The sequence below is a fragment of the Oncorhynchus kisutch genome, linkage group LG3 (genome assembly GCF_002021735.2).
Source record: "Oncorhynchus kisutch isolate 150728-3 linkage group LG3, Okis_V2, whole genome shotgun sequence".
NCBI lineage: Eukaryota > Metazoa > Chordata > Actinopteri > Salmoniformes > Salmonidae > Oncorhynchus > Oncorhynchus kisutch.
Genome location: NC_034176.2, coordinates 54,953,788 through 55,090,259, shown reverse-complemented (window position 1 = coordinate 55,090,259; position 136,472 = coordinate 54,953,788). Strand labels below are relative to the sequence as shown.

The 136,472-nt window shown below is 41.9% G+C and overlaps 3 protein-coding genes and 1 non-coding gene across 7 annotated transcripts; 3 read left to right on the top strand and 1 right to left on the bottom strand.

Moving 5' to 3' along the window:
* Positions 1–46,033: 46,033 nt before the first annotated feature.
* On the bottom strand, positions 46,034–92,784 carry LOC109884993 (CD151 antigen-like). Its single transcript, XM_020476873.2, has 8 exons — positions 92,253–92,784; positions 83,712–83,808; positions 72,244–72,435; positions 51,105–51,179; positions 50,092–50,196; positions 49,560–49,718; positions 47,931–48,017; positions 46,034–47,784 (listed from the first exon to the last, which is right to left on the bottom strand). Exons 2-8 carry the CDS (start codon positions 83,805–83,807, stop codon positions 47,725–47,727), a joined length of 774 nt encoding a protein of 257 aa, XP_020332462.1. The 5' UTR covers position 83,808; positions 92,253–92,784; the 3' UTR covers positions 46,034–47,724.
* On the top strand, positions 92,475–106,209 carry LOC109885005 (transmembrane protein 138). 4 transcript variants are annotated; one of them, XM_020476887.2, is made up of 6 exons: positions 92,504–92,590; positions 93,604–93,678; positions 102,811–103,469; positions 103,694–103,865; positions 105,322–105,397; positions 105,537–106,209. In XM_020476887.2, the coding sequence occupies exons 3-6, from the start codon at positions 103,342–103,344 to the stop codon at positions 105,653–105,655; spliced, it is 495 nt and encodes a 164-aa protein (XP_020332476.1). In that variant the 5' UTR covers positions 92,504–92,590; positions 93,604–93,678; positions 102,811–103,341; the 3' UTR covers positions 105,656–106,209. The 4 variants fall into 4 exon arrangements, with proteins under 4 accessions (XP_020332500.1, XP_020332476.1, XP_020332469.1 ...); XM_020476880.2 differs by having other exon boundaries at positions 93,604–93,936; XM_020476911.2 differs by lacking the exon at positions 93,604–93,678 and having other exon boundaries at positions 92,475–92,590.
* Positions 106,210–107,480: 1,271 nt separating this feature from the next.
* On the top strand, positions 107,481–136,184 carry LOC109884985 (DNA damage-binding protein 1). Its single transcript, XM_020476867.2, has 26 exons — positions 107,481–107,639; positions 108,908–109,056; positions 109,579–109,695; positions 109,852–110,073; positions 110,365–110,479; positions 110,722–110,819; positions 110,996–111,154; positions 114,582–114,665; positions 114,959–115,178; positions 119,748–119,823; positions 122,990–123,098; positions 124,350–124,528; positions 126,292–126,452; positions 127,505–127,612; positions 128,392–128,599; positions 128,886–128,981; positions 129,185–129,296; positions 129,813–129,936; positions 130,123–130,287; positions 130,798–130,892; positions 131,575–131,745; positions 132,187–132,296; positions 132,921–133,090; positions 133,966–134,068; positions 135,298–135,421; positions 135,624–136,184. Exons 1-26 carry the CDS (start codon positions 107,579–107,581, stop codon positions 135,705–135,707), a joined length of 3,420 nt encoding a protein of 1,139 aa, XP_020332456.1. The 5' UTR covers positions 107,481–107,578; the 3' UTR covers positions 135,708–136,184.
* LOC116372010 (small nucleolar RNA SNORA5) lies at positions 131,212–131,347 on the top strand. The gene has a single exon (XR_004209089.1). It is a non-coding gene; the product is annotated as a small nucleolar RNA SNORA5 (small nucleolar RNA).
* Positions 136,185–136,472: the final 288 nt, after the last annotated feature.

Below are 136,472 nucleotides of genomic sequence, written 5' to 3'. Positions count from 1 at the left end.
ACCTAAATGACTAATGATGATAAATACAATCCACCTGTGTGTAATCAAGTCTCTGTATAAATGCACTGCACTGTGATGGTCCGTTAAAAGCGCAGAGAGCATCATGAAGATCAGGAACACACCAGGCAGGTCCGAGATACTGTTGTGAAGAAGTTTAAAGCCAGATTTGGATACAAAGAGATTTCCCAAGCTTTAAACATCCAAGGAGCACTGTGCAAGCGATAATATTGAAATGGAAGGAGTATCAGACCACTGCAAATCTACCAAGACCTGGCCGTCCCTCTAAACTTTCAGCTCATACAAGGAGAAGACTGATCAGAGATGCAGCAAGAGGCCCATGATCACTCTGGATGAACTGCAGAGATCTACAGCTGAGGTGGGAGACCCTGTCCATAAGACAACAATCAATCGTATATTGCACAAATCTGGCCTTTATGGAAGAGTGGCAAGAAGAAAGCCATTTCTTAAGATATCCATAAAAAGTGTCATTTAAGTTTGCCACCAAGCGCAACGCTGGGAGACACACGCAAACATGTGGAAGAACGGTGCTCTGGTCAGATTTAAACCAAAATTGAACTTTTGGCAACAATGCCCAAAACGTATTATGTTTGGCGTAAAAGCAACACAGCTCTACACCCCCTGAAATACATCCATCCCTCACTGTCAAACTGGTGGTGGCAAAGCATCATGGTGTTTGGGCCTGCTTTTCTAGCCAGGGGACAGGGAAGATGGTTAAATATTGATGGGAGATGGATGGAGCCAAATACAGGACCATTCTGGTAAGAAAACGACTTGATTGAGTCTGCCAAAGACCTGAGACTGGGACGGAGATTTCCAACAAGCAAAATCTACAATGGAATGGTCAAAAATAAACATATCCAGGTGTTTAGAATGGCCAAGTCAAAGTCCAGACCTGAATCCAATCGAGAATCTGTGGAAAGAACTGAAAACTGCTGTTCACAAATGCTCTCCATCCAACCTCACTGAGCTCGAGTTGTTTTGCAAGGAGGAATGGGAAAAAATGTCAGTCTCTCGATGTGCAAAACTGATAGAGACATACCCAAGCGACATACAGCTGTAATCGCAGCAAAAGGTGGCGCTACAAAGTATTAACTTAAGGGGGCTGAATAATTTTGCACGCCCAATTTTTCCGTTTTTGATTTTTTTTTTAAAGTTTGAAATATCCAATAAATGTCGTTCCACTTCATGATTGTGTCCCACTTGTTGTTGATTCTTCACAAAAAAATACAGTTTTATATCTTTATGTTTGAAGCCTGAAATGTGACAAAAGGTCAAGGGGGCCGAATACTTTCACAAGGCACTGTATATATATATTTTTTACCTTTATTTTACTAGGCAAGTCAGTTAAGAACAAATTCTTATTTTCAATGACGGCCTAGGAACAGTGGGTTAACTGCCTGTTCAAGGGCAGAACGACAGATTTTGTACCTTGTCAGCTCGGGGATTTGAACTTGCAACCTTTCGACTACTAGTCCAATGCTCTAACTACTAGGCTACACTGCCGCCCCAATCGCTAATATGGAGATAACTTACGTATATGTCCTACAAAATCACCACTAATGTCAACAGGTGACAAAAAAACATGTCATGTTGATGGATAAGATGTTCTTGTACTTTTTGAAAACGATAATAGTCAAAGACAACTGTGATATGACTCAAGCACCAACCTTCCTCAAGGGTGTGTTTACAAAGTAGTTTCGAGATACAGTGTGACTGGCCTGACCTTGGATGTCAAGCAATAAAAATGTTCTTGCTCTGTCAACTCATCAAATATTGCTTGCATAAGTAAATATAAACTGTTAAGGTGAGCACATTGAAGGCCTTCATCGGAATAATGTAAACAATAGGTTTTGAGATGCAGTAGTGTTTGCTGAGGTGTTTTTTCTGAAAAGACTAAATGTTCGTGCACTATCTTTGTTGACACGGCTGTTAACCCTGCACGTGTCTAATTCTGAGAAGGGAAAGCATTTCCCCGTGTTTACATACTGTACTGTGAATACTGAAATGCAAAACTTGAGTGTGATAAAAAAAAAAAGTGTTACAAAATGTAATAGACTACTTGAATCTGAGTGGGGGCCTACACTCATTGTTCAGTTGTCAATGGCCGTCATCTGACAAAACAAATCAAATCTTAATGTAAAGCAGAAATTGCTATATGCTGGGACTGCCTAACTTGGAAGAGGTGGCACCCTAGATGACAGAAAATAATGTGCTCCCACCTTGAGACACTAAATCATGCATTTGCAGGGTAGTCAAATAACAAGTACGTTATAATTACATTGTAAGTATAACATTGTTAACTGCTCACAAATGGTGATCCTTCATATAACATTGGAACAATCTGGTACTATGTGATTGAACAGGCAGAAAGATTAAGCCCATTTATGTACAATATATCATTATCTGTTGGTTGAACCCCCTGACACTGAACTCATAAATCTGCAATCAACTCACAACAGTACATTCATCATGGCACCTCTGTGTGGTTGGGATTAGGTGGTAACAGGTCAACTGCCCAAGGAGGTCAAGGTCCAGTGAGGAGGTCTTGGACTATTGCGTTGATATGCCAGCCCGAGCTTTGGAGCATGTATTATGTCTTTACTGTTTCGTAATCCCAACAGATCCAAGATAACCACACGGTTTGGGAGATTCTATTCTTGAATGGATTTAAAAACATGTTTTGGTTAGGTCATGTGAGGAGTGCTTATGATGAGGTGGCTTTCCTCCTTTAACTCCCTGTCTACAGTTACAAAAGAAAAGAGAGGGAGAGAAACAAGGATGTTGGACAAAATCATTTTCTTCAAAAATTGTGCTTGAATAAACTTCGCTTGACTATATATACCAGTCTTTAAAAAAAAGCAAATCATTAAAGATCTATGTTTAAAGACAATAATATTTCAATACACACATCATGATACATTACACTGCAATGGCAATTCAACTAGGTCATCTGTGGTCACCTTGTCATTCTAACGTGCTGAGCTAGAAATATGTTTAGCAGTTACCTACAGAATGAGTCTGTGTATGATCTAGTGCAGTCGATCCAAATGTTTTAGCCAATCATGTGTGCACTTTGAGATGACTATGTAATATTCTGGGCTCATCACAGCCTATCAATGAAATGGCTGCAAATAAGACATCAGTTTGATAGTAGACGTTATGTAACACGTGATGTTTTGCTCCAATTGTCTGCAGGAGCTCTGTCTGAGCTCATTCCCTTGTCTCTAGAGGACGCTGCCAAGAGTGAAACGGTTTGTGCGTAGAGAGAGTGCGCTGTGTTGCTCTGGCAGCGAAAATGCATTGTGGGTGACGTGTGAAGGGAAAATTGTGTTTTGTTGTCATGGTTAACTGCCAGTATGGTTTGTCTGGAGCAAAAAACATACCCTGGCAAGGGGCTAGTCTGATTCCAGGACTGATTCCAGAGGAGAGCTCTCCTCCATTTTGAAAGAGACGTTTATCTTATTGAAAAGGCTAAACGTTCTGTTGTGCACAGAATTTGAAGAACCAAAGGCTAAGACCCGGTTCAATCAAAACCTGCCACTGGATTTCCAGGTCAAGTGCATACCCAGCAAACAGGGGATGTCCTGAGGACAATGTCGGTGACGTCCCCATTAGGTCCCTTAAAGGTTCGGCTTGACGTTATCCCGCTGACGATCTAAGAACGTTGCGTGACGGACCCATGGGAATGTTTTCTGGGGGACCTTAGTCTAGTACCCTGTAAGTTCCCAGGACGTCAATAAGGACCATGTCAGGACATTTTTGGTTAATTTTTAATTGTCCTTTAATCGTCCTTAGGACATCGTGTGATGCTCCTAAGGGAATGTTCTCTGGGGGACCTTGTCTAGTTCATTGTAAGATCCGACATCCTAAGGACTAGCAAAATGAACGTCCTGATTCCAGCACTCTGGGGGGATGTTCTCTAGGGGACCTTTGTCTAGTTCCCTGTAAGTTCCCTGGATATCACTGAGGACATTGTCAGGCCCTTTTTAGGACATGCGTTTTACTAGTCCTTAGGACGTCGCATGATGGGTCCCAAGGGAACGTTTTCTGGGGGACCTTTGTCGAGTTCTCTGTAAGTTCCTGGGGACGTCACTGAGGACCATGTCAGGACCTTTTTAGAATGTTCTCAGGAGGTTAATTGACTAGTCCTTAAGGCGTTGTGTGATGATCACAAAAGGAACGTTTCTCTGACATTGTGTCATCGTCCCCTTTTTCTTGTTCCTGGTTTGTTCTCAGGACGTTCCCCTGGACAAACCGGGAACGAGACAAAACCTCCAGGGGACGATGACACAATGTCCCTAGAATGCCCTAAAAACATCCTCATAACGTCCTTGAGACAAACCGGGCACAAGACAAAACCTCAAGGGGACCATGACACAACGCCCCAAGAATGTCCTAAAAACATCATCGGGGACGTCCCGGGGACCAACCGGGAACTAGCCAAAACATCCACGGGTTCATGACACAATAATGACTTTTGGTGACCATTTCAGGACTTCCTAACTACTCATTACTGTTAGCAGGGCAAGAATAAAAATCATTCTGTGTAGCAAGTTGTCACTGTCTATGGCAGGGTTCCCCCAACTGACGGCCCACATGTGATTTTGTTTGGCCCCCCAAGTTTTCTGACATAAAAGACTGTAAAAAACACCAGCAAATCAGCTCCAAATGATTTTAATTGTAGAAATTTGTTCCAAGAATTTCCATGTGTAATAGAGAGATTCTGTATATGTGATGGTATACAAATGTAACCAAGGTTTGAAAGGATTAGGTTTTTAGTCAAATGTTATATTTGTTTGGGCTTCTTGCGATCAATTTGTAGTCTACAAATGATTTGTAATTATGTTCTGGCCCCTTTGACCATCCGCTCAAGAAAAAAAATGTAGTTGATGATCCCTGGTCTATGGTGACAAATTACGCTTTTGAACTGCCATAAATAGTAAATAACTACATGTTTTGAATGATGGGAATACAGTATGTGCCCTTGAATTTACATCAGAGCATATCAACTCACCATTCTAGTGGTATGCTCTTTGGTTTGCACAATGTACTAAGCCTTTTGAAGGTGTCTCTCAGTCCATGGCATGAGCCCGACAAAAGAGAAGTATCTTGATATTGATCAACTGCTAATACCCTTTACAGGGGAACAGGACAGTAAAAAAAAATCACCAGGTAGGTCATTCTAAATAGATACAGTATCTGTGGAAAAAGAACACGGAAAAGCAACATATGGTACAACATTATTCACAAACATATAGCAATAAATATATGTCCTTATTGTAGATAACTTGGGAATTGTAATTGGCAATCTGTCAAAAAGAGAGAGTTGAATGGCCGTTTGAGTGGCACACTGACTGAACACCTGAAAGAATGATAACGGTCTTTCGCTAGTCTTGGCTAAGCTGAGGTAGTTGTGTGTTGTCACTGCTTGTTTGAGATACATGACCTTAACACATTTCAGTCTGACATCTCCCAGACTTCACTGGCGAGGAGAGGAGGAAAGAAAGAGAGGAGAGGGATGCTAACAGCTTCCTGCAGAAATAGAGCACTTTTCCAGCCACACAAACTAGAGAAATATAAATGCATGCGACAATGACCTCGTGCACACACACACATTCGCACACACAGAGGCATGCAGCATGTGCAGATGTAACGTTCACCTCATTCACTCATAGTCGACTGTAAACTGCTGCACAGCTGTAACATGATTGAGGTCTGCTTTGATTGTTTGCACAAGTGTGAACCGAAAGCCATAAATATTCCTCCTCCAAGAACCTGCACTAAAATTAGCATGACCTTTTTAAATCTTGTTTTTCTCACAGACCAAAATAGAAACTAAATGGCTCGAAGGGAAACAAAAGGCATCCTCCGGATCTGAGCAAGTATCACACATACAGGCTGCGCCGGGAGCTCAGGCTTTACATAAAATGAGCGTTGATAAATTTAGTTTGGGTTTACGTAACCACGCTCAGATTGAAACATACTCAGGAAGCAGAAAAAACACTTGAAACGTATTTAATTTCTCAGAGTTGCTCGGGTAATGAATTTGCAGTAAAGCTGCAGACATGACACACGGCGATGACAGCGACGCGCTTGACGGGGATCTGGCATTTGGGAGCAGCTAAGCTGATAGACTCATGCAGTTATGGTAATTTTGCCTTCGACGTTGTCGGCCTCGTCAGCGTCTGTTCTGAAAGCTCCCAAATCCGGGGAGAAGGTGCCTAACTAAACCGGTATGTACGCACATAGCACTGTGATAGGATCTGCGTCTGCGCACCTGGGCCTAACTTTTACCATAAGTTACTGGACAAAAATCGGATCAAGCGATCTCGATCTTTACATCCAGAGGCTAAATAGGCTCCAAATCACTGGTGCATGATGGGAAAAAGACGTGCATCCAAGACAACATTAACACGGGGGCCCCAGAAACTGTCTTCAGCAACTCAGTCAGTTGTTCATCCCAAATACGATATCCAAACTTCGTCTTAACCTTTAACAGATGATTAATACAGACATAGACATTCTATTTATGTAGACCCGTCTTTCAGGGCAGGTAGGGCAGAGCCACCTGTTTAAAAGAAATAAAAGTTGGCCTGCTTTGCATGTAATTCCGACATTAATTCGTGTCACATTTTAGCAAACAATGTATTGAAAGAAGTCCTTGAGTTAATAAAGCAGCATACAAACTTGGTCTCTTTAGCCCCCAGCACCACTCTGATTTAGAGGGGTTGGGTTAAATGCGGAAGACACATTTCAGTTGAATGTATTAAGTTGTGCAACTGACTAGTTATGACCTTTTCCTTTCCCTTTCTTCCTTGAGTAAGGCAGCTCCAAAATGCAGCTGTTTCAAACTATCTCAGTTCTATGGTGGAGGGGCAGCCAGGGGCAGCCAGCGAAAGCCCAGAGGGTAGGCGTTGTTAATCATCTCTGGTTGCGCTGTGATTGGCTTATGGCTCTGTCGCTCATTGGGACACTACTGTACATCACCGCAGAATCTAAGGGAGAGCTAGGCACTTCAAGACCCCCTATGGTGCTGCCATAGATTCACAGTAGAAGTGCCCGTCCAAGAAAGCTTCAAGATCATTGGCCACAGATAAAAGTACGTCAAATCACGTTATATCTCCTTGTAGCTTTGATTGGACTGATCATGTCAACATCATACTTGTAAATTTTAGCTAGCAAACTAGCTAGCTACAGTGCCTTGCGAAAGTATTCGGCCCCCTTGAACTTTGCGAACTTTTGCCACATTTCAGGCTTCAAACATAAAGATATAAAACTGTATTTTTTTGTGAAGAATCAACAACAAGTGGGACACAATCATGAAGTGGAACGACATTTATTGGATATTTCAAAATTATTCAGCCCCCTTAAGTTAATACTTTGTAGCGCCACCTTTTGCTGCGATTACAGCTGTAAGTCGCTTGGAGTATGTCTCTATCAGTTTTGCACATCGAGAGACTGACATTTTTCCCCATTCCTCCTTGCAAAACAGCTCGAGCTCAGTGAGGTTGGATGGAGAGCATTTGTGAACAGCAGTTTTCAGTTCTTTCCACAGATTCTCGATTGGATTCAGGTCTGGACTTTGACTTGGCCATTCTAACACCTGGATATGTTTATTTTTGAACCATTCCATTGTAGATTTTGCTTTATGTTTTGGATCATTGTCTTGTTGGAAGACAAATCTCCGTCCCAGTCTCAGGTCTTTTGCAGACTCCATCAGGTTTTCTTCCAGAATGGTCCTGTATTTGGCTCCATCCATCTTCCCATCAATTTTAACCATCTTCCCTGTCCCTGCTGAAGAAAAGCAGGCCCAAACCATGATGCTGCCACCACCATGTTTGACAGTGGGGATGGTGTGTTCAGGGTGATGAGCTGTGTTGCTTTTACGCCAAACATAACGTTTTGCATAGTTGCCAAAAAGTTCAATTTTGGTTTCATCTGACCAGAGCACCTTCTTCCACATGTTTGGTGTGTCTCCCAGGTGGCTTGTGGCAAACTTTAAACGACACTTTTTATGGATATCTTTAAGAAATGGCTTTCTTCTTGCCACTCTTCCATAAAGGCCAGATTTGTGCAATATACGATTGATTGTTGTCCTATGGACAGAGTCTCCCACCTCAGCTGTAGATCTCTGCAGTTCATCCAGAGTGATCATGGGCCTCTTGGCTGCATCTCTCATCAGTCTTCTCCTTGTATGAGCTGAAAGTTTAGAGGGACGGCCAGGTCTTGGTAGATTTGCAGTGGTCTGATACTCCTTCCATTTCAATATTATCGCTTGCACAGTGCTCCTTGGGATGTTTAAAGCTTGGGAAATATTTTTGTATCCAAATCCGTATTTAAACTTCTTCACAACAGTATCTCGGACCTGCCTGGTGTGTTCCTTGTTCTTCATGATGCTCTCTGCGCTTTTAACGGACCTCTGAGACTATCACAGTGCAGGTGCATTTATATGGAGACTTGATTACACACAGGTGGATTGTATTTATCATCATTAGTCATTTAGGTCAACATTGGATCATTCAGAGATCCTCACTGAACTTCTGGAGAGAGTTTGCTGCACTGAAAGTAAAGGGGCTGAATAATTTTGCACGCCCAATTTTTCAGTTTTTGATTTGTTAAAAAAGTTTGAAATATCCAATAAATGTCGTTCCACTTCATGATTGTGTCCCACTTGTTGTTGATTCTTCACAAAAAAATACAGTTTTATATCTTTATATTTGAAGCCTGAAATGTGGCAAAAGGTCGCAAAGTTCAAGGGGGCCGAATACTTTCGCAAGGCACTGTAGATAAGCAGTCATCGTGAATTATGTCAACAATCTACTAGGAAATCCTTTTCAATCCCTGTAATATGAAGAGAAAATAAAGAGAAAATGTCTCTGTGCACATCGACCTTTGGACATAAACATTACACAACAAGTTGTACATTTCAAATTCAACAATGAGTGGTTTGGAAGGAAGCAAAGCAATCACAATTTTGCTTCCACTGCCTGCTATTCGGTGGAGAGGGTGGGTGGTCCAAGTGGGTTTAAGGATTTAAAACGTGTCAGAAAGGGTCTCAAAACATGAGAATTGTGCATCACATGTAGACAACGCAGTTAAACTGTGATTACTGGGGAAATCAAACGTTGTAGCTCAGCTATACATATAGACGAGCCATGACTTTCACAACCAACGAATGGATGAGAACAGGTACGTGTTTGCCAGAATTATAGTATGCATTAAATTGTGTGCCAATTGTGAGACAGCACTGCGGGGCAATGAAGAGTCAGCAGACCCCTGCCCAGGCATTTGCTGGTGTACCATGCGTGAAGGTGATTACAGGCTACAAAGGCATTATGACGACCTACCCCTTTTTAAGGGTACATCAAACATGATCCAAAACGAACACCATTAAAAGGATAAAAACCTTCACACGCAACACAATAGGCCAGAAAAACACAGACACAGTAACTGAGAAGTTTGCCCACGAGAAGGACTGTCGCGCCACCTTCCTGTTCGAGTGGGCACAGCATGACAACGGTGAGTCCAGAAGTATGTCTTGTATGCTGCTGCAGTAGTGATGTAATATGCCAGCGATAGTGTAGCTAAGAAAGTAACACTAAGTGTACAGTAAATTCAGAAAGTATTCAGACCGCTTGACTTTTTCCATATTTTACAGCCTTACTTTAAAATGGATAAAATAGTTTTTTCCCCCTCATAAATCTACACACAATACCCCATAATGACAAAGCAAAAGCCGTTTTTATGTTGTTGTTGCAAATTAATTTAAAAAACACTGAAATATCACATTTACATAAGTATTCCGATCCTTTACACGGTACTTTGTTGAAGCACCTTTGGCAGCGATTACAACCTCTGTAATCATTGGAACACAGGAGCGATAGTTGCTGATAATGGGCCTCTGTACGCCTACGTAGATATTCCATTTAAAAAATCAGCCGTTTCCAGCTACAATAGTCATTTACAACATTAACAATGTCTACACTGTATTTCTGATCAATTTGATGTCATTTTAATGGACCAAAAATAAACTTTTATTTTAAAAACAAGGACAGTTCTAAGTGACCCCAAACTTTTGAACAGTAGTGTAAATGTTAAATATATAAGAACAAACATTATGAATTTACTGAACATAAATGTAATAATGTTTGTGTAAGGTTCAAAACAAGTAAAAACGTGTTATTATTGAAGGAGAATGCGATTCTTATCGACTTACACAAATCCACAAGGAGTCAGTAGAAACCATATTTAAGCAAGTCAGCCATTTCAGCTATGATTTTTAAAAAGGCAGTAAATCCGGCTGAAAGAACCGTTTCACTGCCAGACGAGTCTCCGCTGATTGCCAGGTGGAGTTGTGGTAAGGATTCACTCCACGGTGCTGAAAGGAAAGCACCGCTGTCGGAACAGCTTTATGTAGGCCCTAACAGTTTGTGGACACCGTTTGTCACCGTTATAGTGCATGTAATGTATTGTTAGTGTTGTGTTGTGTAGTGGCTTCGCTGGTATGCATCTACAAAACAATTGGTTGAGTTTGCCCCTCCACTACATACAGTGGGGCAAAAAAGTATTTAGTCAGCCACCAATTGTGCTCCCACTTAAGTTCTCCCACTTAAAAAAGATGTTTTGCAAATTATGGTGGAAAATAAGTATTTGGTCAATAACAAAAGTTTATCTCAATACTTTGTTATATACCCTTTGTTGGCAATGACAGAGGTAAAATGTTTTCTGTATGTCTTCACAAGGTTTTCACACACTGTTGCCGGTATTTTGGCCCATGCCTCCATGCAGATCTTCTCTAGAGCAGTGATGTTTTGGGGCTGTTGCTGGGCATCACGGACTTTCAACTCCCTCCAAAGATGTTCTATGGGGTTGAGATCTGGAGACTGGCTAGGCCACTCCAGGACCTTGAAATGCTTCTTACGAAGCCACTCCTTCGTTGCCCGGGCGGTGTGTTTGGGATCATTGTCATGCTGAAAGACCCAGCCACGTTTCATCTTCAATGCCCTTGCTGATGGAAGGAGGTTTTCACTCAAAATCTCACGATACATGGCCCCATTCATTCTTTCCTTTACACGGATCAGTCGTCCTGGTCCCTTTGCAGAAAAAATGATGTTTCCACCCCCATGCTTCACAGTAGGTATGGTGTCCTTTGGATGCAACTCAGCATTCTTTTCAACACGACGAGTTGAGTTTTTACCAAAAAGTTATATTTTGGTTTCATCTGACCATATGACATTCTCCCAATCTTCTTCTGGATCATCCAAATGCTCTCTAGCAAACTTCAGACGGGCCTGGACATGTACTGGCTTAAGCAGGGGGACACGTCTGGCACTGCAGGATTTGAGTCCCTGGCGGCGTAGTGTGTTACTGATGGTAGGCTTTGTTACTTTGCTCCCAGCTCTCTGAAGGTCATTCACTAGGTCCCCCCGTGTGGTTCTGGGATTTTTGCTCACCGTTCTTGTGATCATTTTGACCCCACGGGGTGAGATCTTGCGTGGAGCCCCAGATCGAGGGAGATCATCAGTGGTCTTGTATGTCTTCCATTTCCTAATAATTGCTCCCACAGTTGATTTCTTACCTATTGCAGATTCAGTCTTCCCAGCCTGGTGCAGGTCTACAATTTTGTTTCTGATGTCCTTTGACAGCTCTTTGGTCTTGGCCATAGTGGAGTTTGGGGTGTGACTGTTTGAGGTTGTGGACAGGTGTCTTTTATACTGATAACAAGTGGAGGACAGAGGAGCCTCTTAAATAAGAAGTTACAGGTCTGTGAGAGCCAGAAATCTTGCTTGTTTGTAGGTGACCAAATACTTATTTTCCACCATATTTTGCTAATAAATTCATTTAAAATCCTACAATGTGATATTCTGTTTTTTTTCTTCTCATTTTGTCTGTCATCGTTGAAGTGTACCTATGATGAAAATTACAGGCCTCTCTCATCTTTTTAAGTGGGAGAACTTGCACAATTGGTGGCTGACTAAATAATTTTTTGCCCCACTGTACATGCTAAAATCTCCACTGCATATTTTATCAAAGGAAGAATGAAGACAATGTCAATGGAAGAGAGGACAGTTGCTTTGTGTATGGGTTTGCTGGAAAAAGACCCGAAGGGGAAAACCAGAATTGCCACAAAGTAAATGTCAGCCTTCCTCATTATCACCCAGGACCCAATAAACATATTCAAATGACCGCTGGCTCGCATGTCACCTTGCTGTTCTACTGATCCTGCCTACCATCACCAACTTGAGTAAGAAACATGCTGTAGGTTCTTCCAATATTCCCCTGGCAAAATGACCACCCATCCAAATCTGGACCGGGGAAGGGGGAGGAGGAACGCATACAGCCAGCAGAAGTCAAATGAGTTGTGGATTATACAGAGCTACTCGTGAGGCAAGAACTTAACAGAAATAGAAACAAAGATTGCTTGCTTTCGTATGAGTCTCTTGATAGATATTTCTATTACAAATGGAAAGTGATCTGAGTGTGTGTGTGTGTTTGTGCTAACCCACTATATTGAGTACTGAGTGGTGATACCGAGAGGCTGTGGCTTGAAGTCTTGGCAAGACTTAACGAGACTCATGTGAGGTTTGGCGTTATGCAGCAGATGGCGAGTCGTCTCATACCCAGTGGCCCAGCCCCGGGCCTCTGCCAGGAAACGGAGGAGCAGAGGCTTCCTTAACGATTCTCTTAGAGATGCCAACTGCTCCACTGTGGCCGCAGCAACTTGGGATTCATCAGACACTTAAAGCTACGAACCAATGTCTGACCAGTCAGCCAGCGTTAAAGAATGGGAGTTGTAACTGGGGCAATGCATAGGCATTTGAACATATGGACTTCCATAGCCAAGGGCCTTATCATCGCCGATGGTTCAGCAATTCTATAGCCCTGTAGGAAAATATTAGAGAATGGAGGTAAGATTCAAGCGAGAGAGAATCAACCAAACATGATGTCTTATTTTGCCGTCACTTGTACGTGGTTCACCATCTGCCATATGTTATCATATCTTCCTGCACATTTGAATTACTTAATTTCTTAGAATTTCCCCAAGTTTGAAGCTTGTAGAATGCTACTGTGAGTCATTAAAGCGCATCTAAAACACTTCTCTTTGCATGTAATATCTCAAAACAAAAACAGCTTGAACTGGTATTCCAGGCTTTCCCACATGCAAGAACATGCTACAATGTTGGGTTAAATTGAGCAAAAAGAAAGATATAAACCGAAAAATTCAAAAGATTCCACTGAACATTCACATTCCTATCATTAAATTGACTTCCATCCTGTTGGCCAAGACAATTTTAATAGTAAGGAGGATGGAGGATGAAAGAAAACCTTTTGGCAACAACAAAGTCAAAATGGTGTCAAAAAACAATGTCGCTTTAGAATGTCCAACTGCTTCTATGAATGTCCGCCAAACAAATGACACTCAGACCAAAATGATGACACCACTATGTCCTAACTCACCTGTAAGTTTTTCCAACATAGTCCACTCGACTCAAACATTAGTACAGCACTCCAAGTGGTATGATGCCTTTTCAAGGACACGGTATGTCAAATTCATTCAGACAGATGGAAAAGTTTTCCCAAAAGCCACACTTTCACGTTTGGGTACATAAGCCTCATCACCTCTGGCTTCAGCAGATGCTGCTTCCAAATGCCATTAAATGGGCCTGTCGCATACTGTTTATGATTCATGTTGAAATAGTCAAATGCAAGGTAACACTTTATATTAACTGCCATGTGTGTAATGCAATATTAATTCACTATGTACGGTATAATCAACAAGGGGCTATGCATTCTATGAAAAATAATGAACGACGTGGAATGTGTGTTCCACAAGGCGCTAGTGGAGTGGAACCCTACCTTCCACGAAGTTGTATTATTTTCCAGAGAACGCATAGAGCCCCAAGTTGATTGTCCCTTTTATACCATGGCTATAATTTAACACATTTGTCACAAATACATGTATTCATTTCCAGGTAGAAATGTGTTCAACATAAACGGAAGTAGGTAGCAAGTTTACTATATCGCGACAGTAGTTGCCTTGGTAACCAAACAAACAGACTCGCTAGTTTAGCTAACCAAACCATCAGTCCTAGCTTGCTATTAAAAAAAAGATGAAATTCAACAATTCCTTTCGACTTTTGCTTTCAAAAGCAGCTGAAGTAAGAACTATAGTATTGAATTCCACCGTGCTGATATACTTTGAGTTATAGGGAATTATGCAACGGGTGGGTTTAATCCTGGATGCTGATGGGTTAAAACCTCCTTCCAGCCAGTTTCTATTCCACAAGTTACCACCAGCTAAAGCTCTGACGTTGAAATACCTACACTGCTCAAAAAAATAAAGGGAACACTAAAATAACACATCCTAGATCTGAATGAATGAAATATTCTTATTAAATACTTTTTTCTTTACATAGTTGAATGTGCTGACAACAAAATCACACAAAAATGATCAATGGAAATCAAATTTATCACCAATGGAGGTCTGGATTTGGAGTCACACTCAAAATTAAAGTGGAAAACCACACTACAGGCTGATCCAACTTTGATGTAATGTCCTTAAAACAATTAAAAATGAGGCTCAGTAGTGTGTGTGGCCTCCACATGCCTGTATGACCTCCCTACAACGCCTGGGCATGCTCCTGATGAGGTGGCGGATGGTCTCCTGAGGGATCTCCTCCCAGACCTGGACTAAAGCATCCTCACTGCAGCCCGGATGCAGCCAGAATAACAGCAAAGTTGCTGCATTTGCATTTGTTTAAGCTGTTTTCTAGTGACATTTATTTGGATACATACATAACAATGAGCTAACGAGGAACGATTTCGCCTGGCATAGAAAATGTGCTCACTCGGAGGAGCTAACAACACAGCTAGCACAATTATTTCAAATTGAAGCTGGAAAGACTGCAAACTAGCTGCACTTCGTTTCACAATTGACATTTCTTTGTACATACCATAAAAATGATACCAGCTGAGAAACGCTACCTGTCCATCTCGTCCCGACTCCCGTTCATTACTACGGGACAGCTGGAGATCGGATTTGAATGTTGAAATAATGTTGCAAATGTCAGAGACAGACAGCAAGGTTTATACAAATCCCTGCTGTTGAAAACTAAATGGTAGTCTAAAAGAAATGTGAGAATGTCTAGATTATTTTCATAGTGGAGATTAAGTTTATAAATTGCTTGGCTGTGCTGATGAGACAGTGGATTGCGCAATCAGATGGAACAGAGTAAATAGGCATTTTAACTTCATACATTTAGCCGGTGGTAACTTGTGGAATAGACACCGACTGGAATGTGGTTTTAACCAATCAGCATACAGGATTAGACCCACCCGTAGTAAAAGCACAGATAGAACAATGAGACAGATAATACACCGGATGTGTAATGTGAAGCAGCCGCGTTTCTACTCACCACTTAATATGGTGGTGAGAGGAAGCCCAGTGGCCGGAAGTGGAAGAAGATGGAACGAGATGATTTTGGCCAACCATCTGCAAATGTTCTCATCGATGAAACATTTGATCTCAATAAATGTTTCTGTTCCCAAAACTAGAATCTGTTACAAACAGAGTGGACTAAGTTTTGTATAATTTACCCGTGCCAAAGTTTCCAAAAATTGCACTGTTTAGAAGGAGTACAAGGGCAAAGCGAGTTACTGCACACTCGCACTTCAGAGTAGGTGTTCCCTAATGGAAAAATGCAAATACATGCTAGAATGCGCCAATAGGATCTTACTAGCTTGTGCTTGGCTCTGCCCCTATCCTTTCTTGTTCTGCCGATTATGACTAATTTGTTCCTATTGGAAACGACAGGGTGTGGTCTATATTGGGTTAGTTAGAAACATCTTTGGTACAAGTAAAGGATAAACAACATTCTTTGGAAAATAATGGAACGTGGAAGCTGTGTGTTCTTTTGTATGGAAGTGTTAGGCCTATGTAAAAACAAAGCAAGGAGAAGCTTTTAGTGCTCTCATTTCATTTTTATGTGAAGTCACTCATACTCTTTCTTGTCAAGATATTGAAAGCCAAAGCCATTTGTGCTTTTATGCACCCCTACAGTTCTTCCATATTTCTTTCAACATATGCTACTTTCCCTCAATGCAAATGCATGCAAATATTCATGAAGACATACAGGCAATGAGGAAGCCGAAGTTCTGAGAGTTTCATGTTTATAAATGATCTGCGGCAAACTGAATAACTGATTCAAAAGGAATAGAAGAGACTTGGTAGACAATGTGAAGTGGAGAATACTGTAAGCCTAAGGATGAACATAACACTCATCAAATGACAAGTAACCTTACCTAAAAACCTGGGCTCAATAGACAGTCGGTCACACATATAAAACACACTTGAAACGTCAATGGGGATTAAAAAATGTGATCTGTGAGACTTCTGATGAAGTCAGAAGGGGGGTTTCTTAGGGGGTTCCAAGAAAGTAATCTGGTCATTCCCCCTAGTGGTCCAAAAAAACATATGCTGAGTTCAGTTCAGGTAAGGGAACACCCCCCTGAAATGGACAAAAATGAATGGGAAGTCATTGGCACTGGACAAACCATATACACGGTGTCCAATACCACTCAATTCGGCGTTGTTTCGTTCAAAGTTGATTGCAAATGCCATATGGCAAATGCCAGGTGTAACACTTTAAAAATCCAACAGGTGGCGAGTGCGCTCCACCGTGGTTTTTCATATTGCAAATGCAACACAAGTTAACATCCAAAAGTAACATTTTGAAAAAGTGAACAAAAAATCTAAAACCTAGCAACCTCTTAAAAAAGTGCTTTCTGGACCGTTTTTTGAAATTCTTTCGATTTTTTTTGTCAATTACACGTGTAAGAACTGTATGAATATACTTTTGTCCAATTTTATTATCATTATTATTATTTATTTATTTTACTTGTGCATAAGGCATATGTTTTGTCCATTTGCAATATGATTTCATAGGAAGTCAAAAGTCAAAAGTCAAAAATAGCAGACATTTTGAAAAAACTTCACACACCCTTAAAAAAGTGCTTTCTGGACCGTTTTTCAAAATTATTTCTATTTTTGTGTCAATTACACATGTATAGGAACTGTATCAACATACTTTACTCATATTTTATTATCATCATTTAAAAACATTTTTTTTTAAACTTGTGCATAAGGCACATGTTTTGTCCATTTGCAATATGATTTCATAGGAAGTCAAAAGTATTTTTTTCCAAAAATGTATCACCCCTTAAAAAAGTGCTTTCTGGACCGTTTGTCGAAATTCTTTCGTTTTTTTGTCAATTAATCGTGTGTAAGAACTGTAGAATATACTTTTGTCAACTTTTAGTATCATGATTTAGATTTTTTTTTAACTTGTGCATAAGGCATATGTTTTGTCCATTTGTAATAGGATTTCATAGGAAGTCAAAAGTCACTTTTTTGGGGCCAAATGCCATAAGAAATGTCCAAATGCAATATGAAAGATTTGAAAATGCCAAATCAGGATGTTATGTCCATTTGCCATGTACCATCACGAATTTGACATGCTCAAAAATCCTGCAGAAATGCAAAATTGACAGGCCTGATGAACTCGGGATGGCCGGGCAGTGATAGTTGTTCCTTTCCATCGCTTGTTATGTTGATTTCATCATGTCCATTTGGTGATGTTTTTTTCACTGTTGAATCATATTGCAAGTGCACGTGCATTTACAATATGTTTCAATGGGCATTTACCATCACGAATTTCTCATGCTCAAAAATCCTGCAGAAATGCAAAATTGACTGGCCTGATGAACACAGGATGGTCAGGCAGTGATAGTTGCTCCTTTCCATCGCTCGTTGTGTTGACTTCATCATGTCAATTTGGTGATGTTTTTTCACTGTTGAATCATATTGCAAGTGCACGTGCATTTACAATATGTTTCAATGGGCATTTACCATCACGAATTTGGCATGCTCAAAAGTGAAACTATACTTTGCTCAAACTATTCTTTTGTCAACTTTTATTATCATTTTTTTTAAACTTGTGCATAAGGCATATGTTTTGTCCATTTGCAATATGATTTCAAAGAAGTCAAAAGTCACTTTTTCTTTGGCCAAATGCCAAAAGAAATTTGATGTGCTCAAAAATCCTGCAGAGATGCAAAATTGACTGGCCTGATGAACACAGGATGGCCGGGCAATGATAGTTGCTCCTTTCCATCGCTCGTTGTACTGATTTCATCATGTCCATTTGGTGATGTTTTTTTCACGGTTGAATCATTATGCAAATGCACGTGCATTTGCAATATGTTTCAATGGGCATTTACCATCACGAATTTGTCATGCTCAAAAATCCTGCAGAAATGCAAAATTGACTGGCCTGATGAACACAGGATGGCCGGGCAGTGATAGTTGTTCCTTTCCATCGCTCGTTAGGGTTGATTTCAGAATGTCACTTTGGTGATGGTACCTCACTGTTTAAACATATTGCAAATGGACAATAGTCACCAGCAAGTCACTGTCCATCAGTCAATTAGATATCATTCTGACACCAAACTGATACAAACTGACACCAAACCCACTTTTTCCAACTCGTTTAGTAGCCAACTATCACATACTACAGAGCTGGCCCAAAATTCACAACGCCTTCTGTTCAAACCATAATAAAAACGTAAAACACGTAGTTACGTTCTAGCGGCGGGTCCAGTTCTAATGTTATGTGTAGGCCTAGCTGAGGCGACCCTGAATCCCAAGTTTCGTCTCGATAGGTCATTTGGTGCCCGAGCAAGACCCTAATTGGTACAGAAAATCCCCTTTTTTCCATGCCTTGCTACGGGGTCCTTGAATGAGTAATCGGACAGAAACGTTGGGGTCCATCTATATGGGCCGAGGCGGTCGCAATGCACCTATTTTTGCGACTAAATGTCGTCATTTTCGTGATGCAAAAATGAATTGAAGTTATTGCAAATGTACGAGGCTGTTTCTCTGTCCGAGAAACGTCTAGAGCCACGTAACTCACCACGCACTATCAACCTGAGGTCTAGAACAGGATTCTAAAGTTTCAGAACTCTAGGTCTGACGGTTCTTTAATAGTTCGAACAAGGTTAACTAATGCGGGCAGTGTATGTCTCTACGTACCCCAATATGTCCCTCCTTCCAAGCTGTGTGTGTGTGTGATTTAGATTTTCTTTGAAATCTTATGGGAAAATGATTGATTTACAGTTCATGGGGGTTGCCTAATCACACATATGAAATTTTGGAAAGATCTGACTTTTTTTAACCCTTCGAAACATCCCCTGTGACACCAATTATGGTTGGTACAGGAAGCTATAATTAAACACATATCCTCATTGGGGTATGCTTTTACAGAATCCTGAGTTTTAAGTCTTTACGTTAAGAACTGACTGATTTACACAGGGTTGAATGCACTATTTCTATCAAACTGCAGGTAGGGTATGGATATACACTTTTAGGGTGATTTTAACCACTTCCGGTTGGTCCAGGAAGCTTAGAATCGACACAGGTAGACCTCATAGTGGCCTGATGGACTGTCATCGGAGACAGGTTCATACGGCATTCATAACCCACATAGGCTTCAGGTTGAATTTAGGGGTGCAGGCAATGTATTCCTATGGGGAGAGAAGTCAATGCAAACTGTTTGATGTAAACACCTTTTAACTGTTAAGGGTTAATGCCACACGGTCAAGGTTAGGGTTGCACAGATCGGGAGGACCTCAGGTACGTACCTGAGGTCGAATTGTGCTTCTCACCCTAACGGTTCTCTCACTGTCACCCAAAAGCAAATGACATTGAGGGCCAGGCTTCATTTTGGGCCTTCTTTTTATCAAGGTCGCTGCACTCAGAGCGAGCTACGGTCAAACGGGGCGTCTCGTTGAACTCGGCACAGTCTGGAGACTATGGTGATGCCATTTTTAGTGTTGATTTCGGAATGCCATTTTGTTGATGGTCCCTCTCCGTTTAAACATATTGCAAATGTACAAAAGTCAACTAGCAAGTCAGTGTCCATCAATCCACTTTTGCTACGGGTTCCTTGAATGAGCTATCGGACAGAAACATTGGGGTCCGTCTCTATGGGCCGAGCATTTTATTTCAGATTTGACAAGCATGATTACAGTGAGGAGTGCCACAGTATCTGTGAAGGAATGGTCCCAGGCAATGTGACAATAGAGGAGAGACATTTTACCTCTGCATTCCGATGGGTCAACCCACTCAAAGCTCCAGGACCAGACGACCTAAAGGGGAAGCTCCTGAACGAATTTGATTCACAAGTGGGACATGTTTTACCCAATTGTTCCAAATCAAAGTTTATTTGTCACGTGCACCAAATACAACAGGTGTAGTAGACCTTACAGTGAAATGCTTACTTACTTACTAACCAATGGTGCGAGAAAAAAAGGTGTGTGTGTGTATGTGTAGGTAAGTAAAGAAATAAGACAACACTAAAAATACATTTGAAAAGAGAGTAGCAAGGCTATATACAGACACCTGTTAGTCAGGTTTATTGAGGTAGTATGTACATGACTGTATAGTTAAAGTGACTATGCATATAGTCCAGGTAAACATTTGGTTACCTGTTCAGGAGTCTTATGGCTTAGGGGTAAAAACTGTTGAGAAGCCTTTTTGTTCTAGACATGGAACTCCGGTACCGCTAGCCATGCGGTAGTAGAGAGAACAGTCTATGACTGGGGGGGCTGGCGTCTTTGACAATTTTTAGGGCCTTCCTCTGACACCGCCTGGTGTAGAGGTCCTGGATGGCAGGCAGCTTTGCCCCAGTGATATACTGGGCCGTACGCACTACCCTCTGAAGTGCCTTGCGGTCGGAGGCCGAGCAATTGCCGTACCAGGCAGTAATGCAACCGGTCAGGATGCTCTTGATGTTGCAGCTGTATAACCTTTTGAGCATCTCAGGACCCATGCCAAATCTTTTTAGTTTCCTGAGGGGGAATAGGCTTTGTCGTGCCCTCTTCATGACTGTCTTGGTGTGTTTGGACCAATCTAGTTTGTTGTTGATGTGGACACCAAGGAATTTGAAGCTCTCAACCTGCTCCACTACAGCCCTGTCGATGAGAATGGGGACGTGCTCGGTGCTCCTTTTCCTGTAGTACACAGTCATCTCCGTCTTTGTTACGTTGAGGGATAGGTTGTTATTCTTGCACCACCCGGCCAGGTCTCTGACCTCCTCCCTATAGGCTGTCTCGTTGTTGTTGTTGATCAGGCCACTGTTGTGTCGTCAGCAAACTTAATGATGGTGTTGGAGTCGTGCCTGGCCATGCAGTCGTGGGTGAACAGGGAGTACAGGAGGGGACTGAGCACGCACCCCTGGGGAGCTCCAGTATTGAGGATCAGCGTGGCAGATGTGTTGCTACCTACCCTCACCACCTGGGCGCGGCCTGTCAGGAAGTCCAGGATCCAGTTGCAGAGGGAAGTGTTTAGTCGCAGGATCCTTAGCTTGGTGATGAGCTTTGAGGGTACTATGGTGTTGAATGCTGAGCTGTAGTCAATGAACAGTATTCTCACATAGGTGTTCCTTTTGTCCAGGTGGGAAAGGGCAGTGTGGAGTGCAATAGAGATTGCATCATCTGTGGATCTGTTTGGGCGGTATGCAAATTGGAGTGGGTCTAGGGTTTCTGGGATAATGGTGTTGATGTGAGCCATTACCAGCCTTTCAAAGCACTTCATGGTTACGGCCGTGAGTGCTATGGGTCTGTAGTCATTTAGGCAGGTTGCCTTTGTGTTCTTGGGCACAGGGACTATAGTGGTCTGCTTGAAGCATATTGGTATTACAGATTCAATCAGGGACATGTTGAAAATGTCAGTGAAGACACCTCCCAGTTGGTCAGCACATGCCCGGAGCACACGTCCTGGTAATCCATCTGGCCCCGCAGCCTTGTGTATGTTGACCTGTTTCAATCTTAGCCCTGTATTGACGCTTTGCCTGTTTGATGGTTCGTCGCAGGGCATAGCAGTATTTCTTGTAAGCTTCCGGGTTAGAGTCCCACACCTTGAAAGCGGCAACTCTACCCTTTAGCTCAGTGCGAATGTTGCCTGTAATCCATGGCTTCTGGTTGGGGTATGTACGTACAGTCACTGTGGGGACAACGTCCTAAATGCACTTATTGATAAAGCCAGTGACTGATGTGGTGTATTCCTCAATGTCATTGGAAGAATCCCGGAACATGTTCCAGCCTGTGATAGCAAAGCAGTCCTGTAGTTTAGCATCTGCTTCATCTGACCATTTTTTAAAAGACCGAGTCACTGGTGCTTCCTGCTCTAATTTTGGCTTGTAAGCAGGAATCAGGAGGATAGAGTTGTAGTCAGATTTACCAAATGGAGGGCGAGGGAGAGCTTTGTACGCGTCTCTGTGTGTGGAGTACAGGTGATCTAGAATTTCTTTCCCTCTGGTTGCACATTTAACATGTTGATAGAGATTTGGTAGAACTGATTGAAGTTTCCCTGCATTAAAGTCTCCTGCCACTAGGAGCGCCACCTCTGGGTGGGCTTATTTCCTTATACAGCTGACTGAGTGCAGTCTTCGTGCCAGCATCTGTCTGTGGTGGTAAATAAACAGCCACGAAAAGTATAGCTGAGAAATCTAGGCAAGTAGTGTGGCCTGCAGTTTATCACAATATACTCTACTTCAGGCGAGCAAAATCTAGAGGCTTCCTTTGATTGCGTGCACCAACTGTTGTTTACAAATATGCACAGACCGTCCCCCCTCGTCTTACCGGAGTGTGCTGTTCTATCCTACCGGTGGAGCATGTATCCCGCTAGCTGAATATCCATGTCGTCATTCAGCCACGATTCCGTGAAACATAGGATGTTACAGTTTTTGATGTCCCGTTGGTAGGATATTCGTGATCTTACCTCGTCTAGTTTATTGTCCAATGATTGCACGTTGGCGAGTAATATTGACGGTAACAGCAGCTTTCCTAGTTGTCTTCTGCGGGTCCAGACGAGGCATCCGGCTCTTCGTCCTCTGCGTAGCTTCCTTTTTCAAATAATTGGTATGTCTGCTCTGTGGGATGTTTGGAGAATATCGTTTGAGTCCTGGTTGTTGTTGTTGTTGAAGAAATCTTTGTCTAATCCGAGGTGAGTGATCGCTGTCCTGATATCCAGAAGCTCTTTTCTTCCATAAGATACGGTTGCAGAAACATTACGTACAAAATAATTTACAAATATTGCAAAAAACACATAATAGCATAATTGGTTAGGAGTGTAACGGCTGTTGGAAGGAGAGGACCAAGATGCAGCGTGGTAAGTGTCCATGTTAGATTTATTCGATAACTGAACACTGAAACACAAAGTAAACAAAAGAACAACCGAAACAGTCCTGTCTGGGAGAGACACAGAGACAGAAAACAACTACCCACAACTCAAGTGGGAAAAACAGGCTGCCCAAGTATGGTTCTCAATCAGAGACAACGATGGCCAGCTGCCTCTGATTGGGAATTATACCAGGCCAAAGACATAGAAATGGAAAACATAGAACACAAAACATAGAATGCCCACCCCAACTCACGCCCTAACTAAAACACAGACATAAAAAAGGAACTAAGGTCAGGACGTGACAAGGAGACTGTAAAAAGGTGGCCATCTCCTCCGGCGCCATTCCAGATTCAACCACAAAGACCAGCGAGGTTTTCCAATGCCTGAAAAATAAGGGCACCTATTGGTAGTGGGTAAAAAAAAGTAGACATTGAATATCCCTTCGAGCATGGTGAAGTTATTCATTAATACACCCAGTCATTACAAAGATACAGGCGTCCTTCCTAACTCTGTTGCCGGAGAGGAAGGAAACTGCACAGGGATTTCACCATGGGGTGAATGGTGACATTTAAACAGCTAGAAAATCCTTAAGGAGACCGGGTTCAGTCTGCTTTCCAATAGACACTGGTAGACAAATTCACCTTTCAGCAGGACAATAGTCTAAAACACAAGGCCAAATTTACAATGGAGTTGCTTACCAAGACGACATAAAATGTTCCTGAGTAGCCTAGTTACAGTTTTGACTTAAATTGGCTTGAAAATCTAGGGCAAGACTTGAAAATGGCTGTCCTGTGATGATCAACAACCAACTTGACAGAGCTTGAAGAATAAATAAAATAATTATGCAAATGTTGTACAATCCAGGTATGCAAAGCTTTTAGAGATGTAACCAGAAAGACTCACAGCTTTAATCGCTGACAAAGGTGATTTTAATATGTATAGACTCAAGGGTGTAAATAAGATATTTCTGTATTTTTCTATAAATTTACACAAAAAAATGCCATCAATTTTGAATTCAGGCTGTGACACAATAAGATGTGGAGTAAGTCAAAGGATATGAATACTTTAAATGTCAACTCGGGCCTGGTGCTGTGGATCTGGGAGCTCCTGTTGGAGCAACCCCAGAAATTCAATGTTAAAGGCACCCTATCTGACCACCTTGTCCTAAACACAGGATATACTGTATACACAAATGAAATTGCATACAACGACAGTGACCTCACCCTCATCAAATATGCGAACAACATGGCTCTGGTAGCTTGCCTGGTGGAAAATCCAGCTTAAGCTTGTCCCAATTCATTGACAGCCTCATAACATGGTTTGACAATAGCTTCCTTGACCTCAATGTTACTAAATCTAAAGAAATATGTCTCTCTCTCTCTCTCTCTCTCTCTCTCTCTCTCTCTCTCTCTCTCTCTCTCTCTCTCTCTCTCTCTCTCTCTCTCTCTCTCAATGTACATATTGCCAAAGCTTACTTTGGATATTTAGAATATGAAAATAATAAGAATCAAAATTGTGAACGGGACAACAATAACCAAGGGTCAAAATAACCATACATTGAACAATAACAATGAGCATTCAGTAGAGGACATGTGCAGGTTGATTGGTCTGTCAGACACGGTCCCTCAATTTATGGCAGGCAGCAATCTAGCACGCTGCCAACCCACAGCTCTCTGCGTCCTCCCCCAACAGGACGGGTAGCCTACTCTCTTTCCTCTACAGGGAGCCAGGTTTTCCTGTGTCTACCCTTCTCAATGGCAAGGCTGTGCTCACTGAGCCTATATTTTGTCAAGGTTTTTCTAAGGTTTTGATCAGTAACCATTGTCAAATAGTTAGCCACGGTGTACTGTCGATTTAGGGCCAGATAGCACTGCATTTTGCTTTGTGCTTGTGTTTCCCAATAAACAATGTAGTTTTGTTTTGACTGTGTTGTAATTTGGTTTATTCTGATTTATTGGATGTTCTGGTCCTGAGGCTTCAGTGTGTTAGTAGAACAAGTTTGTGAACTCAGCCCCAGGATCAGCTGGATGAGGGGACTCTTTTCTTTGCTCAGCTCTTGGCATTGCAGGGATTGGTAACTGTATTTTAAATGTTACCAAAACGTAATTGCTCTTTTTTGAGTTTTTATTATTAGTGGATATTGGCCTAATTCTGCCCTGCATGCATTGTTTGTAGTTTTCCTCTAGACATGTAGGAGAATCTTACAGAACTCTGCATGCAGGGTTTCAATGGTTTTTTTGTCCCATTTGATGAAATCTTGTTCTGCAAGTGTACCCCATACCTCGATGCCATAAAGTGCAATTGCTTCAATGACACATTCAATTAGTTTTAGCCAAATTTTAATAGGTATTTCAATTTGAATTTGTTTTTTAATGGCGTAGAATGCCCTGCGTGCTTTCTCTCTCAGTGCATTCACTGCCTCATTGAGGTGTCCAGTTCAGCTTATTTTCAAACCTAAGTAATTGTAGTGTGTGCAGTACTCTATTTATTTTGTACCAATTGAGAACTTTGGTCTAATAATTCCCTGAGATCTGGATCTTCTCTGAAAAATCATCTCTCTCTCTCTCTCTCTCTCATATGAAAGGACAATTTTAGACCACAAGCCTAACTTCTAGGAAAACACTGACCTCCTCTTCAAGAAAGCTTCAAAGTTTAAATGAAAGCAAACACACCCTGACCATGGTGTACAGATCCCTAATTGAGAGTGTTCTCACTTTTAACATCTCCTCCTGGTATGGGAACCTCTCGATCAGGAACAGGAGTAAACTGGCACAAGTTGTCAATCAGGCCAGCAAAATAGTTGTCAATAAACAGCATTACCTCCAGGAACTGTGCACACAGAGCATAACAAGGACAGCACTCCAGGTCTTCAACGACCACACCCACCCACTCTACGCATCCTTCCAAATACTGCCGTCCATTCCTCGCACGGAGGAACGGAAGAAAGAAATCCTTCATCCCCAGCTCAGTGAAAATCCTAAATAAGTTTCTGATGAACTGACATGTAAATGCTCAATGTGTGTAATTAGTGTGTTTTTATGTCTGTTTGCGCCAGAGAGCAAAATAAAATGTTCCATTCTGTGTATAAAGTGATCCAGTTCAATTTCAATTTCAAGACCTAAAATTAAGTTACTTATGGGAATTTTCCAAATAATTCCAAACCAATAGGTGGTCAATTGGAATTGGAAAATCCCCAAATCTGAACACAACATTTAACAACAGAACTCTCTCTCTCTCTTGGAACATACTGTTGCAGAGTTTGGATCGATTCCACTTGAAACAAAGTCAGTTTAGAAAATTAATTAAAATTAAATTGACAAATTGGAAAGCTGTCCATTTTCAGCCCTGCTGCCAATAAAGGGGAATGTATTCACATAGGGCGACAAGTGTTAGTTTGTAGTGACACTTTCACATCACATCCTTTTAATAAATCAACTCTTCAAAGCTGGGCCATCCTGCAGTTGGATTTGTGTCTCTTCCCAAAAAGTGGCTATCGAACGAGAACACAAAACAAAGCTAAAAGCCAAAACAAATAAGAAAAAACGTGTGTTGTCTTTTGTTGCTCAGCCCTGCAATCCGAGTATAAATGTAGCTTGTTTTCATTGCTGATGAATAGTGTTAAACAAGGGCCAAGCAGATAAGCCAACAATAAAAAAAAATACCCAACGAAATGAGTTGGCACCCTATCAAAGTGGGTGAGTGCACGCATCTTGCCATATGCTCACAGCTATTTATTACAGGGCAGGACAGGTTACTGGCAGCAGCGCCTCGCCTTGTCCAAGTCCAGCTCAATTCCCTCCTGGCTGGTCTTGCATGAGGATTAATAAGCCTGCTGCTTATATGCTTAGCCTGGTTAAACCAGACTGAATGCTGTGCTCACAGTGGTACGTTTAGTCTAGTTTAACCAGGATTAATATGCATAGCCAATCTAACAAAATCTGCTCATATGGTCTTCTTCAGGTTTATTATGTTTTCTTGGCTGAGTGCTTCTCTTCTGGCATTTCTCGACCTGGTATGCACACTGTGTTCTCACAAGGGGCACTTTCTGTGGTAATAATTTCTGTGAAATCAAGCCATCGGTGTAATCATGTATTATGAATGCATTAATAGCATCTTCTAACACACCGCCATGCATTATTAGGCTTGCTATAAGCAGCCGTAATTGCTTGTGGCTGTTTAAACTGCATTTATAAACACATGGCAATATATGCACCTAGTGCCTGGCCCCTAGGTGGTGAAGGCCATTATAAGCCTTGCTATAAGCATTCATAACTGTGTTGATAATGCAGCAATGTTGTGTTGATTATGTGATTAAGAGTGACTGTTACTTGAACTACATTTGTATTTAATTGTATTTATTTATATTTAACTAGGAACAAATTCTCATTTCCTAGATGTAACATGGAAGAAAATCTTCATTATCCAACATTGTTGGAAGAAAGAGAGAGGGCTGCATGGATGGACGTTTGCTAGGCGCCGTTAGCTGCAAATGTGTCCTCCTACGAAGCACTCTCATCCAGCACTCTCCACTCCTACTCCTTGGACCCTGGCAGTACTTGAGCAGGCTGGTAAAGCAGGAGAGAGGTAAACACCACTTGTCAATGACTACTGTGTGTGGAGGAGACTAGAGACAAAGTCAGGTACTGACTCTCAAATGAACGTCAATGGTACGAACTACCTACAGTATGTGATGCGCTAAACACTAAACATTACTAGGGAAAACAAGCATAATCCTTTGAATAGATCAAACTGAATAGGTGTTTTCCTAAATGTAATATGAGAGATGCTAGACTAGATCGATGGATTGGTGCTTTGGCCTAAAGACATTTAAAGTCCTGCAAAGTCACGGTGGGAGGACGAGAGGAAGTAGATTTACCTGCTGAGGGAGTCATTTCTAGACCATAGCTTTGATCCATGATAAACTTTGCCCATTGTAAAATGTACAACAACTTAGAACAATACGAAATATGTTAGGATAATGGTTTTTAAGTCCACATACAAAGGTAATGAGTGATGTCGAATAGGAGGGGTGGAGGTGAGCTATTGTCTACTGGGCTGTAAAATTCCTGCCTAAATCCGCCCATATGTTCTTAGGGTTTTCACATAACAAATGTTTTTTAACCGTCTGTCAGGAAACAGGTTTAGTGAATCCTCAAGCATCCATTAATAAAACACCACATGCCACAGACTGACGTGCATTATATCTCAAATAAATGTTTGTTTACAGCTGTTGGGTTTAGGATTAATAGAACACATATTGTTCGTTGATTTCAAAAGGGGTGTTGGCTCAAGGGCGAACAGACCAGCATGATGTTCTCCCTGGTTACATCTACTTAGTCTAAGCCTTAGACCTTACCTGTCCTCGACTGTTATTTCTACAAGTACACACATACATTCAAGTGGCATGAATCAGAATCAGTCTAACAAGAAAATCTGTGTTTTCTCCACAGTGTACTCTGTCTGTTATTTGAGGGGATATTTGTGTCTTTGTTTTCGTCAATAGTTTTGGAAGGAGTCAGTAGTCGTGCTGTTGAAATGAGGGATAATCTGTGGGCTTTGTTTTGTGTCTTTATGTACTCAGTGTCTTGTTACCCCAGACACAAAAGACGTACTAGTTTCATTTCACAAAAGCCTCACTTGGCAATGGGGAAAACGTCACAAACTTACTAATAGGCTTTTAAACACGGGGGTTTGGCTTGTTCTGCAGCTGCTTGGCTTTCCCACAATTCCCAGGTGTGTTTACCATCATTTAATAGGACAGGCCTGAAACATTCAAATGAAACTTTACCGTGAGGTTAATGTTAAAATGTTTCTATTTCATTTTATTATGGCCTCAATTAACACGTCCAACTACATTCCCTATCGACTCTCCATTGAGGCACACTCCCAAAATCTGCCTTCTGTCAAGGGATGCAGTGCATGAGCTAACCCTATGTACACAATGTGATACTTGGAAGTTACAGATAGGCAAGCTGTAACGTCGACGCAGGGAGTCAGGATGCAGGTGCAGTTAGTGAGTTTAATAATAATGAACGTAGCACGACACAAAACAAGATAAACTGACAAGGAAACATAATCAATACTGCCTGAAGAGTGATGGTAGGGAGTGCTAGATAAAGGGGGAGTAACCAGGGAAGTGATGGAGTCCAGGTGTGCCTCATGATGGGGCGCAGGTGTGCGTAATGAGGGTTGTCAGGTCTGCGTAACAATGGGTTGCCAGGACCGACACCGGAGAGGGGGAGCGGGAATAGACGTGACAGTTCACAACCCCCCTCCCAACCCAGGAGACAGATGATCACGGGGCCGTCCCTCTGCTTTCGTGGATTCACGGTTGGTTGGGACGTACCGGACAATGTTGAAGCTGGTGCCCCTCCTGGCCACAATAGGGGCAGAGCCCCAACTGACTCCGACGGCGTCGCTCAGCCGCGGGGAGGCGTGTGGCCCCTACCTCCATGGGTTCAGGCTCTGACTCAGAACGATCAATGATCTTCTGAATAGGGTGCAGAGCGCCGGCTCATTCCATCCGCTGGATGCTGCCGCTGGCCGAAGGTGGAGTAGGCACTCACCCACCTCTCTGCCCTCCGGTGGATGGTTGAAGACCCCCCTGAACAGGGCCATGAACCCCTCATAGGAACCCAGCTCCTCCTCTTCTCTCTCCCAGTCCAACGACCGTCCAGTCAGCAGGGACCTCTCGGTGGTGGGGGCTCCCATCTGAGTGAAATAGAGGGAGCTCTGGAGTAGGAAGCCACTGCATTTGGATGGAGACCTGTCATATTTGCCCGGGAGGGACAAACGGGCATCGCTGACCTGGGCGGACTGTTGGATGGGCTGGGGTGCTCTGGGTCGACACTCTGGGTCGACTTGAAGAATGCAAAGGACCTAATCCATAGCTGTCCTCAGTTGTACCAGCTGGTCGTGGAGTTGACGAAATCGGTGTCCTGTTCACTGACCATCTGGGAGATGTCCTGATTAACTGCTGTTTCCATTGTAGTAGACCGGCGACATCGAGCACCGGAGAAAGAGAGCGGGGGTAGACATGACAAGCATTATTCCTCAATGCAGACTGTGTATTGCCATGTGTGGTTCTCTCTTACTCAGCTCTGCGTGTAGGGGTAGGTATCATGTTCTTAAAATAGGAATAAACTGGGTCACTTTACTGTGTACTTTTTAATTTGTAATTATTCTTGTACAGTACAGTGTAAGAAGTATTGTAATCACTCGTTACACTAGGTAGGGTAAGGGTTAGAGCTCAGGTTATGGTTACGGCTGTATGTGAAAATTACAGTAGTTGTTACACAGTACTTACGAGAGTAATTACACAGTAATTAAAACACTGAATTGTTACCCTAAATGTGTTATTGTAATTAAGTGTGGCCACGGTGTACATTATGACAGTAGGACCAATACGAACATTTTTAACCACACAAGAACAGGTAAAGAATACAAAATCCAAAGCTTCATTAATTGTAGCACCACAAACGTCATATACTGTAAATGCTCAAATGCTTCTCTGGGGGGCTGCTTATATTGGTGAAACTAAACGGGCATTGAAACTTCGCATTGCAGAACATAAGGTTGCTATTCGAAACAAAAACACGGACTATGCTATTGCGCGCCACATCATCTGTGCCAAAGAAAAGGCTCAACTTCCTCCCTGCGCTTTGTAGCCATAAAACACGTCCACATTTCACCAAGAGGTGATATTATATAGAAAGTAAAACAAAGATAGGCATTCTGGCAGTACTTCTTAGACACGGTGGATCCAAAAGGGCTAAACATTGATTTTTCACTGTTCTCGTTTCTATAATGCTGTTGCCTTTATTTTTTGGAGTGTCTGTGTCTTCCGGTTTGACAGAAACCCAAATATCAGCTATGTATATTTAAACATGGCCTATTGATTATCGAGACACCATTTTTCTCTTTTTATTTAAATAAATAGCTACTGACTGTCGAGCAATCAGAATCATGGAAGAGGTAAAACAGTGGACATGCTGTTTTTCTCCCATAGTTTGAAAAGCAACAGAGAAAGAGAAGTCTGATTGATTTATCTGGTGTGAACTGCTCTCGAGGTCATGCCACAGCATCTCAATTGGGTTGAGGTCAGGACTCTGACCGGGCAACTCCAGAAGGTGTATTTCCTTCTGTTGAAGCCATTCTGTTGTTGATTTACTTCTATGTTTTGGGTTGTTGTCCTGTTGCATCACCCAACTTCTGTTGAGCTTCAGATAGCCTAATAACCTAACATTCTCCTGCAAAATGTCTTGATAAACTTGGGAATTCATTTTTCGGTTGATGACAGCAAGCTGTCCAGGCCCTGAGGCAGCAAAGCAGCCCCGAACCATGATGCTTCCTCCACAATCATTTACAGTTGGGTTGAGGTTTTGATGTTGGTGTGCTGTGCCTTTTTTATCTCCACACACAGTGTGGGGTGGCAGGTAGCCTAGTGGTTAGAGCGTTGGGCCAGTAAATTAAAGGTTGCTAGATCGAATCCCAGAGCAGACAAGGTAAAAATCCTCCGTTCTGCCCCTGAACAAGGCAGTTTAACACACTGTTCCTAGGCCGTCATGGTAAATAAGAATTTGTTCTTAACTGACTTGCCGAGTTAAATATAAGTTTCAAAAATAGTGTTGTGTGTTCCTTCCAAACAACTCAACTGTAGTTTCATCTGTCCTGAGAATATTTTGCCAGTAGCGCTGTGGAACATCCAGGTGCACTTTCGCCAACTTCAGATGTGCAGCAATGTTTGTTTTGGACAGCAGTGGCTTCTTCCATGGTGTCCTCCCATGAACACCATTCTAGTTTAGTGTTTTACATATCGTAGACTCGTCAACAGAGATGTTAGTGTAAGAGACTTCTGTATGTCTTTAGCTAACACTATACGATTCTTCTTAACCTCATTGAGCATTCTGCACTGTGCTCTTGCAGTCATCTTTGCAAGACGGCCACTTCTAGGAAGAGTAGCAAAAGTGCTGAACTTTCTTCCTTTATAGACAATTTGTCTTACCGTGGACTGATGAACATCAAGGCTTTTAGAGATAATTTTGTAACCCTTTCCAGCTTTATGCAAGTCAACAATTCAGTCTACTGAGATCTCTTTTGTTCGATGCATGGTTCACATCAGGCAATGCCTCGTGTGAATAGCAAACAAAATTTTTATGAGTGTTTTTTATAGGGCAAGGCAGCTCTAACCAACATCTCCAATCTCGTCTCATTGATTGGACTCCAGGTTAGCTGACTCCTGACTCCAATTAGCTTTTGGAGAAGGCATTAGCCTAGGGGTTCACATACTTTTCCCAACCTACACTGTGAATGTTTAAATTATGTATTCAATAAAGACAAGAAAAATTCTACAATTTGTGTGTTTAGTTTAAGCACACTATGTTGGTCTATTGTTGTGACTTAGATGACGATCAGATCAAATTTGATGACCAGTTTATGCAGAAATCAGGTAAAGGGTTCACATACTTTTTCTTCAAATCAAATCAAATTTATTTGTCACATACACAAGGCTAGCAGATGTTAATGCAAGTGTAGCGAAATGCTTGTGCTTCTAGTTCCGACCATACAGAATATCTGATGGCCTTGAGATAGAAGCTGTTTTTCAGTCTCTCAGTCCCCGCTTTGATGCACCTGTACAGACCTCGCCTTCTGGATGATAGCGGGGTGAACAGGCAGTGACTCGGGTGGTTGTTGTCCTTGATGATCTTTTTGGCCTTCCTGTGACATCGGGTGGTGTAGGTGTCCTGGAGGGCAGGTAGTTTGCACCCAGTGATGTGTTGTGCAGACCTCACTACCCTCTGGCGAGCCTTCCGGTTATGAGCGGCGCAGCTGCCGTACCAGGTGGTGATACAGCCCGACAGGATGCTCTGGATTGCGCATCTGTAAAGGTTTGTGAGTGTTTTTGGCGACAAGCTGAATTTCTTCATCCTCCTGAGTTTAAAGAGGCACTGCTGTGCCTTCTTCACCGCGCTGTCTGTGTGGGTGGACCATTTCAGTTTGTCCGTGATGTGTATGCCGAGGAACTTAAAACTCTCCACCCTCTCCACTACTGTCCCGTCAATGTAGATAGGGGGGTGCTGTTTCCTGAAGTCCACGATCATCTCTTTTGTTTTGTTGACATTGAGTGTGAGGTTATTTTCCTGACACCACACTCCGAGGGCCCTCACCTCCTCCCTGTAGGCCGTCTCGTCGTTGTTGGTAATCAAGCCTACCACTGTAGTGTCGTCTGCGAACTTGATGATTGAGTTGGAGGCGTGCATGGCCACACAGTCGTGGGTGAACAGGGAGTACAGGAGAGGGCTAAGAACGCACCCTTGTGGGGACCCAGTGTTGAGGATCAGCGGGGTGGAGATGTTGTTACCTACCCTCACCACCTGGGGGCGGCCCGTCAGGAAGTCCAGGACCCAGTTGCACAGGGCGGGGTCGAGACCTAAGGTCTCGAGCTTAATGATGAGTTTGGAGGGTACTATGGTGTTAAATGCTGAGCTGTAATCGATGAAAAGCATTCTTACATAGGTATTCCTCTTGTCCAGATGGGTTAGGGCAGTGTGCAGTGTGAAGGCGATTGCGTCGTCTGTGGAGCTATTGGGGCGGTAAGCAAATTGGAGTGGGTCTAGGATGTCAGGTAGGGTGGAGGTGATATGGTCCTTGACTAGTCTCCCAAAGCACTTCATGATGACGGAAGTGAGTGCTACATTGCGGTAGTCATTTAGCTCAGTTACCTTAGCTTTCTTGGGAACAGGAACAATGGTGGCCCTCTTGAAGCATGTGGGTACAGCAGACTGGGATAAGGATTGAATGAATATGTCTGTAAACACACCAGCCAGCTGGTCTGCGCATGCTCTGCGGAAGCGGCCGGGGATGCTGTCTGGGCCTGCAGCCCTGCGAGGGTTAACACGTTTAAATGTTTTACTCACGTTGGCTGCAGTGAAGGAGAGCCCGCAGGTTTTGGTAGATGGCCGTGTCAGTGGCACTGTATTGTCCTCAAAGCGAGCAAAATAGTTGTTTAGTCTGTCTGGGAGCAAGGTATCGTGATATGCGACGGGGCTGGTTTTTGTTTTGTAGTCCGTAAATATACCTCATGGCCAGTTAGTGAATCAAACCCACGACCTTGGCGTTATTAGCACCACGCTCTAATCAACTGAGATAACCGGCCGCTGGCTACTTGTATCAGTTACTGTCTGAGCTAAAGCCTTCCTCCCCATTCTTACTGATTCCAGCCCTTCTTCAACCAAAGTGCCTGACAGGTGTTTTTTAATAACACAAGATGTATTTTAAGGTATACAATATGTTGACTGTAGCATGCACTGGCAGAGAAGGACTGTGTTACACAGGCTTTTTCGATGTGACAGATTTTTACAGCTGCCATTAGGCTCAGTGGTCTCTCTCACAAAGTATAGAGTATAAACTAAATCAAACATTTCTTCAGATGACTTTTCGAAGCATGTTCAGAGACATTTATACAAGTAAGCCAGTTATAAAGTAAGCTCATCAACTTTGACCGCCTTCTCATCCTCATCATCTCTTAAGTCTCCGGGCTGCTTGTTGGATGAGATCAGTTTGATTCTCTGTAAGCAGCTTTGTACGGTGTGACCAAAATCCGTTTGTGTCATCCACAGCACCACCATAACAGCATTAGGAGACGACTTAGTGTTGTGTTTCGTGAGGCCAAAGGACACAGAGACACACACGCACACACGACAATGTTGCTATTTGGTTACAGTGGGATGATCCCGGGATCACCTGGAGGGGAGCAAGGCTTGTGTAACAGTTTTCGGCTCCGGGCCCTCACGGTGGAGGACATGACAGGGCCAAACCCTTAAAATGACAAATGTCACAAAGCATGTCCTTCAAACATCCCAGTACACAAAGGGACAGGGGTCACTCTGGAAAGGAGAGCGATAGGGGTTAGACATCACAGGCTGAGAGGGATATGGAGTAGCGCAGGTCAGCTCAGTGTCGGAGGGGATGCTTAAACTGGACTAGGTTAAGTGTCTGCAACCGTGCGTTCGGCGTGCAGTGCCTGCATGTGAGTGAGAAAGAGAAAAGTAAGTAAAGCCCCCCCGACTCATTTACTTTAAAAAACGAGGCCCTTTTCACCTAGATTTACAAAGTTCAAAATAGGTTCTATTAGCACTGAATGATTCGCATCCATTCCAAATAACCCTATTTTACTTGATATGCCCTAGAACGACTGACAAATATACCACATGCCCTAGAATCAACATGACAAGCTATTAATCACAGCCCGTCATTTTTCTGGGATACTTCACCTTAGTTTCAGGGAAAAATGTGCACTCCCACAACACATTCGAAGTAAAAAAATATACTAACCTCTACCTCTGGCTGTCTATTCCCTAAAAGCAAATGTACAAACATCAGGTTATCCACAAAGCAAAGGCGTTCAGAGTCATCCCTTGTACTTTGCATGACGATGATGTCATTTCTGTATTTTGGGAACTCAACAATGCCTACAAGCCAAATGTATTTTACTGACCCTGACAGGGGTGTTCATGGAGGGGTGTTCATAGTCTGCTGCCCTGCTCAAAAGTTAAGCTGCCAACAGGGCAAGGGTCCCTAAAAACAGAAATAACGCATAAAAAAACGCAGCCAATTCAATGTTTACAGTGAGAGGAATGCATTGGTTGAACCACACCCCCTTGAAAAACTCTGCGTACAACCATGCATGAGCACATGGGATACATGTGGTTTCCAGGGCCAATTAAAAAAAAACTTACCGATCTAAGTGGGCTAACAGAGTATTGTGACAAACAGGAGACCCAGGTTCGAATCCCGATCAGTCACACATGAACAACAACATTGCAGTACTGCACCGGCATAGCACAATGCTAAGGCATCTAAATATATCCCACTGAATTAGCCATAAAACCGTTATGACGTGAGTCATGTGTCCGGCTAGGCAGTTATACTGTCAGTGCAGATAGGATGCACAACACTAAGCGATGGATGGAGATAGAGTTCACTGAGCTGGGGACGGAGGAAAGGAGGGCAGTCAGGCTGCTCCATCAGAGTCAGCCCTCACATGTCGGGCGTTTCCATATTGTCGGCCAGAGAGATTTTGTTTTGCAAGGCTGACTCCTGTATGAAATCAGCCTGACCTACATTTGAAAGCCCAGGCTAGGGAAAAAAAACAGCTGAATAGATATCATTAGTGCCTGCTCTCTTCCAATTCTTCAAAATTACAGCCATCTAATTTGGCTTCTCCAGGGAGACGCCAGGGGCTGATTCCATGAGACTGTTCTGGAACAAACCAACACAGCAGGCCAACAGATCCTTCATCACCAAGGTAGTATACATTGTAAAAGTGCATGCAATGGAAAAGTGCTTTGACACGTAATCCCACCCTGTTTCAGTCCGTTCACTTTCGTTTGGTCCCAAATGAATATTATCAATGCTAGTTAAAAATCGCATTTATTGTCTGAATATGAAGAAGAAAAAAAATACAAAGACTAATCAATTCAAAATGTAAGATAGCCCGTGAGAAGACTTTGATATTAATAGAGGCAGTCTCAACAATATCACTGGGGGTCAAAATCTAACTTTAGATCAGCTCATTCACTCCCAACTTGAATATGGTAATACATCAAATGTCAATTGGTGCATATTTCAAGTAAGAATTTAATTCCTCTATGAAATACTGTACCCAAGAGTTTAAAAAAATTTATCCTAATCATCTAAAAAAAAGAATAAGATCATTCCCATTCTGCATATGCACAGCAATTGACACAATGTAACAATTAGTTTCATTTAATTGATTAATTACATAACTCAAATTAACAACCCTCAGGACCCTGAAGGGCACACTCAAAGAATGCCTGATGAATTATCATAATGAGCTAGATGTGTGGATCGATGTATGCCAAGGACAAACATGTTGCATGCTCAGGCCCCCTCATACACCATACACACATTGGATAATAAAGTTGTATTATATTATATTCTCACACACACATGCACGCCCACCCGCCCGGGCGCACACGCACTCCTCCTCTCCATCTACGTTGATAGCAGTCAGAGCAGTGGCAGCTTCCAGCCCCCCAGCTAGGAAAGCGACAGAGGGAGCAAACAACAACACATCTGCACAAGTCAACATGGGCCTTGCATTCACTGCAGACAGACTCCCTACCACAGCAACCAAGCTGGGGACATAAGCACGCAATAAATGGTTTGTGGTATATCTAACATATCTCGTCATCACTATTGAGTTGAAGTTATCCAATGAATATCATGTACAGTGCCTTGAAAAAGTATTCACCCCCTTGCCATTTTTCCTATTTTGTGGCATTACAACCTGTAATTTAAATGGATTTCTATTTGGATTTCATGTAATGGACATACACAAAATAGTCAATATTGGTGAAGTGAAATGAAAAAAAAAAACTTGTTTAAAAAATAAAACCCCCCTTTGCTATGAAGCCCCTAAATAAGATCTGGTGCAACCAAATACCTTCAGAAGTCACATAATTAGTTAAATAAAGTCCACATGTGTGCAATCTAAGTGTCACATGATCTCAGTATATATACACACCTGTTCTGAAAGGCTCCAGAGTCTACAACACCACTAAACAAGGGCCACTAAGCAAGTGGCACCATGAAGACCAAGGAGCTCTCCAAACAGGTCAGGGACAAAGTTGTGGAGAAGAACATATCAGGGTTGAGTTATAAAAAAATATCAGAAACTTTGAATATCCCAAGAAGCACCATTAAATCCATTATTAAAAAAATTGAAAGAATATGGCACCACAACAAACATGTCAAGAGAGGGCCGCCCACCAAAACTCATGGACCAGGCAAGGAGAGCATTAATCAGAGAAGCAACAAAGAGACCAAAGATAACCCTGAAGGAGCTGCAAAGCTCCACAGCGGAGATAGGAGTATCTGTCGATAGGACCACTTTAAGCCGTACACTCCACAGAGCTGGGCTTTATTGAAGAGTGGCCAGAAAAAAGCCATAGCTTAAAGAAACAAATAAGCAAACACGTTTGGTGTTCGCAAAAGGCATGTGGGAGACTCCCCAAACATATGGAAGAAGGTACTCTGGTCAGATGAGACTAAAATTGAGCTTTTTGGCCATCAAGGAAAACGCTGTGTCTGACGCAGACCCACAGCTCCCATCACCCCGAGAATACCATCCCAGCATGGTGGTGGTAGCATCATGCTGTGAGGATGTTTTTCCATCGGCAGGGACTGGGAAACTGGTCAGAATTGAAGGAATGATGGATGGCGCTAAATATAGGGAAATTATTGATCGAAACCTGTTTCAGTCTTCCAGAGATTTGAAACTGAGACGGAGGTTCACCTTCCAGCAGGACAATGAACCTAAGCATACTGCTAAAGCAATACTCGAGTGGTTTTAGAGGAAACATTTAAATGTCTTGGAATGGCCTAGTTAAAGCCCAGACCTCAATCCAATTGAGAATCTTTGGTATGACTTGCTGTACACCAGCGGAACCCATCCAACTTGAAGGAGCTGGAGCAGTTTTGCCTTGAAAAACGGGCAAAAATCCCAGTGGCTAGATGTGCCAAGCTTATAGAGACATACCCCAAGAGACTTGCAGCTGGAATTGCTGCAAAAGGTGGCTCTACAAAGTATTGACTTTGGGGGGGTGAAGTTATCCACGCTCAAGTTTGTTTCACAATAAAAAAATATTCAAAGTGGTAGGCATGTTGTGTAAATCAAATGATACAAATATACATTTTAATTTCAGGTTGTAAGGCAACAAAATAGGAAAAATTCCAAGGGGGGTGAACACTTTCACAAGCCACTGTATTTATATGAAATTGACACTAACCGTACTGCTCCGTTGTCTAATCTGTTGTTTGGAGTATGTCTAGATGCACACAAAAATACCAGCATTTCTCTAACTTGCCATTCCTTCCAGTTACAATAGGATGAAATCAGACCATGGAACAGTTTAGGGGTTTGATTGTAGTGAATTTCCTTTCAAATCTAATGAGTTTCCAATGTTTTTTTTACAGAAAATTGCTCTCTTTCATCTTTCTATTGCAGTCTGCGTCTGCTCCACTGAAATGATGGCCTGTTTAGTTTAATATCACACATTTAATATACACACTACTATCGTGAAATAAATCTAACTTAAAAAAATGAAAAACAGTGACATTATGACAAAAACAGTGACAAATACAGTGACATTATCAACACTAATATCCCATTTAAGTTGCTTCCTGCCTCCTCCAAGCTTGTTCTTTGAAACCCTCCAATGGGCATGCAAATATCGGGGCGTAACCATAAACCGTGAGATATCGAGCTAGTTTATAGGCCTACCCTACACACAGCCCGGTCGCCCTCTATCTCCCACTGCCTCAATTATATAACCTTAATGCAAGAGACAGCTTGACTAAGACATCACAGGCCCATCTTGTGATTGCAGTTTAATTCAGCATGCTTAGGAATTCATTCATTACAATGTTGAGGGAGCCAATGACCTGTGTGTTGGGGAGTGACTCATGTGGAAGGGGAGGAACTGGCCCAAGGGGGAGGGAGGCAGGCAGACGGGCTCCCCCCTCCCTCCCTCCCGCCAGCCTGCCATCCCTCCTTTGCCAGCCTGCCCTGCTTGACTAATTAACCTCCCATGTACCATGCCCATGTGGATTGTGTGCATATATGTATAAAAAGGGGGGAGGGGGTTAGGGTTGGGGGTTCATGGTGCCGACTGCTGAGCCTTACCCTCCCAAGGTGGCGAGTGGGCAACAGGCGGCCCGACCCGTGTTCTGTGTGGCTGATGCACAATGGTGGAGGTGCGGGTTCCCAGAAGCCCTTGGTATAGCGTCCGTTCGAGCAGAGCAGCGGGCAGAGCGGGCGGACGCAAGGCGTCTGTGACAGCCGGCTATGGGTGTCGGCGGTGACAAATAGAAGCGGATGTGTTCTGCCCCAACAGCTTTCCCACTCTCCCCTCCGCTTTCTCCCTCAATGACACAGGGAAGGGAGGCACTGTCGTCAGCTCTCAGCTACCCAGGGCAAAGAAAAACACATCTGAAATATTACACAGAAACAGATGAAGTTCTCAAAATAAATAAATATATTATATATTAAATATATCGAATAAAGTGAGTCGCATCTTTAAGTACATCTTATGAAGGCTTCATAAAAAATACTATACAGAACTAGTATTGCCTCTGAGGGTGCTCTTGCAAAACTCTGAAATGGACACAACTATTGTCCAGAAATGACCTCAATGGACAGAAAGGACCACCCCACACTCATGAGCAAAATATAAAATCATAAAATTTGACAACATAATTAAATATCATATACATAGGTGACATAAGGGTTATGCCATATTCGGCAAGGGCACAGCAGACAAAAATACCTCTCATGTCACCCTATCCTCTTTGTAGCAGTTTTTTGGCATTAATCTGCAGGGAGCTTGAGGGCTGCCATCATGGCTCAAACTCTCCAATTGGTGACATGTAAATGAGTTACATAATCAGCGGAAAAATGTGAAGTCGGCACTTCACAGCACCCTTAATAAGTGTAAAAATAGCCAAAATATAATACGTAGGCCTAATGTTGAGGCAGTCAATTGAAGTTGGGCCAAATTGAGTGGAAGGAAACTGATAATTGAGGTATCTTCTTTCAGGGATAATGAAGCTTATCCTATCCTCGGTCTCATGTTCATCATCCACTTGGTGCAGTGGACCCCTTACTGGCATTGTTTTAGTGTTTATGTTAAGTTCGTTTACAAATGTGTGTGAATGCATTTGGTATGTTTTTAAGTATAGGACATTGAGAGTATGTGAGTGTGTGTTCTGAATAACATGGATGGACATTTCTACTTTTTTATGATGATAGTGTGTCTCTGTATAATAAACACATTTGTATGTAGGCCTGGGTGTGTTTATTAATAGTAATGGCAACGTCTCTTTGGGTGAATGTACGTGTACAATGCTAATGTAGTTTATGAGGCTAGACAGGCTGAGCCTTGCAGATATGTAGATTTATTTCAAGACTAAGGTTGAAATGGATTTTCTTCACGCTAGATATTTCAATTAATTTCAATTTCAAGTATGTAGCTCTTGACAGCCAAAACAAAATCATCCTTTCCCCCCCATTTTATAGACTGAAGGCTGCCATCTACAGGGCATAAGATTACCATACACAAGTACTCACTGAATTATGCAAACATACTGTATCTTAAACAGTAGGCTTTAACTCCATGAATCCTAAATAAATTAACACATGGACAGATTTTTCATAATGGTATTTTCGTGAAAATATATATAAAAAAAATATTTAAAAAATACAATGCTTTCGGAAATTTGGAATAAGATGGAAGATTAGGTGACACACTTCTCCTCTTGCACACCAGAACCCAAGAACCCCCACCATCTTCCTGTTGAGTGATCCTGAGGGGGATCACACCAACCCCTGACAACAACCCCAGGACAAATTATACGAGCATATTATCGACCGCTGTTTATTTCACCGCCTTGTCGCCACAGAAACACCTTCCTCAAAAGGTGAGGAGTATAGAAAGGGAAGCCCGGTTTCCAAGCACATTGGACCTATAGGTCAAGATACACTGTATGGCGTGGTGGGTGCAAATTACTGGACAACTGCTCAGTGAGGTAACTGTATGCTTCTGTGTCGAGGAAATATTTGCAAATTGTCATGCATGGCGTTGCTAGCATGTGGATGGTGCCTGATTTAGGGTTTCAAAGTATTGGACAAGTAACCAGCATTCTACTGGCAATGAGAATTAGTAGGTCTAAAATATTTTATTAGCATGGCTTTCATCCAGAGAAACTGCAGTATGGCAATATAATCATAGATAGAATCGAATGGACAATTGTCTTCTTCTTCCCCCAAACAGACAGGACAGACAACCAGAGACACAGTTTGAGAGCCACAGGATCAGTCGCAGTGCAGCCCCCCTGGATGGAGAGCCTTTGGGGTTTAAGTGCCTTGCTCATAGGCATAACAGCAGTGGTTCGTACCTGGGATCAGGGACCAGCATCCCTCCAGATGCCAGTTTAGTTTCCATACTGTAGAATTGTGTTTGTCACCAATTTCTGTGTTTAGTCATAATGTCTAAACCAAACATTGTGCTATCAGGCAAGAGGAGGAAAGAAAGCAGGTGACTCACAGTTCTACCAACCTGGTCTCAGAGTAAATCGTACGATTTGGTATGTTAATCTGTTCCCTCCATTATTTTCTTAACTCTTCCTGAACGGCACTGTTGGTTAAGGGCTTGTAAGTAAGCATTTCACGGTAAAGTCTACACTTGTTGTATTTGGCGCATGTGACAAATAGTTTGATTTGAAGTACAGTGTAATACAAACTTTTTTAGCAGGGCCAAATTTCTTCCACCAGAATTTCTGGGGACCCCATTTTTCCTCAAGAATTACTTGCGACCTCACCCCAAATATAATGACAACCTTAAAATGTGTAAATTTGGATTTTTATATCAACAAATAACCAAATTTGAATCTCTTATCAAAATTAAAATAAACCAATATATACATTTACTCAATACATTGTTTTCTTCAAATTATATTTCTTAATAAAAAAATTGTATCTTGTCCCATACAGTAATCTGTACTGTTCATTTTTTGCTCCGAAAACAATTTACATATTTATTTTATTTTGTGTGTGGGGTGGGGGGGACCCCACTGCTGTTCCACCCTAACCCAACACCTTTGAATACCACTGATTTAGTATGACTATTTGCATTGCCTCTCCCCTTTTCTATTCTGCTGCTACTCTCTGTTATTATCTATGCATAGTCACTTTAATAACTCTACCTATATGTACATAATTACCTCAACACCGGTTCCCCCGCACATGGACTCTGTACCGGCACCCCATGTATATAGCCCCACTATTGTTATTTACCACTGCTCTTTAATTATTTGTCATTCTTATCTCTTACTTTTTTATTTTAGGTATTTTCTTAAATCTGCATGGTTGGTTATGGGCTTGTAAGTAAGCATTTCACTGTTGTATTCGGCGCATGTGACAAAATACAATTTGATAGGTCACACTATGAATTGATGAGGGGTCTTACAATATCATACGTATTAGAGGAGGTATAGTATCATATATCTTAGCTGGTTGTGAATTGAATTGGTGACGTATAGTATTATTTATGTAGCAGGTTAGGGGAATTGGGTTAAGGTTAGAATAAGGCTTAGGGGAAGGGTTAGCTAAAATGTTACAGTCGTCCCCAATGCGACTCGGAAACACACAACCTTTGGATTGCTAGTCGTTTGCTGTAATGGATGGATGTTGTTCTTTTTCTGGACATTAGCGCAGGAGATATAATTTGACCTTTAATGTTGTGTCATATTATGTAGGTTATTTGGCATGTTACACAGAGGGTAGGTTTCACCAGGGGAAATCCTTGTTCACCTACAGGATTCTTATTTAAGATTTAGAGGCCTCTTTCCAGTTGTTTTCATCAGATTTTGCCTCACAAGGGACAAAGCAAGAGGATAAAAATGTGAATACCAGGATAATTATCTGGCAAGTGCCGCCTCCTGGTGTTTGGAAAGAGTGATTGCTTTTTGGGCTGCTGCGGGGTTCATTACAGAGACCCTCAGGCTGTGTTAAAAAGTCAACAACTTGTAATACAGCCGTCATCTTAACGTACGTTTTCATGTCAGTTCTCCTCTTGTCAGAGGAGACAAGAGGGACATGGCCTAAATGCCAAATAATACACAAACACAATGCAGTTACAGTACATGAGCTTATTGATATTAGGGCAAGTGGTTCAACTAAAAGAAGGCTGCTATGCCTAGGGGGGTCTGGGGGTATGCTCCCCCCCAATATTGTTTTTATAAAAACAGACTAATAAATATATTTTCTGTCAACTTATCATTGTAACATCGCATACTAGGCTAGGTAGTATACTGTATACAGGAGTATTTGGAAATCGCTACAGGATGGTTATTCAATACCGTCCCCCCAAAAAAAATTTACAAAAAAAATTTGACATGTAATATTTGAAGCTACTTTTTAAGTAGATACATGCAGTCAATTTGTGCAATATGTTAGAAGACAAAGCAGATTGCATCCTTCAATTCACTGGTCACATTATGAAGTTTACGATAGTTCCCCGGAACAGTTGAGTCAGTCACGAGTGTTTATAAGTATCACAACTGGAGAAAGCGGGAGCAGGTGAGTCCAGCTGTGTATTGACAGCGGCCCCGTTTTATATTCTAGTGTTTTTAACAGTCGTGTTGCACGTCTCTAATTACTTCAATAGAGTGATCAGAGACGTGCAACTATAGTTTTCCTTCACAGAAAATACATTAGTCAGCACATTTGGCAGAAAATAGCTTAATATTCATCAGATTACAACAGAAGTGCAACGCTATTTGGCTGGCAGCCACACAAGTAGGCTACATGAGCTTACAATAAAAAAGCAAGGTCTTTTTTGCATATTTTTGTTTATCATATAAATAATGTAGCCAGCTATTTCCAAAGTTAATCTTGCATTTTACCAGAGAAAGGTAGGCTGGCTAGACTGAGAGCGCAGTCAAAGCGCTGTCTGCTGATAGAATGCCCCTTCGTCAATTCTCATCCAAGTGTAGAACTGCAAGTGAAGCACAAAATTAGTCTGATGCTGAGCAGAAATTACAATGAGCTTTTTAGATCTGCGTTTACAAAATGAAGCAAGATAATTCTTATGAGTTGTATCTTTTTTTTCTGCAGAAAAATGAAATGAAGAATGAAGAATTCTGCCACTTAAATAACGTGACCCCTAAGTTTAACTAAATTAATAAGGTGATGGGGCATCATAGTGTTGGCTTTCTGCTGTGTTTGAGAAGTCAAAGCCCTTTGAATGGGTTATCTGTACAGCTGCCATTGCTCCAGTGTCAGTACTGTTTATTTGCACAATGTCTCTCATTCACATTGGCTTGTCAATGTCCAAACTCCCCTAAAATGACATTCGGTAGCTCCTACCTATATATATATATATATATATATAGCTCAAAAAATAAAGGGAACACTAAAATAACACATCCTAGATCTGAATGAATGAAATATTCTTATTAAATACTTTTTTCTTTACATAGTTGAATGTGCTGACAACAAAATCACACAAAAATGCTCCCTCAGTAAGAGCATTGAAGGTGGGTCGTGGCTGGGTCTTCCAGCATGACAACGACCCAAAACACACACCCAGGGCAACTAAGGAGTGGCTCCGTAAGAAGCATCTCAAGGTCCTGGAGTGTCCTAGCCAGTCTCCAGACCTGAACCCAATAGAAAATCTTTGGAGGGAGCTGAAAGTCTGTATTGCCTGGAGACAGCCCTGAAACCTGAAGGATCTGGAGAAGGTCTGTATGGAGGAGGGGGCCAAAATCCCTGATTCAGTGTGTGCAAACCTGGTCAAGAACTACAGGAAACGTATGATCTCTAATTGCAAACACAGGTTTCTGTATCAAATATTAAGTTGTGCTTTTCTGATGTATCAAATACTTATGTCATGCAATAAAATGCAAATTAATTACTTAAAAATCATACAATGTGATTTTCTGGATTTTCGTTTTAGATTCCGTCACTCACAGTTGAAGTGTACCTATAATAAAAATGACAGACCTCTACATGCTTTGTAAGTAGGAAAACCTGCAAAATCGGCAGTGTATCAAAACCTCGTTATCCCCACTGTATGTATGTATGTATGTATGTATGTATGTATGTATGTATGTATATATATATATAAATAAATAACTGACTTTTTTACCAGAGCTACCTACACCTTGTGAATTTACCAGAAAACATAGTAAAACAGGTTAAATTGTGTTTATTTCAGCTAAATACCTCCATGTATAGTAGAACACTGATACAGCAATACAGCAGTTTGATTTTTTTTTTTGCGTCTTTGGGGAACATTTTACATATAATCAAGTCATCCTACTGGTCTGTTAAATACACAATAAAATAACATTTATGGTTTGAATAAAAGCAAAACGTCATTTAAAAAAAATCTACAAAAAGGCACACAATCAGAATATATATTAAACTAAAATATAAACGCAACATGTAATGTGTTGGTCCCATGTTTCATGAGCTGAAATAAAAGATCCCAGAAAATTTCCATATGCACAAAAAGTTTCTTTCTCTCAAATCTTGTGCACAAATTCGTTTACATCCCAGTTTGTGAGCATTTCCCCTTTACCAAGATAATACAGCCACCTGACAGGTGTGGCATATCAAGAAGCTGATTAAACAGCATGATCATTACACAGGTGCACCTTGTGCTGGGGACAATAGAAGGCTAAAGTGTGCCGTTTTGTCACACAATACAATGTCACAGTTGTCTCAAGTTTTGAGGGAGTGTACAATTGGCATGCTGACTGCAGGAATGTCCACAAGAGCTGTTGCCAGATAATTTAATGTTAATTTCTCTACCATAAGCCTCCGCCAACATTGTTTTAGAAAATATGGCAGTACGTCCTACAGGCCTCACAACCACAGACCACGTGTAACCACGCCAGCCGAGGACCTCCGCATCTGGCTTCTTCACCTGTGGGATCATCTGAGGGGGAGGGGTGTTGGAGTATTTCTGTCTGTAATAAAAACCTTTTGTGGGGAAAAACTCATTCTGATTGGTTGGGTCTGGCTCCCCAGTGAGTGGGCCTGGCTCACAAGTGGGTGGGCCTATGCCTTCCCAGGGCCACCCATGGCTGTACACCTGCCCAGTTATGTGAAATCGATAACTGTAACTCGGAAAAATCTTTGAAATTATTGCATTTATATTTTTGTTCAGTATACATGAAAAAGGCTTGCAGGAGTAGTCCGTTTGATACGATTTTACAGAAAGTCAGTGTTGACGACAACTTTGGCATAAGTGGAGAAATCCCTTGTATTAAAAGATAAATACATTTTTTTTTTTAATAAACCAACAATTAAAAAGTTGAGAGAGAAACCGAGTAAAAGACGTGTGTGAATGTATAATCAGCTACTTGATGTATAAAGAAAATGTGTTGCCGTGGTAATCGGCCCCAGAGGTCAGATCTTGCTCATTAAGCCACAGTCATGATTATTGCAATGTTAAGACAAGCTGTTCTGATGCACAGGCCATTTTGGTCCACTGATCTTTACATCACACTAGTATATACCAACTGCTCTGTTGTTGCAGACTACCAAAATTTTGAGCATTGTAGATCAGATAGCATGTAATGTCTTGAAAATAATCTGATTATCCATTCCAAGTTGGGACCCCCTAGGAATTCTAGCCCAATACAACCCCTGTTGAATCAGGGGACTTAGTGCTAGGCTAGAACTAAAATGGTCCCCCCATGGAATGGATTGAGAAACACTATCATAAGTGCATCCTAGACCCTTACACATATCGTCCTCTTCTGTTTGCATGGCACAGTGGTAGACCCCATGACTAAACCGGGTCGCTGGGATATGATGACACTGGGTGGCAGAGACTAGACCCCTCCCCATTCCTTCTCTTCGTGTTCTACTCTCAGTATGGCTCTGCCTTCAAACTCCGATATAGACAGCAAGTAAACACCATCCCCACAATCTGAGAGAGGGAGAGAGAAAGAGACTTCTACCATTACACTTCTACCATTACCCCTGAATTTCGAGAGACCAGGGCAAGCATGTTTATGGTGGCCACCTTGGGTTATCTTTGTGCTGTAAACAGTGAAATGGCTTATTTTTGCTCACCTGTACACAGGCGATGCCCACGCCCACCGCTCCAATGATCTTCAGGTGGTCCAAAATGAAGTTCTCCAGTTTAGTGATACAACCCCCCTGGAGAGAGAGGAAAGATAGGACCACATTGTGTGTGAGTGAGAGAGAGACTTTCAAGATGACTTTCAATTTTGATCATAGCCGTTTGAAGTAGGGGAGCTGAGGGGGATGCAGCACCAACCTGAAAAATCGGAGTAAAAAAAATAATATGAATAATACAAATATATATATATTTGTATTATTAATATATATGTTTTATATATATTATTTTTTACTAAAGTAGTGCACTGGGCCTTTATTAGTATTAGTGGACCGATATAGACGTCTGAAGCGTGGGCAAAGACATATTTTCAGCATCTCCGCTTTGTCAAAAAAGGTAGTTGTATAATTAAGAACAGTATCTTGCAGGATTCAATAGTTGGAATTGTAATAATTGTTGCCCTGTCCCTTTCCCTGCAATTGCCATTCTAATGGAATCCAGAAAGAACAAAACCCTGTCCTCAAACATATACATCAAAAGGTGCAAAGTTATGGCCAAAGACATCAAACATCCACATCAAATAAAATATTTTTCTTTCTTTCTTCAAATAACATGGAAAACAACCACGTTTTGTGCAGCATTAATTTACCATCCTTACAAACCACTTAAAGTAAATATACACTACTGTATTGTACATAGGCTGGTCATCTAGGTTTGTACCTGTAGACTTTCCATAAAGGTAAAATAAAAATCACCATGAAGAAGAGCAATGCACAATATAGTAAATGAGCACATTGAGACATCAAGGGGTTTGTGATGATGTGGCTCAGTTGGTAGAGCATGGCGATTGCAACACTAGGATTGTGGGTTCCCACGGGTGACCAGTACATAAAAGTATGAAAATGTATGCACTCACTACTGTAAGTTGCTCTGGATGAGAGCATCTACTAAAATGTAAAAAGAATGAATAACCCATTTTTACAAATAGAAATAAGTTGCATTTGCAAAGTATTTCAAAAAACTGGAAAACATATCAGGCAAGTATTTATATATTCCACATGTATTATCAGATTACAGTGCTGTAAAGTACTTAAGTAAAAATACTTTAAAGTACGACTTAAGAGGTTTTTTGGGGTATCTGTACTTTATTTTCTTTAGTTGTCAAAATATAAATATGAATGACCTTTTTACTCCATACATTTTCCCTGACACCCAAAAGTACTCGTTACATTTAGAATACTTAGCAGGTCAGGAAAATGGTCCAATTCACACACTTATCAAGAGAACATCCCTGGTCATCTGTACTGCCGCTGATCTGGCGGACTCACTAAACACAAATGCTTTGTTAGTAAATTATTGTCTAAGTGTTGAAGTGTGCCCGTGTCGATCCGTAAATAAATAAAAACTAGGAAATTGTGCCGTCTGGTTTGCTTAATATAACGAATAAGAAATGATTTATACTTTGACTTTTGACCAAAAAAATTGCAGCACACCCACCCCCAAATTACTTCCCACAGCTATGATCTGGATACACAAACCTGAACTCAAGCAGAATTTGCACTAAGCATTGCATGCACACTAACACTCAACAACACTGACTGCTCTCTGTATCTGACACTCACCTCCACCTTGTAGATGTTTGATGGGTGGTCCCTGCGGCCGCAGTTTAGAGTCTGGGTTTTACAGCAGCTATCCGGCACCAGCCTGCCATCTGCCTCACTGGTGCGGATCCACACGCTCTCGCCCCAGTCCGATGAGCTGTTGCTGCCACAGCACTTAAACTGGCGGAAAAGAGAGAGGAGGAGAGGCCATTTCAAATCAGGTTGAAACAGGGTGAAATGCCTTGCAGTTGTTTCAGAAGACGAGCTGAATGATATTCAGTTCATGAACCAAATCCGTATACAAAACAATGGGCCATCGTTCAAATAAGTTGCATAATGACGAGTTACATGTATGGCTATAACATAATGTAACCATGCATAATGAAAACACATAACTGTGCCAGTGTAAATAACAGTAGATACAATGAACATAAACAAGTTGATTATTAATTCACATTGGAGAAAATCGACAAATTCCCACATTAATATTTCCAAAAACCCCTAATCAAACTCCTCAAGTCTGCTTATGTTGTCTTGCCTTGTCTTGTCTTACCTCATGCTGCAGCTTGTCCACTGCTTTGGTGACATGCTCCTGCTTTGGCTGCCTGTACTTCTGCACCATGGTCTCCCGCAGGTTCTGTTTCAGCTCCTCATTGAGCTGCAGAGGAAGACACGACACAGAGGATTTGAGAGAACAGACACCGTAAACATGACGTTGGTCAGACTACAACACAGTTCCCAGCAGACTATAGAAACAGAAGACTGAATCTTCTGTCAGTAGAATAACACTTGAAGGAATGTAATGTATCTCATTGTTGATTTAATAGAATGATCCACTGTATCAAAAAGGTCTAGAATAGCTAAAACTGTAATTATAGAAAGAACTCCTCTTGAGGAAAGAAGAAATTATATACATAAAGGTAAGAGGAAATACATTTTCATTCATTTATAACCGTAGCGCAATACTTAGGTACTCGGGTAAGAGCATAGGCCTACATCTAGCTGGTTCGCAGTTTCTATGACAACCACAGAATGTAGAGCCAAGTCAGAATGTTAAGGAGAGATAAAGGGAATAAATGAACAGGGGAGGGAGGGGGGAGAGAAATAGAATATTTTTTTATTTGACCTGTTGACAGCGTGGGAAACACTGCAGCAGTGAGATGAAAACAGGGTGAAAGGCCAAAGGAACATGAGGAGACAATTACACAGAGAGAGTTCAAATGACACACACCAAGCTGGTAAGATAACATTCCTGCAGGTCGAACATCTACACAGCAGGGGTATATAGTAGTAACAAGGATAGTAGTGGGAATCACATCTTAGTGATATCATCGCACTACAGAAATGCTACAACAAGAGGTGGCAGGCATGGGAAAGCAGAGCGGGAGAGAGAGAGAGAAAAGCAACAGATGGAGAAAGAGAGAGACTGGGACATTATCCATGAACCTTCCCTTGTTGTGGTTTCAGTTTTTTTACAAACATACACTCTTCTGTCTCTGGTCAGGCTCTGGGTATAGATAGTGTTACTGGCGATGGAATCAGGTGGTGAATCAAGTCATTCATTACCTGCTGGTAATAGATGTAGGCCAGGACACCGGCGAGGATCTCCAGCAGGAAGATACACAGCAGCAAGACAAAGTACTGTGGGGAGACAATGAAAGGTAGGGGATTAGGTTGAAATGGATATCCCCTGGCCCTCGGTCTATGAACTTCACAGTTAAAACAGGCAAATCCAATTTAGATGAGCTGGAGTTAAATGTATCAGAGCAGTCGATTGGTGGTTGTGGGGTCACTGTTGTTGTTTTGTTATTTTGAGAAAAATAGACTAAGAATGTTTACCAATCATAGTTTTAATTTGTAGCGTATTGATTATGTGGTGAGATGTCAATGGAGCTGTACAAACGGTATGCTGCCCTTAAAGGGATCCTTCAGGATTTTGGCAATGAAGAGCCAAAGCCAGATGAACTCGTGGATACAATTATGTCTCTGTGTACAGTTTGAAGTTACTAACTAGCATTAGCGTAACTGCTAACTACCATTAGCACAATGACTGGATGTCAATGCTAACATTTATAGCGAATGACTGGAAATCAATGGATGGTAACGGCTTAGACTTACAGTCATTGCCTTAACACTAGTTAGCATTGGCTCCCGAAACTAATTAGCTTCCTTCATACTGAATGCAGAGACATACTGTAAAAATTGTATGCACTTGTTCATCTTCATTGCCAAAATCCCAAAGTATCCCTTTACCAACTGGCCCAGAAACAGTTTCCTCTTTGATGATAAGGGTTAGCTAAGTTTAAGAAGTTGGTAAGGAGAATATCCTAAATCAGATATGAAAAGGCATAAAGTTATCACAACCCCTCTGGGTCCAAGCTATGGTTAGAATCATGGGAAACATCTGTTATTGGGTTGGAAGTGCACTACGTAAAGGAGTGTGTGAGAACAGTCCTTTGCCTGCATGGACGTGTATTTGTTCCCAAGACATGCCCCTTAAAAAAAAGGTACAATATTTAAGTATTGTTCATTCAAATAGCTCTAAAATGGCCATAATAAAGTGGCAAGGATTAGGGAATAAAATGCTTTCAGGTTTACATGATATCTTTAGACCCCAGGTCAAGGCCAACAAGCATGGATGCCATTAGCTACGGAGAGGATGGAAAAAAAGTTTAACCAAGGACAAAAGATTTAAGTGCCTTTGAACGGGGTATGGTAGTAGGTGCCAGGTGCACCAGTTTGTGTCGAGCACTGCAACACTGCTGAGTTTTTCACAATGAACCATTTCCTGTGTGTATCAAAAGTCCCATTCAACAGTTAAATGTAGCTAGCCTACTTTGCTAGACTACTTTTCCCACATGAATTCGCTATGCAGTCTGTGGAGTAATTATGTTGACAAATTATATCTTCATATGTTCATACTTTTGTACATCGCCTTGGTCCGTATAATTGACCTTATTTTAGCGCCCCAAAAACATAATACTTCCAGATCAACTGTAATTTCAATACCATTGTAAGGCATAATTTCTCCCCTTTCCAACAGAATTCACGCCGAGACCTTCACGCTGCCTGTTTCTGCAAGATTCAAGAAGGCAATGAGTTCCTTCGGGTCTTTTTAAAAATGGTGGGTGGGGAAGCGAAACTAATGCGTGATAGTGAGAAGGAGAGATGTCGTGTGGGAAAACTACATTTTTTCACTCGATCTGTCCAACTTATCACCTTATCGCCTCTAAAATGTAAATAAAACCCTATAAAGAGTTTATATAAAGTGTCCTTACATACCTATGTGAAGGTTTGTGTCGAACTTGAATCGGGTTTTTAGGGCGGCGCTAAAGTGAACACTGTCAGAAGTAAACACTGTCTTTTGATAGTCTCGATCGTTTACAGTGATGACGCAAAACATGACTAGGTATCCCCGCTTACCCCGTAACTGTCCATTTCTTGTTTTTAAACGATGTGAGAAGTGCTACACCTGGTGGAGAGAGATTGTAAGACAGAAATAGTTGCTTTATGCATGCTGTACGTTACAGCATGACACGTCAAGATGTAACGGAGGGTCCGTTTTCTAAACTTTTCTCCAATACTATAGAGCCATTACCATGTCGATCAACGCTTGAATAGAAACGTAGTTCACACCCCAGATTTTGAAGTCAACACAGTCGCTACAGTCCCATTAGTTTTCTTTGTAGCCTCGTTTGAATGTCGCGGTTGGCCTGAAAATATGATGACATTGCTAAAGTAGGTAAATAATTCATAGGAAACAATTTTGCCATCATTATGATATGGTCAAATGTTCTTTAGAGAGATGGCAAAGTTTGTCAAAAATAGCTAGCAATGGTAACGTTAGCTAGTTAAAGTTATACTAATTAAAGTCCCCAGGACATTCACAGTATTAGGCAAGACTTCTCTTGTGCACGGATAGTAGTGGGAATCACATCTTAGTGATATCATCGCACTACAGAAATGCTACAACAAGAGGTGGCAGGCATGTGAAAGCAGAGCGGGAGAGAGAGAGAGAAAAGCAACAGATGGAGAAAGAGAGAGACTGGGACATTATCCATGAACCTTCCCTTGTTGTGGTTTCAGTTTTTTTACAAACATACACTCTTCTGTCTCTGGTCAGGCTCTCTCACCAGACACATGGAATAAATCTACAATCCAAGCTTCATCTAGATATGTTATGAATGAATTTCAAATATTGATGGGTGACTGTTACAGAGGAGTGTAAATGCTTTTTTTAGGCTGAATCATGTTGTTGTATGTTTTAATTTTTTTATGTATTGATTGTTGCTGCCTTCTTGGCCAGGTCTCCCTTGAAAATAGAGACGGGGTCTCAACGGGCTTTTCCTGGTTAAATAAAAGTTAAATAAACATTTAAAAACTGCATCTACAGACAATCTGGTGACATCACAATGATGACAAAGGGTTCTCATACGAAATCATTTTCCTCTTTTTGAAATATCTGCATTGAATAGAATGTTCAGTCAGGCATGAATTTTTAACAGAACGTTTATTTAGACAAACATGCAACCCATGAATGGCAAGTGTTGATGTGTATAGAGGTGATCTCTGTAGTACTGTAGAGGGGATTCAATGTTGAATCTGTTTTTTATTTATTCCAGAATCACATTTCCATGTTGGCTATGCAACTGCTAAATGTTTGGCCTTCTATCCTCATTGCTGTTGAATTATAACCACAACAGATCAGTCATGCAGAACTCAAAATGTCTCCCTAACCTGGAGTTCTGAATTGAGTTTTGAATGGAGTTCTGAATGCAATCAGAACTCTATACAACAAAACTATTTCTCACTCAAGGCAAAATAACAATGGAAACTTATTGTAAGGAAGGTATTGAGGTTCCTTGATTCAATGAATATTTAACCAAATATGTTTTCTTTTGGTCCAGAAGTCAAAGGGCATATGCATTTAAGACAAAATAACTACATCTACACCACAGACCTCCAAAGATCCAGCTAACATCAGTCCAGGGGATACCAAGAAGAAGCCTAGGGCTGATAACCGAACCTATGCCAAGGACAGAAGAATGACTGCCACATTGCACAACATAAATAGGACGGGAAGTCTAATGTTACTGCTAGCACAGAACATTTCCTAGTCAGAAATACTAGGATGTTGAGTTGTGGCTGGTGGAGGTTTGATGATCTATTGTTGTGCATCTGTATACTTTGAATAAAAACTAACATCATGGATTTGGTGATTTTCTTTGTACAATGTTTTTTATGCAATACAGGCCTATACGGCTAATAATGAATTTGACACTTGTAATTTGCAAAAAAAAGTTACCATTGCTAAAGTATGAACATTTTGGGTATTAGCTTGAGGTCATAGAGGTCTTCACGGGTCCAACAGACACATAATTCCATGATTCGACCCAGGAGCCGAGCAGGTCCGGGTCCTAAATTCTGACTTTTGTTTCAGACCTGGGTCTGGTCTGATATAATTGCAACGTCTCTCAGGTATGTGCAATTCAAATGTATTGACCGACTGGACCCGGTTGGACACGTCCTCTGTTCATTTAATGTGTGAGGTGATGAGAACTGTGCGAGCTTGTTATGTCAGCCAACTGCAACTCAACAAAACGTATAGCTTATGTCCAGCTGAAACTGGTTCCAGCTGCTCACCTCACATGCACCTGCTGCTGAGTAGAGAGAGAGCAATTAGCCTATTGTTGTTATTTGTGGGGTAGGCCTGAAGGCACTCGCCTTTGTTTTATTGCTGCAATATAGGCCAGATCTTTAAATATGCAACAATTGTTTTATTTAATTCTTGAGCCATTTCCTTAGGCCAAATCAAGTTAAGAGGTCGACCAATTATGATTTTTCAACACCGATACCGATTATTGGAGGACCAAAAAAAGCCGATAGACTTATTTTAACTTAATATAATACATCAATAAAATCAATTTAGTCTCAAATAAATAATGAAACATGTTAAATTTGGTTAAAATAATGCACAAAAAAAGTGTTGGAGAAGAAAGTAAAAGTGCAATATGTGCCATGTAAAAAAGCTAACGTTTAAGTTCCTTGCTCAGAACATGAGAACATATGAAAGCTGGTGGATCCTTTGAACATGAGTCTTCAATATTCCCAGGTAAGAAGTTTTAGGTTGTAGTTATTATAGGAATTATAGGACTATATCTCTCTATACAATTTGTATTTCATAGACCTTTGACTATTGGATGTTCTTATAGGCCAGCCTAATCTCGGGAGTTGATAGGCTTGAAGTCATAAACAGCGCAATGCTTGAAGCACAGTGAAAAGCTGCAGGCAAATGCAGGAAAGTGCTTTTTGAATTAATGCTTACGAGCCTGCTGCTGCCTACCACCGCTCAGTCAGACTGCTCTATCAAATATCAAATCATAGACTTATAGTATAATAACACCCAGAAATATGAGCCTTAGGTCACTAACATGGTCAAATCTGGAAACTATCATATCGAAAACAAAACATTTATTCTTTCAGTGAAATATGGAACCATTCCGTATTTTATCTAACGGGTGGCATCCCTAATTCAAAAAATTGCACAACCTTCAATGTTATGTCATAATTCTGGCAAATTAATTACGGTCTTTGTGAGGAAGAAAGGGTCTTCACACAGTTCGCAACGAGCCAGGCAGCCCAAACTGCTGCATATACCCCGACTCTGCTTGTACAGAAGGCAAGAGAAGTGACACAATTTCCCTAGTTAAAATACATTCATGTTAGCAGGCAATATTAACTAAATATGCAGGTTTAAAAACATATACTTGTATATTGATTTTAAAGAAAGGCATTGCTATTTATGGTTAGGTACACATTGGTGCAGCAACAGTGCTTTTATCACGAATGCGCTTGTTAAATCATCACCCGTTTGGCGAAGTAGGCTGTGATTCGATGTTAAATTAACAGGCACCGCATTGATTATATGCAACGCAGGACAAGCAAGATAAACTAGTAATATCATTAACCATGTGTAATTAACTAGTGATTATGTTAAGATTGATTGTTTTTTTATAAGATAAGTTTAATGCTAGCTAGCAACTTACCTTTCTCTTTGCTGCACCCGCGTAACAGGTAGTCAGCCTGCCACGCAGTCTCCTCGTGGAGTGCAATGTAATCGGCCATAATCAGTGTCCAAATATGCCGATCACCAATCGTTATGAAAACTTGAAAATCGGCCCTAATTAATTCAGCCATTCTGATTAATCGGTCGACCTCTAAGTTCCCACTGTAATGAAAAGGAAAAACCAAAGACGGCGAAATTAAAGACAATTTAATGCTGAAATATAATAACCTGTTCTTATTTTCCCTATAAACAACAATTTGCCTTAATTAGGGTAATATCAAAAGTAAGAAACTTTGGTAAGGCTATTATTACTGCAGGCCTATGAAGGCAGTGTGAACCAGCACTCCAACTGACTCCAACAGTTGAACTTGAGAAAGAATGTTTTATGCCTACCAGAGTTACTCCTTTAATCTAACAATATAACGCTCATCTTAATAAAATATTTTGATAGAAAATTGAAGAAATAGCCTCCTTCTGTATGCATATACAGTGCATTCGAAAAGTATTCAGACCCGTTTTTTCCACATTTTGTTATGTTACACTGACAGAGATCCAGAGTTCTCTCAGAATCTCAACCATCTCTGCAGCACTCCACCGATCAGGCCTTTATGCTAGTGGCCAAACGGAAGCCACTCCTCAGTAAGAGGCACATGACAGCCCACTTGGAGTTTGCCAAAAGGCACCTAAAGGACTCTCAGACAATGAGAAACAAGATCTGATGAAACCAAGATTGAATTCTTTGGCCTGAATGCCAAGCGTCACGTCTGGAGGGAACCTTCTACCATCCCTACAGTGAAGCATTGTGGTGGCAGCATGGGAGGTTTTTCAGCGGCAGGGACCGGGAGACAGTCAGGATCGACTAGTCAAGATAAAGGGAAAGATGAACGGAGCAAAGTAGAGAGATCCTTCATGAAAATCTGCTCCATAGCGCTCAGGACCTCAGACTGGGGCAAATATTCACCTTCCAATAGGACAATGACCCTAAGCACACAGTCAAGACAACGCAGGAGTGGCTTCGGTACAAGTCTCTGAATGTCCTTGAGTGGCACAGCCAGAGCCTGGACTTGAACCCGATCTAACATCTCTGGAGAGACCTGAAAATAGCTGTGCAGCGACGCTCCCCATCTAACCTAACAGAGCTTGAGAGGATCTGCAGAGAAGAATGTGAGAAACTCCCCAAATACAGGTGTGCCAAGCTTGTAGCGTCATACCAAAGAAGATTCAAGGCTCTAATCTAAGACAAAAGGTGCTTCAACAAAGCACTGAGTAAAGTGTCTGAATACTTATGTAAATGTGAGCTTATTTTATTACATTTGCACAAAAAAATAAAGATTTTGCTTTGTCATTATGAGGTATTGTGTGTAGAGTGATGAGCAAAAAAACTACAATTTTAATCCATTTTAGAATAAGTCTGTAACGTAAAACAAATGTGGAAAGGGTCAAGGGGTCTGAAAACTTTACGAATGCACTGTATATCTGAAGTAGCTTATTTGACAAGGATAAAGAAATCCATGTCGTTGTCAGGAACATGCCTCCAGCATATCTCCACCTTTCTCTCGGTCTCTAGGTCTAAACTTCTCTTCCTTTATATTTATTTTTGTAATATTAATATCATATAGTGGATGCCTAGGCATATAATCTAACAATATAATGCTCATCTTTATAAAAATATTCTGACCGACAATTCACGAATTAGCCTCCTTCTGTATGCATATACACCCCACCCCCCTCCCCCCTCCGAACAGCTTCAATTCGTTGGTACATTAACTCTACAAGCTGGCCCATGTTGACACTAATGCTTCCTACAGACATCAAGTTGGCTGAACGTCCTTTGTGTGGTGAACCATTCTTGATACGCACAAGGAACTGTTGAGCGTGATAAACCCAGCAGCTTTGCAGTTCTTGACACCAACTGGTGAATCTGGCACCTACTACCATTCCCCATCCAAAGGCGCTTCAATTTTTTATCTTGCTCATTCACCCTCATACACAATCCATGTCTCAATTGTCTTAAGGCTTAAAAATCGTTCTTTAACCTGTCTCCTCCCCTTTGTCATGACGTGGCCCTCTTTGGATATAGCAAGCACCAACTCTCTCTCTCTCACCACCTCTCGCTTCCCCCTTCACCCAGGCTCTTATCTCAGGTTGTAATTTCCTGGAGGAGACTCTCTCCTTCATGCAGTATAGAGATAGACTGTTCACAGTAGAACAAAGGAACTTATTCTACATCACAGAACTTGAAAACTGAACAATGTCCATGTTTTGGAGAAGGCGTAAACGGTCGGTGGAGAATCCAGCTACGACCGGTCCATTTTGTTTTATGATTGTGACCTCAGGAAAGACAATACAGCCACATTACATTCATTCTGTTTATACAGGAGCCTCCGTTCTGAGGCTTGCATCTAATTATTGTATAAAATGAATGAGTAAAGATTAAACGATTTGTGAAATTGTGTAATGTGATTTTAAACCGTTAATGTGACAGTGAAACTTTAAACAGAAATACAATTCTAAGTCATTGGTCCGCCCCCATGAGCACAGACATCGATCTGGCGTCATGGGACAGCCTTTTCTGCTGTTCTGAATAAAACCCTCACCTAGAGAAGCCCACTTGAGACTATGCGTACCTCGATTACTCAGAGGGTTAAGGTTTGAGTAGAGACCATGAGTACCTTCAGTATAAGCTAAGGTTGTAATGGTTGTTAAACTCTGAGACTATCGATACCGACAGAATAAGAGAAAATCTTCGATACAGATTACTAGTCTGCAGCTAGAATTTATGTCGACTGAATACGAAGACCGACAACCGCCGAAACACCTAATCTATAAGAAAATTTCTGAATGTTACTCTGACGTATCCATTCTAACCAAAGACTCAAGGGACGCAGAGAGAATTTCAGATGAACTTTCCAACAGAAAAGGACGATTCCAACAGAGATCACGACGACACACTGAGCGTAAATATATATATTGATTGAAATTATTCCCGAATGAGTGAGCGTTCATGTGCAAAGGATTAGCATTTCAATTATTGTAATTATCAACTGTGTAGTGTCTTGTCTTTCGCGCCCTTCTCAGTCCCTTTGTCTACCAAGCCACCATACCGGTTTAGCCCACTAGGGCAGATCCCCTATCATTTCCTTGTAACCATACCTACTGTTTGTTTGTTTGTTTGTAATGCATTTCTGTGATTATTTAGTTGATTAGTAAATAAATGATTAAGACAATTGATGTATGGATGATTCATAGCAAAGACTGGGTTCGTGCAGATAACCAACAATTGACGTTTGGAATGAGACTAACGTGAGGTCAAGAATAATTAATTAATTAGAAGACTAATTGATCAGATATAAAAATATCTGAAAAGTTATATTAGGAAAATTATAACTTTGTAATCTGAAGATTTTCCTTGGTGCCCCGACTTTCTAATTAATTACATTTACATGATTAGTTTAATCACGTAATAATAATAACTACAGAGAATTGATTTGATAAAATAACAGCCTTCAATTTAATAATACCAAAGACACGACACCATCTACACTCATTGAATTGAATTTAAAAAGTGACATCAATAAGGGATCATAGCTCTCATCTGGATTCACCTGGTCAGTCCATGTCATAGAAAAAGCAGGTGTCCTTAATGTTTTGTACACTCACGTGTAACGGCAGGATAAAGAAATCCATGTTGTTGTCAGGAACATGCCGTAGGCATATCTCTATCTTTCTCTCGGCCCCTAGGGCTACAGGCCTAAGCTTCTCTTCCTTTATATTTACTATTCTAATATAAATATCATACAGTGGACGACTAGGCCAGTGGACACCATGCATACAATGCCCTGATGCATTCAGTGCTCAAATCTCAGCTGAACCGTGAGGTGGATAATTATTGTTTTAGGAAAGTAAAAAAAACAATAAATCAGGCTATAAAGTTTTGAATATGCTACATATCAAAACACAACAAATAGTTTTTGGGGAATTTGTTACAGGCAGTTTTTAAGGACACGTAACTGTGGATAATTTGCCCAATAGTTTCTTGATTCTGCTGGCAGCGCCCAGTTGGAGGTTTCTTTCTTGCGCTCTTTCTACTTTTGGATCTGAACGGGTCTCTCAAATCCAAACCAGTACGGGCCTGTTCGGGTTTGCTTGTCCACAGGCTTTTTTCGTGAACTGGTCTGAGTGACCGTTTAACTGTCCTCGGGACTCCGCCTTCTTCACCACACTGTTTGTGTGGGTGGACCATTTCAGTTCGTCTGTGATGTGTACACCTCCACGATCATCTCCTTTGTTTTGTTGACATTGGTGTCAGGGAAACAAACTCTCACTCACACTCCGAGTGCCCTCACCTCCTCCCTGTAGGTTGTCTAGTCACTGTTGGTAATCAAGCCCACTACCGTTGTGTCGTCTGCAAACTTGATGATTGAGTTGGAGGCGTGCATGGCCACGCAGTCATGGGTAAACAGGGAGTACAGGAGGCCAGAGTTAGATTAGAGTTTTATCTCCTATCTGATTTGAGCAGACACATCAGAGGTAGGGCACGGGCAGGTCTGCATTCACCGCCAAGTTCCTTTAGCATTAGACAGACAGGGAGATAAAAATCAGGGAAACCTTGACCCAATTCTCCTGGCTCACCGCTGATCTTTGGTGTTAAGTGGAGTTGGTCTTTGTCTTTTCTCAAATTGGCTCTGATCTTGAATGCTGAGTAAGTACACTGATCAATGCTTGTTGATGTGGCCACAATGGTGTTGAAGAAACACACAGACACTAGGGTTGAGCAATATTACGATAGCATAGGCTAATGAATAGGCTGTCAATCATCGTCAATGGTGACGACATCGTGATATGACAGACAATGGTTTGACCTATTTGAACTTGACTGACGCCCTGCAGAAAATAACAGAGTATTGTAGTGCACAGCAGGGCAGCACACAAGTGTCATTCTGAGTAATTTTGCCTATTCCTACTTGATATAGCCTATTTCAAGAAATATGTGATACAAAATGCAAGAGAGGAATGTAGGCCAGACAGAGTGGAGAATATATTGTTTCTCTCTCCTTCTGTTGGCTGCATGGATTTTAGGCTATAACCTAAACCTATTCATTTTTATTATTTTTATTATAACAGACACTCCTTAACTATCTTGCATTTAGTCGTAAAAAAAACCCACATAGCCTATATTCCCTTCTCTCTAACATTCGATAGGCTTTATGAATATGACCGAAGGCTATGCTTCATCGGTTTATGCATGGCTTTCTCCCCAAAAGTGATTTGAATTGCCTAAAAACGTAAAAGGAAGCCAGGGGACTAATAATGAAAGAGAACAAACAACATCAATAGGTTATAGAAAAATCAAATGACAAGTTTAATTAAGTTGCAGGCCAGGAAAATCCCTCCAAGCAAGCATGAAAACCAAATGGCCAATAACCTATCCTCATTTATCCTACTGACCTATCATAAAAGCTTTAATACAAGTTAAAGTTATGAACGTGTTGGCTTGGGCAGTATACCGTATGTACTGTATACAGGGGTATTTGAAAAAAGCCACGGGACAGTTAAAACGATTTATTGGAAATTTTTCAGTACATTTTTATATTTGTAGCTACTTTATTAGAGTTAATACCTGAAGTCAATTTGTGCAATACATTAGGAGATAAAGCAGAATGCGTTCTTCATTTTACCGGTCACATTATTTGATATTATGAAGCTTACCATAGTTCTCCAGAACAGTTGAGCCAGTCACGTGTTTGTTTGTAAATAGCACAAAGGGAGACTGCGGAGTATGTTGTGCGGCACCCATGAGCTGGATGAGTTATCTGCACAAGCTGCCATTCTTTCCATGTGCTTCCTACTAGCATTTTCTTCCTCCTCCATTATTCTCTCCTCTGCTCTGAGTACACATGCTGCTCTTCCTTCAGAAGTTCACTTTATCATCTTTCAATTTCATTTGTAAATTTTCCCACTCACCACAAATTACATTCGGGAGCTACTAGCTATGCTTGCATGACTTTATGAGCTGGATTTGCCTGTCTTTATGTTCGTTTACACTTGTTAGCATTTAGCTAATAGCGTCTATGTGATTTCGCTATTAGTTAGTGCAAATTTTGTTCGCATTCTGGTAATAGAGCCACAATTGGCTATTCTTGCATTTTCCGCCCCCTTGTGTGCAATGCCGGTAATACCATAAATCACAGGATGAGAGAAGGATGGTATGACGATATGAAAATCTGGGCACCGCCCAAGCCTAATGAGCAGTAGCTTATTTCACAAATAGTCTAGCCTACGAAGGTATTGCCCTAAAGTTGTGACTCAAAAAAATAACAACAATGGAAGTCTATAGCCCAAGCCTAGGCATAGACTATTCTCAATCAAAGCTTTATGACAGAACTAACACAATTATTTGTAGAAAAAAAGGAAAGTGCTGTTAGGGTACACAATAATAGGTCTTTGTAGATATTTGGTAAAGGGGGTAAATTCGTCATCAAAAAGAAAGGAGAATCAAGGGAATTAAAATTTATTTATTTATATGGCATGTTCAATGAAGCAACGACTTAAAAACTCAGCACATTTCAGCTGCATGGCCAAAGATACGATGAAACGTCTTCTTTTGAACAAAATATTTTCCAATCACCCCTGATTGAGGAGGGAGTGGTCACAGAACAGCCCAAATTTATTAGACAACACCTAGTAAACAACACTAGGCATTCAAAAAGTTAAATAGATCTGTTATCTAAATGCACATCAAGGTCAGAAGCATTAGAAATAATAGAAAAAAATAGGTAGTTCTAGCCTTGAATGAGTGGGCAAAATACTGAGAATAGGAGTGCCATACATTTTATCAAATCAAATTTATTTATATAGCCCTTCATACATCAGCTGATATCTCAAAGTGCTGTACAGAAACCCAGCCTAAAACCCCAAACAGCAAGCAATGCAGGTGTAGAAGCACGGTGGCTAGGAAAAAACTCCCTAGAAAGGCCAAAACCTAGGAAGATTTTATACACTGAAAGAAATCTATAAACGCAAAGTAAAGTGTTGGTCCCATGTTTCATGAGCAGAAATAAAAGATCCCAGAAATGTGGTTCTCTTTCCTTTTTGAAAACAATATTATTATAATTTTTTATTATACTGAGGCAAATAAAGAAATTATTATCCAGTTCTGAAGACAGTAGAGCAGTCACATATACAGTTGAAGTCGGACGTTTACATACACTTAGGTTGGAGTCATTAACTCGTTTTTCAACCACTCCACAAATTTCTTGTTAACAAACTATAGTTTTGGCAAGTTGGTTAGGACATCTACTTTGTACATGACAAGTAATTTTTCCAACAATTGTTTACAGACAGATTATTTCACTTATAATTCACTATATCACAATTCCAGTGGGTCAGAAGTTTACATACCCTAACTTGACTGTGCCTTTATACAGCTTGGAAAATTCCAGAAAATTATGTCATGGCTTTAGAAGCGTCTGATAAATGATGTCAATTAGCCTGAATCAAAGGCCTACCTTCAAACTCATTGCCTCTTTGCTTGACGACATGGGAAAATCAAAAGAAATCAGCCAAGACCTCAGAATTTTTTTTGTAGACCTCCACAAGTCTGTTTCATCATTGGGAGTAATTTCCAAACGCCTGAAGGTACCACGTTCAACTGTACAAACAATAGTACGCAAGTATAAACACCATGGGACCATGCAGCCGTCATACCGCTCAGGAAGAAGACGCATTCTGTCTCCTAGATATGAACGTACTTTGGTGCGAAAAGTGCAACCTTGTGAAGATGCTGGAGGAAACAGGTACAAAAGTAGACTATGGTTTGCAACTGCACATGGGAATAAAGATCTTACTTTTTGGAGAAATTTCCTCTGGTCTGATGAAACAAAAATAGAACTGTTATGTTTGGAGGAAAAAGGGGGCGGCTTGCAAGCCGAAGAACACCATCCCAACTGTGAAGCACGGCTGTGGCAGCATCATGTTGTCGGGGTGCTTTGCTGCAGGAGGGACTGGTGCACTTCACAGAATAGGTGGCATCATGAGGTAGGAAAATTATGTGGATATATTGAATCAACATCTCAAGACATCAGTCAGGAAGTTAACGTTTGGTCGCAAATGGGTCTTCGGACATTTCACATTCTTAAAATAAAGTGGTGATCCTAACTGACAGGGAGTGTTTACTAGGATTAAATGTCAGGAATTATGAAAAACTGAGTTTAAATGTACTTGGCTAAGGTGTATGTAAACTTCCGACTTCAACTGTATACTGTAGATATGGCTCTGTGGTAGATTGATTCTATACAGCCCACATAACTACGGTAAGATTGCCCTATTCCTCATCAGACAGTCAATACTCCATCACAGCACGCCACAAACCTCCACCAGAAAGCAATAGAGAGAGAAAGCGAGAGAGAGAGAAAGCAAGAGAGAGAGAAAGCGAGAGAGAGAGAGAAAGCGAGAGAGAGAGAGAGAGAGAAAGCGAGAGAGAGAGAAAGAGAGAAAGCGAGAGAGAGAGAAAGAGAGAGAAAGCGAGAGAGAGAAAGCGAGAGAGAGAAAGCGAGAGAGAGAAAGCGAGAGAGAGAAAGCGAGAGAGAGAGAGCGAGAGAGAGAGAGAGAGAGAGAGAGAGAGAGAGAGACCTCTGTGACAGCTGTTGAGAGGCAAGACATAAGGAGGTCGTTCACACAGATTTGACAGCAGTTACTCGCACGCACGCACACAGACACACGCACAGACTCACACCCCTCTTCTCTCTTTTCCTTCCTAACCATCTCTCCCCTCCCTCCCTCCTGACAAGTTCATTCCTTCAGCATGATTCATCGGCCTAATCTTAACTCCTTGGGATGCACTCTGCATTCCAACACACAAAAGCCACAGCATATGCTTGGGATCAAACATAGACATTTAGTAGAGTCCCATCTAGAACAGGAGCTGATAACAAAATAGTTTGAGAAACCTTACCCAATGTGAATGAATAATACTGAATTAGGCCGTTTCAACTACTCTTCCCTTGTACCTTCACTAAGGAATATAACGCTCAAAAGGTCAGGGTAAGGACTGGATATTATTACTAAATAACAAAAGTCATTGAAGTGTTAGTATTGGTTTCCTCAAAATTCCATGTTCAATTTGATATGGAAAACAATTTTCCTATGTGAATACCTATATATCACTTGAAATCAAATGTTGCCATGCAGGTCATTGCATGCCAAAACCAGACGCGCCACACAGGCTCTGATGACCTAGTTCTGTTCCTCACCGACCTAAAATTATTTGGCAACATGTTGTCAGCAGGCATTGGTCTAGACATCATTTGCAACATGTCTAAAAGAGAGAGAAAAAGTCTACAGGGTATTCTTGTCATTCTGAGACAAGGGCACCTTACCACCTATTGCTTTAGAGTAATCAATGTGAATGTTTTCTATGGCCACCACAGTATAGTAATGAAAGTGTCATTCATAACCCATTCACATTGAATTACTTCTAAGGTGAGGAAAACAACAAATTCTCATTTGGGTGCACTACCCCTTTAAGTTTGCCTCTGCTTCCAGCACAGTTCTGCTCTGTCTATGACAGCCTTGTAGGGCTCTGGCCAGTCAGAGTATGAGGTCAGTTTCTCCGTTCATTGCCTCTGGGGTTTTCTGACTCAGCCAGTGGTATAAATTTTGTCTGTTTGGAAGGAAAACAGTTTCCCTCCACTCTCTGTGCCACCTCCCTGTCAATTCTGCCCAGAAGAATGGACTGTGCTCATACGAGACCCCTCCTTATGTGAGCGCTCTCTCTCCTTCTGTGCTCACCTTCTGTGAGCACACTCTCCCCTTCTGTGCTCACCTTCTGTGAGCTCTTTCTCTCCGTTCTATGCTCTCCCTATGTGAGCTCTCTCTCCACTTCTGTGCTCTCCTTTTGTGAGCCCGCTCTCTCCCCTTCTGTGGTCTCCTTTGATGAGCTCTCTCCTTCTGTGCTCTCCTTCTATGTGCTCTCCTTCTATGAGCCCTCTCTCTCTCCTTCTGTGCTCTCCTATGAGCTCTCTCCTTCTGTGTTCTCCTTCTGCGAGCTTGCTTTCCTTCTGTGGCACACATCACCTCCATCATCCCAGACAACCCACTCCAATTTGCATACCGCTTGTCTACAGAAGATGTAGTCTCAATTACACTCCACACTGCCCTCTCCCAACTGGACAAAAGGAATACCTTTTGAGAATGCTGTTCATCGACTACAGCTCAATCAATGTTCAACACCATAGTGCCCTCCAAGCCCGTCACCACGTTCGGGACCCTGGGACTGAACACCTCCCTCCGCAACTGGATCCTGGACTTCCTGATGGTGATGAGAGTAGGTAACAACACCTCTGCCATTATGACCCTCAACATGGGGCTGCCCTGGGCTGTGTGCTTAGCCCCCTCCTGTACTCCCTGTTTACCCACGAATGTGTGGCCACACACAACTCCAACATCAAGTTGGCTGACAACACGATGGTGGTAGGCCTGATCACCATCGGCGATGAGACAGCCTACAAGGAGGAGATCGGATACCTCTCTCTACACGTCAGCAAGACCAAGGGGCTGATCATGGAATACAGAAAACCGTGGGGGTGTACACCCCCCCAGCTTCTATCCCCTGGCCACAAGACTTAAAATGGCTAACAGCGTACTGCTCTCCCTCTCCCACAGCCTATCCACATTGACTATGCCCATCCACAGGTCTCTACCCACTCAGACACACACACACACCTTCACTGTCACTCTTACTCACATGCAAATACTCAAAACACCCATTACTGACGCCACACAATTATTATTGATTAGCTGTATTACTACCATTACACAGCTGTTCATAGATTATTGATTTCCATTACCATTAGTATTCACTGTATCTTGCTACTGGTCACTATCACTCCAGTTTACATGTATATATTACCATAAGTATTTATATATTCTGGTTACCAGTCACGTTTCAGACCTGTTTCCATGTATATCCTACTATCAGCCACGTTGATGTATAAACCTACCTCAACCACCCAGTATCCCTGCATATTGAATACAGGTACTGGCTCTGACACTTGCATTCTTGTGTTTCTTCAACTTATATCTTACTTGTGTTTTTTTTAAATTATATTTTCGATTATTTCAATCTCACACAAATTATCAAGGAACCCACCGCGTACAACCTTAAATCCATAAACATGGGCACCCTCATAGACATTATCCTGACCAACTTGCCCTCCAATTACACCTCTGCTGTTTTCAATCAGGATCTCAGCCTCAGTGCCTGCATGTGCTATGGATCCGCAGTCAAACTTTCCCCCTCATCACTGTCACACGCTCCCTAAAACACTTCTGCGAGCAGGCCTTTCTAATCGATCTGACCCAGGTATCCTGGAAGGATATTGACCTTATCCCATCGGTAGAGGATGCCTGGTCGTTCTTTAAAAGTAATTTCCTCGCCATCTTAAATAAGCATGCCCCTTTTCAAAAAATGTAGAACTAAGAACAGATATAACCATTGGTTCACTCCATACCTGACTGCCCTTGATCAGCACAAAAACATCCTGTGCCGGACTGCACTAGCATCGAATAGTCCCCGAAATATGAAACTTTTCAGGGAAGTCAGGAACCAATACATGCAGTCAGTCAGGAAAGCAATGTGCTAGCTTTTTCAAACAGAAATTTGCGTCCTGTAGCTCTAACTCCCAAAAGTTTTGGGACACTCAAGTCCATGGAGAATAAGAGCACCTCCTCCCAGCTGCCCACTGCATTGAGGCTAGGAAACACTGTCACCACTGATAAATCCACGATAATCGAGAATTTCAAGAAGCATTTCTCTACGGCTGGCCATGCTTTCCTCCTGGCTACCCCAACCCCTGCAACCCCTGAGATCCCTAAAGATTGGAAAGCTGCCGCGGTCATCCCCCTCTTCAAAGGGAGTGACACTCTAGACCCAAACTGTTACAGACCTATATCCATCCTGCCCTGCCTTTCTAAAGTCTTCAAAAGCCAAGTTAATAAACAGATCACTGACCATTTCGAATCCCGCTGTACCTTCTCCGCTGCGCAATCCGGTTTCCGAGCTGGTCATGGGTGCACCTCAGCCACGCTCAAGGTATTAAATGATATCATAACCACCATCGATAAAAGACAGTACTGTGCAGCAGTCTTCATCCACCTGGCCAAGGCTTTTGACTCTGTCAATCACCATATTCTTATTGGCAGACTCAGCAGCCTTGGTTTCTCAAATGACTGCCTCGCCTGGTTCACCGACTACTTCTCAGAGTTCAGTGTGTCAAATCAGAGGGCCTGTTGTCCGGACCTCTGGCAGTCTCTATGGGGGTACCACAGGGTTACATTCTCGGGTCGACTCTTTTCTCTGTATATATCAACAATGTCGCTGCGGGTGATTCCCTGATCCACCTCTACGCAGACGACACCATTCTGTATACATCTGGCCCTTCTTTGGTCACTGTGTTAGCAAACCTCCAAACAAGCTTCAATGCCATACAACTCCTTTCGTGGCCTCCAACTGCTCTTAACCTTTTTGGGATAGGGGGCAGCATTTTCACTTTTGGATGAATAGCGTGCCCTGAGTGAACTGCCTCCTACTCTGTCCCAGATGCTAATATATGCATATTAATATTGGTATTGGATAGAAAACCATCTGAAGTTTCTAAAACTGTTTTAATGATGTCTGTGAGTATAACAGAACTCACATGGCAGGTGAAAACATGAAAAAGATCCAACCAGGAAGTGGGATATCTGAGGTTTGTAGTTTTTCAAAGTTTGGCCTACCGAATACACAGTGTCTATGGAGTCAAGTTGCACTTCCTACATTTCCACTAGATGTCAATCGTCTTTAGAAACTGGTTTGAGGATTCTACAATAAAGGAGGGGCTCATGAGACCTGTTTGAGTCAGTGGTCTGGCAGAGTGTCTCAGGCTCGTGACGCGCGCTCCCAACAGAGTTAGCTCTTGTTCCAGTGCTTTTCTTCAGACATAGGAATTCTCCGGCTGGAAGCTTATTGATGTTCTATGTTAAAAACATCCTAAAGAATGATTCCATACATCGTTTGACTTGTTTCTACGACCTGTAACGGAACTTTTCGAGTTGTCTGGACGAAGTGCTCGCGCCTCATGAAGATGGATTACTGGGCTGAACACGCGAACAACGAGTGGCTATTTGGACATAAATGATGGACTTTATTGTCGAACTGGGATTCCTGGGAGTGCCTTCTGATGAAGATCATCAAAGGTAAGTGAATATTTATAGTGTTACTTCTAACTTCTGTTGACTCAAATGGCAGATATTTCTCTGGCTGGATTGGGCTCTGAGCACCGTTCTCAGATTATGCATTTTCCATTAAAAAAAATGAAATCTGACACAGCGGTTGCATTAAGGAGAAGTCTATCTTTAATTCTGTGAATAACAGTTGTATCTTTTATCAATGTTTATTATGAGTATTTCTGCAAAATCACTGGATGTTTTGGAATCAAAACATTACTGCACGTAACGTGCCAATGTAAACTGAGATTTTTGGATATAAATATGCACATTATCCAACAAAACATACATGTATTGTGTAACATGATGTCCTACGAGTGTCATCTGATGAAGATCATCAAAGGTTAGTGATTAATTTGAACTATATATTTCTGCTTTTTGTGACTCCCATCTTTGGCTGGAAAAATGGCTGTGTGTTTTTTTGATTTGGCTATGACCTAACATAATCATGTTGTGCTTTCGCTGTAAAGCATTTTTTAAATCGGACATGATGGGTAGATTAAACAAGATGTTTATCTTTAATTTGCTGTATTGGACTTGTTAATGTGTGAAAGTTACATATTTCAAAAAATATATTTTTGAATTTCGGGCCCTGTCTTTTCAGTGGAATGTTGTCGAGGGGTTCTGCTAGCGGAACGCCTGCGCTAGAACGGATAAATGCTAATCAAACTAAATGCATGCTTTTCAACCAATCACTGCCCGCACCCACCCGCCCGACTAGCATCACTACTCTGAACGGTTCTGGCTTAGAATATGTGGACAACTACAAATACCTAAGTGTCTGGCTAGACTGTAAACACTCCTTCCAGACTCATATTAAACATCTCCAATCCAAAATTAAATCTAGAATCTATTTCGCAACAAAGCCTCTTTCACTCACGTCGCCAAAGAGAACTGACTATCCTACCAATCCTCGACTTCGGCGATGTCATTCACAAAATAGCCTTCAACACTCTACTCAGCAAACTGGATGCAGTCTATCACAGTGCCATCCGTTTTGTCACCAAAGCCCCATACACCACCCACCACTGCAACCTGTATGCTCTCGTCGGCTGGCCCTCGCTAGATATTCGTCGCCAGACCCACTGGCTCCAGGTCATCTATAATTCTTTGCTAGGTAAAGCTCCGCCTTCTCAGCTCACTGGTCACGATAACAACACACACCCGTAGCATGCGCGCCGGCAGGTATATCTCACTGGTCATCCCCAAAGCCAACACCTCTTTTGGCCCCCTTTCCTTACAGTTCTCTGCTGCCAATGACTGGAACGAATTGCAAAAATCGCTGAAGTTGGAGACTTCTCCCTCACGAACTTTAAACATCAGCTATATGAGCAGCTAACCAAATCGCTGCAGCTGTAAATAGCCCATCTAATCTACCTACCTCATCCCCATATTTTTCTTATTTACTATTTGCACACCAGTATTTCTACTTGCACAGCTATCACTCCAGTGTTAAATTGCTAAATTGTAATTACTTCGCAACTATGGCCTATTTATTGCCTTACCTCCTCACATCGTTTGCACACACTGTATATGGACTTTTTTTCCCCCTATTGTGTTATTGACTGTACATTTGTTTATTCCATGTGTAACTCTGTGCTGTTGTTTGTGCCGCACTGCTTTGCTGTATCTTGGTCAGGTCGCAGCTGTAAATGAGAACTTGTTCTCAACTGGCCTACCTGGTTAAATAAAGGTGAAATCAAAAAAATATCTATATTATTAATCACTACATTGTTGGGAAAGAGCTCTCAATGTAAGAATTAATTTTATATTTATATAGCCCTTCTTACATCAGCTGATATCTCAAAGTGCTGTACAGAATCCCAGCCTAAAACCCCAAACAGCAAGCAATGCAGGTGTAGAAGCATGGTTGCTAGGAAAAACTCCCTAGAAAGGCCAAAACCTAAGAAGAAACCTAGAGAGGAACCAGGCTATGAGGGGAGGCCAGTCCTCTTCTGGCTGTGCCAGGTGGAGATTATAACAGAACATGGCCAAGATGTTCAAATGTTCATAAATGACCAGCATGGTCAAATAATAATAATCACAGTAGTTGTTGAGGGTGCAGCAAGTCAGCACCTCAGGAGTAAATGTAGGTTGGCTTTTCATAGCCGATCATTAAGAGTATCTCTACTGCTCCTGCTGTCTCTAGAGAGTTGAAAACAGCAGGTCTGGGACAGGTAGCACGTCCGGTGAACAGGTCAGGGTTCCATAGCTGCAGGCAGAACAGTTTCATGTTGTGTTACAGTGTGGAGGATTGGGAGTTTGCGTCCTGGTTGGGACAGAGTTTCCACTTGTGTCACCCATGTGTGCGTGTGAGTGAATGCGTGAACGCGTGTTCATGTAAACATCTGTGCAAAATTGAGGGTCAACACTTACCACTCTCAGCAGCCTCCTCTGCTCCTTGAAGGTGGCGCAGCAGCCCAGCACTCCAGTCACCATGACGATGGCCCCGGCAAGGATTAGGATATAGGCGGAGGCGGCGTAGGTCGCGGAGGAGAGCAGGCTGATGTAGTCGCTCTTCTCCACCAGCGTCCAGATACCCACTGCCATCACCACGCCCCCTGCCAGCTGGGAGGACAAAGTACAGAGGAAGAATTAGACACACAGGCTAGTAGGTAGTGGGGCTGACACCGAAAACAGTGAAGTTGATCGACCTGCGTCGAGGGAGGAGCTGAGTTTTTGTATTTGTTATTTGTATTTTTTTATTTAGCCATTATTTTACCAGGTAAGTTGACTGAGAACACGTTCTCATTTACAGCAACGACCTGGGGAATAGTTCAAGACGAGAGGGATGAATGAGCCAATTGTAAACTGGGGATTATTAGGTGACCGTGATGGTTTGAGGGCTGGATTGGGAATTTAGCCAGGACACCGGGGTTAACACCGCTACTCTTACAATAAGTGCCATGGGATCTTTAATGACCTCAGAGAGTCAGGACACCCGTTTAACGTCCCACCCGAAAGACGGCACCCTACACAGGGCAGTCACCAATCGCCCTGGGGCATTGGGATATTTTTTAGACCAGAGGAAAGAGTGCCTCCTACTGGCCCTCCAACACCACTTCCAGCAGCATCTGTTCTCCCATCCAGGGACTGACCAGGACCAACCCTGCTTAGCTTCAGAAGCAAGCCAGCAGTGGTATGCAGGGTGGTATGCTGCTGGCTACGACAATTATATATTATTACTGTAAAATGTGTTGTCACCTTCAATTCTTGCAAAAAGGTACATTTGAGAAAGTATATCTCAAAAGTCTTCAGGTTATTTTGCAAACTGCTAAACTTGGAACCAATTAGAACTCCTGCACATACCCCTCTTGATGAAGGCAGCAAAGATGTTAACACAGCCTCTGATGTGCTTTCAGTGTGTTAAGAGGATCTAACGTTAGCTCCAAAAGACTGAAATTAGATAAATATCGGTTTTCGAGTGCACTTGAAATATGCAGCATGCAATATGAACGGTCTTGATCATATGGAGCGTTAACAATTGAAAGCTCGCCAATGTTACAGTTGACTAGACTAGCCTAGCCAGCTAATACTGTAAATGTCAATGTGCTTGCTCAGGAAGCTAGTGTTTCATTAGCTATCTCTGTAAGTGAATTCAATAAAGAATCATGCTTTGGCATGATTGTCTGATTTCAAGGAACTAGCTGCAGGCTTAAATAAACATCCAATCAAATAATTAGCATAGAAACCCAGATATACAGAGCATTCGGAAATTATTCAGAACGCAAGCGAAAACAGGTTTTTCAAAATGTACCTTATTTACATAAGTATTCAGACCCTTTGATATTAGGACTCAAAATTGAGCTCAGGTGCATCCTGTTTCCATGGATCATCCTTGAGATGATTTTACAACTTGATTGGAGTCCACCTGGGGTAAATTATATTGACTGGACATGACTTGATGATTGGCATATATAATACACTGCTCAAAAAAATAAAAGGGAACACTTAAACAACACAATGTAACTCCAAGTCAATCACACTCCAAGTCAATCACACAATCACACTGTGAAATCAAACTGTCCACTTAGGAAGCAACACTGATTGACAATAAATTGCACATGCTGTTCTGCAAATGGAATAGACAACAGGTGGAAATGATAGGCAATTAGCAAGACACCCCTAATAAAAGGAGTAGTTCTGCAGGGGGTGACCACAGACCACTTCTCAGTTCCTATGCTTCCTGGCTGATGTTTTGGTCACTTTTGAATGTTGGCGGTGCTTTCACTCTAGTGGTAGCATGAGATGGAGTCTACAACCCACACAAGTGACTCAGGTAGTGCAGCTCATCCAGGATGGCACATCAATGCGAGCTGTGGCAAGAAGGTTTGCTGTGTCTGTCAGCGTAGTGTCCAGAGCATGGAGGTGCTACCAGGAGACAGGCCAGTACATCAGGAGACGTGGAGGGGGCCGTAGGAGGGCAACAACCCAGCAGCAGGACCGCTACCTCCGCCTTTGTGCAAGGAGGAGCAGGAGGAGCACTGCCAGAGCCCTGCAAAATGACCTCCAGCAGGCCACAAATGTGCATGTGTCTGCTCAAACGGTCAGAAACAGACTCCATGAGGGTGGTATGAGGGCCCGACGTCCACAGGTGGGGGTTGTGCTTACAGCCCAACACTGTGCAGGACGTTTGGCATTTGCCAGAGAACACCAAGATTGACAAATTCGCCACTGTCGCCCTGTGCTCTTCACAGATGAAAGCAGGTTCACACTGAGCACATGTGACAGACGTGACAGAGTCTGGAGACCCCGTGGAGAACGTTCTGTTGCCTGCAACATCCTCCAGCATGACCGGTTTGGCGGTGGGTCAGTCATGGTGTGGGGTGGCATTTCTTTGGGGGGCCGCACAGCCCTCCATGTGCTCGCCAGAGGTAGCCTGACTGCCATTAGGTACCGAGATGAGATCCTCAGACCCCTTGTGAGACCATATGCTGGTGCGGTTGGCCCTGGGTTCCTCCTAATGCAAGACAATGCTAGACCTCATGTGGCTGGAGTGTGTCAGCAGTTCCTGCAAGAGGAAGGCATTGATGCTATGGACTGGCCCGCCCGTTCCCCAGACCTGAATCCAATTGAGCACATCTGGGACATCATGTCTCGCTCCATCCACCAACGCTACGTTGCACCACAGACTGTCCAGGAGTTGGCAGATGCTTTAGTCCAGGTCTGGGAGGAGATCCCTCAGGAGACCATCCGCCACCCCCTCAGGACCATGCCCATGCATTGTAGGGAGGTCATACAGGCACATGGAGGCCACACACACTACTGAGCCTCATTTTGACTTGTTTTAAGGACATTACATCAAAGTTGGATCAGCCTGTAGTGTGGTTTTCCACTTTAATTTTGAGTGTGACTCCAAATCCAGAACTCCGTGGGTTGATAAATTTGATTTCCATTGATAATTTGTGTGTGATTTTGTTGTCAGCACATTCAACTATGTAAAGAAAAAAGTATTGAATAAGAATATTTCATTCATTCAGATCTAGGATGTGTTATTTTAGTGTTTCCTTTATTTTTTGAGCAGTGTATATATATGTCGATATAAGGTCCCACAGCTGACAGCACATATCAGAGCAAAAACCAAGCTATTAAGTCAAAGGAATTGTCCGTAGAGCTCCAAGACAGGATTGTGTCGAGGCACAGAACTGGGGAAGGGTACCAAAACATTTCTGCAGCATTGAAGGTCCCTAAGAACACAGTGGCCTCCATCATTGTTAAATGGAAGAAGTTTGGAACCACCAAGAACCGTCCCAGAGCTGGCCGTCCAGCCAAACTGAGCAATTGGGGGAGAAGGGCCTTGGTCAAGGAGATGGGAGAACCATCTCTGCAGCACTCCACCAATCAGACCTTTATAGAGTGGAAGCCCCTCCTCAGTAAGAGGCATATGAGATCAGATCATGAGAAAACAAGATTCTCTGGTCTGATGAAACCAAGATTGAACTCTTTGGCCTGAATGCCAAGCATCACATCTGGAGAAAACCTGGCACCATCCCTATGCTGAAGCATGGTGGTGGCAGCATCATGCTGTGGGGATGTTTTTCAGCGGCATGGACTGGGAGGCAGTCAGGATCAAGGGAAAGATGAACGGAGCAAAGTAGAGAGTTCCAGAGTGCTCAGGACCTCAGACTGGGACGAAGGATTACCTTTCAAACAGGACAATGACCCTAAGCACACAGCCAAGACAACACAGGAGTGGACAAGTTTCTGAATGTCCTTGAGTGGCCCAGCCTGAGGCCAGACTTGAACACGATCGAACATCTCTGGAGGCCTGAAAATAGCTGTGCAACGACGCTCCCCATCCAACCTGACAGAGCTTGAGAGGATCTGCAGAGAAGAATGTGAGAAACTCCCCAAATACAGGTGTGCCAAGCTTGTAGCGTCATACCCAAGGCGGCTGCCAAAGGTGCTTCAACAAAGTACTGAGTAAAGGGTCTGAATACTTACGTAAATGTGATCAGTTTTTATTTTTTTATACATTTGCAAAAATATCTAAAAACCTATTTTTGCTGGGGTATTGTATGTAGATTGATGGGCAAAATGTTATTTAGTCCATTTTAGAATAAGGCTGTAATGTAACAAAATGTGGAAAAAGTGAAGGGGCACTGCATGTTAGAATCAGTGGTGGAAAAAGTACTCAATTGTTATACTTAAGAAAAAGTAAAGATACCTTAACAGAAAATCACTTAAGTATGACTTGAGTAAAATTCTAACCGTGTTTGGTTTTATGTATACTTAAGTATCAAAAGTAAAAAGTATAAATCATTTCAAATTCCTTATATTAAGTAAACCAGACAGCACCATTTTCTTGTTTTTATTATTTACGGATAGCCAGGGGCACACTCCAACACTCAGACATCATTTACAAACTAATGTGTGTTAAGGGAGTCCACCAGATCAGAGGCAGTAGGGATGTTTTCTTGATAAGTGCATGGATTTTACTATTGTTCTGGCTGCTAAGCATTCAAAATGTAATGAGTACTTTTCAATCTCAGAGAAAATGCATGGAGTAAAAAGTACATCATTTTCTTTAGGAATGTAGTGAAATAAAAGTTGTCAAAAAATATAAAGGAGTAAAGTACAGATACCCCCCAAAATGACTTAGTACTTCAAAGTATCTTTACACCACTGGTTAGAATGGAGGTTTAAAAAAATGACAACTGCATAAGCATATTAGCCAATACATATAACATACCATGCAATAAAATATTTTCGAAAAATTGTTGTACAATGGGCTCTGCAATAACCCGAGTTTGATTTCTAAACCAGATGAGTCCTCAAATAGCAGCTACCCAATACCATGGTGGACATGCATAATGTTGGATGCATTGGAATATAAGGAATAGAGAATGATAAAGACCCTGTAGGATTATAAGAAAAAGCAGCTAGAAAACTACTGTTTAAGTATCAAATACTAAATATTCATTGAATGAGTACGTTTACATGCACACAAATAATTTGATACTAAATGGATTATGGCAGTAGGCTGGTTATGGCGTTAGTCATGTAAACACCGCACTGCTTATCTTAAAATCAGCATTGATTAACATCGTATTGGTAGAACGTTTCTGATTTCAGACGTGTCCATGTAAACAGGATTATTAGGGCAATCGTTCTGCTGGCAAAGCATGTAAATGTTTAAATCTAAATGATAATAATCTGACTATTCGCACTATTATTGTGTTCATGTAACCATACTCAATGTGAGTATATTTAGGTGTTTTAAATGAATAACTTTCCGACTAACATTCTCAAAGTTGACGCTGACAAAATCTTGCCAACCCATTCCTTATTCTACTAACTATGACTGCGTGTGAGAAATGTTTTCCATAACATACAGTACCAGTCAAAAGTTGGACACACCTACTCATTCCAGGGTTTTCCTTTAGGTCTACATTGTATGGTCTACATTGTAGAATAATAGTGAAGACATCAAAACCATGAAATAACACATCATGTAGTAACCAATAAAACAAATCCCCCAAAAAATTACATTTGAGATTCTTCAAAGTAACCACCCTTTCCCTTGATGACTGCTTTGCACACTCTTGGCAAAAACCTGGGCACCTGAACAATAGAATTCTCACCACGGCATGTTACAATAGATTATTTTACTATTTGTCATCTGTTAAACTGAATTCAGTCTTTGAAATGCTCAAACAAGCACGTACGTGTATCTGTAGTTGGTGTTCTTCAAATCTAAAATACACTAGACTGGGTCAGCAAAACCCACGAAATAGACAACATGCAAATGCATGTGTCATCCCAATGTCTAAATAGTGACGGCAAGGCAAATTCTAATTGCAGTAAGATGGTTCTCCTCACAGGTGAGTGAATCAGCTCATGCTTAGTGAATAGTACTTGGTTGATCTCTGGGAGCAGGACACATGAGAGCTGAATAGATTATGTGAGAAAAAAGTGAGACAAGAATGAATACAATAAACCATGACAGCAAAGGAATGTAGTTTGAGTTAGAAATTGAACATCCTGAAATCATCCTACTCCAACTATTGACAGGGATAATGTGTTTTTTTCTTATTTGTCAGTATGAATGAAATTAGACGGTCCTGCCTTGATGAATGACTGTATTAGCTTTACACGACTTGTCCTGCAGATTTCTTAAGTCTTAAATTATTACTTGGAATAGACTGATATCTGAAATGGTCCTTGTCCCTGAATGACATGCTAGCTAGTGATAAAGCCCCAGTACCTTCAGAAAGTATTCATACCCCTTTATTTGTTCCACATTTTGTGTTACAGCCTGAATTCAAAATGGATTAAATAATGATCGTGAAAACATGATTTTAGAAATCTTTGCAAATTTATTGAAAATTAAATATGGAAATCTCATTTAGATAAGTATTCACATCCCTGAATCAAGACATGTTAGAATCACCTTTGTCATTTACAGCTGTGAGTCTTTCTGGGTATGTCTCAAAGAGCTTTGTACACCTGGATTGTGCAATATTTGCCCATTATTCTTTTGAAAGTTCTTCAAGATCTGTCAAATTGTTTGTTGATCATTGCTAGACAAACATTTTTAAGTCTAGCCATAGATTTTCAATCTGATTTAAGTCAAAACTGCAACTCAGCCACTCAGAAACATTCACCATCAAATTTGCCAGTCCTTAATTAATGTTTACAACCATACCTATAACATGATGCAGCCACCAATACACTTGAAGATATGGAAAGTGGTACTCTGTAATGTGTTGTATTCTATTTGCCCCAAACATTACTCTTTGTATGTATTCAGGACAAAAAATGTATTGCTTTGACACATTTTTTGCAGTATTACGTTAGTGCCTTGTAGCAAACAAGATGCATGTTTTAGAATATTTTTATTCTGTAGAGGCTTCCTTCTTTCCACTCTGTCAGTTAGGTTAGTATTGTGGAGTAACTATAATTTTGTTAATCCATTGTCAGCTCTCCTATCATGCCATGAAAACTCTAAACTGTTTTAAAGTCACCGTTGGCCTCATGATGAAATCCCTGAGTGGTTTCCTTCCTCACCGGCAACTGAGTTAGGAAAGAAACTTGTATCTTTCTTGTGACTGGATGTATTGACACAATTTCCAAAGTGTAATTAATAACTTTAACATGCTAGTTGTTGTAGTTGTTGGGTGGCTTCACTGCAAGTATATTGTATGTTTTGGATTCAATAAAATAAAATAAACTTTACCATACTCAAAGGGATATTCAATGTCTGATTTTTTGAACCCATCAACCAATAGGTGTCCTTCTTTGAGAGGAATTGGAAAACCTCCCTGGTCTTTATGGTTGAAACTGTGTTTGAAATTCACTAATCGACAGAAGGACCTTACAGATAATTGTATATGTGGGGCACAGAGATGAGGTAATCATTCCAAAATCATGTTAAACACTAATGCACACAGAGTGAGTCCATGCAACTTATGATGTCACTTGTTAAGCAAATGTTTATTCCTGAACTTATTTATGCATTCCATAACAAAGGGGTTGAATACTTATTGACTAAAAGACATTGCAGCTTTTCATTTTTAATACATTTGTAACATTTTCTAAAAACATAATTCCACTGACATGATGGGGTATTGTGTGTAGGCCAGTGACACAAAATCTTAGTTTAATAAAACAATATTTAGGCTGTAACACAACAAATGTCAAAAAAGTCAAGGGGTGTGAATACTTTCTGAAGGTACTGTATCTGCTCCTGCTAGCTAGCAACATATCTACTTGTTGTAACTAGCTATCTAACGAGCAAGCTAGCTACATTACTGAGGTTGCTGCATTCTAAGTTGGGAGTCATTTTACAGCTTGCATTGATAGTATCCTCTTTCTATAACTAAATAGTTAGATTACATATAAATAAAAAAATACTTGACCTGAGAAGTCGGCGGGAGATAACCCCGAGATAGTATACAATGCAGTGCTTGATTGTTTTACAGTTTAGTACTCGGCTGCCAATCGACTAGACAACATTTTTAAACATGTATTTTTCCATATATTGACACCTCCTATGTGTTTTAATCAAATCAACTATATTCACTGAGCTTGTCTGATGCTTTAAGCACACTCTCTAACTAAATCATTAAGACACACAAATGACTAGAGGGAGTCCAACCAGCAATTGATTTGATTACTTTTAGGCTATGGATGAGAAAGTTTACTTATCATTTACAAACGTTTAGGTCAGTTGTATGCTGCTTAACGATCTATTAATAACAGCAAGGGTTGCATTAAATAGGCTCAATATTTTTTACTGATACATTTGCTAATATTCAATTCATACGCACATAAAACAAACAAAAGCATTCACTTTGAGAATTGATAGGTTACATATAGGCCATTCATATATAGCTTATGCACAGCATAGTTCAATTTATCGAATCAGTTGTTTTCTTGCGCAAACCGTGAGCAACACCTGTCAACCGCAGATATTTCTCTGAAAACACAGGGATGTTGATTCGTCCGGGGCTAGAATAACTGCAGGTTATAGCTTGTCATTCATTGCATGATGCTTGGTGCTCACGGAATCAGTAGGCTATTAACCAAACACTCAAACAGGCAAACAGAAGCAGGATCTGTCTTATTTATGTAGATATATTGATGATTTATAAAGACCAGCCACATTAAACAGTTAGGCTATTGATTATAGACTTTTCTTAGACAATAATGCAAGGGCTGTTTTCTCATGTCCTCCAATACCTTGACTTTGTTGTCCTTAAGCCATTTTGCCACAACTTTGGAAGTATGCTTGGGGTCATTGTCCATTTGGAAGACCCATTTGCGACCAAGCTTGAACTTCCTGACTGACGTCTTGAGATGTTGCTTCAATATATCCACATTATCGTCCTACCTCATGATGCCATCTATTTTGTGAAGTGCCCCAGTCCCTCCTCCAGGAAAGGACCCCCACAACATGATGCTGCCACAGCCGTGCTTCACAGTTGGGACAGTGTTCTTCGGCTTGCAAGCCTCCCCCTTTTTCCTCCAAATATAACGATGGTCATTATGGCCAAACAGTTCTATTTTTGTTTCATCAGACCAGAGGACATTTCTCCAAAAAGTACGATCTTTGTCCCCATATGCAGTTGCAAACCGCAGTCTGGCTTTTTTATAGCGGTTTTGGAGCAGTGGCTTCTTCCTTGCTGAGAGGCCTTTCAGGTTATATCAATATGGGACTTGTTTAACTGTGGATATAAATACTTTTGTATCTGTTTCCTCCAGCATCTTCACAAGGTCCTTTGATGTTGTTCTGGGATTGATTTGCACTTTTCGCACCAATCATCTCTAGGAGACAGAACGCTTCTCCTTCCTGAGCGGTATGACAGTTGCGTGGTTCCATGGTTTTTATGCTTGCGTACTATTGTTTGTACAGATGAACGTGGTACCTTCAGGCATTTTGAAATTGCTCCCAAGGATGAACCAGACTTGTGGAGGTCTACAATTGTTTTTCTTAGGTCTTGGCTGATTTCTTTTGATTTTCCCACGATGTCAAGCAAAGAGGCACAGAGTTTGAAGGTAGGTCTTGAAATACATCCACAGGAACACCTCCAATTGACTTAAATGATATCAATTAGCCTATCAGAAGCTTCTAAAGCCATAACATCATTTTCTGTAATGTTCCAAGCTGTTTAAAGACAGTCAACTTAGTGTATGTAAACTTTTGACCCACTGGAATTGTGACACAGTGAATTATATGTGAAATCTGTCTGTAAACAAATGTTGGAAAACGTACTTGTGTCATGCACAAAGTAAATGTCCTAACCGACTTGCCCAAACTATAGTTGTGAACAAGAAATTAGTGGCGTGGTTGAAAAACACATTTTAATGACTCCAACCTAAGTGTATGTAAACTTCCGATTTGAACTGTACAATTTCAGTAGCACGTCTCAGACTGATGGACTATGCCATCCCCATGGCCTCCACAATGGATCAGTCCACTACTGCCCGACTAAAGAAATCTCGGTCGACCAACAGCCTATTGACCAAACAATTGACCAGCCGACTAAATGGGGTGAGCCCTACAAATAAGTAAAAACCACTTCCTCCCTTGAAATAGATCGATCATCTCAAAACTAAAGCAGATAGCTTGCTACAGCCCACCACCTACAGTGGGAAACAAATGAACCACTGCCACCTTCAATTCTTATAGGCAATCATCCTTATGCAATATTAAACACTGTGGAACTGTTCCCATGATGTTAATTAATTAATTACAGGCCTATATCAACTTAGAAAATACATCACCATCCACAGTTTGAATATGATGAAAAGCGGTTAAATCGACCGTATACTACATTTACACTTGTACATCAGTATATGTTGCAGCACTGCACCAAAAGAAATGTGTCCCCGTGCCAACTCAATCACTTACACAGCTACTGATCTCCTTGTAATGCAAGGTCATTCATTCACTAAGAAGGGAGCAGAGGAGATGGGCAGCTATACACTCGATGTGAATGACATTCAGTCTGTGAAATATATACAAACAGTCAGTCATGCTGATGTTTATATATTGTAAGGCTGTTCCTGACCTTGCTCCTCCCACTGCTCTTCAAAGATTCCGCCATTAAGCTCCTAAAGTTGTCGGTAACAGGTTACACCAGCGGTCGGCAACCTTTTCCATTTGGAGTGCCAAGTTATCGTACAATTTCTACTTATCTGCGTGCAAGTTATGATTTTCTTATGCACATTTTAGTAGAACACTTTCATTTATTTTATAATAAAGTCTTCATATCTCAAAATCAATGACGTGTTAATAAAATCCTAAATGAAAACGATTAAAATCTTAAAGTAATTTCTATTGCCATTTCCAATATGTAAAAGTAGCCTACATAAAGCCAACAAATAAAAACATTGCAGCCTGCAGGTAGAAAATATCCTGATAAAAATAAATATCCTATAAATCACATTGGCTACCCATGGCCGGTCTTCAAGGAACTTGCAATATTGTAAAAAATATTCTGGGCTATCAGAGAGTTTCCTGCACCAGTGAGGTCCAGACAGCCAGACACAGCTGTAGAATATTTGCACAAGGGATAAGAATAAGTAATGTTACAAGTTTTTAGGGGAAAACATGTATTTGAGCATATGTAGCAGCCTAGTAGGGCTAGATTATTAGGTTTGCATTAGCAGACATCTCTTCTGAGATCTGTATTAGGACAGCTGCCATCTCCCACAGTGTGGCAGACTAGCCGTTCAATCTAGCGGTCTGGGAAGCACAGTTGTGTGATAGGGAATGTGGGATGGAATGCCTGGTGGTGTTGTGTTGGTCTGTGGACACCAGAAAGACACAAAAACCCATATTTCTCAGAGGAGTTGTCCTCCCAGCATGAACGTCACATGCAGGCAGACAGACTCACCCAGAAGAGGAAGTTGAATGTGAATAGGAGATACTTCAGACAGACGGTCCCGCATGTTTCCTTCTTCTCGTCGTATGCTGTCGCTGGTGCCCCCATGCTGCAGGAGAAAGAGAGAGGTGGGTTTGAAAGGTTCAAATAGTTAACCTTATATCTGTTGTTGTTTCTTTTAGGGCCAGTTTCCCAGACACAGAATAAGCCTATTTTTGCTATCACAGATTGTTCTGGCAATTCTCAAATAAAAACTTAATTGGAGGAAGGATGTTAAACATGCTTTTTACTAGTGGTGCAACGGATCATAAAACTCACGGTTCGGATCTTATCACGGGTTTGAGTCACAAATCGGCAAATTTTTCAGATCAGCAAAAAGAAAGGGAGACAAATATAACTTTGCTTTCCATTTATTACTTAAAGAACACTTAAAGCGAGGAACTTTTCAATGTTTAAAAATAAACTTAAAACAGTCAATACTCAACTGTGAAATTAAAGTGCAATGAGGCATGATACCTTCTTCCTTTGAACAATAGTGAATTAAAATTAACCTAGACTAAGATTAGACAGCAGTATATTTATTATTTAAGTAATTCACTCTCATTTTTTTAACCTCTTCAGTGGCCACAATCTCAGTGTTAAGAAAGATCACTGTATGTCCTCTGGTGTAGGGCAGGGTCTAGGTGAGACAGGGACTTTAACCTTGGATCCAGTGCAGTAGATCTATGAAGGTAGTCCTGTACATTAGGGGGGGTACCTGGGGTTCAGGTCCTCTCTATAATGGCAGCCTTGACATCTTTAGTGATGGTGCCGTCGTCCTCACTTGGGGCATTGGATTGTAGAATCCTTTTTTTCAGAGGTAGGATCATGGACACAGACGGTGCAGTTTCAGTGCTCAATAGAGTTGTAATCGTTTTGAGGGGTTTGAGCACCTGGATGACCTCCTCTGCCACTTTCACGTCATCGTTAGACAAGGTGACGATGTCTTAACTTTTTTTTCAGGGTCTTGTCTGTCAGTGCAGAGTATACAGCTGCCTGCTGCTCAAGATAGCGCTCCAAAATGTCATAAGTGGAGTTCCATCTTGTTGTGACATCGTGTTTGTGGGTCGGTAGCTGTAGAATTTCTTGCTCGGTCTTAAGCACATGAGTGGCTGTTATGCGTCGGTGGAAAAAGGAAACCACCTTCCTGATCCTCCCAAGGAGGCGGTCCATCTGGTTCACTGAGATTCCCCCTTGGGATGCTAAATTGATCACATGTGCAAAGCAAGCTATCTGTGGCCCCAGTCCAGCTTCAATCACTGCATTATGTGTGGTGATTGGGATATTGCTATTGGGCCTCTCTAGCTTCCACTCTGCTACTGCTCCGAGCAGTACCTGTGACAGATTTGTGCCTGACTCTTGTGCCTGTAGCACCGGACTTCGCATCTCCCATTCCTCTGTGGTGTAGTGAGCAGTCACACTGACATAGCTTTCCGTTACCCTGGAGGTCCACCCGTCTGTGGTGAGGGTGGACCTCGACAATTTATCTTTTCCTGTTCATAAAGATCTGGCATGATCTTCATACTGAAGTGGGTGCATGAGGGGCATTTCATAGCATGGCTCAAGCACTTTTACCATATTTTTAAACCCTTCATTTTCCACAACAGAGTATGGCCTCATGTTTGCAGCGATAAACATCAATAGATTTGGTGATGGCTTTAGCCCAGTCTGATTCTGCAGCAAAGGACTGCTTAAATGCCGCGGGGAGAAGTTGTTGCGTCTTGGCTGAGTTGTCTCCTGTCACTGACACACTAGGGTGATGATGCTTTAAATGTGTGGCCATGCTCGATGTATTTCCATGATCATACACCTTTCTTGTGGCACAACGCCTACACACCGTAATGGTGTTGTCCACCACCCTTCTTCCGTCATCATATTTGACAGTGAAGCCAAAATGCTCCCATAGATGACTTAAATGAAGAGGGAGGCTTTTCCAGTACTTCAGCTCCTCTGCTAGCCTTGGCTGTCACTGCTCTTTTTTCTTCTTTGCTTTTTGTAACGCAAATGCTTTAAAAAAATTATCAAATCAAACTTCAGGCTTCAGAGCAAAACACAACACGCATCTCTTATCTTTAACTTTTCACTGCAACTCTGCATCGAGATGTAGGGAATTATTACTTTAAAAAGTAACAGAGGCAGTAAAACTGTATTTAACACGATGATGGTTAAACTTTGCAATTGATTTGCGGTTCACATGCATGCCGAACCGTGGGAGGTGATCCGTACGGATCACGGATCAACTACAGTCCGTACACCACCACTTTTTACAGTGCCTTGCAAAAGAATTCATCCCCATTGGTGTTTTCCCTATTTTCGCCAACAGCCAATGAAATTGCAGGGCGCCAAATACAAATCAACAGAAATCTCATAAATCAAATTTCTCAAACAAACAATATTAGGCACCATTTTAAAGATAAAAATGCTTTACAGCGAAAGCTGCATAAACGATTATGTTAGGTCACCACCAAGCCACAGAAAAACCCAGCCATTTTTCCGGCCAAGGAGAGGAGTCATTAAAAGCACAAAGAGATAAAATGAATCACTAACCTTTGATGATCTTCATCAGATGACACTCATAGGACTTCATGTTACACAATACATGCATGTTTTGTTCGATAAAGTGCATATTTATATAAAAAAATTATCATGTTACATTGGTGCATTACTACATTCAGTAGTTCTAAAACATGCAGTGATTGTGCAGAGAGGCACATGAATTACCAGAAATACTCATTATAAATGTTGATGAAAATTCAAGTGTTATGCATGGAACTTTAGATACACTTCTTCTTAATGCAACCGCTGTGTCAGATTTCAAAAAAACTTTACGGTAAAAGCATAATCTGAGTACGGTGCTCAGAGCCCAAACCAGCCAAAATAAATATCCGCCATGTTGCGCAGTCAACATTAGTCAAAAATAGCATTATAAATATTCACTTACCTTTGATGATCTTCATCAGAATGCACTCCCGGGAACCGCAGTTCCACAATAAATGTTTGTTTTGTTCGATAATGTCCATCATTTATGTCCAAATAGCTTCTTTTGTTAGGGTGTTTGGTAAACAAATCGAAACGCGCGTTCAGGTCCAGTCGGAGGAAAAGTTCAAAATATTACAGGTCGAAGAAACTTGTCAAACTAAGTATAGAATAAATCTTTAAGATGTTTTTATCATAAATGTTCAATAATGTTCCAACCGGAGAATTCCATTGTCTGTAGAAAAGCAATGTAACGAGAGATACCTTTCATGTGAACGCGCATGACTGAGAACGTGGCTGCTGCCAGACCTCTTAGTCAAACAGCTCTCATTCGCTCCCACTTCACAGTAGAAGCCTGAAACAACATTCTAAAGAAGGTTGACATCTAGTGGAAGACATAGGAAGTGCAACATAACCCATATCCCATTGTGTATTCGATAGGGGCTGAGTTCAAATACCACAAACCTCAGATTGTGTTCTTCCAAACAGGAAGTGGGCAAAGAACATACACACAACTTTCAGTTAATTAACTGAAAGCTCATTCACATTAGCTGTACTGCTATTCTTGTTAATTCGTTCAACTTGTCTATCTCCTACTCTACTGTTGTATTGCAAAGGTACTGAATAACCTGGATAAATGAAGGACAACAATATGACCCCCCCCCCAAAAAAAGTGCATGAGCAGTCACCCAATAGTCATCTTCTTGTCCCTCATTTGTTTGCATTTTGGTCCACAACTTGTAGGTCTTCTAACCCCGATATCCCTCAACCCTGATCTTATTCTTCTCTCTCTGCATCAACTATTGTCTGTTCACACTAAATGTCTTGGAGAGAGTACAGAAGTTTCAAATTGTTCCTAATCTTGGCAGATCGCTGGTATGCTAGATGCATAACTGTAGCTTGTGTTTAAATCAACTTAAATCTTAACAAAAAACATTTATGCTCGTGTTCGTTAAATATTACTGATATAAACACCATCCCGATGTTTCAATGCAAATTGGGCTTAAAGGGTATATTGACCCAAAAACACTTCTGGGCCCTTTATAACACTTGCCAGTACCCCAGACAGTTCTTAAGTTTTAGTTTTTTAGATTTGAGTTTATAGGACTATTTCTCTCTATACGATTTGTATTTCATATACCTTTGACTATTGGATGTTCTTATAGGCACTTTAGTATTGCCAGTGTAACAGTATAGCTTCCGTCCCTCTCCTCGCACCTACCTGGGCTCGAACCAGGAACACATCGACAACAGACACACTTGAAGCAGCGTTACCCATCACTCCACGAAAGCTGCGGCCCTTGCAGAGCAAGGGGAACAACTACTCCAAGTCTCAGAAAGAGTGACGTTTGAAACGCTATTAGCGCGCACCCCGCTAACTAGCTAGCCATTTCACATCGGTAACACCAGCCTAATCTTGGGAGTTGATAGGCTTGAAGTCATAAACAGCTCAATGCTTGAAGCATTGCGAAGAGCTGCTGGCAAAACACACAAAAGTGCTGTTTGAATGAATGCTTGCGAGCCTGCTGGTGCCTACCATCGCTCAGCCAGACTGCTCTATCAAATATCCAATCATAGGACTTAATTATAACATAATAACACACAGAAATATGAGCCTTAGGTCATTAATATGGTCGAATCCGGAAACTATCCTCTCGAAAACAAAACGTTTATTCTTTCAGTGAAATACGGAACCGTTCGGTATTTTATCTAACGGGTGGCATCCATAAGTCTAAATATTCCTGTTACATTGCACAACATTCAATGTTATGTCATAATTACGTAAAATTCTGGCAAATTAGTTCGCAATGAGCCAGGCGGCCCAAACTGTTGCATATACCCTGACTCTGCATGCAATGAACACAAGAGAAGTGACAATTTCACCTGGTTAATATTGCCTGCTAACCTGGATTTATTTTAGATAAATATGCAGGTTTAAAAATATATACTTCTGTGTATTGATTTTAAGAAAGGCATTGATGTTTGTTTATGGTTAGGTACAGTCATGCAACAATTGTGCTTTTTTCGCAAATGCGCTTTTGTTAAATCATCCCCCGTTTGGCGAAGTTGGCTGTCTTTGTTAGGAAGAAATAGTCTTCACACAGTTCGCAACGAGCCAGGAGCCCAAACTGCTGCATATACCCTGACTCTGTTGCAAGAGAAGTGACACATTTTCCCTAGTTAAAAGAAATTCATGTTATCAGGCAATATTAACTAAATATGTAGGTTTAAAAATATATACTTGTGTATTGATTTTAAAAAAGGCATTGAAGTTTATGGTTAGGTACACGTTGGAGCAACGACAGTCCTTTTTCGCGAATGCGCACCGCATCGATTATATGCAACACAGGACATGCTAGATAAACTAGTAATATAATCAACCATGTGTAGTTAACTAGTGATTATGATTGATTGATTGATAGTTTTTTATAAGATAAGTTTAATACTAGCTAGCAACTTACCTTGGCTTCTTACTGCATTTGCATAACAGGCAGGCTCCTCGTGAAGTGCAATGTAAAGCAGGTGGTTATAGCGCTGGACTAGTTAGGTTGCAAGATTGAATCCCCGAGCTGACAAGGTAAAAATCTGTCATTCTGCCCCTGAACAAGGCAGTTAACCCACCGTTCCTAGGCCGTCATTGAAAATAAGAATGTGTTCTTAACTGACTTGCCTAGTTAAATAAAGGTGTAAAAAAAATCATAATAACCCCCCCCCAAAAAAAAATGTGGGGCCAAATCTGTGTCCAAAAATAGATTTCCGATTATGAAAACTTGAAATCGGCCCTAATTAATCAGCCATTCCGATTAATCGGTCGACCTCTAGTCAAGTCCAGACCTGCCCTCTCCTCCTTCTTCTGCCAGCCTTCTCTCTCTCCCACACACAGGCCGTAACAGAGTGTACTAGTCTAAGCTTTCTGTAACACTAATATTAGAGCCTTCTCTACTGTAATTTCACTGCCTTCTCTACCCCGCTCATGCACACGCACAACTGCATTAATACAAAATGCAAGACAGCATTTTCTAGCCTACCGTAACACTGCAAGTCAACTTTGTTGGCGAGCCTGTGGTAGATGTTACATAGCAAGCAACAGCTGTGGAAAGAAGACGTATTTGCATTGTGCTTGAACAGTTTGAATGGGCTTATATTCACCATAACAGTGATCACAGCAGCATCATGCGTTCTCATGCTGCATGATCTGACCATTACCGTCTTATACTGTGAGAGTGCGTATTTGATTCCTGCGGCAAATAATATATTTAACATCATGTTATAAAAGTTCATATCTATAACATTATCTTATTATGTTATACGTACAGTAGCCAAAGCTATTTCTTGTGGAATAACTTTCCTGACATCTCATATAGAGAAGTCCATATGCAGCAACTCATTAAGTTCACCATGCTTACATTTGGCATTAGTAGACAATGTAGGTTACTTCATCAAGCATTCATGGTTTTACAGTGTGTGTAGGCCTAATATTTGTGTGGGGGTCTGTCGACTGACACTGCCCGGTGTCTGTTCACCATCTGTTAGGGTGGGCCCCGTTAGTGTGTCCCTGTCAATTAAGTTCAAACAAACCTTTGACAGGAACTCATCATTGTATTATGTACATAAACAGAGTCGCTGAGTAAAGAAAACTATATGCACAGGAGGAGCACAACGCACTAAAGAGGTCCAACTTAAATCCCAAATCTGAGATACAAAATCATAAAGGCTCTTTCAATATACAGGGTTCAAGACTTTGAAAACATACAGTACTGGTCAAAAGTTAGGACACACCTACTCATTTAAGGGTTTATCTTTATTTGTACTATTTTCTACATTGTAGAATAATAGTGAAGATATCAAAACTATAAAATAACACATATGGAATCATGTTGTAACCAAAAGAAGAGTTAAACTAATCACAATATATTTCTTTATTTGAGATTCTTCAAAGTAGCCCCCCTTTGCCTTGATCACAGCTTTGTAAATGTTCACATTTTGAACACTGAAATCACCTTTTTCCTTAAACCTTAATGGAATCGCCTAGCGCTCAAAACAAGACCGCTGACAACCAGACATACTCCAGACACACCACACCTGTCTGAAATTGGTTATGAGCCTATGAGTAGTCACTGACTTGTCTCCTGTGCATGACAGATCATTAAAGTATTTAAATGCTTTGAACCCTTTCAGTTCAGGGCATGTTTTGGACTTGAATAAATATGGTTTCTTTCGTCATTTGTATGCTTTTATATTGGCTATAGGCCTATGTTTAGTCAATGATAAATAAAAACAATAATTAATGCATGGGTTTTGGGATATTTTGCAAATAACTGGCACCGTATTTATTGTATTGGTTAACTGCCTGTTCCGGGGCAGAACAACAGATTTGTACCTTGTCAGCTCGGGGGGGTTTGAACTTTCAATGTTCTGGTTACTAGTCCAAAGCTCTAACCACTAGGCTACAGGTTTTGGAATATTGTTATTCTTCTTTTCACTCTGTTATTTAGGTAAGGGTAACATACATCGCTGAGCAGTTTCATTCCTGATTGCTGCTCAGTTCAGAAGGAGGACTGTATCTTTGATGTGTCTGGGTGGTTTAATATATAATCCACAGCAATATTAAAAATGTAACCATGCTTAAAGAGATATATAATGTCTGATTCGTTATTATTATCGATATACCAATCACTACCCTTCTTCATGAGGCTTTCAAAAACCTCCCTGGTCTTTGTAGTTTAATGTGCGCTTGAAATTCAATAATTGATTGAGGGACCTTACAGATGTTGTATGTATGGGGGACAGAGCAAGAGTTAGTCATTAAAAAAAAGAATGTCAACCCCTATTATTTCACACAGAGTCCATGTACCTTGTGATTTGTTAACCCACATTTAACTCCAGAACTAATTTAAGATTGCCTAAACAAAGGGATTGAATACTTATGTGAGGACTATATTTTAGTTGTGAATTGTGTATTTACTCCCCCCCCCAAGAAGAAAACAATTAGATATTTGAATCCCACTTTGTAACACAATTAAATGTAAAGAATTGCAAAGGCTCTGAATACTTTGGAAGGCACTGTATGACGCCGTATACAAATTTCATAACGATTAGAAATGTTTGTTTTAGTCAAATATTATATTTGTTTAGGCTTCTTGCGGTCAATTTGCAGTCTACGAATTATTTGTAATTATGTTCCGGCCCCTGACCATCTCCTCAATAAAAACAATCGTCCCGCGGCTCAATCTTGTTCAGTATCCCTATCCGAAAGAATATTTGGCATACCTAATCTCAGCAGCTGACTACATATCTCCGATTCACAAAGAAAATAGAATTGCTGTGTTCCTGTGAGCTAACATAGCCTACATGCTAACTAGACAACAATAATTTCCCCGCAGAAAAACGTTCAAATTGACATGTTAACCCTGCTTTGTATCACTAAAACAATTAATAATGAAATATGTTGCCTTAGAATCCAAACAGTTTCTGTGAATTGTAACGTTCGCTGTCGAACACGCTAATGTGTTAGCTACAAAGTAACAAGCTACCTACCTGCGGCTGTGTTGTTACAAGTAGCAAGGCGTTGATGTGTCCAAAATAATAGATATAGATGTGTAAAACTAGTTTTTGGTCGTTTTCATTCCGAATTCTATTTTTCAGGGATTCCTTCGATAGTCCAAACCAGAGAGGGGGAAACGCAAAATGCTAAACTAATGAGTAGTTAGTCCACTGGAGTCTATGACTGTACAGTAAGTAGGTCGTGTCGACTCCACCCAATCACTTTGATTTTTTTCTACCCTGTGGCGCAATGGAACAGCTCTGTTCCTGGTTGCTGCTGGGCAATTCCATGGACACGGATTTGCGCTGAGAATCAGATTTTTAACTTGAAGGTATGTCAAACAAAAACTATTTGCTTCAAAGTTTAACAAACCATATGCTACAACGCTATGCACAATGACTACTTTTAATCATTTACACTTGAATCGTTTCAAAACACATTTACTGAAAGGACTGTGTAGATGCAAGGTTTGTTAACAGACTTCAAATAAAATCTCCCTGCATTCTGTGTCCACGTTTTCTGAAAATGTTGTTAAATATCTGCCCTGAATTAAGATTCAAGGATGTCTACAGAAATAATGGGGTGTCATCTGGCCATGACATGACACATGGACTCTATTTTGCTTATTTAACTACAGTTAGTGAAGTGGATTTACACCAGGTAACAGAATTACGGAAAGTCAATTTCATCATGGTTGCCTGATTTGTACCCAGAAATGCATCATTATGAATACCATTCTCTTCATGGAGAGGTATGTTAAATAGCTACACAAAAGTATAAATATGCAATATCCTGCTTTGCATACTTCGGTATTATTCTACACACTGGATATTATTTTAATGAGCTCTGCCCCCAAATATGACCACATTTTGGTTAGTCTGGTTCAGACCAAATCTGAACCAATTATAGATGTCTATGTTTCACAAGTTTGCACATCAAAGTCACATACGGCCGTGATTGGGAGTCCCATAGGGCGGCGCACAATTGGCCCAGCGTCTCCCGGGTTTGGCCGGGGTAGGCCGTAATTGTAAATAAGAATTTGTTCTAACTGACTTGCCTAGTTAAATGAAAACAACCCTCCACAAGCCAACACCACTTTGACACTCAACAAACTATGTGGGGCCAAAAAACAAACAAGAAATGGCTCACCCAGAAGCAGCGTTTCTGGTGGGCTGAGACTTTAATGCAGGGAGTCTTAAAACTGTTCTACTTTTAACAATATGTCTCCTGCTCCACTAGGGGCGCTAAAACTCAAGAACACTTTTATTCTACCAACAGAAATGCATATAAGGCCATCTCTTCTCCTCCCGTCAGCAAATCTGACCATGATTTCATTCTCTGCAGTGATGCGCTAAAAACGGAAGTGGTCCTATGAAGCAGACGTGAGGCTACAAGACTGTTTTGCCGATACAGACTGGGGTATGTTCTGGGATTCCTCCGATAGAATTGAGGCGTTTACCACATCCATATCCACACTGAGTTAATCGCTAGAGCTACTGTTTACAAGAAACGGGACACAGACATTGACACATACAAGAAGGCCCACTACGACCGCCAACATCAAACATGCAAAAGGACAATATAGGATGAAGGTGGAATCCTACTACACCAACTCCGACGGTCGTCGTATGTAGCAGAGCTTGCAGACGATAACGGATTACAAAGGGAAACCCGGCCGTGAGATGACTAGTGATTTTTATTTTTTAAACCTTTATTTAACCTTTATTTAACTAGGCAAGTCAGTTAAGAACAAATTCTTATTTTCAATGACGGCCTAGGAACAGTGGGTTAACTGCCTGTTCAGGGGCAGAATGACAGATTTGTACCTTGTCAGCTCGGGGATTTGAACTTGCAACCTTCCAACGCTCTAACCACTAGGCTATGCAAATCAAATCAAATGTTATGTCACATGCACTGAATACAGGTGTAGACCTTACAGTGAAATGCTTACTTACAAGCCCTTAACTAACGATGCAGTTTTAAGAAAATACCTAAGAGATAAGAAAACATATACAAAGAGCAGCAGTAAATAACAATAACGGGGCTATATATAGGGGGTACCGGTACAGAGTCAATGTGCGGGGACACCGGTGTCGAGGTATTTGAGATAATTACGTACATGCAGGTAGGGTTGTCAAAGTGGCTATCCATAGATAATAACAGAGAGTAGCAGCAGTGTAGTTGGAGGTTACGAGGGGGTGCAAATAGTCTGGGTAGCCATTTGATTAGCTGTTCAGGAGTTTTATGGCTTGGGGGGTAGAAGCTGTTTAGAAGCCTCTTGGACCTAGACTTGGTGCTCCGGTACCGCTTGCTTTGCGGTAGCAGAGAGAACAATCTATGACTAGGGTGGATGGAGTCTTTGACCATTTTAGTGCCTCTGACACGCCTGGTATAGAGGTCCTGAATGGCAGGAAGCTTGGTCCTGGTGATGTACTGGGCCATATACGCTACCCTTTGTAGTGCCTTGCGATCGGAGGCCGAGCAGTTGCCATACCAGGCAGTGATGCAACTGTAGAACGTTTTGAGGATCTGAGGACCCAAGCTAATTTTTTTCAGTCTCCTGAGGGGGAATAGGTTTTGTCATGCCCTCTTCACGACTGTCTTGGTGTGTTTGGACCATGATAGTTTGTTGGTGATGTGGCCAAGGAACTGGAAGCTCTCAACCTGCTCCACAACAGCCCCATTGATGAGAATGGCGTGCTCGGTCCTCTTTTTCCTGTAGTCCACAATCATCTCCTTTGTCTTGATCACATTGATGGATAGATTGTCCTTGCACCGCATGGTCAGGTCTCTGACTTCCCTATAGGCTGTCTCATCGTTGTCGGTGATCAGGCTTACCACTGTTGTCCTCAGCAAACTTAATGATGGTGTTGGAGTCGTGCCTGGCCGTGCAGTCATGAGTGAACAGGGAGTACAGGCGGGGACTGGGCATGCACCCCTGAGGGGCTCCTGTGTTGAGGATCAGCGTGGCAGATGTGTTGTTACCTACTCTTACCTCATGGGGGGCGGCCTGTCAGGAAGTCTAGGATCCAGTTGCAGAGGGAGCTGTTTAGAACTGTGTAGAAATCTGAAACAAGCTAAATGCCTTTTATGCTCGATACAAGGAATACAACACTGAGTGTTGTGTGAAAGCCCCTGAGTTCAGGATGACTGTGTGATTTCGTTCACCGTGGCCAAAGTGAGTAAAACTTTTCAACCGGTTAACACTCGCATGGCTGCAGGGGATGATGAAATTCCAGTGTGTGTTTTCAAAGCATGTGCAGACCAGTTGGAAAATGTCTTCACAGAATTGTAAAATCTCTCCTTCATCCCAGACACCCTGGACCCTCACCAATTTACATACCGTCCCAACAGATCCCCAGATGACACAATCTTAATTGCACTTCACACTGTCCTCTCCCACCTTGACAAGAGGGGAAATAACTGTGATAATGCTGTCCATTGACTACCACTCAGTGTTTAACCCCATAGTCCCTCCAAGCTCATCACCAACCTAGGGACCCTGGGACTCACTATCTCCCTCTGTAACTGGATCCTGGTGGTGAGTATAGTATAGGCAACAGCTCACCCTCAATATGGGGGCCCCTCAAGGGTGTGTGCTCAGTCCCCTCCTGTACTCCTTATTCAACCATGACTGTGTGGCCATACATGAGTCCAACACCATCAAGTTTTCTGACGACACAACAGTGGTAGGCCTGAGCACCGACAGTGATGAGAGCCTACAGGGAGGATGTCAGAGACTTGGCAGTGTGGTTCCATGACAACAGTCTCTCCCTCAACGTCAGTAAGACCAAGTAGCTGATCGTGGACTACAGTAGAAAGAGGGGAGAGCATGTGCACATCCACAGGGCTGTAGTCGAGCGGGTCGAGAGCTTCAAGTTTTTTGGCGTCCTCATCACTAAGGACTTAACATTGTCCAGTCGTGAAGAGGGCTAATCAACTCCTCTTCACCGTCAGGAGGCTGAAAAGATTTGGCATGGGCCCTCGGAATATCAAAAAGTTTGACAGCTACACCATCAAGAGCATGTTGACTGGCTGCATCACAGCTTGGTATTGCAAATGCACCGCCCTCGGCTGTAAAGTGCTACAGAGGGTGATGCAGACATCCAGTACATCACTGGCCGAGCTCCCTGTCATCCAGGACCTCTTTATCAGCCGGTGTTAGAGGAAAGCCCGAACGATTGCCAAAGACGCTAGCAGCCCAAGTCATAGACTGTTTACTCTGCTACCGTCCGGTGAACAGTACCAGGGCATCGGCACTCGGACCAACATGCTACGAGACAGCCTCTGTCCCCAATCCATAAGACTGCTACATAGCCATAAGATTGCTAAATACAGTGCATTCAGACCCGTTGACTTATTCCATATTTTGTTACGTTACAGCCTTATTCTAAAATGTATTAAAAAAAAAAACATCTCTGAATCTACAGACAATACCCCATAATGACAAAGCAAAAACAGTTTTTTTGCAAATGTATATAATAAAAAAAATCACATTTACATAAGTATTTAGATCCTTTACTCAGTACTTTGTTGAAGCACGTTTGGCAGTGATTACAGCCTTGAGTCTTCTTGGGTATCACACTACAAGCTTGGAACGCCTGTATTTGGGGAACATCTTCCATTCTTCTCTGCGGATCCTCTCAAGCTCTGTCAGATTGGATGGTGAGAGTCACAGCACAGCTATTTTCAGGTCTCTCCAGAGATGTTTCATTGGGTTCAAGTCCGGGCTCTGGCTGGGCCACTCAATGGAATTCAGAGACTTGCCACGAAGCCACTCTTGCGTTGTTTTGGCTGTGTGTTTAGGGTCGTTGTCCTGTTGGAAGGGTGAACCTTCGCCCCAGTCTGAGGTCCTGAGCACTCTGGAGCAGGTTTTCATCAAGGATCTTTCTGTACTTTGCTCCGTTCATCTTTCCCTCGATCCTGACTAGTCTCTCAGTCCTTGCCGCTGAAAAACATCCCCACAGCATGATGCTGACACCACCATGCTTCACCGAAGGGATGATGCCAGGTTTCCTCCAGACATGACGCTTGGCATTCAGGCCAAAGAGTTCAATCTTGGTTTCATCAGACCAGAGAATGTTGTTTCTCATGATCTGATCTCATATGCCTTTTACTGAGGAGTTGCTTCCGTCTGGCCACTTTAACATAAAGGCCTGATTGGTGGAGTGCTGAAAAGATGGTTGTATTTCTGGAAGGTTCTCCCATCTCCACAGAGGAACTCTGGAGCTCTGTCAGAGTGACCATTGGGTTCTTGGTCACCTCCCTAACCAAAGCCCTTCTCCCCCGATTGCGCAGTTTGGCCGGGCGGCCAGCCCTAGTAAGAGTCTTGGTGGTTCCAAACTTCTATTTCAGAATGATTGAAGCCACTGTGATCTTGGTGACTTTCAATGCTGCAGACATGTTTTGGTACCCTTCCCCAGATCTGTGCCTTGACACAATCCTGTCTCGGAGCTCTACGGACAATCCTTTTGACCTCAAGGCTTGGTCTTTGCTCTGACATGCACTGTCAACTGTGGGACCTTTTTAATAGACAGGTGTGTGCCTTTCCAAATCATGTCCAGTCAATTGAATTTAACACAGGTGGACTGCAATCAAGTTGTAGAAACAGCTCAAGGATGATCAATGGAAACAGGATCAACCTGAGCTAGTTTAATGGCTGTGATAGGAGAAAACTGAGGATGGATCAACATTGTAGTTACTCCACAATACTAACATAAATGAAAGCGTGAAAAGAAGGATGCATGTACAGAATACAAATATTCCAAAACATGCATCATGTTTTGCAAAAAGGCACTCAATTAATACTGCAAAAATGTGGCAAAGCAATTCACTTTTGTCCTGAATGCAAAGCGGGGCAAATCCAGTACAACACCACTCTATATGTTCAAGCATACTGGTAGCTGCATTATGTTATGGGTATGCTTGCAATCGTTAAAGACTGGGGAGTTTTTCAGGATATATAATATAGACTCTTTGCTTTCATTTGACACCCAAATTTGACATGCTCCTAAGAACTTCACAGGTTGGGGCTCATGGGTCATTTTACATGGAAATTAATTGCTACTGATTCATGATCTTTCAAAGAAAAGTTAATAGAATATGATATACTAAAAGTAAGCAGGCAAACACAAAATACATTTGTCAATCATAAAAGCATATGAATCTAACCATACGAAGAAAAGGATACAAGGGGGTAACGGTAGCCAACATTTGAGTATCATCATATCTTCATAATTATTGGGATTGACCTTTTGCATCATTCTTTTCATTAGGCTGACATCCCATATCATACTATTATGCTTTATGTTCATTTAATTTCAAGAGATATATTGACTGTTGTATTGTAAAATTAGACTGACTTGAAATGGGATAACATATTGCCTATGTGCATCAACGTTTTTTAAGCACACTTGAGTACCCTTAAATGCTAAATGTACTGAGCAAAGCCTAATCATAGTCAAGTCTAAACGTTGTGTTGCCACTAGATGGCAATGGTTCCCCCTTGGGTTGGTTTCATGTAATACATTACCGTAATCTTGTATATAGCCGGCCAAAGGCAAAGTTACTATCAGCATCATTTGAGATGTAAGGATATGAAGTTTTAGATATTTGCAAACGGACCTAAAAACACCAAATCACATTTGAAACCCCCATGAAGATACAATTTTGTTTATCTTACTTTAATTTTGATCTATTAAATGATAATAGCCAAGAAAAGGCTGCGGGGTTTGTTCCATTGTACAAATTCACGCCCTTCTATTAGGGATGTAGCGCGGAAAAAAACTGTCACCATGGGAGACGCGCAGGCAGGTTGGGTATGTGCCAATGGTCTGTGTTACTGCTGTGTTGTGGATGGTCAAGAGAGTGTGCATAATTTGGAGAGAATTACGCGCGGGTAGACGCCAGATAGAACAATCTTCATCTCAAAAAGGGACATTTCAGGTACTAGCTATATTTTATCATGTGTTTTTCATTTCAATATTGTGGTTTTCAGGATATCCTCAATTTTACTTGACGCTACTGCTCACCACTTTGTGTAGACAACAAGCTGTCAGGTTGTTTCTTAAAGAGATTATCGCCCTAACAATCTAAGGCTTTGAAAACACGGGAGTAGCGGGTACAATGTCAATATAAGGTTGTAAACCTAACTAAAATATACTACACTGAACAAAAATATAAACGCAACATGTGAAGTGTTGGTACCATGAGCTGAAATAAAAAAAAATCCCAGACATGTTCAATATGCACAAGAAGTTTATTTCTCAAAAATGTTGTGCACAAATTTGATTACATCCGTTAGTGAGCATTTCTCCTTTGCCAAGATAATCCATCCACCTGACAGGTGTTGAATATCAAGAACCTGATTAAACAGCAATGTCATTACACAGGTGCACCTTGTGCTGGGGACAAAAGGACACTTTAAAATGTACTGTTTTGTCACACAACACAATGCCCCAAATGTCTCAAGTTTTGAGGGAGTGTGCAATTGGCATGCTGACTGCAGGAATGTCCATCAGAGCTGTTGCCAGATTATTTAATGTTAATTTCTCCACCATAAACTGCCTCTGACATTTTAGAGAATCTGGCAGTACGTCCAACCTGCCTCACAACTGCAGACCATGTGTTACCATGCCAGCCCAGGACCTACATATCCGGCTTCTTCACCTGCGGGATAAAGCCCTTTTGTGGGGAAAAACAAATTCTGATTGGCTGGGCCTGGTTCCCCAGTCGGTGGGCCTATGCCCACCCATGGCTGCACCCCTACCGAGTCATGTGAAATCCATAGATTAGGGCCTAATAAATTTTTCTGGTGACTTATTTCCTTATATGAACTGTAACTCATTAAATCTTTGAAATGGTTGCATTTATATTTTGGTCAGTAAACATATACATAATTTAACAGCACAATGACAATAGTAAACCTTACATAGCTTGTTTTTGGGCTTGTAACCAGCAGCTGTTGGCTCCCTGCTTACAGTCAAGCGTTTGAATGAGAGTTGCTATGTGACATTCTAATCATTAATTTTCCAATCAGCCGGGATAATAATAATAATACATTTAAAACAATACAAAGAACATTTAATTGCAATCTTTGTCTTACACAGAACATTTGTCATATCAAATTATAATGATGATACAAAGTGCAGCCTATTATTGTTATTATTTGGCACCATTTATTGTTATTTAGGCTTGGTCACTGTTCAAGTGCTTCTGTGAGTAAGTTTCTAGGTTACAACTATACAACTATATCAGTTTGTGCATCGGCCCAGCAAGGCTTGGCCTAGAGTCTTAAGTGTGTGAAACTAGTCCTAATCCACCTTACACCTGCCGCAGTGTGAGGCTATAAATATGTCACTTGCTTCTCAGGTCATTAGAGTCCATGTGGAGTCACTAGGAAGCTTGTTGGGACAGTGAGCCAGTCTCACAAAATGCCATCACAGCAAGTGTAAGGACTACAGTAGTCTACCTGGCTTTGTCACAAGCTGCAATAGCTACAACACTCCATAATTGGTTTATTGTATCAGTCAATGAGACGGAGACAGTGGACACTGTGCCTACTCAACAGACATCTCTGTGTTTATACAAGCAGCCCAATTCTGATATTTTATTTACAGTTGATCAGGCTGTTGATTGTGGCCTGTGGAATGTTGCCCCACGGCATCTGAGAGAAATAAGGTTTTTGCGTATGGAAAATGTCTATGATCTTTAATTTCAGCTCATGAAACATGGGACCAACACTTCACATGTTGTATTTGTATTTTTGTTAAGTATGGTTTGTGAATATGCTGGTACCTTTTCGCTCCAAAAATCCACCGCACAACATGATCCCACATCTGCCACCAACATAGCAATTTAAAATCACAACTCATGCCAAGCTGTCAATCTGTGATGGATACGACTCAGACCAGATAGCCCGGTTTGGTCATTATTTTTACACTTGGAGGCCACAACACTTGAAGCCTTGATTCCCAGGCAGAGTGAATGTAATTCTACAGCATAAATCCTAGTTAAATAGCAGTACTGTAGGTATCATTGTACTGAATGTCACGACTATGTAAAGTAAGAGGTCATAAGTCAACATCAACATCATTGTTGATGTTAAAGGGTAAACACATGCGTTAATAGGGTCATGGTTATGTATAGGCTTTTCTGCTCTTGCAGCTGAGGTGGCCTGGGCTACAGTAGGTCAATTGTCTTAATTCAGTAGGCCATGCTATAGTATAAAGCAGACCATCTCTGAGTCCCATTGATCTTCAGCACTTGATACTTCCGTTAATGGATCTGAAAGGAAACTAGTGTAAGAAATATAGTGGGGAAAACCAATCAAGCTACAAGAATCCAATTATTTTAAATGTGTGGGGAAAAGTGCTGGAGTGCACACTTCAGGAGAAAGGTATAAGAATTGCCTCATTTATTTATTTTAAAGAAAGATCCCACTTCTGAACTACTTCTCCCCTTCATTGGGGCATCCAATGTAGGCATTAAACACTCTCTAAGTCAAAGTCGACACTCAAGGCCATAACTCCAGTTCCTATGGTGGAAATACGCTAGACTGCATGGCAATGACTGGCTATGGCCATGACTGGTTACAGCATGACTGAGCGAGTGAATAGTTTAATCCCTCAAGTGTCCCTATTGGACAGGGCCTTACTTCTGTGAGCATGGCATGGGGCAGCATAACACACAGGCTTATCCAGTCACAATCCTGTCCCGTTTGTGAAACACTCCCAGCAGGTGACAGTGGCGGTGAGGTTACCATACTTTTACAAGGTGCAAAAGGTCAGGTCTTGTTAATTGTGTCGAGGTGTGCCAGTTTACTTTAAACTAACTAAATTACAGTATACAGTGCCTAAACCACCTGGTGTTGGCTGGGCAGGGTTTGCGCTTTTCGAACTGTCCCATGGGCACGCCAAATCAGGCACACCTAAAGTATTATACACACCTACGAAAAGACAACATAATTTAGACCCAAATATGATGCCAGTTCTTGTTATTTGTATCTTGTCAGCCATGGAATATTTAGAGCGTAGGGCCAAATCATTTGTAGAATGCATACTGGCATTTGAATATAGGAATCCAGACACACTGTGGACACAGTAGACACATTTTAAATGTAGGTGTAGATGCGTAATTCCGAACGGTCACGCATCTACACCTACATTTAAAATGTGTCTACCATGCGTGACCGTTCGGAATTACACGATCAGAAGGCTATGATCAGAATACTAAGGCTGCATGAATTGTCAAGTCTTGACACTGCCTTATAGCTCTACATCCACACATGTCATGTCACATTTAGACAAGTTTAGGGTATTCATATTTTGGGAAATTCAAAAACAGACTCATTAAGATGCGTATGATTGGACCACTCAGTGATACTGTACTGGATGTTCATGCAACAGAGTCATATCAAGCAATTTGAGTAACCCATTGTGTGCGTGCGTGTGTACAGTACATGTATTTATGTTTGGGAAACAGTTATTACAGATGTATTTTTACCACTGTATATTGTTTACTCTCTGCTTACTCTGTTTTTCCCTACTACAGAGTCTCTGTTGAATATAGCTGTGGAATGGAGCCAGTAGAAAGGTGATGCGGGTAGAACACCCTATTGGAAAGCGACTGTCACCTTTGCCTGTAGGTGTTCAAAGCTAACACCATGCCATAAGGAACTGTGTGCTACAACGATTTTACTGTGGGCTGGAACTATTCTTTAGGGCTAGAAAGAGGACCCTCTCCACTTTCAACATGCTAATAGCTAACAATAGCATTTTCAGAGAGCCCTTCCAATGTCTCCGGCCGATAGCAAACCACAGAGCTCCTCAGTCAGTGGAATAGTCCTTAATTAGGAACAACAAACGCACTGCACCTGCATCTGCTCTACGTAAACACATATATATCGGACACAGCAAGCTGCCGTGCAGAAGCTCAAGACGGCGGCTGGCACCTCTGCATGTGTGCACCTGTGTCTGTATAGTTAGTGTGTATGTTTCCCTGTCTGCGTGTGTGTGAGTGTGCGCCACCTTGGATCCTCCTTGGAGCCGCACACAGCCCGGGCGTCCAGCCTTCGGCCCGGAGATGCTGCAGACCAACAACTACTCCCTGGTGCTGCTGATCCAGCTGAGCCTGTTGACCTTTGACCTGTTCGTCAACTCCTTCAGCGAGCTGCTGAGGGCAGCGCCCGTTGTCCAACTGGTGCTCTTCATGTAAGACGCGGGGAAGGATGGGAGAGCCAGGGGGTAGACTGATGTAAATTATTTATTTAAGGGTGGGAGAAAAAGGGGATTGACACAATGTAAAAAGCAGTGTTTCTCAACTCTGGTCCCTGAGCACAGTGTGTGCGTGTGTCCAATTGTGTGTCTTCATTCGTTTAACGTAACTGTAACTAAATGGAAGCTTCTCTCTCTCTCTTTCTCTCTCTCTCTCTCAGTATCCAGGACATAGCCATCCTGTTTAACCTGATCATCATTCTGCTGATGCTGTTCAACACCTACGTGTTCCAGGTGGGCCTGGTGTCCTTGCTGCTGGAGCGCTTCAGGGCCCTTCTGCTGCTCTCTGCCCTCTACCTGACCCTCAGCATCTCCCTACACTCCTGGATCATGGTACGCTGTGTGTGTGTGTGTGTGTGTCAATTAAAATCTAAGTTTATTCATCACATGCACAGTTTACAACAGGTATGAAAGGTGCAGCGAAATGCTTATGTGCTAGCTGTGATCAAGCCATCAATGTTTTGTGATTATTGGTGTCGTAAAAATGTTAACTAACGGGTTAGCAATTAGCATGTTAGACATTTCAGTGGAAATACTACTACCATCAGCTTTTTGATAAGCGGTTTAGCAAAAATAATATGTCCCGTATTATCAGCATATGGTCCCCAGTTATTGGCCACCTTACTATTTTGTTCAATTACAAGATATAACCATTTTAATTTTGTTCAAAAAGAGACACCAACCTCCTACCCGAGGTGTTTACTAGATAGTTGGCTAGCCTTCCAGTCAAAAACAAAATCAGTGTTGTAACCAAATAATGTCTCATTATTTATTTTACAGATAAATCTTATGTTTAATACTAACATATAAATGAGTATGAATAATTTTGGTAAAAAATTGGATTGGATGAAATTTAATTGTGTGGTCTGGTGTGCAGTAGAATTTTACAGTATACAGCGTGTCCCACAAACTGTGTATGTATGTATATAAATGTGTGTGTGTATATGTATTTATATATATAAATAGATGTGTATGTATGTCTACATACATATAAATATACATACATACATACACACACATACATATATATACATACATACATATATACACATATATACACACACATACATATATTTACATAGGTGTGTGTATATATATATATATGCATAGATAGATGTGTGTGTGTATATAGATGTATGTGTGTATGTATGTTTGTGTGTGTGTGTGTATATATATATATATATATATGTGTGTGTGTGTGTGTATATATATATATATATATATATATATATATATATATATATATATATATATATACACACACACACATTGTGTATATATATATACATACAGTGGGGCAAAAAAGTATTTAGTCAGCCACCAATTGTGCAAGTTCTCCCACTTAAAAAGATGAGAGGCCTGTAATGTTCATCATAGGTACACTTGAACTATGAAAGACAAAATGAGAAAAAAAATCCAGAAAATCACATTGTAGGATTTTCTTATGAATTTATTTGCAAATTATGGTGGAAAATAAGTATTTGGTCAATAACAAAAGTTTCTCAATACTTTGTTATATACCCTTTATTGGCAATGACAGAGGTCAAACTAGCCACAAATAAGATGAGAGTATACTTTATTAATCCACAGGGGAAAATTATATTTGCCACTAACCTGATATGTGAGATTTATTTTTCTTTGTGGATATGGAATTTCAAGTTTTTTGGCCTCAGAATTGTTTATTACATATGTATTATCATTTACTATCAATTTATGGTTTATTATATGTCTTAGTGAAAGAATGCTATCCCTCAAACTAAATGATGCATTGGGTTGTGTCTATCTGCAGAATCTACGCTGGCTAAAATCAAACCGCTATGTGTGGACGGATGGTCTCCAAGTGCTTTTTGTCTTCCAAAGAATAGGTGAGGCTGTCTTTGGTCACACACTTACTGAAACACATTTTAGGAAACCTTTTAGGCCTGAAACGCAATAGTTGTTGTCTTTTCTGTTTCAAAACCAAATGACTTCAGTCTTTCATTGGTGATGTGTGTTTGTGTGCAGCGTCCGTGTTGTACTACTACTTCTACAAGCGCACCACAGAGTACCTGGGTGACCCTCGGCTCTATGAAGACTCGCCTTGGCTCAGAGACGCCTTTGCCAATGCCAGGGCCCGCCAGTGAGCAAAGAGCAGTGTGTGGAGATTAAACTGGAAAGGACAGATCCTAAATTGACCCCTCCATTTCCCCCCGGACACAGAGACACTGCTACGTGCAGAACTGAAATAGACGCTACAGTGCACAGGCATGGGCTTATACGGAGGGAAGACGTGGGTAAACTTTAACAAGAAGGGTGAAAAATGAGATTCTGCTTGGATACAGCAAGCCACTTTGCAGGGCAAGCCAGATGTACTGTAAGAGGCAAAGGGCCTTGATTAATGGACAGAATGTTATACCAAGATGACTGTGATGCTGAAATTTGAGAACTCAAAGTTATATCTTTTTTTCACACTTTGTAACCTTGTGACTGCGTTTGTCTGTGTTATTTAGCTATCAATGTAATTATTATCTTTGTTTTGTAGGATGATTTGAGAGTTTGTGTGCCAGATTTTGTGTGTGAAGATGACTGGAAAGAAAAACTAATGTTTTATGTGTTTAAAATGCTTACTTTTCCCCCCCTGCTTTTTGTACAAATGTATTAAACAAAACCCAGACAGTGCATACACTGATACACCCTGTATGTGCTCAGTATTCCTTTCAGTAAATACTTCCAATGTTAATCCTATATCACATGCACTCAGCATAAGCACACATTTATGTGACACGTCAATTGACGTCACAAGCTCTAAGCATTGTGAATGAGGTTTCTTTTTTTGTTATGACCCTATGAGGTCATTGCATTGGCCTAAACACACTGGACTGCAAAATCTCCAAAAACAATTTGGGTGAACAGAATGTACGCTGTGCAGATACAGTATGTCTCAGAATAGGGGACTAAAGACCTACGGCAGAGTCTATATATTACTGAAGGTAAAACTGGATGTGTCAGTCAATTTATCACCACATCTCTCCTAACCCACCTCATAAATACTGCTCGACAGTAAATATACACTCCAATACACCATATGCATGCTTGCTTTCATGGAGCCACAGACAGGGATCTATTCTTATACCTGGGATTAATCAGGGATTGAGTCTTTAGCCTACAGCCCACAGGCCAGTGTTTTTGACAGCAGTGATGTCACTGCAAGCCCTGTGTTTATGAAGGTGTCAGCAAGGATGGTGGATAGACCAAGATGTCTTACTCAGGCAGTTTACCATTGGAAAAAATAGTCAGGGTTCCTGTCTGTAAGTGGGCGTTCCCTCTCGCGTCAGCATGCTTTCCTGCGTGAGGCCAATGGCTCTGGTCTACTTATTGTCCCCTCCCTGTTTTCCCCATACGCCCTTACTAGAAATATATTGTTTCTGTGTCACCCCAACCGCGGGGCAGGGGCAATAAGTAGACCAGAGTGGCCCCGTCCTGAAACAAATGAAGGAGAGAGGTGTCTCGCTTTCTCTACCGTCTCTGGTGTCAGTCCAATGCTAACCTAACGCATGCATATGCGCACGCACACAGTAATACAAGCCGAAGAACACCTGCCATTTTGACCATTATCGATTTTGATTGATACAGTAAGTAGATTAAGTGTTTCTTATAAGGGCATTTTGCTTGATCAACTGTGAGCAACAATGCCATGGCTCTGAAAGATCTCTAGTCCTCTTCATCAGTCACTTGGCTCTCTGCTGAACACTGATGAGTAAAGCATCGCAACACACAGTATTTCATGTGAAAAAACGTCCTATTACAGAGGGGTAAGCCAAATAATATAAATTAGGACACTCTCCTCATCTGTCCAATGCAGATGGACAATGCACCATATTATAAAAATACATGCACCAACGACAAATCGAATTCCGAGCCACATGGGGCGCTGTGAAAGTAAATATATCTCGTGTTTTTAGCAATACACTTCCGCTTGTTTTTTAAAATTATTTATATCCATGGTTTCAACACTTGTGAAGAACTGATACGATTTCGCTGGTGTTCTTATTCTGTCTTTGAACGCCATGTCTTATAATTACGTGGTAACAGCGCAGAAACCGACGGCAGTCAATGCCTGCATCACCGGTAATTATGTTATTCTTGTTAGCTCGCGCACCAACATGTCGTAGCGACCTCATTCAGTAGCACGCTAAGCTCCCGCGCGAGAAGCCAAGCTACAGACACCTGCAGGCCCCTTGATATTGTTTCGCCAGCAAGTTGATCAAGTCCATTTGATAAAGGCTTTGTTCAAAGTTGTTTTATTAACCATGCACTGCATTGGACATGTGGTTTCGCTCGACTGATATCATATAGCTAGCAATCGATTGTCAATCAAGTGAACACAAAATGTCACGAGCCAGTGTGTGCTCCTGCGCATACCAGGATGTTTTGAAGCTAATGCTAGCTATTTTCAGCTGTCCGATGTCAATTTGTTTGGATTACTATTACCTTCTTGTTTATCAGTTGGCCAAGAATCTCAGACAGGTTTGGAGCTTCAGTGTTGCAAAATTACACAGGTAGCAGGCAGGCAGGCCACTGCAGTGCCAGTTAATATGTCCACCTAAATAACACATTGGCAAATTTACAACGTTATAGTCATGGACAGCCTGCGTAGTTACGAATGTAAGGACATTTACTTAGTCTTTAACTGCCTGCATTTCTTTGATTGCAAATATGTTGGCGATAGCTGGCAAACTATTCAATGTATTACTTTTTAGGTTAAAATCATTCTGACACTGACTAACAAATCCCATATTGTTAATTTTAAAATCACACTGTCACCTTAGTGTATATTTTGAGTAAAAAATATCTGCTTAGCTAGAAAAGTAGGCCAGTTGTATTGCTAGTACATAGAAAAACAAATACTTGAACTCAAGAAATTAGCATTTTCAATATACAGGAAGGAGATTGGGGGGGAAAAAATTATTGCGTAGACTTCAAATCAAAATCAAATCAGATGTATTTATATAGCCCTTCGTACATCAGCTGATATCTCAAAGTGCTGTACAGAAACCCAGCCTAAAACCCCAAACAGCAAGCAATGCAGGTGTAGAAGCACAGTGGCTAGGAAAAACAGAACATGGCCAAGATGTTCAAATGTTCATAAATTACCGGCATGGTCAAATAATAATAATAATAATCACAGTAGTTGTCGAAGGGTGCAGCAAGTCAGCACCTCAGGAGTACATGTCAGCTGGCTCTTCATAGCCGATCACACACTAGCCGACTTGCCTAGTTAAATAAAAAATGTATATCTGCTAGTCATACAGAAAGCTGGAAGGCACTCCAATAACCACTAATTTAGCTCTTAGAAAAAGTTAGTCTGACTGACTAGACCACCCTCTCTTCCCCAGGCCACTTTACTTCTGCCGAGGACCTGAATCTGCTCATAGCCAAAAACACACGACTGGAGATCTATGTGGTCACAGCGGAAGGGCTCCGGCCTGTCAAAGAGGTGGGCATGTACGGCAAGATTGCTGTCATGGAGCTCTTCAGGCCAAAGGTGAGTCTACTACTACCTGTATGTTTGTGTGTGCATGTTAGTCATTTCAAAGCTGGGTCACATTCAGTAGAGAGAAAACATTTTGAAACAAGGAGGTACTGCATGAACTTTTATTCATTTATTTTATTTAACTAGGCAATTCAGTTAAGAACAAATTCCGATTTACAATGACGGCCTACACCGGTCAAACCCAGACGACGCTGGGCCAATTGTACGCCGCCCTATGGTACTCCCATTCACGGCAGGTTGTGATACAGCCTGGATTTTAACCATAGTGTCTGTAGTGACGCCTCAAGCACTGAGATGCAGTGTCTTAGACCGCTGTGCCACTCGTGATCCCAATAAGAACACAGAATTATGTTTAATGTTGCAAAAGGTTCTACTACGGTGTGCCCCTCTTAAGAAGACCCAGGTTTCTTTCTGTAACTGCCATACAAGTTGTAAACTAATGCCGAAATTGAACATCAGACATGTTTCTACTGGCTTCAATGGAAAGGAACTTTTTGTCTGTTTTGACTGCAGGGCGAAAGCAAGGATCTGCTCTTCATTCTCACGGCCAAATACAACGCTTGCATCCTGGAGTACAAACAGAACGGGGAGAGCATCGACATCATCACCCGCGCCCACGGCAACGTGCAGGTAGGATAAAAATAAATATGAGGGTAGCTAGTGTCTTTGAGCTGTTGATGGAGATCAAGGTATATGTTCTGCAAAACTGCAACAGGAATACTCTGCAGACTGAAACAATAGGATGCTGTGAAACGCCTCTTGACCAACTTATTTATTTTTGCATAGGACCGCATCGGGCGTCCCTCGGAGACAGGCATCATTGGCATTGTAGACCCTGAGTGCCGCATGATCGGCCTGCGGCTGTACGACGGCCTATTCAAGGTGATTCCGTTGGACCGGGAGAACCGAGAACTCAAGGCCTTCAACATCCGCCTGGAGGAGCTGCAGGTCATCGACGTCCACTTCCTGTACGGCTGTCAGGCGCCCACAGTCTGCTTCATCTATCAGGTAGGGAGGGGTGGAGGTAAAATAGGGTGGGGGGAGGGACGGGTAGGAAGTGGTGGATGAAAGGGGTACAATGTTGGAGTGGTTGTGTTTTGAGGGGGTGGTTGGGGAGGAGATGAGAAAATGCAAGATTAGGAATATGATGCTGTTTGAAAGAATATTGGGAAGTCAGAGAGGATGTGTATATGAGACAGTAGTGCATGTCTGCTGAAAGGGGGAATGTGTGCTTTAGTTAACAGAAATGTTGCGTGAATATCTGCGAGTGTGTCAGTCTGATTTGTTTGTGTGCTGTAGGACCCTCAGGGACGGCATGTGAAGACCTATGAGGTGTCGCTGAGGGAGAAGGAGTTCAACAAGGGGCCGTGGAAACAGGAGAACGTGGAGGCTGAGGCTTCTATGGTCATCCCAGGTGAGGAGAGAGAAAATCCAGGCAGGGTTAGACAATGATCGTCGGGCCCTGGTCCAATGCTCATGAGATTTACTTCATTCTGATGTTCAAAACTCTTAGATTAGTGTTTAAAGATAATTTCCACTGGAACTGCAGCGCCCAAGGGTCCTCTTCTGCTTTTTCTACTTCTTCTTATAGTGTATTTAAATGTGATTCCCTTGTTGGTTGATTTACGTGGTGGTTTATGTATTTGTCTATTTCAGTCCCAGAACCATTTGGAGGCGCTATAATCATTGGACAAGAATCCATCACCTACCACAACGGGGATAAATACTTGGCCATTGCGCCTCCCACCATCAAGGTAAGATCAACGTAAATCAACACAATGCAGAGGCTTTCAACTCTTTTCCAGCATAATGCAGTTTGATCGCAATGATGAATTGGATATAGTGCTGCACTTCTCCAGATGCTCAAAGCACTTTACATAAAACAGAGGGACACTCCCCTCATACACCACCTCTGTCCCGCCCCCAACAGCAAAGCACCATCGTATGTCACAACCGCGTGGACCCCAACGGCTCCCGCTACCTGCTGGGGGACATGGAGGGTCGCCTGTTTATGCTGCTGCTGGAGAAGGAGGAGCTGATGGACGGGGCCGTGGTGCTCAAGGACCTCCGTGTCGAGCTGCTCGGAGAGGTATGTGTTGTAGGCCTGCTGTCTCCCTCTGTTTCTGGTTGTTTTCTCTTTTGTGTGGTCTCTCATTTCATCACAACTTCTGTCTTTTGTTCTTCTCTCTGTAGAAAGCCTTCTCTCTTGCTCTCTCTGATGTCTCTTGCTTTTTCTGTCTCCCTCTGATCTCTTCTTTTTTTTATCTGGCTCAGTCGTCTCGTATCTTGCTTTCAGTGATGTCCCTTTTGAACTCTCTTTCACTTTGCTCTGCTTCTTTCCTCTTTGATATTCACATTACACAACTGAGTCTCAATGGCAGAATTATCCTTCAGTGTGTATTGTAAAAAAAATATATGTGAGTGTACACCAGGCCCTTTTTGTAAGTTGATAATATGAGATGGGCTGAAGAGTAGGGTTGCACATTTTGGGGAATATTCAGAGGTGGTAACTTTCTGTGGGAATATATATGGGAATTAATGGAAATATATACAAATGAATATTAATACCATTTAAGTGTAGATGTTTTTGCTTTGGATATATTTACCATATCGTATGGAGACAGAAACATACACCTTTTACCTTATCATAAGAAGACATCATTTGAAATGATTAAATCCTTCCAATATTAACAAAACCATTTGGTTACGAATTTAACTTTTTAATTAAATTAGTTGACTTTTCACATGGGATGATTTTATTGAACAACAGAAGAAAGGGAATGATCCCCAATGATCCATCGCATCTCCCAAAAACGTTTTCAACATACATCTGTAAAATTATAGTCTAAAAACTAAAGCTTTGGTTGTCTTCCTCTCAGGCTTCCATGTCTTCTCCCTGGACCGCCTCAATGTCCTCCTCTTGAACATCAGACTCTGAGGCCTCAGGATGGCTCGTTGTCAGGCTCAAAAAGCCTCAAATTTGCCCGGATGGCCACCAATTTTTTAAACACTTGTATTGGTCAGCATGTTGCGTGTTTGTTGTGTGTGTGTTCCCAAACAAGGACAGTTGCGCTCTAAGGCGGCTGATGTTGGTGGGATTTAGAGGCGGATGCAGGCAATGGGAAAGAGCCTCAGATCCACAAAGTCCCTTCCACCAGGTGGTTGATGAGATATGTTGGCATGACTGCCATATTGCATCTTCATTTCAAAGCCCTTGCTTGGAAGTGTACTTTGCCAGACTGCCAAGAACCTTGCCCTCATCCAGGCCAAGGTGGTAAGATGTGGTAGTGATGACACCATAGGCCTTGTTGACCTCTGCACCAGACAGGATGTTCTTGCCAGCAAAGTATGCTGCGGCATATATGGGCTTCAGGCAGAAGTCTTCACGCTTTTTGATGTATTTCACAACTGCAGTTTCCTCTTCTTGGAGCAACAGTGAAGTGGGCAGGGCAGTACAGATTCCTTCTCTTACATCTGCAAGAAGAGTCTGAACATCAGACAGGATGGCATTGTCTCCCTCAATCCGTGCAATGGCTACTGCTCTAGCTTTCAGGAGTTTCCGGCTGCTTACCACTCTCTCCCAAAATACATCATCCAGGAGCATCCTCTTGATGGGGCTGTCCATATCGGCAGACTGTGATATGGCAATTTCTTGGAGAGACTCCTTCCCTTCCAGGAGACTGTCAAACATGATGACAACACCACCCCAACGGGTGTTGCTGGGCAGCTTCAATGTGGTGCTTTTATTCTTCTCGCTTTGCTTGGTGAGGTAGATTGCTGCTATAACTTGGTTACCCTTCCCGTACCTAACCATTTCCTTGGCTCTCTTGTAGAGTGTATCCATTGTTTTCAGTGCCATGATGTCCTTGAGGAGCAGATTCGATGCATGAGCAGCACAGCCAATGGGCGTGATGTGAGGGTACGACTCCTCCACTTTAGACCAAGCAGCCTTCATGTTTGCAGAATTGTCTGTCACCAGTGCAAGTACCTTATGTGGTCCAAGGTCGTTGATGACTGCCTTCAGCTTACCTGCAATGTAGAGACCGGTGTGTCTGTTATCCCTTGTCTGCTCTTGTAGAACACTGGTTGAGGGGTGGAGATGATGTAGTTAATTATTCTTTGCCCATGAACATTCGACCACCTATCAGAGATGATTGCAATACAGTCTGCCTTCTCTGATTTGCTTGACCTTCACTTTAACTCTGTTGAACTCTGCATCCAGAAAATGAGTAGATAAAGCATGTCTGGTTGGAGGGGTGTATGCTGGGCAAAGAACATTCAGAAATCTCTTCCAATACACATTTCCTGTGAGCATCAGAGGTGAACCAGTTGCGTACACAGCTCGAGCAAGACATTCATCAGCATTTCTCTGACTATGTTCCTCCATTGAGGCAAAAAAAACTTCTGATTCCAGGAGGACCGTGAGTTGTTACTATCAATAAGGTGTCTTGTTCATCATTTTTAACTCGAATAGAAGTGGAAGCACTTTTGTCAGAGGTTGCTTGTTGTGAGCACTGAGGGAACTTTATGCACTTGACCAGATGATTCTGCATTTTTTTGCGTTCTTCACATTTGATTTGGCACAGTATTTGCAAATGTACACAGCTTTTCCTTCTACATTAGCTGTAGTGAAATGTCTCCACACATCAGATAGTGCCCGTGGCATTTTCCTGTAAAGATTTGAAAGAAAATGTGTTTGTGCTTGTTCAATGAACCATAAACAATTAATGGACATGCACCTGTGTAACAGTCATTGAGACAGTAACAGACAGTAGGCAATTAAGGTCAGTTATGAAAACTTGTTATGAAAAAGGACACTAAAGAGGCCTACCTGCTGACTTGGAAAAACACAAAAAGAAAGATGCCCAGGGTCCCTGCTCATCTGCATTAATGTGCCTTAGGCATGCTGCAAGGAGGCATGAGGACTGCAGATGTGGCCAGGGAAATAAATTGCAATGTCCGTACTGTGAGACGCCTAAGACAGAGAGACGGGACGGACAGCTGATCGTCCTCGCAGTGGCAGACCACGTGTAACAACACCTGCTGCACAGGATCGGTACAGCCAAACATCACACCTGCGGTACAGGATGGCAACAACAACTGCCCGAGTTAACCCAGGAACGCACAATCCCTCCATCAGTACTCAGACTGTCTGCAATAGGCTGAGAGAGGCTGGACTGAGGGCTTGTAGGCCTGTTAAGTTTGCTGAAAGTAAACGCAGTTGACAGTGAGAGGACTTTGTTTGGCCGAGTTAAGCAGTTAGATTAAACAACTCCTTTGTAAGAAATGTTTTAAAATGAAACGTGTGGATAGAGGTGAATTAACACTCAGTTAGCAGGCTCAAGCAGGCTAAAACCCACATGGTAGCAAAAACTAACTAGCAGAAATTGTTAACAAGTTAGAAATTATTTAAACATACTTTGCTGTAGGCTACTATTTACTAATTAACAAAACATCCCTTTACAACACTACTGAAGAGTAATGTCTGTGTGCGACCCTCCCTCCCTCCCTTGCAGACGTCCATTGCAGAGTGCTTGACCTACCTAGACAACGGTGTGGTGTTTGTTGGTTCCAGACTGGGCGACTCCCAGTTGGTCAAGGTAAGTTTGGACCGGTCACATAGAAAATACCTCGATGAATGTAACCCCTGGAAAAGTGTTGATTTTAACAAATGAGAAAAAAACAACAGAAAACTGGTTTTACAAGGTGCTTTTTGAGCATGGTATAGTTTTATAGCACTTGTAGGCAACCAAGGGGAAGATTGCCATCACTCCAGCTTTGAAATTGAAGAGTTTAAGAAAGGATAAGCATGCCTCACAATTTTTTCTGTGCTGGGCAGTGGACATCAATAGACCACTTGTTGTTTATCTAGAGTTGTCACCCCCCTTTCCAGCTCAATGTGGACAGTAACGACTCAGGGTCGTACGTGGCGGTGATGGAGACCTTCACCAACCTGGGGCCAATCGTGGACATGTGTGTAGTGGACCTGGAGAGACAGGGACAGGGCCAGCTGGTCACCTGTTCCGGAGCGTTTAAGGAGGGCTCCCTCAGGATCATTCGGAATGGCATTGGGATCCATGAACATGCCAGCATCGACCTGCCAGGGATCAAAGGTAAGTAGGAGGGCTTCTGGGCCCTTGGAAAAAAGGAGGATGCTGCTCTCTCTCTGGACCAATACCCAAATCGAGCCCTAGCTCTTATCCCCCTAGACAGATCTGAATATATGGTAGTCTCTCTACCTCTGATACACTAGGGCCAAATTCAAGCTGCCTAGAATGAAATTCTCAAATTCGAGCTGGGTGGAGGGAAACCCAGGCCAGCGCAGCCCAGTTTCACAACTGGTGCCGGCTCAATTAGACTCCAGGATGTTGACACCATTACTATACAACCGCCAAGCTGATCACTGCTGGATGCTGACACAACATTTAGCTAGCTTGTATGGGCTTGTTGCTGTTAGCTTGCCCATGGACAAGCAGTACTGCAGTAGTCAGACATGACACGAGTTACCACAATACCTGGATCCTTCATCCATTTTTGTACTACACAAACTTTTATAAGAAAACTCAGCCATAGAATGCTAGCTAGCTAAAGCATTTGCTTGCAAATCAGTTGAAACTAACTAGCTAACATCAGCTAGCAGTAATTTTTGCTGACCAGGTTGTATTGAATGCTCGTTAGCTACATCATATCAAACCTGTCTGGTTTGCTAGCTAATATCCAATGCCATGGCAAGCAAGGTAGGAATTAAGCTAGCTAGCTAGCCTCTTAAATGTAACGTTCCCATATTATATTTTTTTTATTCAATTCAGTCTGGTATGAGAACAGCAGCCCCTATCTGCAAAGACAGGGTGTCTGCAGAAAGCTGTACATCTTTTTTAAATTTTACCCCCTTTTTCTCCCCAATTTCGTGGTATCCAATTGTTTTTTTAGTAGCTACTATCTTGTCTCATCGCTACAACTCCCGTACAGGCTCGGGAGAGACGAAGGTCATGCGTCCTCCGATACACAACCCAACCAAGCCGCACTGCTTCTTAACACAGCGCGCATCCAACCCGGAAGCCAGCCGTACCAATGTGTCGGAGGAAACACTGTGCACCTGATGAGACAAGGATATCCCTACCGGCCATACCCTCCCTAACCCGGACGACGCTAGGCCAATTGTGCGTCGGCCCATGGACCTCCCGGTCGCGGCCGGATACGACAGAGCCTGGGGGCGAACCCAGATTCTGCTGGCACAGCGGGCGCTGCAGTACAGCACCCTTAACCACTGCGCCACCCGGGAGGCCAAAGCTGAATATCTTGGCTATTGATCTGTTTCTTAAAATATTGGGTGTGATTTACTACCATATATGGGCATACAGATGTATAAGGGCAGACTGAGCCGATGGCCTGATTTCAAGATGGCTGCTACCTATGTTCCGGTTAGCGTTGTGAAGCGTAAACCAAATTAACACGGAGTACTTTAATTCACACCAAAAGCTGGGCCTCTACAGATCATGAGGATGTCTTATTTGTCTGCATGTGACCTTCTGTTATTGATCAACAGCCCAGAGTCACACTTTAAAAAATAAAATAAAATGCACAACGTTTTGCAATCATTTTTACAAGGTAAGCTTCGATTTGGTCTGTTTTTGAGCTATAGCTACGTTAATTCTTATGTTGGGAGGAACAAATCTAGCTTGTTGCCAATGTTATCTGATGATGTATGACATAATGGCAACGTCGAATGTCCCCCGAGTGACTATCTTTGCGCTTGAAAAACATAATAAACCTTTGGATTAGAGGTCGACCGATTTATGATTTTTCAACGCCGATACCGATTATTGGAGGACCAAAAAAGCAGATACCGATTAATCGGCCGGAAAAAAAGAAGGAAAACAAATGTTTTATTTTTATTTAAAAAAAAATTGTAATAATGACAATTACACAATACTGAATTAACACTTATTTTAACTTAATATAAAACATCAATAAAATCAATTTAGCCTCAAATAAATAATGAAACGTTCAATTTGGTTTAAATAATGCAAAAACAAAGTGTTGGAGAAGAAAGTAATGTGCCATGTAGAATATGTGCCATGTAAAAAAGCGAAAGTTTAAGTTCCTTGCTCAGAACATGAGAACATATGAAAGTTGGTGGTTCCTTTTAACATGAGACTTCAATATTCCAAGGTAAGAGGTTTTAGGTTGTAGTTAATATAGTATTTATAGGACTATTTCTCTCTATACCATTTGTATTTCATATACCTTTGACTATTGGATGTTCTTATAGGCACTTTAGTATTGCCAGTGTAACAGTATAGCTTCCGTCCCCCTCCTCGCCCCTACCTGGGCTCGAACCAGGAACACATCGACAACAGCCACACTCGAAGCATCGTTACCCATCGCTCCACAAAAGCCGCGGCCCTTGCAGCGCAAGGGGAATAACTACTCCAAATCTAAAAGCGAGTGACGTTTGAAACAGTATTAGCGCACACCCAGCTAACTAGCTAGCCATTTCACATTGGTTACACCAGCCATTAGGCTGATAGGCTTGAACAGCGCTGTGCTTGCGAAGAGCTGCTGGCAAAACGCACAAAAGTGCTGTTTGAATGAATGATTACGGGCCTGCTGCTGCTCAGTCAGCAGCAGGCCCAGACTTAATTATAACATAATAACACACAGAAAGACGAGCCTTTGGTCATTAATATGATCGAATCCGGAAACTATAATTTCGAAAACAAAACGTTTATTATTTCAGTGAAATACGGAACCGTTCGGTATTTTATCTAACGGGTGGCATCCCTAAGTCTAAATTTTGTTGTTACATTGCACAACCTTCAATCTATGTCATAATTGTGTAAAATTCAGGCAAATTAGATCATAATGAGCCAGGCAGCCCAAACTTGCATATACCCTGACATGAACGCAAGCGAAATGACACAATTTCACCTGGTTAATATTGCCTGCTAAACTGGATTAGTAGTTATAACTAGTGATTATGATTGATTGTCTTTTATAAAATAAGTTTAATGCTAGCTAGCAATTTACCTTGGCTTCTACTGCATTTGCGTAACAGGCGGATTACTTGTGGAGTGCAATGGTTAGAGCGTTGGACTAGTTAACTGCGGTTGCAAAATTGGAACCCCTGAGCTGACAAGGTGAAAATCTGTCGTTCTGCCCCTGAACAAGGCAGTTAACCCACAGTTCCTAGGCAGTCATTGAAAATAAGAATGTGTTCTTAACTGACTTGTCTAGTTAAATAAAATATATCAAATTTAAATAAAAAAAATTATCGGAAATCGGCGCCCAAAAATACCGATTCCCTATTGTTTCGAAAACTTGAAATCGGCCATTCCGATTAATCGGTCGACCTCTACTTTGGATGTCCCCCCCAACACCACCAGAATGTTTGAGAAAGATTGGTGTTATAGATATTTAGTTTTTATAGGGAACAATAACTTTTAGGCACATCCGGTGTGCAAAAACAGTGCAATTACCACATTCAAACACTTTGGAGGAGTTGAAAGGACACTTGAATGTACCCTGGATACCCCATAACACCAGCACAATGTTTGAGTGAGATTGATATGGTAATTTTTTTAATTTTTTAATACTTTACAAATACCAATTTTAGGAATTTAAAATATGTAATAGCATTGGAATTACCTACTTTACAGATATATGCCACTTTGGAGAGGTTTAGGTACACATCAATAATGATCTTGTTAGCTTGTCAATTAAATATTACTTACTAGCACACACAAAATACATGTTTTTGTTTGAATGTTCTGATAATTTCCTCATACTATCCCAGATGTCATCTGTCCAAGTATATCATGTTTTGGCTTGTCAGAATCATGTAATTACACATGAATAGCAGTTACTTTTGGGTGTCTAATTAGGTAGACATCTACATTCTAAGAGGCTAGTCTGTTTAGCTACCTAGCTAACTTCAGCAACCTAAATACTTTGCTCTGAGTCTGGCTGGCACTGGCGGGTGTATGGGATAATGTTAGTTACAACATGGTGAGGGTGAATTAAATTCTTCAACATCTTGCTAGCTAGCAATATTAGCGATGCCAGCTGCAGTCACATATTGGCTGCCTAGCAACATGTCGTCATTTCTCATTTCTGAAGGCAGTGGAAATGCAATTTGAGCTAACCCACCAAGGCCAGCCCAACCTGGGTTGACTTCAAAGTGCCAATGGAAATGGGGCTTCAGTGGGATTTTCTCCATATTGTTTGCATCTGTCTAATTATTACTGTTTTCTAGTTTTTTTGATTGTCGTTTAAAAAAATGTTTATGGTCTCAGGCATCGGCCACATACTCATGAACACGTTGATGAGAAGCAAATTGTTTACTTGGCCAATCAATGAGGCCCAGATAGAGAACGAAAACCTTGAGAAACTGCCCTGGCCCACCAGGACTGTGGGCACGGATCAATCAAGCTACAGCGTTGACTCCTTTCTAGTTCAGGTTCCTGTTCACTAGGAACTGAAATGGAAGAAAACAGACTAAAACCGGGAGGGACTACCTGCACTCTTAATCCAATAGTTGTCCAAATCAGAAGCTCATTTTTGTTTTCTGTAGCAAAACACTTTGAAACATTTTCCGTTTGTCCTAATGAAACATTGTTGTTTTCTAGTTCTGTTGAACACTTGATGTTTATTTTCCTCCATATTTTTTGTTGTCCTCTAAGGTTTGTGGCCCCTTCGCTCAGAGGCTGGGAGAGAGACAGACGATATGCTGGTCCTGTCTTTCGTGGGCCAGACAAGGTGAGACAACCAGTGGTGGCCTTATAGAAAGGTTCTGCACGTGTTGACCACAATACAATCGCTCCCTGTTCAGTCTGGTGAAGCCTTGCCTAATGCCTCACACAGTACCTTGTTTATATGACAAGTTATTGATTTGACACATTATAACAAAAGGGAGAATAGACAGATAAAACAAAATATTTATTTAATTTCAGAGTCAGACATGGTTGACATGGATAGATTTTTACACTAATTGTAACGAGACAATTTTACAAAGGTTGAAATGATCAAATGCATGAAAAAACTGTTGGTCACTAAATCCAGGGAAAACTAGGACCATGAAAAAACAACCAGCTGGCTCTCTTCACCTGCTATTACACTTAAACAAATTCACTAAGATATGCCCACTACAGTGCTGTCTGGTCAGAACATGATGTTGAGGCCCATATTCAACACTTGGTCACCAACACACGCAAACATGGGCATAGATGATTTGATTTTTAAAGTTATTTTATATTTTTTGTGTGGTTCTAAAAGGGGAAACAATACAATCATTTGAATTTACTAAGATAACTGTACATATGTAATATAACAATAAGCAGATGAGCAAACTGTGGTATAATATAAACATATGAATGAATCCCATAGTATATCATCTAGACATCATTAAAGAATATACTCTGCCAGAGAGATATATGTAGAAGGCCTAAGGCATGGAGCCTTATAGCTGGCTGAGATCTTAATTTAGGGCTACTGCGCCTGTGCTGGTGCACAGAAAGAGCTGGAACATTCTGGGAACTTCTAGAATCTGTAGAATGGTACTAGCTACTACACAACACAAGGCTATACACATTGCAGATATAAATATATTGCAGCTATAGCATGTATATAATATAAACAATGCTAATACAATATTGAGTATGCTAGACGCACTCAATAAACACACTTGTAGCAATAATAATAACGATACTGCACTTATTGCAATGGACATACACAACACTTAGTTAGGAAACAGCATGTGAACAGTTGCTCAGCACTTCCTTCTTGCAACAGCATGTAAACACTTAATAACTTGAGGTGTCGAGGGCAGTGCCCTACATTGCGTCCAAGCATCCTTATTGGTTGGGAAAGTCAATCTGATTGGCTTTCAGGCATGTCAATCATTTGGGAGGGCCAGCCTTGTTTTTACAATGTACGTGGCCTATTTTCACTGAACAAAAATATAAATGCAACATGCAACAATTTCTAAGATTTTACTGAGTTACAGTTGATATAGGTTAATGAGTCAATTGAGATAAATATTTTAGGCCTTGGATTTCACATGACTGGGAATACAGATGTGCATCTGTTGGTCACAGATGCCTTAAAAAAAGTAGCAACGTGGATCAGAAGATTAGTCAGTATCTGGTGTGACCACCATTTGCCTCATGGAGTGTAACACATCTCCTTTGCATAGAGTTGATCAGGCAGTTGATAATGGCCTGTGGAATGTTATCCCACTCTTCAATGGCTGTGCAAAGTTGCTGGATATTGGTGGGAACTGGAACATGCTGTCATGCACGTCAATTCAGATCATCCCGAACAAGCTCAATGGGTGACATGTCTGGGTGACATAATTATCAAAGTTGGAGTCTATGCTATTCTCATTCACAGATTTATTTTGAATGATGTATTTTAGGCCACAAGAAGGGACATTGAACAGACAATACAAGATGGAGAAATAAAATGAGGACTCAAAGAACATAGGCTACAGCTAAGGAATGTTAATGAAAGAAATGGCTAGTTGGCCGATGCCCTTTTCCAACTTATTCTAGCAATGTGCAACCTACTACAACACGTACAGTAGCTTAAGCCTAATAAGAGAGAAGGATAACGGGAAAAATGGGAATAAGTTTATAAGTATCAAGTTGAGGACAGCAGAGTTGCTCTGCAGCCCGTGATGATTTACAACTCGGAACAAAACCGCACAGCCAGCGATGCACTTTGACTTGCGCCATCTGTGACCTTCGGGCACAGACCGGCCTAAGCTAATTACACGTCTCTTTCGTGCCACAGCTCCCCCAGAGTGGAATAAGCTTTTCGAAAAGATTTGAGGCCACTAAATATACTACAGCGTTGTATAGCGATCAATGTCATGATTCCCTCCTGTAGCATGCCAGCCAAATGCGTAGCAGTCATTTTTGTGTTGTACTTTCTTTTTGTATGTTATTTTGTATGGCTGCTAGGGAAGGATAACATTGTCAATGGGCAAGTGCAGAAAATTATGTCAGATCCCTCCTATGTACTTCACTTATTTTCAGTCACCCTTTTGACCGATGGTATTCTGGGCCTTTTTTTGTGACTTCAGCTTTTCAACAAGTAAAAAAAATATGTCCTACTTATCCAAAGGACAAGTGACCAAAAAAAAGTTAATGTCAAGCCCTGGATTGGCATGACAATGGGCCTCAGGATCTTGTCAAGGTATCTCTGTGCATTCAAATTGCCATCGATAAAATGCAATTGTGTTCCTTGTCCGTAGCTTATGCATGTCCATATCATAACCCCACCGCCACCATGGGGCACTCTGTTCATAAAGTTGACATCAGCAAAATGCTTTCCAACACGTTGCCATACACGCTGTCTGCCATCTGCCCGGTACAGTTGAAACCAAGATTAATCCTTGAAGAGCTCACGTCTCCAGCAAGCCAGTGGCCATCGAAGGTGAGCATTGCCCACTGAAGTCTGTTACGACACCCAACTGCAGTCAGGTCAAGACCCTGGTGAGGATGACAAACACGCAGATCAGCTTCCCTAAGACGGTTTCTGACAGATTGTGCAGAAATTGTTCGGTTGCGCAAACCCACAGGTTCATCAGCTGTCAGGGTTGCTCCTCTCAGACTAACCCGCCAGTGAAGAAGCCTGATGTGCAGATCCTGGGCTGGTGTCATTACACGTAGTCTGCAGTTGTGAGGCCTGTTGGACCTTTGCTAAAATTACGGAGGTGGCTTATGGTAGAGAAATTAACAAAATAATCTGCCAGTAGCTCTGGTGAACGCTCCAAATTTGTGCACATTTGGGCGAAATAAGCTTTTTGTGCATATTAAACATTTCTGGGATCTTTTATTTCACCTCATGAAACATGGTACCAACACTTTTTACATGTTGTGTTTATATTTTTAAGTATATAAGTCGTTCCGTGTTTCCTCAGGGTGCTGATGCTAAGCGGGGAGGAAGTGGAGGAGACTGAGTTGCCTGGCTTTGTGGACAACCTGCAGACCTTCTACTGTGGCAACGTTGCCCACCAGCAGCTCATCCAGGTATACACAAATGCGCGCGCACACACTAGTGATGAGGGGAAAAAAATCTATTGTTGCATATAGGGATATTATTTTTCACGTTATGTGGTATTGACTATTGCAATATTTCTGTGCTAATTGGCTGTACCTGCACCAAAACTAATTTATTACCATGACTGATTAAAATGTTTCTCATGGCTCTCTTATCCCTCTGCGCTAGACCTATGATGAGCAATATGTTTGGAACATCGAATCGCAATAAAATCAGTATTGAATCGCAATACATATACAGTGCCTTCAGAAAATATTTATACTTATTCCACATTTTGTTGTTAGAGCCTGAATTCAAAATGGATTGTTTTTCTCAACCAGCTACTGACAATACCCCATAATCACAGTGAAAACATATCTTACATTTTTGGGGCAAATTTATTGAAAATTCGATATGTAAATTCAATATTTCTGTAAGTATTCACCCTCCTGAGTCATTACTTCATTAGAAGCACCTTTGGCTGCGATTTTAAAGCATCTTGGGTATGTCTATCAGCTTTGCACATCTGGATTTGGGGATCCATGCTGGCTGTAAAAATCCCTCCATGCGAGGTTGAAAACCAAATGGCCAACAACCTATCCTCCTACTAGGCCTATCGTAATAGCTTTAAGATATGGTTAGTGATGAACAGGAGCTTATTTCCCAAATATTCAAGCCTACTAAGGTGTTGTCCTAAAGTTAGTGGCTTTCAAGAATGAAAGTCCTACAGCCTCAGCTATTCTCATTCACAGCTTTATGAGAGAGGTGACAAATATTTTTTATTGTTCTATTTTGAGGCAAATAAATTTATTGTTATCCCATTCTGAAGACTGTAGACTGCTTCTATCCAGGCCGTGATGTAGGCCTATAACCTATCTCACTACGGCCTGTTCCTCATCAGACAGTCACTGCGCCATCATGTGCTTCTGCCACGCGGACACACACACACCTGTGCCACACACAATTACACACACGCTTGCACTTTGTCAATGGAGCAGAATATCTTTTCCTCTGCTAAACTGATGTGTAATGGTTGTTTTTATCCGGTGGGCACCTGGCACAACAGGTGAGAGAAATTGCACATGAACAAGAATCACTTGCCTTAAACTAAATGTATTTGTATGTGCCGTTGTGAATCAAACAAATACACATGTGAACACAGTGTTCAAACAGTGAATCGTGCGACGGTGCCAATATATTTATGTACTGTGTGTGTGTGTGTGTGTGTGTGTGTGATTCAGATCACGTCAGGCGGTGTGCGTCTGGTAATGCAGGACAGCAAGGCCCTGGTGTCTGAGTGGAAGGAGCCGCTGGGCCGGAACATCAGCGTGGCTGCATGTAACTCCTCCCAGGTGGTGCTGGCCGTGGGCCGCGCCCTCTACTATCTCCAGATCCTCTCTGGGGAACTCAAACAGATCAGGTACACACAACTCAAATCCAGTTCAACTTTATTTACAGTGTTGTTAAACACCACCTGAGACGTGGTGAGCCCCAGGCCAACTGAATTGTAGCTTTAAGTATGAATAAAAGTTAAATCAACAGAAGAAATGACAAACACAGTTCCTTCAGACAGTATTCATACCACTTATTCCACATTTTGTTGTTACAGCCTTACTATAAGTAAGTAAAAGTAATAGTTTGTAGAAGCACCTTTTGGCAATGATTATAGCTGTGAGTTTGTCTGGGTAAGTCTCTAAGAGCTTTGCATGCCTGGATTGAGAAACATCTACCCATTTTAATATTTTCTAAATTATTCAAGCTCTGTCAGATTGGTTGTTAGACAAAAATGTTCAGGTCTTGCCATAAATTAAGTCAACTAATTTGGCCACTCAGGAACATTCACACATGGCAGCATATGCTGTGGGTATTCTTTTCAGCGGCAGGGACTGGGAGGCTAGTCAGGATCTAGGGAAAGATGAACGGAGCAAAGTACAGAGATCCTTGATTAAAACCTGCTCCAGAGTGCTCAGGACCTTAGGCTGGGACGAATGTTCACCTTCCAACAGGACAACGATCCTAAGCGCACAGCCAAGACAACACAGGAGTGGCTTTAGGACAAGTCTCAATGTCCTTGAGTGGCCTTGCCAGAGCCTAGACTTGAAACCAGATCGAACATCTCTGGAGAGGCCTGAAAATAGCTGTGCAGCGACGCTCCCCACCCAACTTGACAGGGCTTGAGAGGATGTGCTGAGAAGAATGGGAGAAACTCCCCAAATACACGCGTGCCAAGCTTGTGGTGTCATACCCAAGAATACTCGTGACTGTAATCCCTGCCAAATGTGCTTCAACAAAGTACTGAGTAAAGGGTCTGAATACTTATGTAAATGTGATAGTTCAGGTTTTTTTAAATGATAAATTTGCCAACATTTCTAAAAACCTGTTTTTGCTTAATCATTATAGGGTATTATTTGTAGATTGGTTGAGGGGAAACAAACCATTTGAATCATTTTAGAATAAGGTTGTAATGTAGCATGATGTGGGAAAGTGAATGGGTCTGAATACATTCCGAATGCACACATACACAGTTTGAGTCAGCTCTACAGGCCATCATCATGCCTGAGCTTGTCTTACACTGCTCTTCGAGGAACGCTCTACTAATGTGGTCTGGTTCAGTAAACACTGTTTAAGTGACTGTTGATGCTCAGCTGTAGCAAAAACTGTGCCTTTTTGAGAGTGGGCTGTACCAACACACACTGGGGCAAAACATATGTCAATTAAGTAAATCTTGGCTACACAACATAAAGTGCTTTGAGCACCTTTAAATGCACTTTATAAATCTAATTCCCATATTAGGGTGTAGTGACATACCCAATGGGTTGGAGGATTCTCTTCACTCATCTTGAAAAATACCTATACTAAACATGTGTAAATCAATCAGTCCGTCATCATTAACACAATGGAAGTATCCGACCGAGGAAAAACAAATTGGGAGAATTTAAGGCGCTGTGGCAAACAATAATGCAGACACTAGGGATGGGGATGTGAGCATGCCAGTCTGGGCAGGTTGAGGTGTAGTCATTGTTTGTGTGCGTCTGTTAAGTTGTTCATATTAGGAGTAAAAACGCAATACATATATCAAATGTGTTCTATCGTTTTTAGTATTTAAAACATTTTAAAAAGTTTTATATATAATTTAATAAAACATTTATCCAATCTCATGCTGTTCTGTTTTTCCCCCCTCAGCACGGTGGAAATGGAGCATGAGGTGGCCTGCCTAGACATCACGCCCCTGGGGGAGGGTGGAGAGTCGCCCCTCTGCGCCGTGGGCCTGTGGACGGACATATCGGCACGGGTCCTCAAGCTGCCCTGCTTCACCGCCCTGCACAAGGAGATGCTCGGAGGAGGTGAGAGGGGGTGGAGATTCAAGTGTACTAAAGGGATAGTCCAGGTGTGATGGCTGGATGGATAGATGGAGCAACTGATTTGAACCTTTGTGTAGCCAGGTAAGTCTGTGTAACTTTGCGAAAAAGCTCATTTCTGCTGGGGATGGGCACGAGTACTCGGTTCAAGGTTTTGTATACGGTGACTATTAATCGGCAACATTTTTATAAATGCAACTATTTAGCAGGTAAAATGTATATAAGCACTGACAGTGTTTGTTTGGAGTCTGTCCGTGAAAATATTGGTTTAGTTTTTAGTTGAGTATCAGAACAAACCGTAATTGGAGAAACTGTTATCGCAGCCCCCATTTCACGCTAACATGCGAGTATTCGAGTATGTACAATTATTTTCCAGTGGCGCAGTGGTTAAGGGCGCTGTACTGCAGCGCCAGCTGTGCCACCAGAGACTCTGGGTTGAGACTCCTGGGTTCACGCCCAGGCTCTGTCGTAACCGGCCGCGACCGGGAGGTCCGTGGGGCGACGCACAATTGGCCTAGCGTCGCCCGGGTTAGGGAGGGTTTGGCCGGTAGGGAAATCCTTGTCTCATCGCGCACCAGCGTACACCAGTGCACTCGAACATAGACATACTTTCAAATGTCCACTGTTTTGTTGCCCAACGTGTTCTTTTAGTAAAGCTTCTGTAAAATCGAACATTTTAATTTTAAAAAATATGATTGGAAGCTGCAAAAAAAAATCTGTATTGGACATTCTCTTTGTTATCATTATTTACGGATGTGTTTATAAACCCCTCCTATTCAAAGCCTGTGTAACTTGTCCATGAAAGTGGAGGGAATCCTAAGGGACAGAACCACTCTTGCTGCTTCCACACATCCTAGATCCATTTGCAATGTTGCACAACCATGTGGAAGCTGTTATGTGACCTAGCTGTCAATACTTTTCTTAATTGCACCTCGGGGGATGAATAATAGAGTTGTTTTGACAGTGGAATTCTGCTGCTATTCCAAAGCTTTTCACACATTTTACGCGTTTGTCTGTGTGTGTGTGTGTCTGTGTAGAAATTATCCCGCGCTCCATCCTGATGACGACGTTCGAGGGCGGCTACTACCTGCTGTGTGCCCTGGGAGACGGAGCGCTCTTCTACTTCGGCCTGGACCTGACTACAGGTCAGGCTGCTGGAGCAACACATACTGCTGTTGACTTTTGATTGAGTCACATTTGAATAAACATTCCAGACGGTTTAACTGCACCATCATGTAATTTATTGATAGAACAAATTAGGTTAAGATATGTAAAATGGGCATGTTCATTGTCTTAACAGCTGCAGTTCGATTCTGTTTCAACCCACATGTCAAACTCTTCATTGGAAATACAATGAGTGTACAAAACATGAGGAACACCTCCCTAATATTGAGTTGCAGCCCCTTATGCCCTCAGAACAGCCTCAATTGGTCGGGACTACAAGGTGTAGAAAGTGTTCCATAGGGATGCTCGCCCAGGTTGACTCCAATGCTTCCCACAGTTGTCAAGTTGGCTGGATGTCCATTCTTGATACACACGGGAAACTGTTGAGTGTGAAAAACTCTGCAGTGTTTATGTTCTTGACGCACTCAAACCGGTGTGCCTGGCACCTACTGCCATACCCCATTCAAAGGCACTGAAATATTTTGTCGGCCCCATTCACCATCTGAATGGCACAAATACACAATCCCCTTCATGTACGCTGATTTAACAGTAAGGGATTCACCTGGTCAGTGTATGTCATGGAAAGAGCAGGTGTTCCTAATGATATTGACACTCAGTGTATATTGAAAATGGAAAAGGTTTTGGATTGGAATTGGCGCTTATCTCCTGAATAGACTGAATTGAAGGTGCGCTTAATCCTGTCAAGTTGGCAAACTTATTGTTAAACTGTTTTGCATTGACCCTGTTGTGTTGCCAACAGGCGTGCTGAGCGAGCGTAAGAAGGTGACTTTGGGCACCCAGCCCACGGTGCTGAGGACCTTCCGCTCCCTGTCCACCTCCAACGTGTTTGCCTGCTCCGACCGGCCCACCGTCATCTACTCCTCCAACCACAAGCTGGTCTTCTCCAATGTCAACCTCAAGGAGGTCAACTACATGTGTCCGCTCAACTCCGAGGGCTACCCCGACAGGTTAGTCAGTCACGCGCGTCTCAATAGTCCAAAGTGGCATCCTTAGCACGTCTTCTCCATTTGGACTGATGTGAGACGATTTGAACAGGTTTAAACGGAAACCTTTTAAACCCCCCGTCACCTGTTCTGTGTTTTCAGACCAGTGCAAGAGGAGACTAAGAAGTCCGTTGTGGTTATTTTTCCTCATTCAAGGAAGAAAGGACATTAATGATTACAAAGCTCGAAATAATATGCAACTTATCTGTTGTTGGTGTGGTTGTAACCTGTGTTTCTGTGTCTTTGACAGTCTGGCTCTGGCCAACAACAGCACTCTCACCATCGGGACCATCGACGAGATCCAGAAGCTCCACATTCGCACGGTTCCCCTCTACGAGTCTCCCAGGTAAGAGGGAACAACACCAGTAGAAATAGTACAACAGAGTAGAAGTGTATCTACCCAATGGATTTACCCTCAGGTAAATCAAGAGCGACACATTTATTTATTTACATTTATTTGTTTCTTTTTACTCTTTCCTTTCTCACTCTCTCACTCCCCCCTTCAATCTCTCCACTTTATTCTCCCTTCTCGCTCCCTTCCTCTCTCAGGAGAATCTGTTACCAGGAAGTGTCTCAGTGTTTCGGGGTGCTGTCCAGCCGCGTGGAGATGCAGGACGCCAGTGGGACCACTGCAGCGGTGCGCCCCAGCGCGAGTACTCAGGTAGCTGCACACCATCTGGTATTTCACTGTACCACTGCCAGGATCTCCTATTCTGAGCCCTTATTCATAAGTATTCGCAGAATAGGAGTGCTGATCAAGACCTTTTGAATATGGGCCCCGAGCCTTGTTTCCCCATATTCAACGGTTTTCATGATGCATCGTGACTTAAGTGCAACTGTGTGTTTTGTGAAAGAACAGTCCGTAAATATCTGTAAACTTCGCTCTATATGAGCTAAAGCATCAGCATCTAGAGTTACTGTATTTTATTTAGCACGTTTAGTGCAATTATGTTTTCTGGGGGGGGGAATGGCTTGAATGCTAGTGATGCACATCGCTTGGCTGACAAGGTGTCCAGATGACTTAGTTTAGTCTAGGTTTAATGCACATAATGACTAAAGATAAGAAAGGAGAAAAATAATATTATTTACAAGAACACTTTTCCCCTAGCCTTGTGGTGGTTCATAGTCTGGATTTCCCTATCTCCCCCTCTCCCTACCTCTCCCCACCTCTCCCCAGGCTCTGTCTAGCAGTGTGAGCTCCAGTAAGCTGTTCCCCAGCAGCACCTCCCCACACGAGACCTCCTTCGGGGAGGAGGTGGAGGTGCACAGCCTCCTGGTGGTCGACCAACACACCTTCGAAGGTAAGTTCCCCTTAAAACCGTCTTGATTAAGGAGAATATTTGTCAATTTGAAGTTAATTAATGTGATCTGTTACTGGTGATTGGTAAGCTGATGGTTGTACTCTTGAGGAGTACACAAAAATCATACCTTTTTGTGGTGATTTTGTCCTCAATACCGTCATTTTTCACGTGTGTTCATCCTCACAGTGCTCCACGCCCACCAGTTCCTCCAGAGTGAGTACGCCCTCAGCATGGTGTCCTGCCGCCTGGGCAGGGACCCCGCGGTCTACTTTATCGTTGGCACAGCGATGGTCTACCCAGAGGAGGCTGAGCCCAAGCAAGGCCGCATCATCGTCTTCCACTACACTGACGGTTAGGACAAATGTTTTCTTTCTTCCATTCTCATTGTTCTCACTCACTCTTTCCCTTTATTCTTTTCCTGTTTTTTTTTTCACCCCCCTCTTTCATATCCTCCTGTTTTTTTGCTCGCACTCTTTCTCACACTTTCTTCTACTGTCTCTTTCTTCCCCTCATCTTTGTATCTCTCTTTCTCGCTCACCTTTCCATGCCTCTTCCTCCCTTGACAGTGCCTGATAGCACCTTCCTATCGATAATCATCTCAGTCGTGAAGATGAATGACTCCCGAGTGAACAGATGCTGTGAATACTGTATCAGGGAGCTATAAAACTAGCCTGAAAACCAAACTGGTGTGCTGCAATTCACCATTTGTTTAAAAGAACTGCCTGGAATCCAAACCATTTAAGCTGGGTTTCACCATTCTTTCACAGTGAAACAAACGGTTAAATTAAACACATCAGTTTGGATTTCAGGCTACTGTAACACCAGCCCTGACCCAGACGGTGTTATTTCTCTTCTGTGTAGGTAAGCTGCAGACGGTTGCAGAGAAGGAGGTGAAGGGAGCCGTCTACTCCATGGTGGAGTTCAATGGCAAACTACTGGCCAGCATCAACAGCACAGTGAGTACTTTTGGTTTAAAAAGTAGATTTTTTATTTTTATTTTTTAAAGCCAGCTCCTATTTTTACAAGCTATAGTTGTAGATACTCACAAGGAGGGACATTTTTACATCCACTTTAAATTAAAACTTTCACTTTTGTCTCTCCATTGCTGTTAATGCATCACTAAGGGAATATTTGATTTAAGAGAGTCGGTTACTTTCGCCCCATGGTACTTGGCATAAAAAAGAAATGAAAGGAGACATTCCGCAGGCTAAGTCTTATTTCTCAATCCTGACTTTAAAATTTGTTTAAAAAAAAAAGAAAACCTTTGCCTTGTGTTGCTGCCTTGTCAAATTCAGTGCTTCCTCTACAATGGACCGTACTGGCCATAATGACTGCCACAGTGAAACTGTAGTTATCGGACTCACAACCATACAGAATGAGTGTTAGGGATGAACTTGAACTACAGAGAATTTAGTTGATTTGAACTTTATCCAGTAGTATTCTTTCAAATGGAACGTTGGAATCGGAAGGAACGTTGGAATCGGAAGGAACATTGACGGGAGTATTTATTGTAATTGCGTGATAAACATGTCTCCAACAAAAAAACAACCTGGGTGCTTTCGAGTCCTTGTTACTCCAAAGCTCCTCAACAATTGTGTATATCAATATCAACGCATCATCAATGTGCGCCCGCCCCAGGTGCGTCTGTACGAGTGGACCGCCGAGAAGGAGCTGAGGACAGAGTGTAACCACTACAACAACATCATGGCACTCTACCTAAAGACCAAAGGAGACTTCATCCTGGTGGGAGACCTGATGAGGTCTGTACTGCTGCTGGCCTATAAACCCATGGAGGGCAACTTTGAGGAGGTAAGGAATGATACTAAGTGAGGCCCTGCCAGTGTTCCAATTCTCCACCCTTTTCCCCTTAGAGGATGGGGGATGTGCTCAGTGCCACACTTCGAGGAGGGTGTAGAATTGGAACCCAGACTGGGTACAGACTTTAAGGTCTAAATTATGATTTGTTTTGGTTTTCTGCTCATATCCAGTTTTTTTTTCATCATGGGTGGTTCCTCCTTGGAATACAGCATTCTCCAAAATATAGATTTGAATGCTTTTATTTTGTCGCACTCATTTCTCATGGGCTATATCGAGGAGGATTCAACACCAAACACTTCTAATTAATAAAAACTTGAGTGATGAGTTGGAACCATTTTCTATCAATAATTGCACCTCTTGGCTTAATAAAGTTTATTGAATGGATTTGAGCCACTGGTGATACGCCTGCTTTTCCCCTGTCACTCTTCTCAGATCGCCCGTGACTTCAATCCCAACTGGATGAGTGCTGTGGAGATCCTGGACGATGACAACTTCCTGGGGGCGGAGAATGCCTTCAACCTCTTTGTTTGTCAAAAAGACAGGTGAGGTGGCATCTGACCTCTTTCTAGAATCCTCTCACCTTGGAAGGAGGGAAATAAATAGTATGCATAGAATCGCTGAAGGACTAAATGAGATGGAGCCCGGCCCAGACATGTCCTCGCAATCTGACCACCGTCCTCCATAAGCCATCGACTTAATCATCCATGATCACTGAATTCCCGTTGACCTTTAACCTTCTCTCTGATGTTTGCTGATGCCACCGTTTCTCTCTTCTCGTCCTTCCTCCTGTGCTCTTTTGTCTTCAGTCATCAAATTTGCATTCTATCACTGTACCTTATTTCTCTAACTCTTCCCTCACGCGCTTGTTTTTTCTTACTCATTACCTGTCATCTACATCTATTGCTTTTCCCAGTTATCTTTTTCTGCCTGCCTCTGTATCGTTCGCTTTATCCCTGCCATTTTTTCTCAATTATAATAAATGGGCACACATTTCCAAAGCAGAAATGTATAAATAGATAGGTACAATGATTAGAATCAAAAATAAACTTTTTGTGCCATCTCTGAAATGTAGCCTTTTTTAGAACTAAATGAATGGGTACACATTGCCAAAGCATTAAATCATTTGGACCAAAATAGAAGATGACCCTTCCTCTCTCCCTTGGCAGCGCGGCCACTACAGACGAGGAGCGACAACACCTGCAGGAGGTGGGCGTGTTCCACCTGGGGGAGTTTGTCAATGTCTTCTCCCATGGGTCACTGGTGCTGCAGAACCTGGGCGAGAGCTCCACCCCCACGCAGGGCTCCGTCCTCTTTGGCACCGTCAACGGCATGATCGGTAATGGCCCCCACTGCCACACGCCAGGGGTGTATTCACTAGAAACCAAATGAGACCAAACAGGGAGGGCCTAACCTGAATTTGTCAAAATAAGAAATGTTTATTTTTTTCTTCTGTTGCACAATGTTTTTCTATGGTTTGTTTGCGGTAATGAATACACGCCAGGGTCGTAGAGCATGCAGTAGCACAAAACATTTTATGACCGCAAGAGAGAGGTTTGTGTTCTGTATTTTTCTGGTGCCTACTGAACTAGTACTGATGCCGGTTTCAAGGTCCCAAATGCCCTCGTGCCTTTTTTTTTTTTTAGGCTATGTACTGTTAGTGTAGCGGTCTGCTCTACAGATTTGCCTCAACTACAAGTGAGAGGTGGGGAGCAGTGGAGAGGGGATGAAAGTAATTTCCAAGTGACTGTCCAAAATCAAAGTCACGTTCCTTTCTCCATTTCTTTCATAGCTGTGTTAATAAAGAAAGGGGAATGATGATTTGAATGTTCAGTGAATTCTGCCATTACTATTATTTCACTGAGGCACCTTCACAATTCTGCTGAAAGCTTTTCCTGGTAAGAGAACCTTTTCTCTGAGTAAGCACCTCTGGTCATTCCCGGGTTGACTGCTAATGAGCAATGAAGCAAAAATATATACAGGCTCTTTTTAAAGTAGTGAAAATGTATTAGTCCCCTGCAAAAAGCTGCACAACACATTTGTGTTTGTGGACATCATGTTCAGAAGACCACACTCAAATTCCCTCTCAAGCTTTCATCTTTTTTCCTTCACTAGATATGAGTGGCGAGCATACTGCTCTGCATACCTCATCCATTTCGTTTCTCCTTTTTCTCTTCTCCCATAAATGACAAGCCATCTGTCTTATGTCTCTAGGTCTTGTGACCTCTCTGTCCGAGGGCTGGTATAGCCTGCTGCTGGACCTGCAGAACCGACTCAACAAGGTCATCAAGAGCGTGGGCAAGATCGAGCACAGCTTATATCCTTTCCTTTTGGTGTGGGGGGGGTTCACGCGGACAAAAACCTGCCCCTTGTGTATCACATTGAAAGTCCCTTTTCAGAACTGGTGAGCATCACTGTCACGGGTGGCAACTTGGTACTACCTTGACGTGGCTGTAAGAAGGGTAATGGTTGTCATAACATGCCTAGCCCGTATATGAATGAATGACGCTGTGTTTTACCATGTCGTGTGAATGAAGTTGACCACCTGAAGTTGACACGTAGTGCCTGTCTGCCTGTCACCCATATAAGACGAGACAGTGGTTGATTACAGGGGGAGTCACAGGGAAGAGTCATTACGGTTGTGACTGTCATGGAATTTTGGATAACGGTAATTGGCCAGCCAAATGACCGCGGTCACTGTAATAACCTCCTCCACTTCTGACTGCATGTGCTGCCATAAAAATAGAATGACTAGAACAGGTGTCCCAATACAAGTCAATGATGGCATAATGGGTGGATTTGGGTCCATTGCGAGGCGCAAAGCAGGAAGTCTACCCATCAATATGTGCTGTGATTTGCTGATTCAACTGACATTAGAAAAAATACATTCCAATTGCATGAACCACATCGGTTAACATAAATTGAATCTACATTATCATGGAAATTATTGCGTCACAATACCAGGCAGTCCTGAGTGGCGCAGTGGTCAAAAGGTTCGATCCCAGGCTATGTCACAGCCGGCCTTGACCGGGAGCCATTGGCGCAATTGGCTCAGAGATGTCCCCGGTAGGGGGGTTGGCAGGGGGGCTTTCCATGACACGTCGCGCTGTAGTGACTCCTTGTGGCAGGGCCGGCACATGCAAGCAGACTTCGGTCATCAGTCGAACAGCGTTTCCTCCGACCCATTGGTGCAGCTGACTTACGGTTTAAGAGAGCAGTGTGATAAGTGGCACAGCCAGGCAGGTCATGTTTTGGAGGACGCATGACTCAACATTCACCTCTCCCGAGTCCATTTGGGAGTTGCACCGATGAGCCAAAGATTGTAATTTGGAGAGAAAATGGGGTAAAAAAATAAGCTTGTGGCCATTCCACCTTGAACTCATCTGATCTCGATAGCAGTGCATGTGCTCATATTTTAGTGAACATTCTATGAGTAAATGCAGCTTCCAGTCCTCAAAAGGACAGAGTTCCCTGTAAGAGGAGTGACTTTGCTGTAGGGGTATGTGTGTAGGTGTGTGTTGTTTGTCTTCCTTGACTTGGTGGCACCTGGAGGTCCTTCCATACAGAGCGTAAGACTGAGCAGGCCACGGGCTTCATCGACGGGGACCTCATCGAGAGCTTCCTGGACCTGGGCCGCGCCAAGATGCAGGAGGTGGTCAGCACGCTACAGGTACCAACACACATGCACGCTCTCTAAAGCACACACATACACGCTCTCACACCGCTACACACACTCATTCACTCGCTCTCACACACTAGCTTGCTCACACTTTTTGGACTGCAGTGACACTTAATAAAGGTACCACAGCTGTGCGGGCCAATCCAAACTGCTGGAACAGTGAGCTGACATAACACCCCCTTCTGCGTTTCAGATTGACGATGGCAGCGGCATGAAGCGCGAGGCCACCGTGGACGAGGTCATAAAGATTGTGGAGGAGCTGACAAGGATCCACTAGCCCCTCCCACCCAGAACCCGGCCATTATGGTGGGGTGGAGGGAGGGAACTGGGGGAGGGGTGGCTAGGGCTCTGTAAATACTTATAAATAAAAAGGTGTTTGCATGACTGTCCTTCAGACTTCAAATGAGTTGACAGTTTTTTTGTTGTTTTTTAAAATCTGATCCCAGGCGGGCCACCTCAATTCTTCACAGGTGCTTGGATAAACAAAATGGCCTGTCAATCATAACGAAGATGACGAGCAAAGGGACTGGTCAGAAAGCCATAAGTTATGGAAGAGAGGGAGGAGGGGGGAGGCCAGATCACTGCAGTGCAAGGACGGGGAGAGATGACTTGTGGATTTGACAGGGATCCACTAAAGTAGGAATGATTGAAGTCTGGAGAGAACATGAGTAAAAGAGAAGGAATGGGTGGAAAATGATACATTAGCTGTTTTGTCTGCCGTTTCTCCAAATAAAGGTTGCTTTAGTACTGTGTACCTCTGCGTTCGGGTCTTTGTGCACCATTGATGAAATACAGAGGTCTCTTGTCTTTCCACTGAGTGATATTCATTAAATTCAGTTGGTTTTGGGGTTTCAAAGCATGTCAAGTCTTACACCACAGTGTAATTTCAAAATAAATTTATATTTCAACAATTACATTCTATTAAGAAATGTATGCACTCACTACTTAATGTAAGTTGCTCTGGATAACAGCATCTGCTAAATGACAAATGTAAAAATGAATCCTTTTCAGTGACTTAACGTCACTGAGGGCAGTAATGGTC

Coding starts and splice junctions, on each gene's coding strand:
- LOC109884985 (XM_020476867.2), top strand. CDS start 107,579: ATGTCTTATAATTACGTGGTAACAGCGCAGAAACCGACGGCAGTCAAT. Junction 114,666..114,958: donor GCGACTCCCAGTTGGTCAAG/GTAAGTTTGGAC, acceptor CCCCCTTTCCAG/CTCAATGTGGACAGTAACGA. Junction 129,297..129,812: donor GCCCCAGCGCGAGTACTCAG/GTAGCTGCACAC, acceptor ACCTCTCCCCAG/GCTCTGTCTAGCAGTGTGAG.
- LOC109884993 (XM_020476873.2), bottom strand. CDS start 83,807: ATGGGGGCACCAGCGACAGCATACGACGAGAAGAAGGAAACATGCGGG. Junction 48,018..49,559: donor CAAACATCTACAAGGTGGAG/GTGAGTGTCAGA, acceptor CTCTCTCTCCAG/GGGGGTTGTATCACTAAACT. Junction 47,785..47,930: donor TGGGCATCGCCTGTGTACAG/GTGAGCAAAAAT, acceptor TCCCTCTCTCAG/ATTGTGGGGATGGTGTTTAC.
- LOC109885005 (XM_020476911.2), top strand. CDS start 103,342: ATGCTGCAGACCAACAACTACTCCCTGGTGCTGCTGATCCAGCTGAGC. Junction 103,470..103,693: donor GTCCAACTGGTGCTCTTCAT/GTAAGACGCGGG, acceptor TCTCTCTCTCAG/TATCCAGGACATAGCCATCC. Junction 103,866..105,321: donor CCCTACACTCCTGGATCATG/GTACGCTGTGTG, acceptor GTCTATCTGCAG/AATCTACGCTGGCTAAAATC.